Below are 104,953 nucleotides of genomic sequence, written 5' to 3' on the forward strand. Positions count from 1 at the left end.
ATTTAAGCATTTTATTATTTGACATACTAAATAATCACATTATTCCCTGAAATGGGAACTTGATTTAAAAAAAAAAAAAACACTATCATTTTATGTTAATGTATTTTTCCATGTTATTTGTTTAAAATACCTAAGAAATACAAATATTGAAAAAGAAAAAAAGTCAAATTTGAATACAGTCTTCCAGCTTTTTTTTTTTTTTTTTTTTTTTTTAATATATCAGAGGCCTTACACTTCCAAACCACACTCCAAAGGTTGCACAAAACAGGAATGAAAAATTAAAACATGGGTTGCTGTGTTCATTTTACAGATTGCCATGATTTACCAAGGAAATTCCATGTATTATCATAGTTGTGGTCCCCTGACAATGTTTGCTATGATAATCCATCCCTTATTTTTATTCTTTTCTTTATTTTATTAATTTTTTCCAAGCATTTGAGTTTAAGAAACCTACATCTCCCTCTGACATAATGCTAAATCTACTGTTAAAACCCTGAGCATCAAGTTTGATTTTAAATATTTTATTTATTATTCAGCTATCTTTGTAGAAGTTTTTTGCCAGTTTTTATCCATAGTATGATTTATGGTTTTCACCTTCTTTGAGCTGTCAGACTTAATTTTATTATTATTTTTCTTTTAGGCTAGGCTGGCAATTTGTAAATAAACACAGCAACCTCCCATTTTCATACATATTCTAATATAATAGATTTACAACATTTATTTACATCCATGCCTACAGTTACTCCCTTTAAATTCCTTTTGTAATTCATTTTACTTTTCTTAGCTTACATTTTAAATATTTTGAGGTTTTTTTTTTTTTAATTTATTTATTGAATCAGTATAAAAATGTAATGGTGAATTTTTAATGTTAATATTTGCCATTTGCAATTTTTCTAAGATATAATCTTCCCACATACCAATAATAAATAAAACTAATACAGAAAAAATGATATATAAAGAAAATAACCTCCAAATTATGAAGTATAACTTAAAAATATTACAGTTCAGTTTCATGTCTGGAATGAGGCATGTCTACAAATTCTGGAGGAACTATTTCTTCTTTGCTCTTCTTACGGTAAAATCCAAGATCCAACACTAACTGGTTACACTGTTCCTGATTCTTCTCACTAAGACTTATACGCTATGATAAGATCAGGTACATGTTTTAGTTTATTCATTTATATATTTTTTAAAAAATTATAAAAATTCTGGTAAGCAGCAATACAAATGTGTAGAAGTGACAAAATACAGTGATATCAATTTAATATACAATTATCTTGCAAATCAAAAGGATCTTTAAGTTGAGCAATTTTTCCATATATCTAATGGGAAGATATGTGACAAACAAATTTTCAGCATACATCCTCCAATAAAAGATACATTGCTACAGTATCAATGGATGGCCAATCTTATTAAAATTTAATTTAATAATATTTAAAAAATATTAATATAAAATAACATCTGTATGGATTTTCCTGCATTTTTGTTGAGATTAAAAGCTTTTAAAGAAACCAAAAAAAATCAAACCTTTGATACTAAAAATACAACTATAAAGATATGAATTAAAACACATATGCCACAAGGAACATATTTTATCAGAGGGACCACTTTGTTGTTGTTGTTTGGTTTTTAGGAGCATTAGCAACTAAGGTCATATTGCTCCAGGGATATGCGGTGTTCATTCCCTAACCTTTCTGCATCCTCCGTATTTGGTGGTCACAGGCTTGAACTCCAGTCTAATCAAGAAGCATGTGCTGCTGCTCCTGCCCACCTGGTTCTGGAGGCACCAGGACCACTTTGAAACTCCTCAGTTACACTTTGCTGTTTTATAATTTATCATTTTTCTTGATGATATCAATATACACTGAAACATTATGACCAGCGAGTCGTTATGCAAATTGAAGCAACTGCAGGTGAACTACAGCGCGTGCGCGGGTCGGGACACGGTATAAAAAAACACCCGATACTGAGCTCCGCTAATCAGCGTTACTCTTGTTCTTCAGATGGAAAAGGCAGAGGACTTAAGCGAGTTTGCCAAAGGCCAAATGACTGGGTCAGAGTATATCTGAAACGACACGGCTGGTGGGATGCTCACAGTCAGCTATGGTTAGTACCTACTAAAAGTGGTCTGAGGAGGGGAAAACCCACAAACCATCAGCAAGGTGTTGGACGAACACAGCTCATCAATGCTCAAGGTGAGTGAAGGCTCTCCCGGATGGTACGTGGCGACTGTGGTGCAACTCACCAGTAATTGGAATGGTAGTGATGGGAGCAATGTGTCACAACACACAGTACATCAAATCCTGCTGAAAATGGGGCTGCGTAGTCACAGGCCACTCTGAGTGCCCATGTTAATCACAGTTCACTGGCAACAGTGCTTACAATGGGCATGCGAGCATCGAAACTGGACCTTGAGTGATTGGAAGAAGGTTGTCTGGTCTGATGAATCACGTTTCCTGTTGCACCATGTGGATGGCTGGGTATGTGTGTCGTTTACCTGGGGAAGTGATGGTGCCTGGATGCACCGTGGGACAAAAACAAGCCAGTGGTGGCAATGTCATGCTTTGGGTGATGTCCTGCTGGGATACCCTGGGTCATCAATGTGCCGGGCACTTTGATGTCTATCATCTACCTAAACATCATTGCTGACCAGGTACATCCTTTCACGGCAACAGTCTTCCCCTCTGGCAGTGCAGTCTTTCAGCAGGATAATGCACCATGCCACACCACCTAGATTGTTTAAGACTGGTTCGCGGAACATGAGAAAGACTTCCAGGTATTGCCCTGGCCTCCAAATTCTCAAGCATCTGTGGTTTGTGTTGGAACAGCAACTCTGATCTGTGGCATCTCAACCATGGACCTTAGCAGAGTTAAAGGATCTGCTGGTTACATGTTAATACCAGATACCACAATTACATATTTAGAAATTTTGTGGTATCCATGCCTCGTCAAGTACGAGTTGTGTTGGCTGCATGTGGAGGACCAACATCATATTAGGTAGGTGGTTATAATGTTTTGGCTCATCGGTGTACAATAAAGCACCTGCTATACAAACAACTTTGCCAAAATAATTAAATAAAAAATGTATAATTTTTTTGGAATATTGTCCTCTTAAAAAAAAAAAAAAAATTTTTTTTGCTTTTTATTAAAGAAATTGGTCTTGCACTCCAGAAAGAAAAGTGAAAAGCTTTAACAAGTAGGATATTTGAATGGCTTAAGTGTTTCAAAGATAGATGACACAATGCATTTATTGAGATTAAAGACCTTGCACATCAACAAATGGCAAACTTCTCCTGCATCAGAAGTGTCATTTGGATAAAATTTTAAAATAAGAACTGAAGAAAGCCTTTTAAGTTTAAATGTAACGTGGTAGTTGCCAAGCTATTATATCTGATTTTTTTAATGTTAAAAAAAAAAAAAAAAGATTATGCAACTTTTGTGTTCAAGTTTTTAATAGTAAATCAAATGGACAAAAGAGATGAACTTTCAAAAAGAACTGTCTGAAATTTGTGACTGTGACAACAAATAAAAAAAAAAAAAAGTGTAAATAAGCAAAGGTCATTATTTTGAAAAATGTGATGTGTAATTATCTATAAATATTATGTTTAAATAAAAATTGAGTACTGGAAACTTTTAATCCTACCTACCTACGACAAACATCCGCTGGATCATGGAAAAAGTCCATGAATTTCTGAAAGGTGTATACATGTGCTTCATTGACTATACCAAAGCATTTGATTGTGTTGAACACAAAAAATTGTGGAATTCTTTGGTAGAATTGGGGGTACCAGCACACTTGATTGAGCTAATAAGATCATTGTAAACCAACCAAGAAGCAACTGTCAGAACAACATTTATCGTAATTTAGAGATACAGAAATGGTGTGCAACAGGGCTGTATCTTAGCCCCATTTATATTTAATTTGTATACTGAATCAGTTATGAGAAAATTGTACCTGAATGATCAGAAATTAGAATGAAAATTGGCAGCAGAAACATCAATAATTTAAGATATGCAGATGATACAACTCTGCTAGCAGAAAATGAGGAAGATCTAACACAACTGATTTTAATGGTTAAAGATGAGAGTAAAAAAGCGGGACTGCAGCTAACATCAAGAGAATAAAAATTATAACAAGAGCCAGGACTGGAGAAGTTAAAATTAACAATGAAGATGTCGAATCCATTAAGGAATTCACCTTTCTTGGATCTAAGATTGATTGAGGTGGAGAATCTGGCCCTGAAATTAGAAGAATTTCACTTGGATGCAGCAGAGAAAAGATCTGGAAAGACAAAGACAGCCAGATCAGAATGGTTAATGCTATAGTGTTTCCCTATAACAACTTACAGGTGTGAAAGCTGGACAAAAAAAAAAAAAAAAAAAAAAAAAAAGTTTGAGTTCTGGTGCTGGAGAAGCTGCTTCGCATATCATGGACAGCGAAAGTTATGAACAAAGAGGGTTTTGGATCGCATCAGCCCAGAAACATCATTGGAAGGCAAGATCATCAAGCTAATATTGACCTATTCCAGTCACGTAATGTGATCCAAATTCATTGAAAAATCAATAATGCTAGTGAAGGTCAGTGGAACAAGGAGAAGAGGTCGGTAAAAAACACACTGACTCGACACCAAGAGCGACACTGGCATGTGCATGAAGGACTTGAAAGAAGCTGTTGAAGACCAGACAGCATGGAGGCAGCTCACCCAAAAAGTCTGTGAAAGTTGGCTGCAACCGAGCAGATGAAAACAACACCTACCTTGAGTATTTAAAAGAAGGGACATTGTGCAATTCTAGAAAAAAGTGGATTTTTGGTCTAAATTCATGCCATTTTATTTAACTAATGTCTCAAATTAAACACTTTTACATCACACATGAAGATTTGTACTAAATGCAAGTGATACCCAAGGTGCTAACTGCAATCCATGACAAAAAATTAAAATAAAATTAGAGAAGACTATGAAATAATTACAAAATGAAAACCAAGTACCTGTACTCACCAGGGAAGCAACAAAACATAATCCTGCTTCCCTGGATGAGCACAGGTGCAAAGATAATGCAATTGCAGCTTAAAATAATGCTAAGGAAATTCCCCTGCTATCCAAATGCCTTTTGAGCATTACAGGGTGGGGTATTTGAAGTATTACCTATATGTAATATGCAAAGAATCCAATAAACTGATATTTATAATAATGATAAGGAAAAAAAAAAGTCAAAGCTATTATGAAGTGCAACAGAAAGGTATCTAAAAAGTTAAAAATCAGTTCATATGGTATGATGTACTTCAGATGATGCTGCTAAATAAAGTCATTAAGCATCATCTATTAATATGATTTGTACTTAATTAGATTGGCTGCATCACTTGTATGGACCACTCATATTCAATTTGTACTTAAAAGTGGGTACAAGGATTATAGTACATTATTTCCTTTTGATTTAAAACTTTATTGTATTTTTCTACTTTATCTTTTGAATTGGACATGAAACTTTTCCACATACTTCTGCAAAAGGTCTGATACAATGCATTCACTATCATAAGGTCAATAAAACTATTTTCATTCCAGAGCAATATTGATGGGAATCTGTTTTGATATTTATTTATTATTTATTTTTTTAAATTTTGTTCCATGCCACTGGAGCATTTGTCTTGCTCATTGTAGAGGTAAATTGGATCTGCAAGTTCTCTAAACTTGCAGATTGGGTAAAAACATTCTTTTGTATTGAATAAGATTGATTGTAGTGCAGAAAGTCACAGAAGGAAAAATAAATGTTATTAAAATGGTACGGAAAATTATCTGCAAGAAAAATAAAATTAGAATTCTCCTCCATGAGGTGCCACATAGAAAACAAGCATTTTGCAAAACTATACTACAGATGTTTTGAGCTCCAGAATACTTTTAAATCAAGAGTGTTTTAATATGCTTTGCAGGTAAGAAAAAACATGAACATAAGAAATCCACAAGGAATAATTGCAACACAAATATTGCATATTAATACCTAAAACACAAACACACAACAAGCTTTTGGGTCAAGAGCTACAACTATTAATCAACAAGTTCACATAGTTCTTAAAAATTTAATTGATACGCATCACTCGTAAAATTCTTAGCTCTAATGTGAGACACTGAACATGCTATCCATTAAGATGTTACTAAACCAGAAGGAATCAATATATTTGTGGATCTTAAAGAGGATTCAATTTATGTGCAACTTGGATCAAATTAAAGAGTTATACAAAACCTTATTTTCAGCTATATTGAAACTCCAAGACAGTAGCTGCCTACTAATTGAATGCTGATTTAGTTCTGAATATTGAATTTTTAGTCAAGTGAACATTATCCTTTGCTTTGGAATAGGTAAATCATAATTAAAATAAATCACTTTCATTAATGCATAATTCTTGTCTTCATTAAAATTAATTATTCAGTTAATGGTATGAAAAGACCAAAAAAAAAAAAGTCAGATTAGGGCCACACAAAAATTAATTCATCTGCCCTTGTATATTATGTCCACAACTTGCATGTGTTCTCTGTTTGAGTTGCCTGTTTTGTTGGATGAAAAACCAGACTTTCCAGCAGTAAAAACCCTCCTATTCATGGCTAAGACTAACTAACCCAGCCATGAAGGGGGGAAAGCTCATAAAAGTTCTTTGTGTCATTTGATCAGATTTTAACTCTGGCCTTTTCTGCTGCTCTGTTTAAGATAAGCTAAGTACAGCTCTGAAGAAGCTTAATTTTTTCAGTTAATGACAGGAATTTAATCCAGACTAGCAGCAGGCAGTGATATTGCATACCAGCTAAGCTGCCATGGAGTACAAAATAATCATACAATTATATTTTAATTGTAAGGTAGTCAAGGCAAAAGAATTTCTGCCTTGACAAATATAACCTTAATTCTTAATTCTGTAGTGCAGTTATGCTGTATTAGTATGTGGCAATAATAGCATTCCCTTCAACAAAAGTCTTGAAGACAACGTTTTGTCTGTGAAATTAATAAATTGTGAGGTTCTAAGTAGGGTTGAGGGGCTACATGATTGTTAACAATACCTATGCATATACAGTGAGGAATGAATAATTCAGAAAACAAATCACCCAAGCTTACTTTAAACTTTTTAGAGCACCTTCCTTCATTTAAATTTATTTTTTGCAGAATTTATAAAAATTACTCGCTGAAACAAATATATTAAAAACAATAAAAATTATATCAAAATATAAACATTTTATAGAGAGGAACTGAACCCAAACCTCTGGGTCTGATTCCATCTGACTGGAGAAATTTAGGCCTATTCAGGGCTGCAGTTTAATATATAAATAAAAATTAAATGTATTTAATATATATTAAAAAGTTTACTGTGAAAGTCTTGCAAATCATATTTTGATATCATATACTTGGATTTCAGAAAAGCTTTTGATACTGTTGCACATGAAAGACTGCTGTACAAATTGGAGAGGTATGGCATTAAGGGTAAGTTGCTACAATGGATAAAGGGATGGTTAAGTGGGAGACGACAGAGTGGTAATCAATGGACACTGCTCTTCATGGACAAATGTTATTAGTGGAGTTTCCCAGGGTTCGGTGTTGGGCCCATTGTTGTTTTGTGTATTTATCAATGATACTGATGAAGGCATATCGGGTTTAATGTCCAAGTTTGCAGAGTTGTTAACAACAGTAAAGACAGTATGCTACTCCAACTGGATCTAGATAAGTTGGAAAAATGGGCTGAGAAGTGGCAACTGAAATTTAACATTGACAAATACAAAGTACTGTATATGGGTAGCAATAACCGAAGAGAAACGTACCAACTCTGTGGTACTACACTCAGGGAAGTGGAAAGTGAAAGATCTGGGGGTGATTGTGCAGTCAAATATGAAGTTTGCTGAGCAGTGCAGACAGGCTGACGGGGCAGGTCATGGAGTCTTGTCAATGATATATAGGAATTTTGCTAGCAGGGACAGGCGATTATCCTGTTATACAAGGCAATGGTCAGGCCACACCAAGAGTACTGTGTACAGGTCTGGAGGCCTCATTTTAGGAAGGATGTAGAGTTGTTAGAACGAGAACAAAGAAGGGCAATGAGATTGGTGAGGGGAACAAAGGGGTGCTCTTACCAAGAAAGGCTTAAGTTCTGCAAATTGCAGCACTTGGAGAGTAGGCACCTGCAAGGTGATCTGATTGCGGTGTATAAGGCCTTGAATGGGTTTAGCAAGCTGAATGCTGATGGGATTCTTCCTCTTGCTCAGACTAAGAACCTGAGGGGGCACAGTTTCAAATTGAGGAAAGATAGTTGTACAATAGATGGGTGGAAATTTGTCTTTAGCCAGTGAGTAGTTGATTGGTGGAACAGGCTTCCATCTTTTGTTGTGGAAGCTAATATAGCCTAAATAAATTTAAGGCTGAGCTGGACAGGCATTTGGAATGAATGGAGGGGTTTTTTTGGCTGATGCTGCATAAGCTTGTGTTGTATGCCTCTACTAATGCTAAATCTATTTTTATTACTTATTATTTTTATCTATCTACCTTACCTTTATTTCTTGTCCTTGCTTGTTTAGCAAGACCAGATCTGGAGGAGCTCCCGGAACCTGTTTAAATTCTAGATTATGACTAAATTAATTATTAAGGTAAATTTCAATAAACAAAGCACATAATCCAAAGGAGCACTTCTCAGACTGTGCCCAATGGTTCTGTGAAAAAAAAAAAAAAAAAAAAGTTAGTATGGTGATTTAATGGTGCACAGGCTGCCACTTCTAATGTGTGTTGTTGTTGTGACCAACAAACAACAGATGATCAGCAAGCAATATAGAAATTTAACGCCTAATATTCTGCGATGGTCATCCTTCCAAGTAGTGAATGGACCTAATGGTTTAATAGTGTTTGCAACAAAAACCAGTGTAATCAGCCAAATATAATTGAAAATTCAATGGATAGTATTTATGCATGGCAACTTTATTTCTCTAGATTTCTGTTCATATTTATGATAATTGAAGGAGAACAATGGGCAAAAGTAGGTTGAATTACAACAAGTAGTGAAAAGAATCTTTTTAACATGTTTGCTCATTTCAATAAAACTGGAAATAGTTTAGCAAAGTTGGTCGCTGACTTTAATAAATAGATTACTATATTACCTAAAATTTTGCATTAAATATTTATGAGAATAAGGATGGTTCAATTAGTCAATCTAGTATTAAAACATTCAAAATATAATAATCAAAAACAGACAAACAACTTGCTTCCCTCATTGCAAGTCTTCTGTGGAAGTATACTGTGGTTTCTCTTTTCATTGGAAGAGCAATTGCATAGCTGTTCTCAGTGCTGCTCTAAATAAAATTTTATTATCTGCTTCAATTCCAAACCAAGTCTATAAGAGACTAAATCAACTAATTTAAGGAATGCACACATTCTGTATTTAATTTCTGTCTTGGGACACTTGTTGCCCCAATGATAGAGGTCAACGTTTGGCTACAAGGGATTAGGTTTATGCTCCTATTAGAGAAGACACCATTATCTACAAAATGACCTAAATTGCTAACATTTTATACAGAATAGCATCACCAAAAAGACCAGTCAATTATTTGTGTAGAACTGAGGACAGTACAGAGGAAACTGTTTCAAGACAGTTGGTCCCTCATTCTATTTCATGCATTAATACTGCTTTCTTATCACCAAATAAGAGAAGACAGAATACAAAGCCTCTCTGATAAAGCTAAAACAATTCTGTGAAATTTTAATTAAGTAATTAACTATGATCGTAGAAACTTCCTTAACAAGATTTCGTTCAGATATTTGTTCTTCCCTTATTAAGTGTAAATAAAGTGTAGTAAATATTTCAGCTGAAAGTTGCTGCATATCACACCCCAACTGAGTAATGTAAAAGATAGTGTATACACCACTATTTTTATAGTAAGTGCGACTTCTATTAAATTCAAAATAATTTAATTTCAATATATTGTTAATAGACATTATCAATAACTCAATTTTCTAATGGGCAATCAATATCAAATTGAAAATTCTGAAGTCAGAAAATAAACCAAAATAGGAAATGATGCATGCAGTTAAACAATATTTAATCTAAAAATTGTTTGTTTATTTTACCTCAATTATTCTCCTAACAGGAAATAGAGTTTCCTGTTAGGAGAATAATTGAGGTAAAATAAATATCCAGATTTTCATATACACTGCTATCAAATGAGTCACTATTTCCCCATACACATATTGAGAAAGAACTACCCAGGAGCTTTTCATCAAGCTATATTCAATCTTGAAAATTTAGGCTTGAGTATTTGATATAGTGTTTATATTTAATCAATTAAATGATTAAATATAAACAAATTAAGTTATATTCTTTATAAATATAATTATAGAATAAATTTATTCAGCTAACCTATTTTTGACCTACTTTATGTATCTATATTATACTTCACAGCCATAAATCAAATTTATTACAGCAGAGTTATTGCACATCAATGAAAAAAAAAAGTGTGGGGAAGCAAAATTAATATGAAAAATGTTGAGTTTATGTAATTCATTAATCCTGATAAATGAAATATTATTATAGTTTACAAATTGAATATTAAATAGGTTCTATAATTAAAATGACATTTCAACTACAATAATTTAATACAGCTGGATATGGTTTTGGAATAAGGCACATGACCAGTGATATGCATGATGCAAAATCAATATAACATCACAAAAATAACTATGAGGTGTGACAATAAAGTTTCTGGAATGGTACGGTTATGGTCAAGTTTGATGAGTTAGAAAATAAATTGAAGTAGTATGTTGTAGCTCAAGCTTCCTCCAAGAGATGGAGATACAGCGATTGTCCAGTAGGCCAACAGGTTTCAAATGAAAACCAGTTTCATTAATAGCATTAACAATGAATATTAAATTTTGCTTTAAACTGGAAAAATTAGCAACAGAAAACTATAAAATGTTAAAAACTGCTTATGGTAATGAAACATTAAGTCATATCAGTGTGTCTGAATATAAGTAACACCATGATGGATGTAAGGATGTTTGCAATGACCCGAGAAGTGGGTGTCTATCAACCTCTTGAAATGAGAACCCGAGTTGCAAAAGCTCAAGAAAATGTGTCAAGAGATCACCGTTTGACCCTCAGAATCATGACTGACAAGTTGGATAAGAATAAGAAGATGATTTGTCAAATTCTGCATGAAGATTTAGGGAAAAGGGAAGATCTGCACAGAATTTGTTCTGCACAGCCTCATGGATGAGTAGTAGCAATGAAGAGTGTCATCATGCAAAGACTTCATCCACACTTGTCAAGACAATCCTAATTGCCTCAACTATTGTCACTGGAGATGGGTGTTACAGTACTACTCATAGAAGTATCAGAGCATGCAGTGAACTTCAAGATCATCATCAAGGCCTAAAAAAGGTTTTGTTTATTAAAGTCCAGGATCAAGACAATGCTGATCATTGTTTTTTGACAAACAGGGTGTGATTCACAAGGAATTTGTACCTAAAGGAAGGAGAGTCAACACTGCATTCTATGCACATGTGATTCAAAGTCTATTGAAACGCATTTTCCGGGTCAGGCCACAATTTTGAGAGAAAGGCAGCTGGTTCTTGTTGCATGGCAATGTTCCCACCCATTCCACACATTTCTTATGAAACATACCATTTAAGATAAACTATCCACCCTACTCTCCCAATAGATCTCCACTTTCAAAGGTGAAAACTATCATCAAATGAAAGATTTCAGGATGTTGAGGATATAAAGAAAAACATAACCAAACTGAACATCATTTCTTTTGACTCCTTCATTGACTCTTTTCAGAAACTTTTAGAACAGTGGAATAGATACACTCAATCAAGTTGTTGCTACATTGAATAAAAACTAAACAATTTTTGATCTCCTTCCCTTTGTGATCTCTTTTTTTATTGCACTAATGTCTCAGAAGGTTATTGCTACACTTTGTATACCAAGTTGCCTTGGCCACCACTAACAATATTTTTAGTACTCACAGCACTGGCTTTCATCAATCGCTTAATTTTATTTTTGTGCACCCCTCTTGCATCTCAAATAGTGTGGATACATCTTGCCATTGGGTTGCTAAGGGCTTCACATTGCCTACCTGCTCACCGATAAGATGCCAGAGTTGAAACTTGAGTATGGGCAGTGGCAAACACTAAATAAAACAGCAATACATTTCTCCATTGCATTTTATTTAGAGAAGTGATTAATGGCAACTTGTGGTGAGAGTACCTCCACAATGAAATCAGTGTACTAAGTAGCAAACTTAGTTTGCTGAATACTATTTAAGTAAACCAGCTTTGGTCATCACTTACAATAAATGTTTTTTAGTACTGTTATTTGCCAATCAACTGAAATTAGACTCACTGCAGTACATTTTACACTATACACCGATGAGCCAAAACATTATGACCAGCGAGTCAATATGCAAATCGAAGCAAATGCAGGGGAATTACAGCATGTGCGTGGGTCAGGACACGGTATAAAAAACACCCGATACTGAGCTCTGTTAAAACAGCGTTATTCTTGTTCTTCAGATGGGAAAGGCAGCAGAAGGACAAACTGTAATGGCCAGATTACTAGGTCAGGGTATATCCAAAATGGCATGGCTGGTGGGATGCTCACAGTCAGCCGTGGTTAGTACCAACTGAAAGTGATCTGAGGAGGGGGGAACCCACGAACTGCCAGCAAGATGTTGGACGACCACGGATCGTCGATGCTCAAGGTGAGTGAAGGTTCTCCCAGATGGTATGTGGAGACTGTGGCACAACTCACCTGTAATGGGAATGCTAGCAACGGCAGTAATATGTCACAACACACAGCACATTGAACCCTTCAGAAAATGGGGCTGCGTAGCTGCAGGCCGCTCCAAGTGCCCATGCTAACCATGGTTCACCGGCGACAGCACCTACAATGGGCATTTGAGCATCGAAACTGAACCTAGAGTGATTGGAAGAAGGTCGTCTGGTCTGATGAATCACGTTTCCTGTTGCATCACATGGATGGCCAGGGAAGTTTGTTTTGTTATTAGGAGCATTAGCAACTAAGGCCATATTGCTCTGGGATATGCGGTGGTCATTCGCTGACCTTTCCGCATCCTCCGTATTTGGTGGTGACGGGCTCGAACCCCGGTCTAATCAAGAAGTGTGTGCTACGGACTGCTGCTCCTTCCCACCTGGCAAGGGAAGTGATGGCACCTGGATGTACAGTGGGATGAAAACAAGTCGGTGGTGGTGACGGTGTCATGCTTTGGGCAATGTTCTGCTGGGATACCCCGGGTCCAGTCATCCATGTGCCGGGCACTCTGATGTCTACCACCTACCTAAACATCATTGCTCACCAGGTACACCCTTTCATGGCAATGGTCTTCCCCTCTGGCAGTGCAGTCTTTCAGCAGGATAATGCATCATGCCATGCCACTCTGATTGTTTGAGACTAGTTCACGGAACATGAGGAAAACTTCCAGGTATTTCCCTGGCCTCCAAATTCCCCAGACATCAATCCCATCGAGCATCTGTGGTTTGTGTTGGAACAGCAACTCTGATCTGTGGCGTCTCAACCATGGACCTTACAGGAATTAAGGGATTTGCCAGTGCTAAATACCACAAGACACATTTAGAAATCTTGTAGCATCCATGCATCGTTGGGTACGAGCTATTTTTGCTGCACGTGGAAGCTCAACATCATATTAGGTAGGTGGTCAATGTTTTGACTCATCAGTGTATGGGATAATGCTGATAAAATATTTATGTTTATTTTTTCCATACATGGTTTTGATTATTTAAATAAATAAGTTCTGTAAGATAATGGCTGAAGATGTGCTTCACTGTATTTATTTAAATTAAAGTTGTTAAAAAATAATTAGTTAAAGTATGAGGTATGATACATAACGTTCCCTTTGCCTTTATTTAATAAAATAAAGGCAAAATAGAGGTAGCTAAATACACAGCCGAACTATAAAAAAGTTAACCTAAACACAAAATCTAGTTTCCACTGCACTTATGAATATTAAATTAAATTAAAATTAAATATTATGTTAAAATATCAAATGCAAATGGAAAATATTACTGTTATAACTAGGCTGAAAAGAAAGCTTTAATCAGGGAAAAAAAAAAAAAGTTTTCCAATGTAACACTAGAATCCATGAAAAAGATACTATAAGGGAACATCATCAAAAATGAATTTCTTCACTTCTGGAAGTCTGTTCAATCGTCATCCACCACAGCTCTATAATCAAAAATAAATTAAGATTAGTATACTACATGAAGTAAAAAAACAACAACCATGTTTCAAATTAATTCAGCTAATAGTGCCTACTGCATTTTAAAAGTGTGTGTTTTTTTTTTTTTTTTGCAGTTATATTCAGTCTGTATAAACATTTTTAAACTTATTTCAAAATTTTACTTTTTTAATACAGTATTCTGGATAAAACAAAATAATACATTTGTGACTAGTCACTTAGCAGTCTAAAGGCAAGTGCAAGAATGTATTGCAGCTGGCCCTGCACTCACGATGAAAAGTGTACATAGCCCAAGTTTATTGTTATTATTCACTATTATTATATTTTAAATAAAACAAACTGTTAGAATACTGAATTTCTGGTTGTGCACAATTAATTTACACTTTCCTCAAACTTTAGAGCTGGTCTGAGTATGGTTGAGAGAGAGAGAGAGAAAAAAAAAATAAGAACATTCTGAAATGGAAAAATTGCATGTTGAATTACAGCAGCAATTTCCAAACTGGGAGGCACAAAAATTTAACAGAAATGTAATTTTCATAACATAACATATATAAATAAAAAAATATACATAAAAATAAACTTTCATAACATAACATTAAATTTTATAACCTATTTTTTAAAGCATTTACCGCCACCTATCTCACTCTAACTTCAGATAAACATGAAATAAACATTTATTTGGAAAAAAAAAAAAATTATATTTTGCTGAAATGGATTGATGAATTATGATTGATATGATGTAATGTAATGTAATATATATAATTTAGTGCATACTATGTATGACATAATACATCTATAATCTGTAAGTACACATCTATAATTGAACAATAATAGATGTTTTACGTCAAGGGAGGCACCAGGAAAATTTTACAGGTCAAAGGAGGCATGGGCTCAGAAAGTCTGAGAACCGCTGAATTACAGTACAACTAAACTTGACTCAGAACAACTGATTCGCAAACTTTCAGATGAAAGCAAAAGGTTTCTTCTAATATATATAGTTGGGGGAGAGGAGTAACTTGCACATTTGGTGGGATTGAACTAAAACAAGCATAGGAAGAAAAAAGATTTGGGAGTTACATTATGGTCAGATATGAAGTCCTCTGAGCAGTGTAGACAGGTGGCAAGGGGGGACCATGGTGTCCTATTGATGATTTATCACACATTTTCTTGTGTAGAGATAAGGAGGTCATAATACTCTGTATAAGACAACGCTTGGAATCTTATGTTTAGGTATGGGGAACACACCTAAAAAAATAAACTTCTTGAAATGGTCAAAGGTGAGCAACATGCTTGATTAAAGTGGCAAAAGGATGTGTATATGAGGAAAGACAATGTGCAGGCTGCAGAACTTGGAAACTTGACACCTTAGTAGAGATTTGAGGTGTATAAGGATTCGTTTTCCACTCTGAGAAGTGGAAAATGAACAAGGGTGAAATTTTCAGTTATAAATGATTCCGGAACTAGGGCCAATAAATTCAAATTAAAGGGGTGAGGAAGATTTAGATGATTGCGGGAAGTTCTTAGGTTCTCTTTTAGCCAGTAAGCTATTAATTATTGGAATAAGCTGCCTCCACAGTGGCTGAGGCTGAGTTTGGGGAAATTCAAAGCTCAGCTGGATAAGTACATGAGGGAGTCAAATAGGTAGTTTATTTATTTTTTGGGCCAATGCAGCAAAAGTGCAGGGCTTCCCTACAACATATGGCTAATAAAATACTTCATTTATTCAAATTATAATGTATTTAACTGAAATTTATCAAAAAATATACAACTGGATAAACCCTTTTTGCATATTCTGAGACTAATAAATCTGAAAGTTGTTCTTCAAGCTACTTAACTTACAGAGTTTGTCATCTACAGCAAGAAACAAACCTTCTTTGGGATCACCTTCTGAACCCCAGGGGCTTACATCTGGTAAGTATGGACTTGGTACATTCAGGACCCTGAGCTGCATATCATCATTCTTCTCTTTCTTGGTGATTCCCTTCTACTTTTGACACTCACTCACTCACTCACTCACTCTCTCTCTCTCTCTCTCTCTCTCTCTCTCTCTCTCTCTCTCTCTCTCTCTCTCTCTCTCTCTCTCTCTCTCTCTCCACCTTGCAGCTAATAATAATATAATAAATCATGTTACACCACAGCCATATATGGTGGAGGTTTTTTTTTTTTTTGTTGTTGTTTTTTTTGTGGGAGGTGAGTGCAGCATTTATAGGGATTGCAAGTACATTAGAACAATCAGCAATATGAAATATTCCCAAATGCTAATGTACCTCAATTATTAGAATTGACATTTTTGCTGATGCTCATTTATTCTTAGATCTTTATTTTAGCGAAATTCTGAGTTACTTTTATTTACTATCATGCTCCTTTGTTTGTTACTTAGTCAACCGAACCACAAAAATATATGTGGCCTTTGATTCATAATGATGATAGTTTGTGATTTTATGAACAGTCATTGATTTTAAGAAAACGGTGGCCACAGAAACTACAATAATAGTACTTTTTAATATTACAGTAATAGTATATCAGTTAATGATGAGGAAAAAAAGGTTTCTGATATGCTGAATGGCGAAACGCACGTGTTCACATCCGGTCTTATTTCGTAAACAGATGCATATTATCATTATGACACGTAAGAGGAATGGAATAATGACACGTTTCAGCAACGTCAGCAAATAAGATAAAATAAAACTATAGTAATTAATTCTAGGCAGCATTTTGAAAGTAAAAAAAAAAAAAGAACGCCGCAAAGAAACGATATAAAGTTATATTCACGTAAACTTATTAAAAATAAATGTATGGTACATTAATAAATACTATCAGAAAATATAATGAGCATATTGTAAGTGTTCATAAGTTATCTTCCATGGAGGGAAAAAAAAACAGGAAGAAAACTTCGCACCACTCTTGTTTTATTGTTCAATGTTATGAAAATTACGTGCCACCGACATCACCCTAGTAATGCATTAAGACGCAAAACACTTTGATATAATGTTCACCTATGAAACGCATCCAAAATAAACGGGCCTCCCTAACCTAAAATATTTGAAAATAAGAATACCTCAACTCTTCCTTGGGCTATTCTTTTATCCTTTACATCTTCTTCCCCATACAAAGAGACGACTGAAAGGAGGAAAATAAGCGACCACATCGCTTATCCCTTAAGAAAGTGCGCTCTTAAAAGAAAAGTATAGTAAAACCTATTTTTTAAGCCAATTTTGTACTGTTCAGCAATAAGATTGCTAAAACATATGCTTCTCACACTATTATCCTATAGCAACGTAAGCATACGGTAGTGCTTATATCTGCACAATATAAATCTCAACCTTGGACCAATAACTAAAACATTACTACCGTACTCGTTTACCGTTATATAGCTAAATAACAGCTGGCTGCATGTGGCTCCATCTACAGGAACAACTTAAAAAGATCGAAAATTGACCGATTATGAGGAAGTTAACATATTTAGCTCAGCTGAAATCGTTCATAGGGACACGATGTTGTTAGATTTCTGGAGCATAAGCAACTTAGACCACATTTTACCATAAATAATGTTAGTAAATTGTGTGTGTGGGTCTTTGGTCGATTTGCTGTTTTCTGGAAGAAAAGAATATACCTTCGCCTGAGACTGAAAAATACCCCATAAAAACTCCTCTCGTGGAAAATACCTGAGCTCGAATCATTGACATGACTAGAACTAAAGCATTTTCCACCCGAGGGGAGGACGGTGATTATACAATATGTGCTGCCCACGAGGGCATAGGAACACGACTAATATAGTGATTACGACTGTTCTTTCATACAGTGTTGAAAAAGCCTAGGTTTGAGTCCCTGTGAACAAGGAGGGATTTTTTACGGAATAGTATACCAGTTTCTGGCGAAGTTGAGTGTTTTTCAATCCTGCAAGGAAATTTGGAGTTTTTATGCGGCAAAATCGATCACAAAATAAATTATATGTACAGACATAATATACCCATCCTCAAGACCACAGACAAATTTTATGGATCATATATACACGGGCGGTTTCATTCACAGGTTTGGAGTTTGCCAGTCGAGAGAGAGGTACCATAATTTTTAAAAGGAGAGGGCTAAACCTGTCTTTCGTGGAATAATTAGGCTTTAATCATCATGTACAATAAAAAATACACATTATTTTGATCACAAGGGAAGCTATAACTACTTTAGCGCCTACCTAGGACCGTTACCTGTTTCCACACCAAAAACAATAAGGGTAACTGCTGATGAAACAGTCGCACATGAACTGTGCTTCAACTTGATGGACGGACAGTTTTATTTCAAAAGCCAAGTAGTTTATACGGCAACGTAGTGCAAACATGCAATTTTGTTACTTTGAAGAACGATTAAATTTAAAAATATCTAAAGAATTTGTAACGCCATTTATTGAACAGTACAGGGTCTTCATGTCCGTGGAAGTAGATATTTAGGGAAGAAGGATACACAAACTAAAGACGCGGGCAGAAGCGAAAGTGATTCTTGAAGAGCTTCTATTGGATCATGCATCAGCTGGAAAGTTCTAATGGGTAGCACAGTTGGCAGAATGGCCGTCCTCCCCACACCAGATGCAGAGCCGACCCCAAAATTTGCGGGACCCTCTTCAAGAATTACTTGTAGGGCCCTGGGCAAAACTTATACGGGGCGTTTTTATAATAATGATTTTTTTATTTTTTAAAATTTTGCAGTAACTAAGAAATAATTAAATTTAAGAATAATTAATTTGATTGGTAAACTATTAAGGTGAAAATAAAATATTTTCATATATAAATTATGAAGTTTGTCTTTCCGTTATTATAAAGGTATTTATATAATGTAAATTAATTGCATAAATTTTTTTTGTCTGTATAAATATTAATTTCTTAAAAATTATGTGTTACTACATAGCATAAGAACAGTCGATTGTGGTAAGGAATAGTCGATTGTGGTAGGGTAAGGTAAGGAATAAAAAAAGTGTTTAAAATGTTACACATTTTAGTATTTATAATTTCACCTTAGTAAATGATACCAATACCATACAATAATAATGATTTGTTATTCTTTATAACGATTTTAGTATTTTACAAAACACAGGGACGCTGCGACCCTATGTGCTACCAGTAAGCAAAACAAAATTTCCCCCCAAAATATTTGGATTAAAAAATAAAATAAGATGTAAATAATTATTATTAATTTATTGAAGAATAAAAGAATTATTATTATTATTAGCTATATGGTGCAAGGAAGTCTGAGGCTTATGCTGCAACAGCCAAAAAAAAAAAAAATCCTAGCCCCGAGAGAGAGAGAAGTAGAAGGGAATCACCAAGAAAGAAAAGAATGATGATATCCAGCTCAGGACTCTGGGTGTGCCAAGTCCAAACTGACCAGATGAGGGCCCCCGGGGTTAATTTACAACATATCTCATATATAATATAATAAAACAACAAACAAAAATAACAGCTGGCATTCTAAAATTGGGAAATAAACTTTAAATTCAAAATTACAGTAAAAGCATGCACTTTTTTCCCCACAGGAAAAAGAAATTAAAACGGAAAAAAATTTCCCATTTTAATTTCTTCATCATATTTTAACCATACAGATTAGGAGGCAAGCTTCATAATATTTATAAGCAATGTTAAAAATAAGTATTGCATTGTTATATTTTTCATTATAAAAATTAGAAAAATTGAAATAAAATATAAAAACCTTGAGAAAAAATTAAAATATATTTTGTAACTGAGAAATATAAATTTATTTCAAATGAATTATTTGCTTTCCGTGTTGAAGACTGGTAAACGTTAACCAATCCGATAACTAGCGCGACTTCTGGGTATGTGGGATAGGCGATTGGATAAGTTTTACCAATACCGGAAAGTTGCAGGATGGTAATCCTTTTGGCTCTTAATTCATGCTTAGCAGCAGCAGGACTAATTGCCTGAAGGGCAGAGGTGCGAACAGTGCGTTTCCAGTTAAGTCTCTCGTAATCCGTCATTATATTAAAGTTTTTTTTTTGTTCTACAAAAATTATTTTAAATGTTCGATATGAAACGAAACATACACATTGAGAATGAAGTATACGCTGAGAGTAATATTCAAGTCGAATCACGCAAGTGCTCTTGGAGTGACGATAATGTAGTAGTAGTAGTAGAGGCATGTGATGCAAGAAAGCCAAAAAAAAAAAAAAAAAATCACACCATTCCCTCCAAATGCCTGTCCAGTACCTCCTTAAATTTATTCAACCTATCAACTTCCACAACGACAGATGGAAGTTTGTTCCAGCAATTAACATTATACACATTATTTTGATCACAAGGGAAGCTATAACTAAAGACAAATTTCCGCACATGTATTCTACACTGTCTTTTCTTAATTTGAATTTATGCCCCCTTAGGTTCGTAATCTGAACAAGTGGAAGGATCCCATCGGAATTCAGCGTGCTCAACCCATTCAAGGCCTTATACACCTCAATCAGATCACCGCCTAGTTTCCAGCCACTGCACTTCATTCCCCTCACCAATCTTGTTGCCCTTCTCTGTACACTCTCAAGCAAATCTACATCCTTCCTAAAATGAGGCCTCCAGACCTGTACGCAGTACTCAAGGCGTGGCCTGACCATTGCCTTCTACAGAGGGACAATCACCTCCTTTTCCCTGCTAGCAAAATTCCTATATATCATTGACAAAACCGCATGACCAGCCCTGGCAACCTGTCTGCATTGCTCAGAAAACTTCACATCTGACTGCACAATTACTCCCAGGTCTTTTTCATTTTCTACCACCTTAAGTGTAATATCACACAGTTGGTACGTTTCTCTGGAGTTACTTGTACCCATATGCAGTACTTTGCATTTGTCAAGGTTAAACTTCAGTTGCCACTTCTTAGCCCATCTCGCCCAAGTTATCTAGATCCTGTTGCAGTAGCACACTGTCATTAACAAACCTGTCAACCTTTGTATCATCTGCAAACTTCGACACTAAGCCTGATATACCTTCATCAATATCATTCATAAATATACAAAACAATAGAGGACCCAACACCGAACCCTGTGGGACTCCACTAATAACATTAGTCCACGAAGAGCAGCACCCATTAATTACCACCCTCTGTCTTCTCCCACTCAACCATCCTTTTATCCATTATAGCAACTTACCCATTGGAGCAGAATGGTATTAAACCATTCTGCTCCAATTTGTACAATAGTCTTCCATGCGCAACAGTGTCAAAAGCTTACCTGAAATCCAAATATATGATATCAAAATTATTTTTTGCATCCAGTTCCTTTGTAACCACATCACAATATCTTATAAAATTTATCAGAGAAGACTTTCCTTTAACAAACCCATGCTGTGTCTGAATTATTGCTGCAGTCTTGTCTAGATGATCCTGCAATGCATCTTTAACCAATGACTCCATTATTTTACCCGAAACAGAAGTTAAACTAACTGGTCTGTAATTATTCGTGTCACATTTCGATCACCCTTTATGAATTGGAGATACATTTGCACATCTCCAGTCAGTGGGGACCCTGATTCGAAGGATGCTCTCATAATTATATCTAAGAGTTTGCTTAGTTGCTTTGCCGCCTCCTTTAATATAACTGGATAGATCCCATCCACCCCAGATGCCTTTCTTATGTTTAACTTCAACAATTTCTCCTCCACTTTTCTCTCAGTTATTACAAAATCATTAAGCACCCTGCTAATGTGGGTAACTAGACATTTAGACGGCGGTAGATTCCTTGATAAAAATGCGGAAAAGACGGAGATGATATTATTATTTAGATCTTTTGCGCGGGGCTCTGTTCGACAGAACCGGTTGAACATGCTTGTGGCCTGGGATAACCGGATGGAAAAGACCTTGAGTTGGAAAACCGTTAATGACGTGGCAAGTTGTTATGGTCTCTTTCCACAACGTGGCCGAGTTAATCTGACTCATGCGAGGTTAGCATAATTTTTTCCCTCGGAAATTAGGATTTTTCGCCCAGCAAACAGAAAATCGACCATAGGGCACACGCAGTTTACAGACAATATACATAGAGCAATATGGCCTTACTCGTTAATGCTCTTAAAACCCACCTATAACTACAACAGCCCGAAAAACAATTTATTGGGAATTTTATGGCTTGCAGGTCACGAGCTTGTTCAGCACGGGGCGGAGGGAAAATATGGCCTCCTTAACCATGAATATAAATGTTCTTACGTCTATTCAAAAACCTGGTCGTCATGCCCCCACCCTCGTTACGATGATACCTGGATGCAATAGTGCTGTGGGTCGTGATGGAACAAATAAATACATGGGTTGTGTTAGGGTTAATAAAAAAGTGATCGAAGGGTGACACGAGTAAGTACAGACCAGTTAGTTTTAATTCTGTTCCCGGTAAAATAATGGAGTCACTTGTTAAAGATGCAGGATCATCTAGACAAGACTGCAGCAATAATTCAGACACAGCATGGGTTTGTTAAGGGAAAGTCTTGTCTGACAAATTTGATAGGATATTATGATGTGGTTACAAAGGAACTGGATTCAAAAAATAATTTTGATATCATATATTTGGATTTCAGGAAAGCTTTTTACACTGTTGCACATGGAAGACTATTGTATAAATTGGAGAAGAATGGTTTAATACCATTCAGCTCCAATGGGTAAGTTGCTATAATGGATAAAAGGATGGTTGAGTGGGAGAAGACAGAGGGTGGTAATTAATGGGTGCTGCTCTTCGTGGACTAATGTTATTAGTGGAGTCCTACAGGGTTCGGTGTTGGGTCCTCTATTGGTTTATATATATATCAATGATACTGATGAAGGTATATCAGGCATAGTGTCGAAGTTTGCAAATGATACAACGGTTGGCAGGGTTGTTAATGACAGTAATCGCAGTGTACTACTGCAACAGGATCTAGATAATTTGGGCAGATGGGCTAAGAAGTGGCAACTGAAGTTTAACCTTGACAAATGCAAAGTACTGCATATGGGTAGAAGTAACCCCAGAGAAACGTACCAACTGTGTGCTACTACACTTAAGGTGGTAGAAAATGAAAAGACCTGGGAGTAATTAGTGCAGTCAGATATGAAGTTTTCTGAGCAATGCAGACAGGCTGCCAGGGCAGGTCATGGGGTTTTGTCAATGATATATAGGAATTTTGCTAGCAGGAAAAAGGAGGTGATTGTCCCTCTGTATAAGGCAAAGATCAGGCTAACCCTTGAGTACTGCGTACAGGTCTGCAGGCCTCATTTTAGGAAGGATGTAGATTTGCTTGAGCATGTACAGAGAAGGGCAACAAGATTGGTGAGGGGAATGAAGGGAACCTCTTACCAAGAGAGGATCCCATTAGAGGCTTAAGTTCTGCAAATTGCAGTGGCTGGAGGCTAGGCACCTGTGCGGTGATCTGATTGAGGTGTATAAGGCCTTGAATGGGTTGAGCACGCTGAATTCTAATGGGATCCTTCCACTTGTTCAGATTTCGAATCTAAGGGGACATAAATTCAAATTAAGAAAGGACAGATGTAGAATAGATGTGCGGAAATTTGCCTTTAGCCAGTGGGTTGTTAATTGCTGGAACAAACTTCCATCTGTCGTTGTGGAAGTTGATAGGTTGAATAAATTTAAGGAGGTACTCTACAGTCATTGGGAGGGAATTGTGTGATTTTTTTTTTTTTTTTTTGGCTGATGCTGCATAAGCTCATACACTTGCTTTCTTGCATCATATGCCACTACTACACTATTACTACTATACTTGCATGTAATGCTAGGAGCATAGTAAATAAATATTTACTATGCTCCTTTACTGTGCTCTTTATTTCGATACAAAATGTCACTTTCGTAGAATGATCTAGAAGATTCCACTGTTGTAGCCTCGAGGCCAAAAGCTCTGCCTTATTCTTTGGCAGTTCGAGGTCCCTGATGAGGTCATTAAGCTCACTTTGTGATCTTACGTGGTTCAATAGGATAAAGGTTTGGACAAAATGGTGGATTCCTTGATGTAGATGGCTGCTGTACTTCTTCGTGTATATCAAGTTCATGTTCATCAGCGTGTATAGAAAAACGTTCAGGTGGTTCATGAATACATAGTACTTGAAATATACCATCTGCAATTTGTCCCGTGAGGCATGAGTCAAATTGCAGATGGTATATTTGGATACATCACTGTCCACTTTTTCTTCATTGTCATCCCTTTTCTGATAGGTGGCACCATACAGAAGTAACAGTCTGTGATGTGATTTGTTGGCTCCCTCCATATCATGGGCACTGCAAAAGGCATAAAACGTCCCTTTCGATTCACCAACGCATTGAGTTTTGATGAATAGGTAGTGCAGCATATGTGTGGAGCCCGTTTCTTGTCCTGGTCACCTACTTTACACCCAAAGTACAAGAAGTAGGCCTTTTTTATGGCTCTAATTAAGGGAGGCTTTGTTGAAGCTAACGTGATTTCTCCACATAAGCAAGAGAAAGCAAGAGGTGGTTGATTGCTGGAACAAAGTTCCATCTGTCGTTATAGAAGTCGATAGCTTAAATAGATTCAAGGCAGAACTTGACAAACATTTGGAGCGAGAGGATGGATGAAATAAGGGTTTTTTTTTTTTTTTTTTTTTTTTTGGTTTTTTTTCGGCTGATGCTATATAAGCTTGCTTTCTTGCATCATGTGCCTTTGCTAATGCTAATGCTAATGCTAATATGATGAATTTGAAGTGCAGGTTCTAACAACTGTGCTACTCACGAAGACTTTGGGAATGATGCAGGCTGAGCGGCTAGAACATTTATTTGATCACAAGGTGGAGGCTGTACTACGGGGGTGAAAGATTGATGCTCGCCATCGAAGACCAGGTTATCAGTACCAGGAATTACACGAAATACATTGCCGAAGATGCTGGTGTAGCAGGTGACACATGTCGACGATACTGCCTGGCTCCAGAAACAACCCAACACATCTCCATGGGATGCAGGGTTATCACGAAGATGGAATTCACTCATAGACACGACCACGTCGCTAGGATAATACATCAGAAGCTGATGTATTAACCAAACTGATGTATTAGACTACCCAAATATTGAAATTGATATGCCGTGCGTGTGTCTTATGTCTGTTAATTGCGTATGTTCTATGGTCGATTGATCTGTTTTGCTTGACGAAAAACCACAGTTTCTGCTGGAAAACCATGCTATCTGCGCCTGAGACCGACTAACTCAGCCACAGTGTGAAAAAAGCCCATTGAAGTAACTCGTGTCATCGACGGGATTCGAACCTGGGCTTTTTCCGCCCGGTGTTGGGAGGACGGTGACGATACCACGGTGCTATCAGCACAGACTGAGGCGCAAAAGTATCAGTTAATCAAAGAAAGTGTATTATATTGCAAGTAGGAACCTAAGGCAGTACTAGAGTCCTCGTACCAGTACTGTCCCCCTACTAGTACTAAGGCAGTACTAGAGCTCCCCTACTTACAAACTATACTCGGGCTGCGCCATAATAACAGACAAGACGATCTTGCACAACAGACTAGGCATAATCCTCTCGCAAGAAAGAAAACCCGTGCCCAACACCAGCATTCTCCTGAAAACGAACGATGAAAAGATCAGGAAGTACACAGACCGAAGACCAGTCAAAGGAATGTGGCTTTTGGAACAGTAATGATTATCCAAATCACCGTTTCGACCACTAGCGTGGTACTAAAGAGCTCTCATAAGAGCCTAGCGATAATAAGCTTCGCAGAGAACACTTAGATGGAATTTCAGAAAGCCGCGGTTCTGAATACTTGTACGATAGTCAGAGAGTTCTTCGCCCAGTAATAATAGTAACCAGACATAACAACTACATAATGCTCCTAGTAGCAGTACCCGTCATTGGATAGGAAAACCAATCAAGTGAAAGAAGTGGAACACAATAATAATAATTAATTTTAATTGTTAAACATTAAATTATGTATTAAATATTAATAATTATTAAATATTAAGTACTACTAAGTATTAAATATCAATATTATTATGTATTAAAAATCAATACTATTATGTATTAAATATCAATATTATTGAATATTAAATAGTATTAATTATTAACTATTATTATTTATTAAATATTATTAATGATTAAATATTACTTATTATTAAATAATAATAATATTTAAAAATTTATACTTGAAGTAATTTCCATTTGTTTCTACTTCAGTAGCGACACCTAGTGTGCGTATGTTTGTATAGGCTTATTGGCAGATGTCAAGAAACGAGGGTGAAAGTGCGGTCCTTTTGTGAAAATTATACCTTGTTCCCTGTAATTTTAGAAATTGCACAAATTATAACTGTTCTTTACAAGTGATAGATTTTGTGTTTTTTATCAAATTCAAGAATGGCTCTTTGCTGTGCACGTAAGTTTCATGTTATATGTTATTTAATATATGTGATTTGATCTTAGAAATGTTATGTGATCTTTGAAATGTTATATGTGATTTGATCATAGCCTGTACGTAGTAAAAATAATACGTATTTTTACGTATTATGTTTACGTAGTATTTTTCTTAAAAGATATAATTTTATTTGGTTTATTTGCCTTTATATTCGTGTTTGGGTGCCTTTGTGCTTCTATTATTTAATACAGTACAGCATAGAGCAGGAATACTTGGTTACTCATAAAAAAATTCACGTGTTGCCTGTACCGATATATTATTTCGATTAGAACCCAACGGGATTCGTAATATAAAAGGTATGAGATTAGTTATTGGAGCATACAATAATAGCGGGACTTTATTGCTTGTCACTCGTGTTTAAATGTTTTTTTGATAGCGTTATAACCAAATTAGATTTCTTTTGTATGGGATGCCGTGACATAAGTGGTTGGTTTCCATATGTAGTCTGCATGAGCAGATCACAGTTGATATATAAATTTTGTCTGACGTGGAACCTTCAACATTACTTCCATAATTGGTTCAGATGTGGACGTTAAGAGAAGAAAAAAAAAAAGATGATGTTTATACAAAATGAGTTTATGAATAATAGAGTGGCCAAAAGATCAAAAAATAATTGCCCTAAAACTGGCTTATACAGAAAAAATCCTCCTCCAAGTGGATAAAAAGAAATTGGATCTTCAAACTTAGTAAAGAAAGATCACTTTCAAGATTATATTTTGATTTTTAGCATTGTGTTTGTACTTTGTCATATTTTGATTATATATTTTTTATTTTTATTAATTTTAATTCTGATAATAATGAGTTTACACACTGATATGATGGTAGATATAAATTCAAAATTTTAAAGTTCATTTATTTTACAGTGTATAATTACAGTCATCAAGAGGAATATTGATTTAAAGATCACAAATACACCATTCTTCTCTTAAAGTAACAGTTTGTTCAGTTTTTGACTATGGCTTAATTGTCTGGAACCCATATAGGAAGGTGCACTTCACCTTTTTATATGGATTTTCTTCCACAAGTGTATTGGAACTATCCTGCAAAATGCATATTTTCATGGCCTTCCAAGGAGAATAATGTGCTACTCTACTTTGCACACAATGCACTCCATCTGTGACATCAACAAATTCTGTAATAAATAGACCTTTCTCAGTTTTTTTTTTTTTTTTTTATGTAAACCCCAAACATGAGAGGTATTAGAACCTATAGTACTTAGTACCGTGCTTGGGTTGCCAACAGATTTTGCATACATTTTGTGTTGCTCTTTAGACATTATCTAAGAACATCAATAAAATTAAATTGTCATGAGTCTTGCAAGTGAATCTAACTGATTTTGATCTTCATCTAGGACTTGTTTTTTTTTTTTTTTTTATTGTGGTAAGAATGTTCAGTCATTTTATCTAACTTATTGTCATTTTCCTTGTTGACTATCATTGTTGTTCATGCACTGTTAATGGGTACAGTGTTTTATGCATTTCATTGCAATAAAATTTGGGAATCTTTGAGTAGGATCAAACTATCCCTATATTCACTTTGTGTGTCCCAGTACTAAGGAGATTGAAAGCAAACTGTAATTGTTTTAGCAAGGCAGACATAATATTAAATATTACTGAGCCTGACAAGATTGTTTGGGGCTAGTCAGGCCGAAGGCTGCCACTTGACCATTGGGCTAAGCAATCAATATTTTATACATACTGGCATTTATTATTAAAAGTATTTATGTGAACCAAATATATCTTTACTTTTCATTTTATTGATAAGTTCTCAGTGTGAGAGGGGTACGTCCTGGCTAAAAATGAAATTTATCAGAGAGGATTCTGGCTTTACAATGCAGGAATTTGACTAGCTTAATATTATGATAGGTCCTGTATTCTCTTCTTCTGAGATATACAAACTTAAATGCATATATGGACATTAAAAACTGATTAAAATGAACATCAGTATGTTAATGTAGAAGTATTTTAAAATGCAAATGGGAAGGACTATGGTTAAATAACTACCATGTCAACATGATTTGCTAGTCAAAAATCCATTGGCATACTGCAGCTGTTCTGGCTACTTGCAAGCAGTCTGGATAGCAGTTCTTTTATTAAACTCTCTTATTGGATCACTAAAAACTACTATTAGGTTTATATATGTATTATAGTCTGAAATTAATTTGTTACAGGAAGAGATATGGGTAGTCATTTTCACTCTGAATCCTAAATAGTATAGCATGGGTTTGTTAAGGGAAAGTCCTGTCTGACAAATTTGATAGGATATTATGACATGGTTACAAAGGAACTGGATGCAAAAAATAATTTTGATATCATATATTTGGATTTCAGGAAAGCTTTTGACACTGTTGCGCATGGAAGACTATTGTACAAATTGGAGCAGAATGGTATTAAGGGTAAGTTGCTACAATGGATAAAAGGATGGTTAAGTGGGAGAAGACAGAGGGTGGTAATTAATGGGTGCTGCTCTTCGTGGACTAATGTTATTAGTGGAGTCCCACAGGGTTCGGTGTTGGGTCCTCTATTGTTTTGTATATATATATATCAATGATATTGATGAAGGTAATATCAGGCTTAGTGTCGAAGTTTGCAGATGATACAAAGGTTGGCAGGGTTGCTAATGACAGTAATGGCAGTGTGCTACTGCAACAGGATCTAGATAATTTGGGCAGATGGGCTAAGAAGTGGCAACTGAAATTTAACCTTGACAAATGCAAAGTACTGCATATGGGTAGAAGTAACCCCAGAGAAACGTACCAACTGTGTGGTACTACACTTAAGGTGGTAGAAAATGAAAAAGACCTGGGAGTAATTGTGCAGTCAGATATGAAGTTTTCTGAGCAATGCAGACAGGTTGCCAGGGCAGGTCATGGGGTTTTGTCAATGATATATAGGAATTTTGCTAGCAGGGAGAAGGTGGTGATTGTCCCTCTGTGTAAGACAATGGTCAGGACACGCCTTGAGTACTGCGTACAGGTCTGAAGGCCTCATTTTAGGAAGGATGTTGATTTACTTGAACGTGTACAGAGAAGGGCAACAAGATTGGTGAGGGGAATGATGGGATCCTCTTACCAAGAGAGGCTTAAGTTCTGCAAATTGCAGTGTCTGGAGACTAGGCACCTGCACGGTGATGTGATTGAGGTGTATAAGGCCTTGAATGGGTTGAGCACGCTGAATTCTGATGGGATCCTTCCACTTGTTCAGATTACGAACCTAAGGGGGCATAAATTCAAATTAAGAAAGGACAGATGTAGAATAGATGTGCGGAAATTTACCTTTAGCCAGCGGGTGGTTAATTGCTGGAACAAACTTCCATCTGTCGTTGTGGAAGTTGATAGGTTGAATAAATTTAAGGAGGAACTTTACAGGCATTTGGAGGGAATGGTGTGATTTTTTTTTTTTTTTTTTTTTTTGGCTGATGCTGCATAAGCTCATACACTTGCTTTCTTGCATCACATGCTAGTACTACTCCATTTTGATATTTTAAATTTATTACCTTTTTATGATATGAATACATATGTCAATTAAAAATTATATTAATCATTATATTTTTTATATTATAGTTAGTAATGAAACTCCTGAACAGCCAGTTGTATCTCCTGTCTCAGGGAGTATATTTGAAAAGCGTCTCATTTCTAAATATATTCAGGAAAATGGAACAGATCCAATTAGTGGAAAGGAGCTTACAGAAGAAATGCTTATTGAAGTAAAGAGTGAGTATCAGTTTTTTTTTCTTTTGAAGAATAGTAGTAATTTTCTGGAAAATGATATACAATCAGTACACAAACAATTCATTTATTTTTGCAAATAATCATTTCTATTAAGGAGAATTGCTTTCTGGTCCAGCTTTAATGATATACAAGTTAGTTATCCTGATATACAGGATAGCCCATTTTAATGATATACAAGTATTTACTTTTATTATTATTAAAAAGTAAATACCTATATTATAGTAGTTTATTCTAAGATGTGTAGATCTAAATTATTAAAGCATTGCATGGAAAATGGATACTAACTTAAGAATTAAGGCAATCGAAACTGCTTTTTTTACATATAAATTTTTAGTGCATTAATGTTCAAGAATTATAGTACTAATTCTCATTATCAGTGGTTAGAGTTAATTTCATCTGATTTAAAGGTCCTTGTAAGCTACTATATGACAAAAAAAAAAAAATTCTCAGTTGCTTATACTTTTTTCCTAGTCAATAAAATGGTAACCCTCAAATTTGCCTTCTTATTATTATAATTATAATAATAATGAGAAGGCAAATTTGAGGGTTACCATTGACTTGGCCATCCATAATTCAAAACTTTTTGAGTCATGTGGAATAACAGTAATTAAAATACCCATGTTTTCCTTGCGTGTTATTGGTAAATTCATATTAATCAAACAGCTCATTCTCTCATACTAGATGGCCCATTATTAATTAAAAGCTTTTAAATTCCTTTACATGAGTAGTATTAGTAAGGCCAAATTATGCAAGGAAGTGAAATTTTTTTTCAGCAGCCAAAAATAAATAAATAAAATGAAAACAAAATTTTAGTGCTTTACCCATTCTCACAAGGTACTCATCCAGTTTTGCAAACTTAGACTCACTGCTTCCACCACATTGGGAGGGAATTTATTCTAGTGTTTGACAATCTGCTGTCTGTAGGTGAACTTCGTGAGATCCAATCTTCTGTTATTACCAAGATTTTATATTTGTGTCCTCTAGTTCATATCTCACCTATGAGAGAGAACAAACCTTCCTCACTAATTTTACCCAACTTCAGTTCTTTATACATCTCCCTTTAGATGTCTAGTTGTCAAATTTGCAGTCCGCACCTTCTAAGCCATTCTTCATATGCACATTACCTTGCACTCATTATCAGTGTGGTCACCCTTCTTTGAACCATCTCCAGAAGTTTTGTGTCTTTTTTTAGGTGTGCCTTCAGACTGGAATGCAATATTTCAAAATGCAGTCTAACCATTGCCTTATAAAAAAGACAGCAAGACAGAATACCATGTGCCTTCTTGGCTGACCTCCTCTCCCCCAAATCAGACATATCAGTTAAATTCATGCTGTTATACTAGTTAGTCTGCTGTTAATTAAAAGCTTTTGAATTTCTTTATATGATTAACTTTTATCTGTAAGCTAAATTAATTATAAATAAATTATTACTAGCATATCAAAAAAAGCACAAGAGATGTTAAATTACTTACTTTCTGAGTTATGAACCCCCCCACTTTATAATCATTGTACATGCAAACAAAACTCTGTAAGATAAATAAATATTTTTCTTTTTCCTGATCAAATATGGCTAGATAAAGTTTGCTGTATTGATGTTTAAAAAAACAGCCAGTTGAGATGCTTTACATTAATCCTGTCCTTCCGATGCTTTACATTAATCCTGTCCTTCCGATGCTTTACATTAATCCTATACATCCTCTAAGTTATGCAGGACTGAAAAATCCTTTTGAATTTCCCAGTGCTAATTATCAGTGAGTCACTAATTTTTTCCACAACTAGCAACAAATAATCCTATGACCTCTAACACTTCCCCATGCCATTAATTAATTACAGAACACAACGTACATGCCTTACTTCTGAAACAGCTGTTGTATTATATTATATGTTACTGTATTAACCTCAAAGTTTCCACGTGGTAAGAAATTTTTATTCCTGTGTAGTGAAAGTTTCCGTGTGGTAAGAATTTTTATTACTGTGTAGTAAAATTTTCATCTTGCATATCGACTTTCAAGGAGAATAAAAAAGCCACTGTAAAATGCTGGCTGGCCTCCTCAGATATCAGTTTTTTTGGATTTTCTGGATTATCAGATTTTTATTGTATCAGCGACTCTTATAAATAAAATTGTAAGCTGTAGTCCAAAACTAGTTGCAACAATGCTCTCACATGTTTACCGAATAACAGATTTGCCTATTTTTTTGTGTGTTATTGAAAACAGTAATTATTTAGGATGACTCATGGATAAACTTGTGATTGTTTGGTTTCAGCTGCATCAGCGACTTAGGCCATTTTGTATAGTCATATATTATTTCTATGCAAATCTGCATTTGTGGCTGAAAAATCCAGAATAACTCAAGGGAAAAAACCCTACTCCACCCAAAATTTAATAACTACACCTAAATTGAATTCTGTCAATAACTTCAGAAATTCCTCCAGTCATTGACAGGATTTGAATCCGGACTTCTCCAAACAAGTGACAAAACCACTATACTGTCACAGGGGACTTGTGGATAAATATAGCCATTCCTAATGGTCATAAATCCATTCTTTTTTTCACTGTCGTGAGAGGGACAAAAGTGTCCTAGACAGTCACAGCACAAAAACCACAATGCAGTGTGGCATGATTTTTTCGCACCGTTTCAATACCTCCTTTGAAATAGTTCCCCACTTCTTTACTGAAATATATCAGTAAAGAAGCAGGATACCTTTTTTCATTTTGAAGAAAGTGAAAGTTCCCTTATGTCAGTAAACTGCTCTGTGCTTTGCATTAGCAAAGATAGGGCCAATAGAATAGTATCTGATTATAGGAAAACTTTATTTTTATATGAAATCTTATTTAGTTAGTCTCATTTTTCTGTTATCTTTCCTGAATATGAAAGAATAGGTCATGCCTCTAGGAAAAAATATATATTGTATTTTCTGGACCATAAGATGCACTTTTTTTCCCCCTGAAAAATGTTTCCTAAAATTCCCCTCTGTCTTATGATCTGAAGGGATATTAGGTGCTTGCAGTGATGTTTTTATCTCTGGCTGAGGCTAGAGAAAGTATAGTTAGTATGTCCAGGTGGCTTTCTGGAAACATTAGCTGTTAGTGTTTCTCAAGTCTAGATAACACACAACAGAGGCAACAAAAAGGATGGTTGTGAAGTTAAATGTGTAGTTAGCTGCAAGTCTGGAGGCCTTAGCCAACTGTAGCATTTGGATATCTCAATTAACATATCCTTAATAGCATTCATCAATAAAATTAAAACTGTGAGAAGTGGGCTAAATGATGGAAGCACCAAATCATGATTTCACAACAGCAAGATGAATGAAGTAACTAACAATTTCATAGGTGTGTGTGTGCGAATGGGTGAAAAAACTTGTGGGAGTTAGTGAAAAACACAAGAGTTGTCAAGTCTTTTAAGAAATGTGAATCAGTAATACCTTTGATGGCACTGGAGATGAATCACTCTTTAAAGGAAGTGGAAGTTCAGATCATATCATAAGTTGATAGTAGCATTGGCAAATTTCTGGCATCCTGTATTGAATTAAAGCTTCATTCTACACTGACATTTTGCTCAGTAATTATTTTTTAAGATATGATGAATAAAATGATTTTTTCCAAAATATGCCTTCTAAAATGTGTTTAGAACTTTTGGTCCAGTGCATTCTATCGTCCAGGAAATAGTATATTTAAGGGCTTAGACAACTATTGTTTTTTAAATGTAAACTAATCTATTTATTCAATAATATTTCTCTTGAATATGATCAACTCCTCACCTGACATCTTTATATGCTGGCTTGATAGCAGAAAATAAAAAATATTTGATTGTAACTTGACTTTAGCTTTAAATTCTATTCTGTTTTGAAATAATAAAATATAGATCTCTTATCTAACTTCATTAAAACTTTATGCTTGCAAAGAAAAACATATAATCGGTCTTTATAGCATAAAAAATACACCTTGTATGGTTTTGGAGCAAATATTGATTTGCTTTTTTGCAGTGTAAAGTATAGATTTGGGATGTTTAAAGATTTTTATTTGGATTATCAAGAAAATCTTCAGGTAAAGGAACCACTAGGTGGCAGTATTGTATAATGTATTTTATACAGGATTTATTTCAAGATGTAACTAATTTTAAGGGAAGGAATTTTGCTTTTGCTTAGGTGATTACAATAGTTTTAGACAACTATAAATTTGGTCAGTGGCACCAACTGATGTTGCTCTCTGTAGGTGTTAAATTGGAAGTGTTCAGAGAAGAAATTGTAAAAGCTACTAAGAGATAGTGTTCAAGACCTAAATGGATGTCAAATGAGCTAAGAGTAGTGGTAGAGAATCAAAGTGCATGGTATAAATATAAGCTATCAGGGTACACAGAAGTCTACAGTTTAAGTACAAAGCATTTCACAATCAAGTTACAAGGGGGGGATTGGCATTCTAAGTCTTGCTAAGAACATGAAGAAAAGTAGCAAAAAATTCTTGCGTATGTTAACACTAGAAAGAAAGCAATGAACTACATTGGTCCACAGGGTATGAATTTAGGATCCTGTTCAGGTTTCTCATAGACAATAAATATTTTGCATCTGCAATCACATGTGAAGATGTTTTTAGGGATGGGGATAACAGAAGTATATATAATTCTAACTGAAAGCTAAATGATTTTATGATTAAGCTTAAATGAAAGTGGAAGAGAAATTGTTGAAGCTAAAAGTAAATAAAATACCTGGGGATGTTGGAATATATCCAGTTATGAAGGGCATTTAAAAAGTTCTTAGCCCGAGTGTGAATTGTTTATTTGAGGAGTCTTGTGACATGTTACTTTTCAACATAGTCCTCTTTGGAGTCAACACACTTTTGCTATTGATGCTGCAATGCATTGATTTCAGCTGCGAAGAAAGTTTTCTCTTGAGCCTCCAGGAATGCATCCACTGCAGCAGTGATATTACTCTTGGAGGGAAAATGGATGCCAGCCAGGTATTTTTTCAAATTAGGAAATAGGCAAAAGTCCAATAGTGCTAGATCTGGTGAATATTGGGAATGGTCCAAGATTTCAAAGCCTCACTCATGCAATGCAGCCATAGCAGTGATAGACTCATGAGTAGGCTTGTTGTCCTGGTAGAACAAAAATGCTTTGCTGAGTTTCCCTGGCATTTGTTTGTCTTTGATGTTTTCAAAGACTTGTTGAGTTACTATTTGCAAATGCCTCACATGTTCTGTGTGATATGCTCCTATGACTGTCTTGGCCCCTCTGAAGGTAATCCACTAGCAACTCTCCATCAGCACCTCAAAAAACCAATGCCATTATCTTTCCAGAAGAAGGAATAGCCATGTTTCCACTGTTTGGACTACACCTTTATCTCTGGCTGAAAGTGATGGACTCATATCTCATCCATGGTCACAAACCTTGTGAGGAAATTTACTGGATCTATTGAAAATGATGCACATGTTCACCTGACTTGCCAACTCTTGTGCATTTTTGATTTGCTGTCAATAATTTTGGGACCCCATCATGCTGATACCTTTTTCATGGCAATAACTTATTATTTTAAGAACATAAGAATTTATTATGTTAGCATGTAGCACACGTGTTCAGATGTGATATCTAAGATTCTGGCAATGTACCAAGGTGTTACTCATCACCAGAACATGCACACTCTCAACAACTTCTGGAGTGATGGATGTTGCAAGTTTTCCACAGCATGAGTCATCTTCCAGGCTCTCCCTCCCTCATTTAAATTCTGCTGCCCATTTCTTAACTATGGAATAGGAAGGGACATCTTTCCCCAATGTTGTAATCATATCCTCATGAATTGCCTTTGGAATTATTCACTTTTTTCCTAAATATTGGATGACTGCATGGTAACTGATTTTGTACATCTTTCCTTATTCACACAACTTTGTTGACTTCAGGACCTGTAATTAAAAAAAGGCATTATTGAAACTCTATGAAACTTGTTGAGTTACTATTTGGAATGTTATACATTAAGTACAAAAATTTTTAATACTGTATCACTACCCTTTTGTACTCTGGCCACAAACTTTTCAAACCTCTCTTGTATATTAAAAGAAGCAGAAAAAGAGGTAAGCAAACCCTTAACCATAATTATTATAGAATTCTTGGATTCAGGGAGGTCCCTATGTATTGGAGATGTGCCAATGTCTCTCCTTTTCATAAAATGGGATCAAAGGGTGACGTGATTAATTACAGACCTGTAAGCTTTTCTGTTCCAGGAAAATAATGGAATCAGTGATTAAAGAAACAATCCAGGATATTCTTGATGGGTGTGCAGTTATATGCAATCATAGCATGGATTTGTTAAGGGAAAATCTTCACTGACCAGTTCTGATCAGATCTCTGAGTAGATAGCTACTATAAGATAGTCATAAAAGAAGTGGATGCAAAAGTAATTTTTACATCATATACTTAGATTTCAGTAAAGCGTTTGATACTGTTCCACATGAATGACTACTGTACAAATTGGAATGGTGTGGCATTGGGGGAGAGTTACTGCTCTCGTGTCAGTAAATGCAGCGTGCTGAATTTTCCTAGCAGTTATCACAGAATAACATAAGAAATAAAAATTAATTTTTTTTTTTTTTTTTTTTTAAAAAATATTTTGGCTGGTGTTGCATAATCTTGTCTCTACCGAATAAAATTGCTTTTTCTATTTTTTTTTTTTTTTTGACTGGTGCATAAAGAATGTATAGATATCAGTAAATGATATCTATACATTCTTAATGTATGCATCATTTTAAAGTTAACTAAATTTATATTCTTTAGCACTGCTTTTAATTTTATAATGTTATTACATGCCTTTATATTAATTCTTCTAGCTCCACCAATTGTGAAACCACGACCGGCATCAGCTACAAGCATTCCAGCTATTTTAAAAGCACTTCAAGATGAGTGGGTAAGCTACTCAGTAAAATCTGTAAGATTAACACTAGTAATTTTTTTTTCTGTTATAAAATTTTTCCAGATCATAAAGGTTGCAATTTATTGTGGTGTTAAAATTCACTTTTTTTAAATTGTCATAATTGAATATATGAGGATAAGTAAAATGAAAGGGAAATTTCTGTTGCATGAAGATAAATTATATGCCACTATAGGTGGTTATAAACTTACTTAATAACTTAAAAAAAAATCATAGTTCTGGTTTTATTAATCTTTATATCTATGTGTGTGTGTGTATATATATACACACGCACATACAATTTTTTCTTGTGTGAGTCATACATATATTTTCAGGGCTGTTTCAAGTACATTTCAAATAATGTGTCCATTATATACACTAATTGTCTTAATCTTCTGCTACCATCTCTCATCTGTTTCCAAATTTATAATAAATGGCAATATGAAAATAGCTGCTACAGTTTTTTGGAATTTAGATCTAAAAATTGATAAAATTGAATAAGATGAACTATTTTATGATATTTTTATGAATTTTTCTAAGATTTAAAAAAAAATTCCAATTTGACTTTTGAGCAGCCAATTCAGAATAGGAAAATTAATATTTAAAAGCACTTATATGCAAAATTTTCATTTATGAAAATTTCATGAAGAAACTCCCTCCACATGGTCAGCCTCTAGTGGAAAACACACTACTGAGAGTCCACATTCAGACAACTCATTCCTGATTGGGTTAAATGTAGGAATTTGAAATGTATGTGAAATAAGAGTACTTGTAGATCTTCAGTTAAGTACTGTGTACAGGTGTGGAGGCCTCATTTTAGGGAGGATGTAGAGTTGCTATGACGAGTACAGAGAAGGGCAACAAGATTAGTGAGGGGAACAAAGGGGTTCTCTTACCAGGAGAGGCTTAAATTCCGTAAGTTGCAGCAACTGAAGACATGCAAGGCATATCTTCAGTTGCATGCAAGATGATCTGATTGAGGTGTACAAGGCCTTGAATGGTTTGAGCAGCCTCAATGCTGATGGGATACTTCCACTTGCTGAGATTAAGAACCTGAGGGGCATAGATTCAAATTGAGGAAAGACAGTTGTAGAATAGATGTATGGAAGTTTGCCATTAGCCAACGGATAGTTTATTGCTGGAACAAACTTCCATCTGTTGCTGTGGAAATTGATAGCTTAAACAAAATTAAGGCTGAACTAGATAAACACTCGGAGTGACCAGATGGGTGAAATGGGGAGATTTTTTTATTTTATTTTATTTTTGGCTGATGCTGTATAAACTTGCTTTCTTGCATCATATGCCTCAACTAATGCTAATGCTAATATTGTTGGCCATAGTTTGAATACATGATCTAAGAAATAGCACATCAGTAAACTGTGAAGCCTAGGTAATATGCCATTAATATGCTGAGCCTATGGGAATTTAAAAGGACACAATAACATGTGCTGTTTATATTGATGGCCATGAAACTGTACTGACCATGTTAAAACACTTCCTTATCCCACAACTCAACACTAATGTGGATGCTGACATACTACTCCAGCAAAATGTACACCTCTTCCTTGAACGGTCATTGTTCAGGAATGTCAAATGTCAGGAACATTGTTCAGTCATTGTTCATATTCTTCCTGAATATTCTGGCAAACAGATTGGTTGTATTGCTCAATTCTATGACCATGAAGGTAATGTGACTTAACCACCTTGAAATTCTTGTTATGGTATGGGGGCTTATTGAAGTTTACATGCCTCCTATACCAAACACATTAAAGAGCTGAAGATTCAGTTAAGTGAGTCACACATTAAGTAAATAGTAGTAGTGGCATGTGATGCAAGAAAGCAAGTGTATGAGCTTATGCAGCATCAGCCAAAAAAAAAAAAAAAAAAAATCACACCATTCCCTCCAAATGCCTGTCCAGTTCCTCCTTAAATTTATTCAACCTATCAACTTCCACAACGACAGATGCAAGTTTGTTCCAGCAATTAACCACCCCCTTGGCTAAAGGCAAATTTCCGCACATATATTCTACATCTGTCCTTTCTTAATTTGAATTTGTGCCCCCTTAGGTTCGTAATCTGAACAAGTGGAAGGATCCCATCAGAATTCAGCGTGCTCAACCCATTCAAGGCCTTATACACCTCAATCAGATCACCGCACAGGTGCCTAGTCTCCAGCCAATTTGTAGAACTTAAGCCTCTATCGGTAAGTGGATCCCTTCATTCCCCTCACCAATCTTGTTGCCTTTCTCTGTACACGCTCAAGTAAATCTACATCCTTCCTAAAATGAGGCCTCCAGACCTGTATGCAGTACTCAAGGCGTGGCCTGACCATTGCCTTATACAGAGGGACAATCACCTCCTTTTCCCTGCTAGCAAAATTCCTATATATCATTGACAAAACCCCATGACCTGCCCTGGCCACCTGACTGCATTGTTCAGAAAACTTCATATCTGACTGCACAATTACTCCCAGGTCTTTTTCATTTTCTACCACCTTAAGTGTAGTACCACACAGTTGGTACGTTTCTCTGGGGTTACTTCTACCCATATGCAGTACTTTGCATTTATCAAGGTTAAACTTCAGTTGCCACTTCTTAGCCCATCTGCCCAAATTATCTAGATCCTGTTGCAGTAGCACACTGCCATTACTGTCATTAACAACCCTGCCAACCTTTGTATCATCTGCAAACTTCAACATTAAGCCTGATATACCTTCATCAATATCATTGATAAATATACAAAACAACAGTGGACCCAACACCGAACCCTGTGGGACTACACTAATAACATTAGTCCAAGAAGAGCAGCACCCATTGATTACCACCCTCTGTCTTCTCGCACTTAACCATCCTTTTATCCATTGTAGCAACTTACCCTTAATATCATTCTGCTCCAATTTGTACAATAGTCTTCCATGCGCAACAGTGCCAAAAGCTTTCCTGAAATCCAAATATATGATATCAGAATTATTTTTTGCATCCAGTTCCTTTGTAACTACATCATAATATCCTATCAAATTTGTCAGACAAGACTTTCCCTTAACAAACCCATGCTGTGTCTGAATTATTGCTGCAGTCTTATCTAGATGATCCTGCAATTCATATTTAACCAGTGACTCCATTATTTTACCCAGAACAGAAGTTAAACTAACTGGTCTGTAATTACTCATGTCACCCTTCGATCCCTCTTTGTGAATTGGGAATACATTTGCACATCTCCAGTCCGTGGGAACCTCCCCTGAGTCCAAGGATGCTCTCATAATTATGGTTAAGGGTTTGCTTAGTTGCTTTGCCACCTCCTTTAATATAACTGGATAGATCCCATCCACTCAGGTGCTTTTGTTATGTTTAATTTCAACAATTTCTCCTCCACTTTGCTCTCAGTTATTACAAAATCATTAAGTATCCTGCTACAATTTGATAACCTTCTGCCATTTTCAACCTTTAATAATTCCTCATGTGTGAATGTAGATGCAAAATACTCATTCAGTTTGTTTGCTATCTGAGCAGGATCATCAACAGTCGAACCATCAATGTCAAGTGGACCAATCAGATTCATCCCCTTCCATTTAGAGTTTATATAAGTAAAGAAATCCTTGCTATTTTTCTTAGCATCTTTTGCCAAGGATTTCTCGTAATCTGCCTTCACCTGCCTTAACCTCCTTTGTGACCTGATTACAGACTAGCTTATATCTGCCATAGGCTTCTGAGTCGCTTGATAATTTATATGCATCCCATGCATTTTTCTTCTCTGTTACGAGTCTCATTAGTTCATTAGATAACCATTTAGGCCTAACCTTGAACAATATTTCTTAATAGGTATGAAACTTTTAGTAGCATTCACGATTAATTCCTTGAATGCTTCCCACCTAGAATTTACTGTTGGTAACATCGCCAGTTGATCCCACTGTACAGAATTTAAAATCTTTCTGAGACCACTGTACTCACCTTTACGGAAGCAAAAACCCTTTCCTTTACCCCTGATGGTAATTAAATCTTTAAGTAAATCCCACATCAGTACACTGTGATCACTGCCACCTAGTGGTTCCTTTATCTGCAAATTCTTAATACGCGAATGATCACTGCTGATAACCAGATCAAGAGTATTACCCTCTCTGGTTGCCTCTCGAACGTGCTGCTGCAGAAAACAATAAATCCACAAAAGTCTGACTAGTGTGTGAGTGACCAAACCACAAGTTCCAGTCAATATCTGGGAAGTTAAAATCCCATATTATAAGACATTCTGATTTACTAGCCCACTATTTCTCTGTACAATGGTTCATTGTACTCATTCGAGTCATTAGGCCTATAATACACTCCTATTCTTATTTTTGCTTTCGCAGTGCTTATGTCACACCAAACTGACTCAATAGTGCACTGTTCATCTATATCAACTGGGTGCACTTCTTTTCATTTTATGTTTTTCTTAATTAACAGCATAACACCTCCTCCCTTCCTATCCTGTCTATCCTTTCTGTACACATTGTACTCCCCAAATTCCAGTTCTGCATTCCTTATATCTGTGTCACACCACATCTCTGCCATCCCAACAATATCTGGAACTATAGATTCACAGTTTAAGTCAGCACCAGGGCTGACTTACACTGTGTGAATCTATAGTTATTAGCATGTGCTACAATGAATTTGATATATACAGGTGATACAGCTGCATTTCTAGAAGGTTAAACAGTAAAAGCTCCTTTTTCCTTCATTAACAATCAGAATTAAATGTAAATTTAATAAATATTTTCTTATTAAGTTTAAATGCCACAGTTTGATTCAAGTTGTTTTCTATAGTTACTTCATATGCAGTTTGTTTGCCCCAAAATATTTTGGCTTGAAAATATATCCAAGAAAAATAAAAGTTATTTTGATTATCTTGTATTTAACAAACAGTGAGGAAATAAATGTTTCTTTATACATTGGCAGAGAAAAGGTTTGTGCTTGATTTGCAAATAAACAACTGTGTTAAAAATAGTATATCTTGAAGAGATCCAATGCATCTTCATTAGCTGTTATAGAGCAAAATGGTATGGTAATATTAAATCAATGCTTTTCTTATTCAGTCTATAGCATCTTCCAAAATTCACGATGCAGCTCTTTGATCTAAAATATTGAGTGCTACTGGCTTAGATAATGAGGGCCACTATTTGTTATCCTTTTGCTCAGTTATTCATCCGATATACTGAGCAAAGGAATAGCAAGTGTATTATATGAAAATTTAAATAAAAACGTTAGAATGAATACAGAAGCATATTCATTTCCTTTGTACTGGACTTAATCTATTTGTGGGTGTTTTTTTTGTGAAAATTTGTTAAATGGCGTAAATTTTTAAATTACCTCTGGACAGGGAAATAATATGGTTGATAACTGCCTAATGAACTTATTATATTGTAGATTTAATTTTAGATTAAATTATAATATCCTCATTTAAATATTTCTTACCCACACTTTGAACTTTTAAAATCATATAAATAATTTGGCAAAAGTTTATGATGGTTATGTGACCTTTACACCTCTACAGTTCATTTAAAAGAGAGCTCCAGATTTATTTTATATACAGATGAATAAGATATTGTCCTTGGTCGAGTAACACAATTAAAATTATATAATATATATTATATTATCTATATTACACCACCGTGGTTTACATTGTTTGTAAACTAATAGCTGTTTTTTACGCCAATTTCAGAAATGTTATTCGTTTTTTTCTGTCACATACCATTTTTTTTTACAAATCACTTAAGTTGATGTCATGAATTTATTATTGAATGTACAGTGACTTCTTACTTTACACTTGTTTAAATTATGCAAATTTAAAATAACATGTCAATCATATTTACTGGAAAGTGCTCTCGCCAGTGCGATAGCCCATACATTTTCTCATTTTGTTTTGTCTATTGGAAGTGCATAATTTTTTTTATTTTGTGCTTATTTTTACTTATTTTGTTTTTATCATTACCCTTATGGCTAGTAAGCATCTTCGTAGTTCTAGCGGAAGTGATGGTAAGCACTCGAGGAAATCAATTTCGCTTGAAATTAAACTGGATATGCTTAAGTGCTACGAACAAGGTGAGAGCCTGGCACACGTTAAACATGATCTAAGTCTGAGTGAGAGTACATTATGTACTATTTGAGATAGTGCTGATAAAATTAAAGAAAGTGTTAAGAGTGGTGTGTCCTTAACTGCACAAAAGTCGTCATATACTCGGTCAAGTTTGATGGAATGCACAGAAAAATGCTTGCTACATGAACGAGTGACCAAAATAAAAAACATATTAACATTAGCCTAGCGCAAGTGCAAGAGAAAGCTTGTAGCTTTTATGATGATTTAAAATAATGTGAGGATGGGGAAGTTAAGCCTTTTTCAGCAAGTTCAGGATGGTTTGCAAATTTTCATCACTGGTATGGTTTTCATAATGTGAAAATGTGTGGAGAAGCTGCATCAGTCGATAAAAATGCTATGGATGCATTCCCTTTGAAACTGACGGCGATTATAGAGGGGAGTACATACACAAACAGATATTCAACCTTGATGAAACATGTTTATAGTGGAATAAAATGCCTGATTGTATTTCCATTATATTATATTTCCACCTTATCAGGAATGGAAATATCCATCTTATATTTCCAACACAAGTGTTTGAACAATCCAAACTTATTTTTTTATATTTGAGGAAGTTATGTAATCCTCAAGCAAATACAAGATATTACAGAATTTGTAAAAAAAATGTATATTGTGCTTATTTTGGAGTGAAACTCAGTGACCAAGATAAACAATAGGTTCCCCATAAAGTTTGCCGAACCCGTGTTGGAGCATTGAGATTGTGGAAAAATGGTAAAAAGAAGACTATGCCATTTACAATTCTCATGATTTGACAGGAGCTTACAAACCACTGTGATGACTGTTACTTTTGCTTAGTTAATATAGAAGGGTACAATTCAAAGAGTAAGAAGGGCATTGCATATCCTAATATTCCCTCTGCCATTAGATCAGGCCCACATGGAGATAACCTGCCAATTTCATGTCCTCCACTTATATTGGAGAATGTAACAGCAGAGAGTGCTAAAAGTAATCTGAAGATGAAACTGAAGTCTGCATTCCTGGAGACATTGAGTCTAGCCCTCAACTGTTTTCATAATGTGAACTCAATGATCTGGTAAGAGATGTAAATTTACCAAAGGAGTCTGCAGAACTCCTTGGTTCTAGATTTAGACTAAAGTCAAAAAATATTCTAGCACATAGGACATTTTTCTCATGGTACAGAGAATGGGAAATAGTCCCCTACTTTTCTGAGGATGATTCTATGGTTTTTTTTTTTTTTTTTTTTTCAGTAATATAAATGATTAACGAACTATTCAGGAATTAGTTAAAATTCTACATGGTGGAGACTTTTATTGGCTCATCAAAGAGGAGTCTCAACGGTGTGTTGCAATGGAAATAAATATGGGTCAATTCTAGTAGTTCACTCTGTGTATTTGAAAGAAATATATGAGAACTTGAAGCTGTTGATAAATATTAAGTATGAAAAACATGGTTCTTTGGTTTGTGCTGACTTTAAAGTGATAGGCATGTTACTTGGACAGCAATCTGTCTACAAAAAAATGCCTTACTTTTTGTGTTTGGGACAGTTGGGCAAGGAGTAAGCACTGGGATGTTAAAACAAAGTATTTTTGTTGGACCTCTAGTTCACAAACTGATGATGGACCGAGATTTTGTTGGAACTGAATAAAAGAGAAAAACAGATATGGATTAGCTTTAGGTCTGTTGTTGAGAATTTCTTAGGGAACAACAAGGATCCAGACTACAAGAATATAGTTGAAAATATGTTGGCAAACTTCAAGAAGCTTGGCTGCAACATGAGTGTCAAGGTACATTTTTTACACTCCTATATCAACTACTTCCCATAAAATCTAGGAAGTGTTAGTGAACAGTAGAGTGAGAGGTTTCATCAGGATATTAAAGACATGAAGATGAGGCATCAGGGGGAGGTGGAATGTCAACACGATGGCTGACTATTGCTGGATGCTGAAGAGGGACTGTCAAATAGAAGAATCTGCAAGAAAACTTTTAAACACACTGCTCTTTTTAATAGTATTTTCGACATGTATTTAAATATAAAAGTAGCATTTTATTATTATTTCAGTGCACAAATTCTGCCAAAATAAATAAAAATTTGTGAAAAATCTAATTTTCTTTCATGATTTTTGAAGAAACCTGATGTGATAGTAACAAAAGGAAGTCATTTTGATATCAGCATTAGAAAATGATTCAGAAACATCGTTTTCTGAGAAAACATTAGTGAATTTTTTTCAAAATGCAGAATAATGTTATCTATTCATATAATATAATCTATATCTATATTTCACGATGAAAGATTTATGGGCAGCAACCCATCTATTAAAACCATTAATAAACATTCTGTAGTGTATGTATTGATAGCTGTTCTTGTGCTTTTCTAACTCCTTGGGTGACTCTTTGGAAACTTTTGAGTGCGATTTTTTTATAGGTAATGCAAGCAACTATTTAGCAGTTTTTTGTTAAAACTTTAAAAATATGTAGTATCCCTGGTTGATGTTCAGCTTTGGGTACAGTATAGTGTAAATGTGGTAGTTGCCATGTAATATGTTGTTTGTTTGATTTATTGGTGCAAGGGCTACTAAGGCCATAATGCACCTATTACAATATTATTTCGTACAGGCTTGATAAACAGGTGGATTTAGATTAGACGGTATTTGTTTATTGTTCTCAGGAAGGTAAAGAGATCATTTATATCTGGTCCATCTCCGAGAATTTTCTGTAAAGTAAGTTGATTAGAGGAATGTAGATGTGAAGAGAAAGCTATTTGTCGTTCTCTCAAGTATAATTGGCAATCAAGGATAAGATGTTTTACTGTGAGTTGAGTTTGGTAGTTGCTGAATAGTGGAGGATCGTACCATGTGAGTAGGTAACTGTGAGTTAGGTTGGTATGCCCAATTCGCAATCTAGAAAGTACAACTTCTTCATTCCTAATTCCCTCGTGTAATATGTATATAATAGTGTTTTCCACACATAGTACTTTCTGTATGCTAAGCCCAACTTTTTGTTTCCTTTTTCAGGATGCTGTTATGCTGCATAGTTTTACACTTCGACAACAGTTACAGACTGCTCGTCAAGGTAAGGTATTATTTTTATTATTATATTTGGCACACTATATATGGATTAAATAATGATTTTTATACATATTCATAGGAATGTGAATAAAAATTATGAAATGTTATAAATGAAAAAAAAAAAATAGTTTCTATAGGTTGAAATTGCTAGGTTCATGCACTTCGGTTTATAGACATTAGTAAGAAATAAACCCTGTGATGTTTCACGATTCAGTTTGATTTAATTTTATTTTATTCTAGAAGACAGTTTATATTGGTAGAATCTAGCCTTACATGTTCATTGCAAAATCTATGATGCTTGCTCCAATATAAAGTGCTGCATCACAGTATCATTTGTATTTTAAAACTAGTATGCAGATGAATTTTGTTACCAGGTGTTCCTCCACAAAAGTAGGTTGCACCTTTTCAATTAAATGCAAGTGAAATTTGCTTTAAAATATCTTAACTGATATAAACATGATACAATACTAGAACAACTGGCTCGCAAAAATTACCTGAAATCACCGTTGCTGGTCATTTTGACTGTTGTGCATAAAATAGATTTTAACGTTGTGTTTTCACATTTCATTATAAGCATTGACATAAAGTAACTGCTGACAGTACATAGTGTTGTGCTTAGAGTAATGCACATAAAAGTACTGTTTCAGATAGCAAAAATTTGAACACAAAACTTTTTTGTCTAGGAAATAAATTGAATATTAAAAATTAATTTGCACAATTTAAACAATTGACAGAATTTGTTTAAATTAACAAATGACAGAATTTTTTTAAATTAACAAACAGAATTTGTTTAAATTAACAAATGATGAGTTTTCCAACAGTTTCTGTACACTTTTTTCACACAGTGCACATTTCTGTAATTTTGTTTGCCTTTCATTGTCTAATTTGGCATTGATGCTTTTGAGAGGTTTGACATCGCTGCTATTCTTACTGATTTGAGCTGCTGCTTTCTCTGAATCTATATATTCTTTTCTGTATTCTTCAGCTAGATTCAATATAAAATCTCTTCTCTTCATAACTTTCCCTGTCACTTTATAAATAATACAAGCATTGATTACTACAAGATCTGATACAGTCAGTTCTACTATAACGGTCATTTGAGCAATGCGAATTTGCTCCAACACGACTGATATATTAGGAAACAATGAGAGTATAATATGATTTTTGTATTGGCTCATGTGCAATTTTTGTCTGTGAGTAACACCAGGTGAACACAAAACCTGGCACCAAACTGAATGTAGCGACCTGAGCAGCAATACATACAAGTTTACGAAGCTTAAAAAATGTCCAACGTGTGAGAGTTATAATTCCCATTTACTGTAGTTGTATTGGTCGTAGACACACTGTTGTCATTCTCTGTATTCACAAGATAACAGGTGATATTGTAGCCCGATTCATGTTTTCAGTTTTTCAATCTAATTATAAATGGGTAGTAAACTCAATCTTATTGCATTTGCAATAATACCGATAGCTGGAATTTTGTGGGTTTTTACGTTATTATGGTGAAATGTGTTTCCCCTTCCATGAAATCTTCAATCATATAAAAAGCATAAATACAATTTCAGAATCTTCTCTTCATTCCTATTTTTAATGCTTGAAATTGCTATTGAGTATCTCACTTGTGCAATTTGTGTGTGCTGTGTTTGTCTTTATTGATTGCTTATCTTTTTTGCTGTTTTAATTTTTACAATAAAAAAAAAAAAATGTTAGTGAAATATCAATTAGTATGTATATACAGTCTAATTTGGTTATAACGAGCATCAAGGGATTGACAAAATTTCCTTTTTTTTTTTTAATTCTCAATAACTTGATAAAAAGATAGATTCAAAAAACAAAAGAAATATTAGAGAGAAAAAAATAATATTGGTATATACCTACATATTATGTATTAATATGCTTGTATTCAGTTTTTAAATCGATCCAGCCAACTGTTGTTACATACAAAATCGTTGCATCGTTTTGCAGATGTTTTTGCTTGGGCCTTCAAGATAGGACCATCTATTGAAAATCCAGCACTTCTTTGTTAGTGAACTATTGAAGCACTGCTTCATCAGCATTTGTAACCTTGCACTTTCTAAATTTTTTTTTTTTTTTTTTTTTCCCTTTTCAGTTATATTCTTTTCCAGTGCCAATATGTAAACATGTTTATTTTTCCACAATGTCATTACTGTTGAAAAGGATAAAGAAACTTTTTACAGACTTCAACATTTTTGCATGGCATTCTAACTTACTAGAGGATAAAGAAACTTTTTACAGACTTCAACATTTTTTGCACGGCATTCTAACTTGTGAATAATTTCGGCTTTTTCGTGAATCGAGAGAATTTCTTTTGTTAGTAGATATGTTTCCGAAGAATGGGTCATTTCTAACTGATTTTATTTAAAATGACAGTAAAGTGATCTGCATACAAAGTTTTTAGATGTCCCGAAATGCATACAAAATTCTTAGAAGTCCCGAAATAAATTTCTGGTTCAGTAAATAGGATAATGTGACAAGTGGAATGGCAGTGCACTATTGTATAGTCCCTGAAAAGACAAGGACATAAACCGGCCGCTAATCCAATGCAGGTGGTCATAAAAGCTAATTTGCCCTTTTCATTTTTGTCTATTCCAAGAATTGGGTTTTTTCGACCACCCGAGCAATTAAAAATGCTTGCATAGTTACCAAAATTTGTACTGTATATCCGTATAGTATGCTCGTTATAGCAGTGAGTGATTGTATGGGAATACGCATAAATTAAAATCATTATGGCGTTTTGCTCATTACAGCCGTGATCTCGTTATTTCCGTGCTCGTCATAACCAGGTTCAACTGTATTACAGTGCTATATTTACTATAATATTTATTTATTAGAAATTTAAGATGTTTAAACCTGTGTTAGCAATTTTATTGGGCTTTTAACTTTTTTTAGTGTTTTGCTTACCACACTGAACATTTTTTTTTTTTTTTGAATACTCTACCCCTATCTCTATTTTTTTCCCTTAAGTTCTGTTGTTATTAATGTGCAAAATACCATAACGGAGATTTTTAGGAACACATGTACCGTGTTATAGGAACATTTTTAGGAACACGTACCATTTCTATCTCAATTCAGAAATGGTTCCATTGGCAATAGGGCCACATATTCAGAAAGTGGTTGACTAGTTGGGCACATATAGTCTTTCTCGACATAAGGAAAGCCATTCAGTAAATATTTTGAAGTTGTGTCATCTGCCAACCAAAACTTTATACCAAATTCGTTTGGTTTGTTTTTTGTCCATATACTGGGTGAATCAGCATCTAGCTAGCTTTAGTTGGAAATAAATTTGCACCATATTTCTGAAGCTAAAGCAAATTGTCATTTCCTAGACACTGCTTCCTTCCTTCCTTCCTTGAAGAACATGTGCCGAAACTTATGAACCACTTAATTTCACAAATGTTGTTATATGATATTGTATCATAAAAAATTTTAGGCCTCATACAGTTGACCACAAACTGTCCAGTTCTAAATTTCTAGGACCATATGCTAAAAGTACAGTGATAAAAGCATCAAGTTCTTGAATGGATGTAGATCAATTATTATCTTTCATTTGTTTTCCCACTTCGATTTCAGTGCAGTTTTTTATGTATTTTATCATTGACGTATCTACAAATAAATGAAATGCACTTACCATAGAACCCATACACACACATTTCGTCTTGCATAAGGAGTTGGCCCAGGGTTATCATGAATTATGTTCTTTTGTAATGCATGTCCAGCTGAAGGACCACCAGATTTTGTAACTTCTCATATGTGCCCAGATTTTGAAATGTGGTTGCTGCCCACTGATAGACACATATAGTTTTTACGATTATGATTCTGTGTATTATTATCTACAGTGTCATTTGATGTACAAGAATCAGAAGTGTTATTTTCACTTGACTACTAAATTCCTCTATCCTCTTTCATTAGGAATCCATTTGTTTCTTTCTTTTTCTGTAAATTCATCTTCATTCTCCTCTCCAGACTCATTTTCAGATAGCTCTTCTAATTCCTTTAGACATTTTTGTATCTGCTCATGGGTAAAACCACAAGATTGCTACATTTTAGTAGCGCAATTGAACTAAAAGTTGTTGAAATACCTTTCCATGTATAAAGTTGCACAGAGTAAGATGACAAGATGCAGCAATATATAGTAGTGAATCCTATACATGCTCAGATCTGAATTGGCATGGACAGATGTGCATACATATACAACTGGGCATGTACTTGCACAAACTGTAGGGTGATTCAAATCACAAATGTTTGCCACAAGGTAAGTTTGGGTTTTAGGTATAGAGCTAAAATTTAAAAGAAAAATGTGTGCAAAATTATTTGCAATTGAGCATGCTGTAAGTTAATGGAAAGTTGGGAAATTCCAATATAATGTAAATATAAAGTTTCTGTCTATGTAAATTATATATGTATTTGAATCATAATAACCTAATGCAAATAGTAATGTGAATTTCTGAAAAATTATATTAGTAAATTAATAAGAGGAGTTTACCTCAATATAGTACGTAGAAGACTTCTGTATGACACCCTCCAGAAATTAAAAAGGGAAAAAACGATAAAATCGACAACTTACCGGTACATTAAAGTAAAATATAAATAAATAATTAAATAATCAATTTAACACAATTTAAAACAATTAAAATTCAAATTAACGCAATTAAAAGAATCTAACGAAAATATTCAAAACGATTTTCCTTCCTTCCATTAGGGCAAGAAGCAAGTTTTCTACTCTTAGCCTGTTCAAAATCTAGTTTGGACTGATTAATAACTTCTTTACAATTGTTGCGAGCTTTGGTGTAGGCAGAAAATGAAACTGAAGAATTGGAAACAAGCCAATTAAGATATGCAAAATCCTTCTCTTGAACAGCCTTAGCACATTTATTGGAAAGCCAAGGTTTAGATAAAGGACAAGATTTTAAAGTGGAGAATGGAATAGAGGATTCCATTCCTACAAGAATAATTTCACTGACACGATCTGAGCAAACGTTGACATTAGAAGTTTTGAAACAGTAATCCAACCAAGGAAAAGAAATCTCGCAGGTCATCCCATTTTGCATTCTTGTAATGCCAAACAATACGAGGTTGGGAATAAGCCATGAGATAAAGGCTCCATTGGAGAAGAGACAATCACCAAGTTGTGATCTGAGGTGCCTAAAGGATCACTCACTTCGACCATGTACTTAGAAGGGTTGTTTAAGAGAAAAAGATCAAGCGTGTTGGCTGTATGATTAGGATTGTCCAGTATTCTTGTAGGTAAATGAACAATCTGTGCTAGGTCATTAGTAATTGCAAAAGCCTCAGCATCTCGGCCAGCTGGAGTTGTGAACATTAAAATCACCAAGGAAAATTACCTCACTCTTAGGAAAGTTGGACTGGAGAAAGTCAAGTTGCAAAGAGAGGAAGTCAAAGAGCCCCAAGTGATTAGTGGAGTTGGGAGAATGGTAGAGACAACAGATGAATTTGACACAATGAGGTAGAGAGATTTTAAGCCAGAAGAAATTGCAAATTACCAAGTCTCTGACAGGGAATATCGGAACAGACATATGCACAAGTAGCACCTTTGAGGCGAAAGGAATCATACAGTGAATAATTTCGGAAACTGAGATGAGCAGTAGTTGAATCAGCCGATAACTGAGATTCTGTCAGAAAAAGCACATGGGGTTGGTATTTGTAGTTGTGAGTGTAAATTTGACAATTCATGGTGTATGTAATACTGAGAAAAAGTGGGGGGGGATGCTGTATGAAGTAATGAAATTTTTGGATATGGCGTACACAAGGTAAGAATATACCTAGATCCTTGATATAACGTGGCCTCGACAATGCCCCTCGCATGCACACTACTCTGACTCCCTCCATTTACTGTCTGGCAGAGTAGAGGTAGCAAGATTATACACTAGCTGATCCGGAAGCCTCCTAAAGAGTTACCAATAGGTTCGGTCTGGTGTACTAACTAGTGGCCGACCTGCGAACACCGTTTTAGAGCTGTACTCTCGAAATGTAAGAAAGATTGGATGTTGCCATGATGTTCATCATAACCTCAAAAGTCATACTGCACGATGGAAGAGATGGGGAAGGGTTGATCGGAAGTTAGCTCTGGAGACTAAACATGGGTTCCAACACTTCAAGCCTCCAATAAGCAAAGTGGTGGTATTGCACCGGTTGATGAGAGTCATCTAATTGGTAAGCTAATAAAAGTGTAAATTTGTGCTTCATATCTTCATTTATATAGTCTTTGGATAATATTCATCCGATTTTCCCTTATTAGAACTGCCATTTAATACAATCAAAATTTAATTTGCAAACATGATCACAGTAACTGGTGCTTACTGTGATTGTTTTATGGTCCCAGCATAAAAAAAAACATACATGCTGGCTCGTTGAGATTATCGACTTTTCAAATTATTGACGTTCAGATTTTCGATGATCTACTGTATTTATTTTTTACTTTGGTTATGAATCAGTGATATATAATGCAGCACATTAAGTGTATAGGTTGGAAACCTTGCTCACTTAATGTACTGTGCTTGGTTTTTTGGTACCTTTCAATCTTTTGTTGCATGGTATTAAAAAGAATGAAAGATTTTATTAAATGAAATAAAAATCTTGAGTATTATAAACATGATAAATGTAGTATTATCATAATAATATTGTGGCAATCAGTGAAATTTATTGATGCAGTGTTGAAAACATATTTTGCACTCAAAAAGGTAGCAAGGAAAGCAGACCAACAGTGTTCAGTTTAGAAAAAAAAAAGAAGCTGAGTAGAGCACATGATAAATGGTGTGACGCAAGGGGCACACAGTTCTGGCATAAATACTATTACAAGTTTTTTTATATAAATAACAACTGTAAACAAAATAGAAAACTATGCACACAATGCACAATTTATTTATTGAAATATTACTGAAAAAAAAAATTAAGCAATGTTATTCGAAAATAATGCCTCCTAAACTTGACAGAGTTCTTTTAGTTTCTCTGGCTATCATTTATCACAATATGCACAGAAGGCCATTCCAAAGATGTGATTAAATCTGAAACATGGCTTGAAAGCCATTCCCTGCATATGAGGAGTTTAATTCCACTGAAAGGTCCATTGGCCTTCATGAAACATGGTTTAGCTAAGACTTTTACATCTCTAAAATTTCTGTTTCTACAGAATTTTAACCCCTTGTTCAGAGAAGCTGGTCCTGATACTTTCATAGCTCACACGTCACTAGACCATCCGTTAATGAATGTATGATGATTACCTCTCTTCCAGCAGTCTATTTGTAGTTATGAGTGTAAACTATTATTTTGATGACCAAACTTTTTTCTGTTGTTAATGTTTAAAGATTATATATAAAGTCTTTAAACGTTCTGTAATTATTCTGTGTCTGCTCTTTGCAAACCACTGGTTTCAGTTTTGATTGTGACATCTTTGTTATAGTCATTGTTGGGTTAGGATTGCATGATTTGCCACTGAGAAACTTGGGTTTTTCATCCAGCAAAACAGGCAAATTGATCACAGAATATACATAATTTATAGAAACTGTACACTGAGGTCTTATAGTCTTATTTACTTTGGCAAAAAAAAAAAAAAAAGAAAGTATATTTCCACTTTGCTGTCTGTGATCATTTGCTTTCAGAGACAATTTCAATGATGAATTTGGCAGTTCAGTTTGTTTTTAATGCTTGTGCCATTCTGAATCTGAATGTGTATTGCAACCAGATGTAGAGTGGTGAGCTTGTATCCAAGTGCCTCTTTATCTTTTAATAGCATTGTAGACAAATTGTTTCCTAATTCTTAATCACTGGAGCAATTTGAAAAAAAATGTTAGTTGGGTTTGCCATGCTTTCTGCACTATTATAACAACTGCTGTTTTCTTTGTCATCCCATTCCATGTTAATCGTCACAAAAGGGGCAGTATAATTGTGTCTAGTTATTTTGGTATGTCACTTTTAAAATACACTCAATACTTCAATTAGATGTAATTTTGGTCAAATATTTCTCATGCTTTGTACCAATATTTTGGCAATATTGTATATATAATTAATTTTAATTGTGTTAAATGGGACTTGGTATGTTTGAAAATATAAATAATTCTTCCTACTTTCTTTACAGAACTTTCTCATGCATTATATCAGCATGATGCAGCATGTCGTGTTATTGGTCGTCTAACTAAGGAAGTAACAGCAGCTAGAGAAGGTAAGGATTAATGTTTTAACTACACTTTAAAGTACAGCATGGGACCCCATATTTGGAATCCCAAAATATGGAAGGACCTAAAAATCTAGGTTTGACAAAATCTGTTGTTTTTTTTTTTTTTTTTTTTTTTAATCAAATTATATGATACTGCTTTAGCATTACTCTCAATGTTGTAGCCTGACGGTAATTTTTTCATGAAATTTTAATGGCTGCTATGCTGATTCGATAAATGATATTTCGTTTTATTTACTGGAGTAACTATGCTCAATAAACATGTAACTTACTGAAGGCGCCTCTGTAGCCAGGCGGGAAGGAGCAGCAGTGTGTAGGTAGCACACGCTTCTTGATTAGACTGGGGTTCGAGCCCGTCACCACCAAATACAGAGGATGCGGAAAGGTCAGGGAATGACCACCGCATATCCCGGAGCAATATGGCCTTAGTTGCTAATGCTCCTAAAAACCAAATAACAAACAACTTACTGAATTTTATCTGTCATCCTGTTCATTCTCCCACCCCATCTACAGCCTTTCCTTGGTCTGCCACCCAGAATGTCATAATCCAGTGTACTGCTGGATAATAATGATGGTTTCTTCTGTTATAAATGGTTAATTTTCCACAAGTGTTTCATTGCAAATTTTTTCAAATCCACTGCACTTGTCAGTAATGGCAAAATGATGTGTTCAATTTTTACTGTTGTCATGAAAGGAAGTGTTCAACTTCTGTTCCTCTTGCAGCATATTTTGGCTGTTTAAAAAATTTCCAAACCAGTATGTGATTTTAATTAATTTTAAAATGACCAAGGATAGGAAAGTTGCCTCTTGTCCAAATAGTAGTTGAACCTTTTGCCAAAGCTGTTGACCACAAGTTTTTTGTCCATCCATATTTTCACCATCTGTTATATCTTAATGGTTATGTTGTATCTTAATTTAGATTAAGATGACTTATTATTGTTAGCCATATGGTGCAAGGAAGCTGTAGGCATTCGTAATAGCACTAGACAAAAAAAAAATAAATAATAAATTACAGTAAACTACCTATATGACTACCTCTTCACATAGGTATCTATCCAAGCTGAATTCCCCAAGTTGTTAGCCTCAGACACCCATGCAGTAATTCAGTAATTAACAACTTGATAGCTAAAAGAAAACGTTCCCACAATTTAATCTTAACCTCTCTCCTCCCCCCAATTGAATTCATGGCACCTAGTTCTGGAATCATAACTAATGACTTATAAATTATTTATTAATTTATAAATCATTTATAAAATTTCACCCTTATTTATTTTACTTTCATCTCTCAGAGCCTTATACAGCTCAGTCAAGACTCCTCTAAGATGTATAGTTTCCAACCTCTGTAGCCCACATAATCAGTCTTTCCTCATGTCAATGTCCTTTTGCCAATTTCACCAGGTGCATTGTTTGTCTTTTGATCCATTCAAAAAGCTCAATGTCTTTTTTAGGTATGGTCTCCATACTTGAACACATATTCCAAGTGTGGTCTTACAATTGACTTATATAATGGTATTATGACCATATTTATCTCTACAAGCAAATTTTCAATAAATCATTGATAGGACACCATGAGCTTTGCATGCTGCCCGTCTACACAGCTTGGAGAACTTGATCATATTATAACTCCCAAAGCCCTTTCTTCCTCCACTGTAGGCACCTTCGTAGCCAGGTGGGAAGGAGCAGCAGTGCGTAATAATATGCATCTCAGCACTGTTTGCAGTCTAGTGTTTGTTTATCCAGTAAGTACTTCTGAGTCCCATATCATTGTTTATCTAATAATGCGTTATTTTGCTATGTAAATAATGCAATATATAGAAAAAAGTACCTATAACTGTAGGGATTATTTTTTTAACAGACCATGCAACTTGTTGATGCAATTAATTTTTCTTGAAGAAAATTTATAATGGAAAGTGAAATTTTTTAAATATGCTTTTTTTCATATTCATTTATAGCTTTGGCCACATTGAAGCCTCAAGCTGGTATTGTTGCTGCTCCTCCTGGTGTCCAACAACCAGTAAGTATTTTATGTTCATGTATGGATGCAATATTAATAATGGTTTGAATTATTTTGTTCCTTTTCAACTAAGATTATCATATTAAGAACTTTTTTTTTACCGTGTAAGGAAATTTTTGCTAACTGCAACAGGTTATACTTGCAAGGCGTTAGTGCCACCTGCAACCGAGCAATTATTAAGTAACTTAATTGTACAAAACTACAAAATGAAAAAAATCAAATTAACAAGCAGGGCCAATACCTACTCAGGGAAGCATACATCACAAAGTCCTGCAATGATAAGGCAGCTAATGCAGAGGAACAATATCCATGCATCAACTGAAGAGCGAATACTGACACTCACTATGAGAGGAAAAAAGTTTGGGAACCACAATGACTTGACCACAGAGGCATCTGCTACTGTGAAATTCCTAATATTCACATTTCTGTTGTGCCTACTTGTTACCAGCAAACTGACCATGGATGCCCCTATGCAAATGATGAAAGCAGATTAAACTGAATTTCCATATGTGGTAAAAAAAGTGTTTTATCTGATAGACCATTAGTTGACACATTTATCATTTTTTGCTTTGATTCTTCATTTCATTGATGTCTGTCACAGCAAGAAAAAGTTACTGAAGCTGCTGTACATATTTTTGGACTTTAGCTAAAAATATGAAATCATTTATATTGTGAAAGAATGTATGGTTCAAGATGTCTTATCAGTGTTTGAAAGTGACATTGTTAATAGCATGCATAGAATCCAGCTATCAGCCACAAGCAACATGAGAAATTCAGAAATACTAACAAAAGAAAATTTTAAACAAATACGTCATGTTCAAATTTCTGGATATTATTCTTTGGCTCTGGATGAATCATGTGATATTAGCAATACTGCTCAAGTACTTATATATGATTTTTTGATGAAAAAAGTGAGCAATATTATGAACTCTTAACTGTGCTATCCCTTGAGGACAGAATTCATGGAGAAGACTTGTACAACTCACTTACTGAATTTATGAATACCTTTGATCTTGATATATCCAAGTTAATATCAATATGCACAGACTGCTCCTTCAATAATAGCTTCAAAAAAGGATAAGTTCAATGCCTGAAGCAAGCAAACATAAATTTGCTAAGTTATCCTTGCATAACTTAGCAACATAATACACCAAACTGTTTTACGTTGCAAACTTTATTAAAAATTTTGAAGACGTAATGCAAAAAGTTATAAAGATGATTAATTTTATTCAGTTTACATCTTTACCTTCATCATTATCAGTTCAAATTGATTTTTCAGGAAGTTGAAGCCAATTACAATGATATACTTCTCCACAATAATGTATGCTGGCTTAGCAAAGTGATGTTTTATGAAGGTTGTGTTCAATTCAGAAAGAATTAAAATCGTTTCTTGCTATTTTCACAATTTCAGCAGTAAAAAATCATCTAATATTTCTTTAAGAAGATGCAAATTTATTCGCTATGTCCTTCTTAACCGACACATTTACACATTTGAGCAATCTAAAAAATAAATTACAGTGACAGGACAAGGTTATTTCTAAATTGCTGTGAGTTGTACAATCATTTTGTAAGAAACTCAACATATTTTCCTCTGATTTAAATGTGATGCTGCACTTTCTCTGCATGAAAAAAGTATTGGCGGCAGAATGTAATAAACATATTTTCCTCTGATTTAAATGATGTGATGCTGCACTTTCTCTGCATGAAAAAAGTATTGACGGAAGAACTTAATATACAATTAAATAAAAACTAATACAATAATTTTCTAGAAAAACTAAAACATGAATTTTAAACAAATAGAAAAATTAACACAACTCATATTTTCACTTGAACCAAATGGGGAATGGAGTAATGAGGCAGCAAAATGGTTTAAAAGTAATAAAGTTGCACCGGAATTAGAAATGACATGATTTTCATTAAAAAAAAGATTTTGCTTTGAAAGAAAAAAAAAATGAATTGAGTGATTTGCAACAGTTCTGGAGAAAATATGTGCAATGTGAAAAATATCCTGAAAGGAAACTGTGTACTCAATGATTTGATCAATGTGCTATGTAATACTAAGGTAACTACATTACCATAGCGAATAATATCACTTTTATACATAGTGAAATATTTTAAACAGGTAGTAAATGATAGCTTGTTGCAACAGTAATGATATTTGAGAAGCAATATAAGATTTATTAATTCACTGGGTATTCATTTTGGAACATTACCTTGCTTCCAATTCATGTTTGCAATGCCAAGAAATATTCAGCAATGCACATCCAAATTGGCTTGTACAGAGTAAAACAACAATACATCCATAAGAAAACTACTTTAAGGGAGACATCCCAGATTTGGAAAATCTCTACCAGAACTTCAGTAATGTGGGTTGTGTATGGAAGTGAAAGTTGAACCATGAGGAAAGCTGAAGATGCATCCATATTGAGCTAAGGTTGTGCCTAAGCTAAAACAGCCAGTCAGCTATGGTAGCACAGTGTAACTGGGTTTGTGTTCATTCATGTTCTGGTTAACCTGTTTTTCTCAGATGAAGTCTGGTTTCATTTGGATGGTTACATCAACAGCTAGCATAATTGAATATGGTGCACAGAAAATTCTCATCGATAGGATTATAGGGCTGATTTTCTTTAATGAGATAGTAACCTTTGTGGTAGTACTGGAACTTTATTTGGCGGTCCATCTCTATGCTTGAAAAGGATAAAAATACCATTAGTTCAAGCAGGAATGAGTGCACACAACTTTCACATTAGTGAATCCACTGATGTGCAACTGAATATACGGAGGGACTCTTTGATGACTGCTTTATTTTTAATAGTTGCCAGAACCAGAACTCTTGTCTGTAGATGTTTATCTGGTGGGTGCACTCAAGAATAAGGTATATGCAAACATGCCACGTATTCTTTATAATGTGAAGTAGAATATTGAGAACTGCATTCGCGACATTGATGAACATATTCTTTGTTGAGTTGCAGCTAGCACTAAAAAGAATAAATATATGTGCAAGCTCTAAGTTTAAGTATTTACAGCATTTTCTGTAAAAGGTTTGAATTCTACATTCATTTTTAATAAAATTTTGTTGTATGCAGTGCATTTCTTTAGATTGCTGTTCAAGGAGCTGAGGTGACTTTGAGAAATGTTTTTTGGTTTCATGTTTCTTGCAAACTGAGCCACATTTTAATTGAACAATGCCGTACTTTACTCGTATAATAAAGGCATGTTATACCTTTGATCCAGCAGAGGAAAATAAATGTTATTATGACTGTTTGCACATCTTAATTCCTTAAACTTTTTCAGTCAAAAGTCAGTACTTGAGAAATGTTTTAATTCTTGGTATATTTAAGTTTTATTTTGTTTTGTATTATTGTGCTTAGTATAATATTAATTTGATTTTTATTTCTAAATTTTAGCAATATGCAAATGAGGCAGGAGGATTAGCTGAGCAACCAATGGAAGAAGCTGGTATGACACCAGAAGTTATTCAGAAGGTAAGGTTATCATTGTATTATTCTGTTACAAAGAATAAAAATTACTGTGTAGTTATTCTGTTACAAAGAATAAAAATTACTTTGTAGTTATTCTGTTACAAAGAAAAAAATACAATAGGATGATAAGTTATGATTTGTTATATGTGGTGAATATTTCATCTCGGAAACTATAATGCCTTTCGTAAGCTGAGACAAGCTGTAACATTAAGTACTTTTCAAGGGAACATTGTAAGGTTTGGGATTATAATGATGAAATCAATTCTCATTACTATTTAGTTGGAGATAGTTGCATCAGTGAGTGATAAAAGAAAGCAGGGTGATAATGTTAATTCACCCCACTATATTAAAGTAAATTGTTTATGACTAGAAATTTTTTGCTTTTACTCTGGGAGAGGCACATAGGGTTAGAAGAGTTTACAAGATGGAAAAAATACACAACCATCACCATATTTAGCAGTCATTTGGGCTAGAGCGGCCTCTGTAGACCAGTGGTCAGGAGCGGGAGTGCAGTAGCACACGCTCTTTGAGTAGACCGCGGTTCAAGCCCCTGACTGCTGAATACGGTCGATCTTCCAACCCGCACTGGACCAGCGTAGCAGATTATGGTCCATTTCCCTCAGCATGAATTGTTGAGGAGGCTTCCATCCTGCAGTGGGTTGATAATGGCTGAACCTTTTTTTTTTTTTTTTCTTTTTTTTGGGCTAGAGCCACAGTCAACTCAAATGTGTGTATTACATTGCACTGAAGAAGCACATTTGAGATCTGGAAATTTGCTTCCAGAGTCAACAATGTGGGGTTGCAGGTAAAACTACGAAAGAAGTTGTTTGATCTTCATGTTTGACTTCTTGGCTATATCAGCCCATGTATTTCTCAAGTCAGCCCTGTATACAAAAGAATATGCTTTGGTTGTTTGGGAATTCAAGGAAAATTCAGATCATCAAAATTTCAGCATACGTTCTATTGATTCCTGGGCAGTTCTTATTCCACAGTCTCAAGTCTTCCCTCATTCATCTCATAAAAACCACACTACATGGAGGAATGCCGCCCCTCTGTGTTAACAGGCAATACTAGGTGATAAATAACTCTCATCAACTGGTGCAATACCACCTCTTTGCTTATTATATCGCTTCCATCACAGTATGATTGATGTCTTTTGAGGTTATGATGATCACCATGGCAAGATCCAAACTTCCTTAAATTTCGACGGTACAGCTCTAAAACGGTGTTTGCAGGCTGGCCGCTAGTTAGTCCACCGGATTAACTAGTAGCCGACCCACTAATCCACTTGGAACTCTTTGACTTCCACTCTCTGCAACTTGACTTTCTCCAGTCCAACTTTCCTAACAGTGAGGTAATTTTCCTTAGCGATTTTAATGTTCATAACTCCAGTTTATTTCCATTTTCTAGTCACACAGACCCAGCTGGTCAAGATGCTGAGGCTTTTGCAATTACTAATGCCGTTGCACAGACTGTTTATTTACGTACCAGAATACAACCCTTCTGAGTACGTGGTCGAAGTGGTCCTTTAGGCACCTCAGATCACAACTTGGTGATTGTCTCTTCTCCAATGGAGCCTTTATCTCATGGCAATTCCCAACCTTGTGTTGTTTGGCATTACAAGAATGCAAAGTGGGATAACCTGCGAGATTTCCTTTCCTTGGTTGGATTACTGTTTCAAAACTTCTGATGTCAACATTTGCTCAGATCGTGTCAGTGAAATTATTCTTGTAGGAATGGTATCCTCTATTCCACGCTCCACTTTAAAATCTCATCCTTTATCTAAACCTTGGTTTTCCAATAAATGTGCTAAGGCTGTTCAAGAGAAGAATGTTGCATATCTTAATTGGCTTGCTTCCAATTCTTCAGTTTCAGTTTCTGCTTACACCCAAGCTTGCAACAATTGTAAATAAGTTATTAATCAGTCCAAACTAGATTTTGAACAGGCTAAGAGTAGAAAACTTGCTTCTTGCCTTAATGGTAGCCGAGCATTCTGGTCTCTTGCCAAAGCTATTGGCCGCAACTTTTGTCCATCTCTTCGCCCACCTCTGTCCAAACCAGATGGTTCTGTTGTCACTTCGGCTAAGGATAAAGCTGACCTGCTAGCATCCCATTTTTCTTCCAACTCACATATTAATGATAGTGGTTTTTTTGTTATTTAGGAGCATTAGCAACTAAGGCTGTATTGCTCTGGGGATATGTGGTGGTCATTCCCTGACCTTCCTGCATCCTCCGTATTTGGTGGTCATGGGCTCGAACCCCGGTTTAATCAAGAAGCGTGTGCTACGCACTGCTGCTCCTGCCCACCTGGCTACGGACACTGCAATGATAATGGTAAAACACCTCCCACCATGCCTAGCTTGCTCCATTCAATGCCTCTTGTGGTCTTCCATCAAAAGGATGTTTCAAGGATTTTAACAGACCTTGATGCTAAGAAAGCTCCAGGTCCTACTGGTATTTCTCCACTTGTTCTCAAAACCTGTGCTTCTGAACCTTACTCCTGTTCTTTGCTGCCTTTTTTCACTTTCTTATTCCAAAGGTGTTTTTCCTTATGCTTAGAAATTTGCTCATATCCAGCCAGTTCCTAAAAAGGGTGACAAATCCCTCCCATCCAATTATCATCTCATTGCAGTTACTTCTGCTCTAACTAAAGTAATAGAGAAATCAATTAACTGCCAACTCTTAAGCTACCTAGAAACCCTCCGTCTGATCAACGATCGCCAATGTGGATTCCGTCAGTGTCAATCCATCAGTGATATTCTGGCTTATGTTAACATTTATGGACAAATTCAATGGAAACGTTCGGTGAAGCACAAGCAGTTTCTCTTGACATCTCAACGGCTTTCGATCGTGTTTGGCATAAAGGTCTTGTAAACAGGCTTCCATCTTATTGTTTTTCAACTGTTTTTTGTAATTGGTTATCCAGTTTTCTCTCTGATCGCTCACTGAGTGTGATGGTAGATCAAACTCAGTGAGCTTCTAACTCTCCACTTCTCTAACTCTATGTCTTCTAACTTCTCCACTAATGCTGGTGTCCCCCAAGGTTTAGTTCTTTCCCCCACTCTATTCCTCTTGTATATTAATGACCTTCTTCCATTGACCGGAAATCCTATCCATAATTTTTCAGATGATAGCACATTGCATTCCACTTTGCAGTTTGAGAAACCCTGCCCTGCTCAATCAGCTTCAACTTCTCGAATATCCGCTACCAATTCCTTAAATACTGATCTCCAGGTAATTCTCCAGTGGAGCAAAGACAGCTTAGTTTATTTCAATCCTTCTAAACCTGAGTCTTGTCTTATATCTCGCAAAAAGGATTCTTCTGCTCCTATGCTTATCTTTGGTGACACTCCAATTTCTAGGAAAGATGATATATCTCTTTTGGGGATTACCCTGACTTCTAAGCTCTCTTGGCACAAGCACATTACAAATGTAGCTTCTTCTGCATCTAAAAAACTTGGTTTTCTCTTTCGCTCTTGGCGTTACTTTTCTAAACAGCCGTTCACTCTGTGCAAATCGCAAATCCACCCTACCATGGAATATTGTTCCCACATCTGGGGAGGTGCCCCAAAATCCTCTGTCAGGCTTCTAGATTCCATTCAGAAAAGGGCAGTTAGGTTAATTAATGACTCATCTCTAACAGAATCTCTCTACTCACTGTCATATAGACGTACTGTTTCTGCTGCATGCCTTTTCTACAGATACTTCCATGGGCACTGTTCTTCTGAATTGGTTTCTATAATTCCCGCTCTCTCTCTTTCAAAACAGTCCGAACAAGCCGCCACCAGCCAATATCCATTTATTGTCGAACTTCAAACTCACAGAACCAACTTTTCATCTTTCTGATTTATTCATTCAACTGCCGTTTTCTGAAACAACCTTCCTTCATATGTATTTCAAGTCTAATGTCAGCAAAAATCTCCTTTCGTCTTCTCAACCTCCAGCCCATGCATGGTACTAAGTACTATAGGTTTTAATACCTCTCGTGTTTGATGTTTTCATTAAAAAAAAAAAAAAGCATTACTTCATCTGTTAGCATTGATTTTTTTTTTTTTTGGCACTTCTGTAGATAACAATTTTGATAAATCTCTTTATTTCCTGCTGAGATCTTAGTCCCATAGGTTAAAATATTTAAAAACTAACATTGTTTTTTTTTTGCATAATTTCTCTTTTGCTTCAATGGAATTTGTTTAACTAGCTTCTACAGTTTTTGCTTTATTTATTTTTATTTTATTTTCATGTTTAATCTTCATATTCATTAATGATGTATACAGAAATGGTTATTTAGTCTACACTTTAAATTTTTCTTTGTCTCTAAAAACTTTCAATACTTTTGAAAGCTGATTTTCATGACAGTACCATATCAGCATACAGTAATCATCTAGTTTTTACACTTCACATGTTAAACTTTGCCTTTTCTACAGATACTTCTCGGTGTTTGTATTTGTTTGTTAAATACTATATTTTCTTGTATACCCCACATACTCTTATTTTTTCTAAAAAAGAAAGTACCCAAAAATTTGGGTGCATGGCTTATTTACAATTTAATATGAAGCTTGATTTCTCCTAAGATCAGATGAGCAAATAAAAACCAGCTATTAACTGACTGCAACATTTTAAACTTTTTTCTGGTTGTAGCCTAAAAGTATTTCCAATATTTATAAACACATGAGTTGGAATGTGTTGCATAAAGGGTTAATTTTTTCTTTCAGAAATTAACATGTTTCGTTCCTAGCAACACTCATGATTCATTCAAATATCAGGATCATTTGATTTTTATCAGAAATGAAATAACACTTGTATTGTTTACTGCTTATTATTAGATATGAAGGGTGAATGAGGAAAAATGAATGGGTAATGAGGTGCATTCAATTCTAACCATCTCTTTTCCACAACAAAAATTCAAGTCCACATTTATCTAACTCAAGATTATTTTAAACTTTTGTTTCCTTTATTAATGAATATAATTTTTAAGATATTAGCATTAGCATTAGTAGAGGCATATGGTGCAAGAAAGCAAGCTTATGCAGCATCAGCCAAAAAAAAAAAAAAAAAAAAAAACTTCCACTTCACCCCTCTGTTCACTCGAAATACCTGTCCAGCTGAGCCTTAAATTTATTTAGGCTATCAACTTCCACAACAAGGGATGGAAGTCTGTTCCACCAACCAACTACCCGCTGACATCTGTCTTTCCTCAATTTGAATTTATGCCCTCCCAGGTGATTATTCTGAGCAAGAGGAAGAATCCCATCAGCATTGAGCATGCTCAAACCATTCAAGGTTTTATACACCTCTATCAGATCACCTCGCTGGTGCCTAGTCTCCAGACACTGTAATTTGCAAAACTTAAGCCTTTCTTTGTAAGAGCAACCCTTTGTTCCATTCACTAATCTTGTTGCCCTTCTCTGTACTCGTTCCAGCAGCTCTACATCCTTTTTGAAATGAGGCCTCCAGACCTGTATACAGTACTCAAGGTGTGACCTGACCTTTGCCTTATACAAGGGAATAATCACCTCCTTATCCCTGCTAGAAAAATTCCTGTATATCATTGACAAGACACCATGAGCTACTCTTGCAGCCCACCTGCACTGCTCAGAGAACTTCATATCTGCCTGCGCAATTACCCCCAGGTCCTTTTCATTCTTTACCACTGTCAGTGTAGTACCACAGAGTTGATACGTTGCTCTGGGGTTACTGTTTCCCATACGTAGTACTTTACATTTGTTAATGTTAAACTTCATTTGGCACCTCTCAGCCCATCTGCTCAACCTTTCCAGATCCTGTTGCAGCAGCATAGAGTCAGTATTGTCCTTAACAACCCTGCCAACCTTTGCATCATCTGCAAACTTGGACATTAAGCTTGATATACCATCATCAATATTATTTATAAATACAGAAAACAATAATGGACCCAACACTGAACCCTGAGGGACTCCACTAATAACATTAGTCCACGATGAGCAGTGTCCATTGATTACCACTCTCTGTCTTCTCTCCCTCAACCACCCCTTTATCCATATGCATATGTTCTGCTAAACATGAGTGCTAAAGGTATAGATTATGATCTTTCACAGTTAGTAAATAGCTGAAAATAATTCAAGAGGCAACAAAAATCAGAAATTATGTTGCTGATAGAAAATAATTTCAGATAATAATGTTTTTTCTTTTTCATGTCTTAAAAAATGGGATGTATGACTTATTCAAGGGAATAGTATACAGTAGAACGTCAGTTATCTGGAATAATTCGAAAGGCTGATCTTTCTTTTTTCTTATTTACAGTAGTACAGTAAGCGCTGGTTATAGTGATCACATTTGCAAATTGAATTTTGATTCTCATAAGCCAAAGAACGAGTTTACTACCTGTTTATAACAGATTGTGCAAACAAAAAGCCCAATAAACCGAAAACTGCAAATTGTTTTTATTGTTTTATGGTTATGACCTTCAGAAATGTGCTTTAGAAAAATATCACAGAGACTACTGGGTGAATTTCCATGAGTGAATGGTTTTTCCAAAAACCATGAGTGAATTTCAGATTAGTTTAGCTCCAGATTTGGTAAGAATAATATCAGTCCGAAACTGCGATTTATTATTTTTCTCATTTTTTTTTTTTTTTTTTTTTTTTTTATGATGAAATGTGAACTAAAAGAAAATGCGTTGTTTTAACGTTGCAGCAAAAAATGGAAATTATTAACAGAATTTAAAAAAAAAAGGCGAAAATTTAGGAAATCTCTCCTAAGAGTTTAATGTGGGGACTTCAACAATTTACAACATCAAGAAAACTTCTAATGCTATAACAGAATTTGTGTCGATTATGGATAGTGAAGGAGGATCTAGCAGGAAAAAAGGCGCCTCCTTAGCCAGGTGGGAAGGAGCAGCAGCAGTGCGTAGCACAAGCTTCTTGATTAGACCGGGGTTCGAGCCCGTCACCACCAAATACGGAGGATGTGGAAAGGTCAAGGGAATAACCCGCATATTCCCAGAGCAATATGGCCTTAGTTGTTAATGCTCCTAAAAACCAAAACAACAACAGCAGGAAAAAGACTCACGTTGAAACCTGAAAATGCCATTTTGGAGAGTGCACTTTATTTGTGGTTTCTTCAGAAGTGAAGTTTGGGTGAACCAGCGTTTGGCACAGTGTTGTGTGAAAAAGAATTGGATTTTAATTGAAAATTAAGAGGTACTGAAGATTTTAAGGCAAGCACAGGTTGGCTGAAAAACTTTAAACTGAGACATGGTATACATGAATTAGGTATTCAAGGAGAGAGACGAATTTGCAGCGGTGTCCTTTAAAAGTAAGTTTGCTTCGTTTATAGCAAATTACGAGAAAGAAAACTTTTATAATGTTGATGAGATGGGCTTATTATGGAAAGCATTACCGAGAAAAACCCTCACCACTAAAAGAGAAATGCCTGCACCAGGTTTTAAGATGAGCAAAGAGCGAGTTACAATTACTATGTGTGCAAATGCTACCGGGACTCAGATTGTCCATGCTTGTTATCAGTAAGTCGAAAAAACCGAGAGCATTTAAAAATCTTTCTAATTTTCCTGTTTTGTATAAAAATCATGAAAATGCCTGGATGGATGTTTTCCGAGATTGGTTTGTAATTTTTTTAAATTTAATTAATCTTAATTATTTAATTTAACCGTAAGGTAAAATTAAATTTATTTAATCTTTCCTTACATTTGATTATCCGGGAGAGGTCTGACATCAGTTATTCCAGATAACTGATGCTCTACTGTATTTGAGAAAATATGATAGTTCATGAATATGTTAAAAAGAACTGATATGTGCAGCCCTATCTTACCAAGTTGAACCTTAAACCATTTTCTAATGCATCCTTCAATCTTTACTTGCAGATTTGGCAGTTTTATTCTGACTTTTTATTCCCCTTAATAAATTACCCTTGTTGCCACATAAAATTTGAAGGTCAGATTTCTACATACTTTTACAATATGCTTTTTGAAATCAAAAATCCAGTTACAGGCTTTTCAATCCCTGTTTGGCCTAAAACTTGGCTGTAATAAAAAAATTTCTGTTTATTCTCTGGAAGGACAAGGCCAGAATAGTTCACAAATTCATCATTGACTGTATACATATTGAATTATTAATGGCAGCTGGGTTTTCAACACAACAGTAATTTTTTGTGGCACTATATGGACTCAAACTTTTAACCTCCTTTCTTGTAGCTCTGCATGCTAACCCGTGGACTACAGCCATCCCACTGAGTAATCTTATTCTCCTTTTTGCTTTTTATTGATAAAAGTACCTCATTATAATTTGTGAACATACTGATTTTTAATTGATTGTTTAATAGTTTGTGATTTAATAGTTTTGGAATACCAGACTACTTTTTTTAATATGTTAAATTTATTAAAATTTGACTTTTGGTCTGATTTATTAAAATTTTACAAATAGTTAATTAAAATGTTTTTAAAAATTTTATTTAGCTACAAGACAAAGCCACTTTGCTAACAACAGAGAGGAAGAAGAGAGGAAAAACAGTGCCAGAAGACCTTGCTAAACCAGAAGATTTACGTGGTTATCATACTCTTGCATCCCATCCAGTAAGAAAAATTAACTTGTGTTTTTTTTTTTTTTTTTTCCTATATGAGAATAGAATTCAGTATAGAAAACATTACAGTATTTGTAGAAATGTTTTTGTTAGTTCACATGCAATAATGGTATGATTGGTGATCCTATTCTGAGAATGTGAACTTACATAGATATAAGTCCTTCCTTATCTTAAGATATCCACAAATTTGATGATACTGGCAATAATTGTCAACATTTCAATAATTTTCCTGATTTTCAGTCCACATGATATGCTAATTGACCAGTTAACACACACACATGCATGCACACACTCTTTTACTGACATAATAGACTGTTTTAGGTGATGGTTGATCATTCAGTTTGTCTCCAAAGTGCATACCACACTTGTTTGATGGGATTCAAGTCAGACTACCTCTTGGGTCTGGCGCACTATGGCCATATTTGCCGATGCGCCTAATAAATCTCTAAACCAACAACAACAACTCTTGGGTCACTGAATTTAGGAAATAACCTCATTCTTAAGAAAATTCTTCTCTAGCTGCCTTCTTTTGGATAAAGTATTATCATCTATTAATAAAAACTGGGAGTGTACTGCATCCCTAAAAAGTCCCCAAGTACTGCAAGTGTATGAGCATAAGCTCATACACTTGCTTTCTTTCATCACATGCCACTACTACTACTACTTATTTTCGGCAGATACCACCACCCACACAGTGCTTTAGTTCTTTATTTATATAATGTTATGTTATTGAAGCTCTTGTATAGTAAATTATTAAGCATCATGGCTACAATGGCCATGTATGCCTAAATATCTGTTTCATTATAAGTTGACACCAAAGAAAAGCCTATCTTAACCACTTTACACCTCTTTTATGTAATACTCCGACATGCAAAGAAATAGTTTAATGGTATTAATAGCACCTAAGATTTTATAATTTGGATCTATACATTTTGTGAAAGATTTGTACAGTAAACATTCCACTCTTTTCCTGTTAATTTCCATCCTTATGTAAAATTGAAACCTTTCTTTTGATTTGGGGTGAAATGCAATACCATGTTCAAAACCACATGCAATTTTTTAGTTTTATTTTTCTCAATTTAGTACTGATTAAAAATTACAAGTGATAAATTAATATTTATTTTTTATATTGGGGGTAGGGGGAAGCAGACTGTAAGCTACACAGCTACAGATGGAACAGGGTGTATTAATACATTATGCCATTTGCTGTACTAGGAAATCCTGCATTTTTCTCAGTAGTGTCAACTTAGATTGAAACAAGTAACATGAAAGGGCTACATACTGTGGTCATATGCAAACTGTGTAAACACAAGATTTTTAGGTTATCTACTTTTATATACACACTGTACATATCCTAACTTTTATCAGGCATTTCAAGTACTACAAGTTCCTGCAAAGAATGTCTGCTTTTCTGATGTATTTCACTTAGAGCCTGTGTGGTTTTTTATATTAGTTATAGCAACATTCTAAATGCTTTTTAAAATTTAAAAGTGTAAACAATAAATTTAGAATTCCAAATTTTGTAAAATGGAAATCTAGAATAAATGATTACATTTTAGTATTAGCAATGGCCACATTGTGCAGGGAAGCCTATGGCTTATGCTGCACCAGCTAAAATAGAAAATAGTAATAAGAAGAAAATTAAAAAAAAATAATAATAAAAGAAAAGGAAATAGACAGCCTATGCTTTTACCTTCTCCTGTAGGTAAGTATTCGGCTGACCTTTAAATTTCCCCAAATAGCCTCTACCACCCATGTAGGTAACTTATTCCAGTAATTTATAACTCACTGGCTAAAATAAAACTTCCTGGTTATAAATGATTCTCAAGCACTCACTTGCTTGAGAATCATTTATAACCATGAAAATTTCGTCATCATTCATTTTACTTGTGCCTCTCAGAGCCTTAAATACTTCAATCAAGTCTCCTCTAAGGTGCTTAGTTTCCAAGCTCTACAACCTACATATTCGAAGTATTTCCTAATATGGACCCCCTTTTGCCAATCTCATCAGGCAAGTTACCAGTATTTGCACCCTTTCAAGAAGCTCAATGACTTTCTTTAGGTGTGGTCTCCATACTTGAACATAGTATTCCAAGTGTGCTCTCCTTATATAATGGGATTATGATGTCCTTATCTCTACCAGAAAATGTTCGATAAATCATCAATAGGACACCTTCCTTGCAACCTGTCTACAATGCTTGGAGAACTTCATGTCTGACCTGGACATGAAATTTAGACATCATGCCCTCTGTCCCTTCATCAATGTAATTTATGATAATCAAAAACAAGAGTGGTCCTAATACTTCTTACATCAACCTAATCTGAGGAATAACCATTTATCACAACCCTCTGCCATCCTGCTATCCAACTAAAGATTTTCCCTGTGATTCCAACCTGTTCAAGCTTATAAAGTAACCACTCATGTGGGACTTGAGTCAAATGCTTTGCTGAAATCCAAATAAACGATATTGAAATTATTCCTTAAATCCAGCCCATGAGTGACCCTGTCAAAATAGCTAACCTGATTTTTTAACCCTGGTTTTCCCTTTACAAAACCATGCTGTGTATCCTTCAGAATTCTATTTCTATCCAAATGATCCTGAATTCCACACCTGATCATTGCCTCCATGATTTTCCCTACTGACCGGTCGGTTATTTCCCACTTCTCTCTTAGAACCACCCTTATGTATTGGAGATACATTGGCACTTTTCCAATCCAACAGTATCACTCCTCAGTCCAGTGATGCTTTCATAATTAGCTTCAGTGGTTCAGTGCACTCACTTACTGCCTCCCTTAAGATTATAGGGTGTATGCCATCAACCCCAGGAGCCTTACTGGCCTGGAGACTCAAAAGTTTTTTCATTAAATAATCATGCAAACTTTCAATATCATTAATTACATATTTTTTAACTTCACTCCCATAATTTTTCTTTTAACATAAATGGTTTTTCTTCAGTGAATATACAGGATTTACTCTATATGGAATGTTTCATAACATTTGGGATGTACATTTGGTATCAGAAATATAACGAAAAAAGTTTAAATAAATGTTTCCAATTCTGAACATATATAGAGATATCACTATTTGAATTTTAAAAAATGGCTATAGAATTATCACTGTTAAAAAAAATAACAGGCAAATAAGTAAACATGTATCTAGTATGAATAAACCTTTCACCAGATATGAGTCGCTATTCATATTTATTATTAATTTATTTTTTTTATCATCAAACTCCATAGCCATTTTTTAAAATTCAAATAGTCATTGCTCTGTACCATTTAGAATTAGATACATATTTACATGAAATATTCAGGATCTGAATCAATCCTAAAAGTAGAGGCCACATGTTATGAAACACCCTTTATACTGCAAAATTCACAAACATTTTGGAAAGCACACCTCAGAAATCAGATAAATAAGATAATGAAATTCTGCTTGTAATGAATTGTAGGTACAAATTTTTCTTTTTAGGTACTGAGAATATTTGATAATTTAATTTTTAACTTTATATAAGATCATTTGACAAATTAATCATTTTGCAGGTCAGCAAGCATCCTGGTGATGGATTCAATGAAAAAAAAAAATAAAATAATAATATATATATATATATATATATATATGAATAAATAAATACATTTAAATATAAAGTACAGGGTTGTTAAAGTATCCCTATGTAGAGGTCTCTGGAGCGAGTTCTAATCCTCGTACTGAAGAGAAATTTGGACAACAGGTATAATAAAGAATGTGCTCGCCATTTATTGGGAAAATAGTTACTGTCTGGCTTGCAACTATCTTAGTTACAATTATGCAAATAATGTAAGTTATGTGCATAATTGTAAGTTATTGTCACAGCTCCACTAATCAGCTGTACTGTATAAAAGCAAAGCAGTCTCTTCAAAATCATGCAGTAGATGTTTGCCTACACAACAGAAGCAATGCCAACAGCGTTGCAGGAAAAGGCGCTATTAGTGAAGCTGTACTATCAGAACAGCAACAATGCGGCTATCAGAGAATTCCGGGGTCACAAGCGCATAAGGCATGGACCTATGACTGTTTGTGCTGTCCACAAAATGATTGCAAAATTTGAAGCGACAGGACATCTTGGTGTTCAACCAGGTAGAGGTTGAAAACGAGTGGATTCCTCTCGTGTTGAAGATGTGGCTATGGCTGTCGTGGATTTATCAAGTCAATCTCCATGTGGTAGCACAAGCATGCCAGCTGTTTCTTGTGAAGTGGAAATGCCGTATTCCACTGTAAGGATAGTAATACGTCAGGTGTTGCAGTACTATCCTTACATGGTGATGCAGATATTCGTTTCACATAAGCACTTCAGTTTCTGGCTCAAATGATATTGGATATCACTTGGCCATGGAACATCGTTTGGAGTGATGAAGCCCACTTCAAATGTACAAGTGAATACGCACAACTGTCACATTTGGGCAACAGAAAGCCCTCGAGTTATGTGAGAGGTCCCGTCCTGTTGCATTCTCCAAAAGTGACAGTGTGGTGTGGATTTACGGCATTCATGATTGGGCCATATTTTTTTGAACAGATAACACCAACTGGACCCCGCACCTGTTCCATCACTGGACAGCAATATTCTGAAATATTGGCAAATTTTGCAATACCAGAGCTTCAACAACTTGGGTGCCTTCAGGATACCATATTCATGCAAGATGGTATGCCACCCCCACATCCACCGTTGTGTCCAAAGATTGCTAAGGCAACACTTTACAGATGAATGGGTCATCAGCCGTTGTTTCCAGACATCTTGGCCACCCTGATCACCGGACCTCACCCCATGCGACTTCTGGTTGTGGGGTTTTTTGAAGAACCAGGTGTATCAGGAAGAATGTCAAACTCTGGCAGATCTGAAGGACAGTATTAGATGTCATGTGTTGGCTATTCCAGTTGACATGTTATGTTCTGCTGTAGAAAATGCTGTTCTTCGAATGGAAACTGTTGTTGACCAAAACGGAGGACACACTGAACAGTTGTAGTGCTGTTCAATTGATTTGCATTGCCACAGCGCCATATAGTGACAAATTTTTTAACTAATTTTTTTTCCCAATAAATGCCGAGCTCATTCTTTATTGTTCCTGTTGTCCAAATTTATCTTCAGTATGAGCCTTAGAACTCGCTCCAGAGCCCTCTACATAGGGATACTTTAATTTTAACAACCCTGTACAGCAGTGTGAATTTTAATAATCCTCCACTGTATCCACAGTGGTATTCACTTTTTTCTTATTTTTAATTAGAAACTGTAGCCGTAAAAAAAGCATATCACTTTAAATTATTTTTTATCCCAAAAAATTAAACCATTTTTTGTCATGCCTGATAAGGAATTAAACATCACTTTACTTCAACAAAAAATTGAACAATTTCTTTAGGTCTCCCCCCCACAGATTTGAGAATTCAACAAACCCAAACAATGGTTTATGTAATGTGTATGCCAAAGGAATTTTATTTTGCTGTTTATGAGTGTATGTGACCTATGCTTTTATTAACTAGTTTGCTTTCTTATAGGGTCTGCATAGTGCTAGCATTCCTGGTATCCTGTCAATGGATGTATGTCCAAGTGACACCAGCAAAATTCTTACTGGTGGTAATGATAAGAATGCTGCGATATTCAACAAAGATACAGAACAGGTTATTACTATTCTGAAGGGACATACGAAGAAAGTTACATCTGTAATATATCATCCTGAAGAGGTTAGTTTGTAATATATTTCATTAATGGTCATTTTAAATGTTGTATTGGTTAAATTTTTTTAAATCACTGATATTGCGAAAGTGCAATTTTATTATTAACTTAATAAGAAAAAAAAAAACACTGTGTCTTCTAGACACATGAAAAAATTGAGAACCTATAGTACTTAATACCAGCATAGGTTGAGGTTGAGAAGATGAAAGAAGATACTTGTTGACATTAGACTTGAATTTCTGTAGATTGTGATTTTCAGGAAATACATATGAAAAGAGGTTGCCCAGAAAACAGAAGTTGATGGAATTAAACTAAATTAAAAAAACTTGGTTCTATGAGTTTGAAGTTGGACATTAAAAGGATGCTGACTAGCTGTAGCACGTGTTCACAGTGGTTTGGAAGAGAGAGTGGGAATTATAGAAAACAAATTCAGAAGAACAGTGCCCAGGGAAGTATCTATAGAAAAGACATGTGACAGAAACAGAATTACTGATAGTGGAGTGACTTTGTTAGTGACGGGCTATTAATTAACCTAACTGTCCTCTTTTGAATGGAGTCTAGAAGCCTGAGAGAGGTTTTGGAGGCACCGTCCTAGATGTGGGAACAATATTCCATGGTAGGGCAGATTTGAGATTTGTAGAGTGAGCAGCTATTTTGAAATAAAGTAACATCAAGAACAAAAGTGAATATCCAGTTTTTTAGATGCAAAGGAAACAATATTTGTATTGTTCCTTGAGGTTGTTGCAGACATTCTCTCAGATATGCCTGACAAGCTGTGCTTACTACCTGGAAGTCTAAAACACTGATGGAACTGATATTTGGTGACACTCAAGTCAAGTGGACCCAATTTCGGCAAAGTCCAGATGGTCTGTGACAGCCAAATCCTCTGCTTGCACCTTCATGATGGTGGAACAGTTAGTAATCCTGGGTATAACCCCCATGCGCAAGCACACTGTGGGTGACCACCCAGGTGTGAACCAACATAAGCAGGGGTCGAGGTGTGGCACCCAAACCACATGAAAGAATGCCACCCCTCTGTGTTACCAGGCAATACTAGGTGGTAGATGACTCTCATCAACCGGTGCAATACCACCACTTTGCTTATTGGAGGCTTGAAGTGGTGGAACCCATGTTTAGTCTCCAGAGCTAAGTTCCGGTCAACCTTTTCCCATCTCTTCCATCATGCAGTATGACTGGTGTCTTTTGAGGTTATGGCGAACACCAATACATGGTCTCAGTTCTAATCTCAACGATGTCCATTTCCTCTCAAACTCCATGTACTTTTTCTGACAGAATCTCAGTTATCGGGTGATTCAACTACTGCCTATCTCAGTTCTACCTTCTCTGTCTACCTCATTCTGTCAAATTCATCTGTTGTCTCTACTGTTCCACCAATCCACTTGGAACTCTTTGACTTCCTCTCTCTCTGCAACTTGACTTTTTCCAGTCCAACTTTCCTAACAGTGAGGTAATTTTCCTTGGTGATTTTAATGTTTACAACTCCAGCTGAATTCCGTTTTGTAGTCACACACCTAGCTGGTAGAGATGCTGATACTTTTGCAATTAATAATGACCTCGCACAGATTGTTCATTTACCTAGCGGAATACTGGACAATCCTAACCATACAGCCAACACGCTTGATCTTTTTCTCAAAAACAACCCTTCTAAGTACTTGGTTGAAGTGAGTGGTCCTTTAGGCACCTCAGATCACAACTTGTTGATTGTCTCTTCTCCGTGGAACCTTTATCTTGTGGCTATTCCCAACCTCGTGTTGTTTGGCATTACAAGAATGCAAAATGGGATGACCTATGAGATTTCTTTTCCTTGGTCGGATTACTGTTTCAAAACTTCTGATGTCAACGTTTGCTCAGATCGTGTCAGTGAAATTATTCTTATAGGAATGGAATCCTTTATTCCACACTTCACTTTTAAATCTCATCCTTTATCTAAACCTTGGTTTTCCAATAAATGTGCTAAGGCTGTTCAAGAGAAGAATGTTGCATATTGCAATTGGTTTGTTTCAAATTCTTCAGTTTCATTTTCTGCCTACACCAAAGCTCACAACAATTGTAAAGCAGTTATTAATCAGTCCAAACTAAATTTTGAACAGGCTAAGAGTTGAAAACTTGCATCTTGCCCTAATGGTAGCCGAGCATTCTGGTCTCTTGCCAAAGCTATTGGCCACAACTTTTGCCCATCTCAGCTCCCACCTCTGCCAACACAAGCTGGTTCTATTGTCACTTCAGCTAAGGATAAAGCTGACCTGCTAGCATCCCATTTTTCTTCCAACTCATGTATTAATGATCTTGATAAAACACCTCCGACCATTCTCAACATGCTCCATTCAATGCCTCAGAATGTCAGAAGCATTTTGATGAATCTTGATGCTAAGAAAGCTCCAGGTCCTGATGGTATTTCTCCACTTGTTCTCAAAACCTGTGCTCCTGAGCTTACTCCTGTTCTTTGCTGCCTTTTTCCACTTTCTTATTCCAAAGGTGTTTTTCCTTCTGCTTGGAAATTTGCTTATATCCAGCCAGGTCCTAAAAAGGGTGGCAAATCCCTCCCATCCAATTATCGTCCCATTGCAATTACTTCTACTCTTTCTAAAGTAGTGGAGAAATCAATTAACCACCAACTCTTAAACTACCTAGAAACCCTCCGTCTGATTAATCATCGCCAGTATGGATTCTGTCAGTGTTGATCCACTGGTGATATTCCGGCTTATGTTACCCGGTTATGGACAAATTCAATGGTAAAGTTTGGTGAAACACAAGCAGTTGCTCTTGACATCTCAAAGGCTTTCGATCGTGTTTGGCATAAAGGTCTTCTACACAAGTTTCCATCTTATGGTTTTGCGAACTGTTTTTTGTAATTCGTTATTCAGTTTTCTCTTCGACGCTCACTTGAGTGTGATGGTAGATGGCTCTGTCTTCTAATTTCTTTGTTGCTAATGCTGGTATCCCCAAAGGTTCAGTTCTTTCCCTCACTCTTTTCCTCTTGTATATTAATGACCATCTTCGATTGACCAAAAATCCTATCCTTAGTTCTGCTGATGGTACCATGTTGCATTCCAGTTTGAGAAACCTTGCCCTGCTCAATTAGCTTCAACTTCTGGAATATCCGCTACCAATTCCTTAAATGCTGATTTCCATATAATTCTCCAGTGGGGCAAAGACAACATAGTTGATTTCAATCCTTCTAAAGGTCAGTCCTATCTTATATCTTGCAAAAAGGATTCATGTGCTCCTATGCTTATCATTGGTGACACTCCGATTTCTAGGCAAGATGATGTAACTCTTTTTGGGGATTACTCTGACTTCTAATCTCTCTTGGCACAAGCACATTACAAATATTTCTTCTTCTGCATCTAAAAAACTTTGTTTTCACTTTCGTTCTCAGCGTTACTTTTCTTCCAAATAGCTGTTCACTCTATACAAATCGCAAATCCTCCCCTATCATGGAATATTGTTCCCACATCTGGGGGTTGTGCCCCAAAACCTCTCTCAGACTTCTAGATTCCATTCAGAAGAGGGCAGTTAGGTTAATTAATGACTCATCTCTAACAGAATCTCTCCATTCTGTGTTTCATATAGAACTGTCTGCTGCATGCCTTTTCTACAGATACTTCCATGGGCATTGTTCTTATGAATTGGTTTCTATAATTCCTGCTCTCTCTTTCAAAACAATCTGAACACGTGCTGCCACCAGCCAGCCAACATTCATTTACTGTCCAACTTCAAACTCACAGAACCACCTTTTCATCTTCCTTGTTTATTCATTCAACTGCCGTTTATTGGAACAACATTCCTTTATATGCATTTCTTCAAAATTACAGTCTACAGAAGTTGAAGTCTAATGTCAACAAATATCTTCTTTCATCTTCTCAACCTCCAACCCATGCATGGTACTGAGTACTATAGGTTCTAATACCTCTGGTGTTTGGGGTTTTCATAAAAAAAAAAAAAAAAAATGTTAAGAGAAATTAGAAGTCACGTTATCCCTAATAGAGATATGTGATCTTGTCTGGAAAGCTGAGTGTTATCAATGATAAGCATAGGAGCAGATGGCCTTTTTGCAAGATATAAGACAGGACTGAGTTTTAGAAGTATTGAAATCAACTAAGTTATCTTTGCCCTACTGGAGAATTACCTGGAGATCAGCATTTGAGGATTGGTTGTGGATATTCAAGAAGATGAATCTTTTTGTGCAGGGCAAGGTTTCTCAAACTAGAAGGTGAATTGCAATGTGCTATCATCACAAAGCTACAGATAGGATTTCCAATCAGTGGAAATCATTAATAAGAAAGTCATTAATATACAAGAGGAAAAGAGAAGAGTGGGAGAAAGTATTTAATCTTGGGGAACACCAGCATAGTTGGAAATGAAGACAGAGAGCTGTCTACCATTACCAGCAATGAGTGATCAGAGAGAAAACTGGATATCAGTTGGTAAACCCCAAGAGAGAAGCTTATTTAGAAGACTTTTAAGCCAAACACAATCAAACGCCTTTGAGATGTTAAGAGCAACTGCTTGAGTTTTGGCAAACTTTAGCATTGAATTTATCCATAGATGGGTAATGTAAGACCAGTGGATTTAAGCTGATGGAATCCATACTGGCAATCATTGTGAGATGTTAGGTTTCTAGATAGTTTACTAGTTGGCAGTTAATAGTTTTCTCCATTAATTCAGAAAAAAAATAAATATGGTAAATAAATGCAATGGGATGATAATTGGATGGCAGGGATTTGTCACCCTTTTTGGGAACTGGCTAGATATGAGAATTTCCAAGCAGAAGGGGAAAATTTGTGGAATAAGAAAATGTAAAAAGACAGAAATACCATTAGGATCTGGTGCTTTCTTGGCATCAAGACTGTTGAAAATTCTTTTGACATCCTTTTGATGGAAGACCACAGGAAGCATTGAATGGATTATTACTGGGAATGGTAGGAGGTAGTTTACCAAGTTCATCAATACATAAGTTGGAAGAAAAGTAGGATGCTAGCAGATCAGCTTTATCTTTAGCTGAGGTGGCAATGGAACTGACCAGTTTTGATATAGATGGGCAAAAGTTGCAGCCAATATCTTTTACAAGAGACCAGAATGCTTGACTACCATTTGGACAAGAAGCAAGTTTGCTACTTGCCTGTTCAAAATCTAGTGTGGACTGATTTACAATACAGGCAGTTCCTGGGTGTATGAGGTTTTTTTTTTTTTCAAGTATCAACAAAATCGAAAAAATGAACATTAATTTCAAAAAATCAATGTTAAACATTCATAAATATCACATTTCAAACCACACTCATAGCTATACAATACAGTATACCCCACTTTATGGTATTAATCCGTTCCAGAGACACCATCACATCAGGCGCCTCTGTGGGCAGGAGCAGCAGTGCGTAGCACACGCTACTTGATTAAAACGGGGTTCGAGCCCATGCCCACCAAATACAGAGGATGCAGAAAGGTCAGGGAATGACCACCGCATATCCCCGGAGCAATATGGCCTTAGTTGCTAATGCTCCTAAAAACCAAATAACAAACAAACCATTATATCATGAAAATATTGTAATGTGAACCCAATAACACATTGTTTTTTGGTAATTCATTCCACGACCTCGGAAGTTGAAATTTTTGCTATATAACTCTCTAAAAGGTCGTTTTTATAGTGTAAATTGTATTAGTTACCAATTCAAATCATTAAAAAGCACTACACTTTCATCATTATCATATGTTCTGTTATAAGAACCAGTTTGAATGGCTTTGTGATATTTTTCTAAAGCACATTTCTGGCGGTCACGACCATAAAACAATTTGTAATTTCTGGTTTATTGGGCTTTTCTGTTAGTGCAATCAATTATAAATGGGTTGTAAACTCTATGTTATTGCATTTGCGAAAATACCAATAGCCGGGATTGTTTGGTTTTTTATGTTATTATGGTGAAATGTGTTTCCCCTTTACTGAAATCTTCAATCGTATAAAAAACAAATAAATTTTCAGAATCTTCTCTTTATTCCTTTTTTTTTTTAAAGCTTCATAAACTTGTTACTCTGCGCAAGTCGTGTTAGTTGCAATTTGTGTGTTCCGTTAAAAAAATGCTTATGCATACTATTGAAATTTATAAAGAAAAGAGGTTATCTTGGAAACAAATGCCTCTTGAAGCATTTCTAAAGAACACAACTGCTTGTGCAACAAACTGAGAGTGCCGAGCCAATAATGAGTGATCAACGAGTGTGCATTTAGTCGATGATGATGAAAAATAAACATTCTTTAACATTTGTAAGTCATAAATAGTTTCTTTATTATTATAATTTGCTTGATTTTACAGGCTACGTTTTCATTTCTTTGGATAAATCAATCATTGTTTAAACATAAACTAATTAGCTAACTAATTTCATTGTTGAGAACGTAACCCCTATTTTTAACTTTTATGTCTATGGAAAAAATATTCCCACTTTATAAGTTTTTCGCTTTACGAGCACACACTAGGAATGAATTAACTCGTAAAGTTAGGAACTACCTGTAGTTGCAGGTTTTGGTTTAACTGCTTTACAATAGTTGCAACTTTTGGTTTAGGCAAAAAATAAAGCTGGAGATTTGAATGCAAGCCAGTTGTGATATGTAACATTCTTATCTTGAACAGCCTTAGCACATTTATTGGAAAACCAAGGTTTAGATAAAGGATGAGATTTTAAGGTAGAGTGTGGAATAAAGGATTTCATCCCTTCAAGAATAATTTCACTCTTGCAATTTGAGCAATGTTGACATCAGAAGATCTGGAACAGTAATCTGACCACGAAAAAGAAGAAAAGAAATCTCGCAGGTCATCTCATTTTGCATTCTTGTAATGCCAAACAACACAGTGTTGGGAATAGCCATGAGATAAAGGCTCCATTGGAGAAGAGACAATCACCAAGTTGTGATCTGAGGCACCTAAAGGACCACTCACTTCGACTGTATACTTAGAAGGGTTGTTTGTGAGAAAAAGATCAAGTGTATTGACCATGTGGTTAGGGTTGTCTGGTAGGTAAATGAACAATCTGTGAGGTGACTAGTAATTACAAAAGCCTCATCATATTATCGACCAGCTGCATCCGTGTGACCAGAAAACGAAAGTCAGCTCGCATTGTGAACATTAAAATCTCAAAGGAAAATTACCTTATTGATAGGAAAGTTGGACTGGAGAAAGTCAAGTTTCAAAATGAGGAAATCAGAGTTCCAAGTGATTAGTGGAGTTGGGAGAGAGATAGAGAGAACAGATGAATTTGACAGAAGGTGGTAGAGATTTTAAGATTTTATTGTTTATGATAACAAAAGTAATCAAAGGTCATTTCATTTTGAAATGAAACGAGTCCAGGTTTAACATTGCATTTCATTTTATTTAAGATGATTATTACATTTTTTATATATGGTCCTTTTTTTAAAAATGAATTAAATAAGAATTTAAAAGGAAAAGAAAATAAAGATGATTTATTTCTTTTTATAGGAAACAGTAATTACAGCCTCTCCAGATGCTCATATCCGTATCTGGCACGTGCCAACATCACAGACTATTCAAGCTATTAGAGCCCATGAAGGTCCAGTCACTGGACTCAGTCTTCACGCCACTGGTGATTATCTGCTTAGTACCTCTACTGACGAACAGTGGGCATTTTCAGACTTGCGAACTGGACGAGTACTGACCAAAGTTGGAGATACAGCCACTCCACATAGTAAGTCTTTGTTAATTATTAATGTGCTTTTCTCATGCTTTATAATATTATTTTTGAATAGCTAACCATAAAAATACAGCTGCTTATATATAGTTATTATAACAGCAATTTTCATATTGGTCATATAATTTAAGTACAGCCACTCCCTGGCTTACATAACACTCGACTTTACATAAGATTTTTTACCGGCTGGTGCAAACTTAAAAAAATCATGGAAATGTATTTTGCCTCACGTAGGAATAAATGGAGGTATCATGAAAATATCGTAATGTGAACCTAATAACACGCTGTGGTTTTTTTTTTTTTTTTTTGGTAATTTGTTCCAAGACCACGAAAGTTGAAATTTCGCTATATAACTAAGCTATTTATCTCTCTAAAACGTCATTTTTATAATGGAAATTGCACTACAGTTTCATCATTATCATACATTCAGTTATAAGAATCAATTTTAAACATTTTTGTGATATTTTTCTAAAACACATTTCTGGAGGTCACTACCATAAAACAATTTGTACTTTCCTGTTTATTGAGCTTTTCTGTTAGTGCAATCTATTTTAAGTGGGTAGTAAACTCGATCTTATTGCATTTGTGATAATACCAATAGCTGGAATTCTTTGGGTTTTTACATTACGGTATTATGGTGAAATGAATTCCTCTTCACTGAAATCTTCAATCATATAAAAAACATAAATAAATTTTCAGAATCTTCTCTTCGTTCTTATGTACTTATTACGATGGTGAAGAGAAAGGGACCAACGGAAAGTGCAAGTGCTGGCAGTGCCAGGAAACAAAACAAAATGATTTAGAAATGAAGATAATTAATTAAGAAGTATGAAGCATGACAAAGTTTGTCATCTATTGCACGGAATTAGGCCTCGCTGCTTCAACAGTGAATACTATTTTAAGGGACAGTGCATGTATAAAAGAACCAATGCATTTAAGATCAACAGTGATCACAAAACAGTGTTCAGGTGCTATATCGAAGATGGAAAAGCCATTAATAATATGGATGGAAAATCAGATTCAGAAACAAGTGCCCGTGAGTCTAATGGCCATTCAAGCAAAAGAAAGAAGTATTTATGAAGATATAAAGATAATTACGGCAAACCCCAAGCCAAGTTTGTGGCAAGCAACGGGTGGTTTAATAGGTTCAAGCATCGTGCTGGTTTCGAAAACATTAAAGTATGCGGTGAAGTTGCCAGTGCTGATTTTGCAGCTGCAGAAAAATTTTGTAATGTTTTGGAAAAAAACCCTTCTAAATCTCTACATCCTTAAACTTCTGCAGCGGCATGCTTATCAGCTGGAGAGTTAATTCTGGCAATGATGCTCAAAAGGTAAAACTTGCTGACGTTATGCTTGTCTCTTTCTGTAATTTTATAATTTTGAAATTTTTGTACACTTTTGTAATTTTTTCTGTGCATGAGATAAAAAAATTTAATAAATAATTCTATTTACATGTTCGTCAAACATTTCTTTTTTGCTTCAATCAAATTTGCGAGTACTGCATAAGCATTTGGGGAAATTCCGACTTACATTCCGAGTTCTGCAGAACACAACCCTTACGTAAGTCGAGGAGTGGCTGTATTGGTTTTAATGTTTCTCCAAAGAAATAATTGATTACCTTTAATTGATATTTTATTAAGATAGCACTTAAATTGTGGTATTTTTGCAGAAAGATTTCTGCAACAATACTGTAATCAGATTGAATCTGTTTGTAACTAAAAAAAATTTAGTACTAATATTGCATCAGTTATGCTTTATTTATTTATTGATTTTATTTATGTGTACTTATTTGTGTTTATTTGTTTGTTTTAGCATTGACTACAGCACAGTTTCACCCTGATGGTCTGATATTTGGTACTGGTACTTCAGATTCTCTTATCAAAATCTGGGATTTAAAGGAGAGAGCGAATGTGGCAAACTTTCCAGGTCACTCCGGTCCGATTTCTGCAATTGCATTTTCTGAGAATGGTTACTACCTTGCTACTTCTGCTGATGACTCAGTAGTGAAACTGTGGGATTTAAGGAAACTTAAAAACTTTAAAACAATAACATTAGATGAAGGATATGAGGTAAGAAAGTTTTTTTGTATATGCTAGTGAAAGAGAATGAACTAGAAAGAATTACTTTGTGTTATGTAAAAATTGTTTTATAGTTTCTGTATGATAAATGGTTAGGTAGCAATTAAATTTTATATTTTGAATATTTCAAGAGCAGTTTGCAGCTGCACATAAGCTTTTGCAGTTAGACATAAGCATTGGTTTGTGCTAATACTGCCACAATAAAACTTACCTGTTTGTGGGGAAGTTTTTATGCAAAAATAAATTTGTCAGGAATATTTTTACTAGTCACGTAAAAGTTGTTTTACTTCCCAAAGTTATAAAAAGATGATTATGTTCTTCATACAAAAATAGTTCTTTATGAAAATGATAATGTAAATCATTACACTAAAAAAAAAGTGAGAAATATATCAGTGGCAGTACATGTTAATTCAATATTGAATTATTTGAAACATGATGTATTTTAAAGTCAATACTATCTATGACTTGACAACATTGTAGGGTTTTATATGCATTTTAGTATGATATATTCGAAATACATTTAGAGTGAAATTTAAAATCCGAATTGGTCCTACAGGTACCACAGCTTGTGAATAGCATATTTAATTCAAAAAGATTGCCACAACTAACAATAGGCAAATCATTGTAATGAAACTGAATGGAGCTATAACAAAATTTACCAGTGTAATGCATCTAGTACTGTTATACAGTATATGGAACCTTTAAATTTTACATTTCTGTTTCACCCCCAATGAACTGCCTGTGGAATCATGAGGAGTCATGAACTGTAACTTAAATTACAGATGCATATTTTGTGTCTACAGTGCTGGGGGGGAACACTGATAGCTAATGATACAAAATGCATGATTTCCCATTAAGTGCTGTACATACTTGAAAGTACCACATGTATATGCTCAATTTGAGAAAGACAATGACTGTTCTTCAAGGAAAAAATACTTTTGCATTTGGTATATTGAAAAAAAAAAAAAAAAAAAAAATTCACAGGGAAGTACAGCAATACCCCACATAACACTGATAATTGGTACTGAAACTGCTCTGTGTTATGTGAAACCATACTGATTGAGGTATAATTATAATTGGTTTTAATTGAATGTGTACCAGAGAAACGGTATAAACAAATTATAATAAATCTATAAACAATTTGCACTTGATAGCCAAATTAAAAGGATTTGAAATAAAAAAAATATTGCAAAAATTTTTTTTAATGAAGTAACATCATGAGAGATGAGAAAAAAGCTTTATTGTTTATTTAGGTATTTCAATGGCGAAGTCGTCTCTTCTTTTTCTCTGCATACACGTCTTTCTAGTATCAGATCCCATCTTGTAAAATTTGCCATATCTTGATGCTACGTTCAACTTTCGGATCTCCATTCATAATTGCCTCACAGGCCATGTCAACCCCTTGAAAAACTTTATCCAATTCTTTTGATGCCACTTCAGAATTGTTTTCCTCTTCTTCTTATGCAGTTTGCTTATCAATTTCAATGAGAGTTGCATCATCTAAGTCATTTGCATGTGAATCAGTTCAGTCATGTACATTGCCAGTGTCCATCCAAAGTTTTGAATCCCAAGTCTTTTCTGATCTTCAATGTTTTTGGCAATTGTCTGAACTTGCCATTCAAAACCAGTGAAATCATTTGCCAACTGGGGCAAAACATGCTGCCGAACAGAACATATGTTGTTGGCAGTGATTTCTAGCCAAGATGCAGATATATTTTGATCGCATTCCTGATGTTATAATTTTTCAAAAATTTTTGTAAAGATGATGATCCCACTCCTGTTGAAGCTTCAGTCACTTGGGAAAAAATTTGCTGCAGATAATACAGCTTGATCCATGGGTTGTAAGAGAAATGTTGTGTTAGGTGGAAGAAAGCATATTTTTATAATTTCAGGTGGATTGCCTGGTGTATTTTTTAAAAGCAACAAAATTTTCAACTCCATTCCTTCATCTTTGCAATAATGTTCAACCATCGGACAGAAATAATTTGTGAACCATTCTGTAATTCTCTTGTAATCCATGCTTTCTTATTGGATCGCCAAATTACGAGTAATCTGTTTTTTTATGCAACCCTTTAGAGCTCTTGGGGGTTTCTGCTCTGACCATGAATAGAGGCTTCAATTTAAAATCCCCAGATGAGTTTCCACCCAACAAAAGTGTTAAACAATCTTTTGATGCTTTATATCCAGGTTGGGCCTTTTCATTTTCAGCCAAAAAAAGTTCATGAGGGCATTTTTTTTCAGAGCATATTCATAATAACTGCACAATCATTATTAAAAATATAAATAGTGTTATGTTATATTGAAATAATGATGTAAATAAATAAAATGATACAATTCCACCAGATAAAACTAATAAAAAGGTAACTGTCTGTACAATAAAATATGAAATTTTAAACTGCAAAGAATTATTTACAATAAAACAATGTAGATAAAACACAGTATGATAAAAGCGCTAAAACAATGTAGCTTTCAGAGACATCCTCCTCCTTTTTCAACAGTTCAGTTTTGACATTGAAAATTTGTTCATCCTCATAGCCACCTTCTTAAATTATCTTTCAATTCACTGGGAAATCTTTCAGCAGCATCTTTGTTTGCACATTCACCTGAGATACGAACATTGTGAAGCCCAACATGGTTTTTAAATCGGGAAAAACCAACCACAACTGGCTGTAAATACTTTAGTCTCCTCCTCTTCTTTTTCCTTCAGCATGTTATAAAGGCTCATGGCTTTTGCTTGAATGATGTTTTGATTCAAAGGAATTCTCTTTTGATTACGATCTTCTATCCATATTAATAAAAGATGTTCCATGTTAATCAGTAGTGAACTTCTTTGCTTAGTTGTCACTTTCGTCATGTAAGATGCTGTAGAAATTCCCTGCTCTTTATACCGATCCTTCTTTCAAATAATCATTTGCACTGATTCTTCATTCATTCCATTTTCCCGTGAGATTTTAGCATACAATGCACCAACTTTATGGCACTTGATAATATCAAGTTTTTTTTTCTAATGCAAGCCATTTACATTTAATAGCGCCACTGCTTTCATTACTTTTCCTTTTTTTGACGCATCGTTTCGTCAGGATGGAACACTGGACTGCCTGCGGAGAGCTATTGGCACATGTGCATGTGAGACAATAGAGTTGGCACCACAGCATATATGCATGCATACCTAGGCTATGACAATTTAGCATATATGTAGAGTATGTGTCTAGGTTATTATTGTAAATTTGACTTAAACTTAGTCATAAAGTTAATTGCTTCCTCTGAAAACTAATAAATTTATTATAAGTTAAGATACAAAAATATAAACAAACAGGAGCTTTTGGACTGATGGAACATTATAGTCATAAAGCAATAAACTTTACGACTATTATGGAACCCGATACCAAAGGCCTTTTCACAGACTTAAACTTAATTGAAAACCATGTTATAGTGAAACCCATGCAGTTTGAAGCCATGCTAAGGTTTCAAATTCATATACATGTATTGCTGTATATGAAATATTTTTCAGTTTTCTGCATGTAATAACAGTTTGCAGAGGTTAATTTTTGTTGCCATAACAGTCATGCAGCTTGATATATATGAGCTGTACATTAAAACAAGCAAAGTATAAAGTTATAGAATTCTTATAGTACCGTGATAATAGACTAAATATAAAAATAGCGAAATGCTTAAAGTGCAGTACTCACCTTGAATTATAATCTGCGATAGTTTTATGAAAAGACTGGTGGCTAAATATAAGGTGGAATGGTTAAGTTAATGCATTAAGGTGGGATGAGATTTAATTTAAAGGAATTTTAAAATAAGCACAAGGAAGCAGAAGTGCACTACTCTGTCCCTGGTTGTCATAAAGTAGAAAATAGTTAATCTGGAACATAAAAGAATTGATAATGCCAATAGTTGTGACAACAGACCTTCGTTGAGTTATAACGTCTTCAGTTGGCGGTGTTAAGTGAGAAGTAACGCGTGTTGTGTTTTAAGGAATTTTCTATCCTCGCTGTTTACCAAACTAAGTACAAAGATTTTCAGAAAAATACACATACAGGCAAATACCTACATTTTGCTTCGCACCACCCCCTCTGCACAAAAAAAAGCGGTTTTATACAACCAAATACATAATGCCCTCAAATATAGCACCTCACAAAATAACCAATGAACTTCAGTACCTCACAGAAAAATTTACAGCTAGGAACTACCCAACCAAACTCATTCAATGCACTATTTCCACCGCCAAAAGTAAAATTAACAATCCACCAAAACCCACCACCAACGCAAATATACGCATCATCCTCCCATACCATAATGAACTTGCCAGACAATTCCGCCATGTGTTTACAGGTACTGATATCTCCCTTATTTTTTCAGCTTATAATAAACTCGGGTCCTTATTCAACACTTACAAAAACACACACAAATACCCAACCAACGATTTGAACAATATAATTTACTTGATTAAATGTCAACCAAATTGCGATGCCTGTTATATTGGTAGTACTACTACCAAGTTTGGTTCTACCAAAACCTCCAACATTCGCGCATACTACCACTATAATAGTCTTAGATCGGGACAAGCTAGTACAGAACTCACAATTCATGCTCAAACCCACAATCACCCTCCTTTAATTGACTCCGCTATCACCATTATAAGACTTAAACCAGCCACAAAATTCTTCAATATGAAGCCCTCATTATCGAATGGTTTTGACACAATACTAATCTCAACATCCTTAACGCAAAACTTCCCTTTCACCTTTCCTCGGCTTGGAATCTCTCACATCTGAGATTCCCACGTGTTCTAAAGAGCATAACGAGAGTATAGAAAATCCCTTAAAATACAACACGCGTTACTTCTCACTTAACACCGCCAACTGAAGACTTTATAACTTAACGAAAGTCTGTTGTCACGACTATTGGCATTATCAATTCTTTTATGTTCCAGATTAACTATTTTATACTTTATGACAACCAGGGACGGAGTAGTGCACTTCTGCTTCTTTGCGCTTATTTTAAAATTCCGTTAAATTAAATCTCATCCGACCTTAATGCATTAACTTAACCATTCCACCTTATATTTAGCCATCAGTCTTTTCATAAAACTATTGCAGATTATATTCAAGGTGAGTACGCACTTTAAGCATTTCGCTATTTTTATATTTAAACAAGCATTATGTTTATTGTGTATATACTTTCTAAAGAGAGAGCATCCATGTTTTTTTAAAAAAAGGATGGCATTTCTCTCTTCTACCACTGCCACTCATTTATTAAAATTTGTAAAAACACTAATTACTCTTGCTAATTACAGCTAGCGCCTGTGTAAACTGATGACCAGTTTTACATTACTTTAGAGGAACTGAGAGAGGGAAGGGAGAGAGAGAGAGAATGCCCTGTGTGTAACTACACCTGAAAGAATGTGAATGATATGAACTTCAGAAAAACTGGATGGCTATCATTACAAGTCTAATGCTTCTAGTTTCATTTATCTGCAATTCCAAGTTTCACGCATTCACATTCATATCATTTCAGATTGGCTTGCTACATGATATATGTAAAAATACATGAGCTATATATGTAGTGTTGACTGTCTCTAAGAAAATGTCATTTGGACTCTTTATGCATAGTCTCATGATAATTTATATTTTTTAATGGCATTGATGATGACAGGTTTAATGTCAAACTTTGTTGATAATTTATGGCAAAATTTTATGTTATACTAAATGTTTTTTTAATTATTTATTTTTTCAGCTGATGTTAAGGACCAAGCTTTAGAAAATTGAACTTCACTATCAAATCTGAAAAATTGACAAATGGAATGTGAAACAGACAATACAGGTATCTGTATCTTCTACACCACAAGCTAACAGATGATATAGCAGATACACAACGGTGAGAGTTGAAAGAAATCAGAACTGAAGAAATGATTGAGAGTCCCATGCTAACGTTATCATGGAGCTTTTGCTAGTACCTAGCAAAAATCCCACAATAGTATTACATATTGTCAGGAGACTGGTGGCCTGTCAGTTTAAACTGCTGTATCACTTGCACTTTGTAAGGATATAAACTAAGATTCTTCCTAACAGTTGCATGCAGTTTCCCGCAATGCCTAATTCTTGGAACTAATGCTTACCAAATGTTTTGGACATAATAAGACTACTATCTTCGCTCTTTCAGTCATTCCTTCAGTTCTGTTCTTACTGATTCTTTCACCCGAATATGTTTGCATCTGCTTCACTGCTTGTCCCACAAGAATTTAAGTGGAATTTACTGAATTTCTTGTGGACATTCCACTAAACTTTTCCAGAAACTTTCAGCAATTGTTATAGAGCAGTTATTGGTGAAATAAGCTCTGTAATAGCAGCTTTGTGTTCTCCCATGTCATTTGCCAATTTTTAAGTTTGATTGGAGGAGTTCTGTTTTCTAAAGCTTACTCCCCTTAACAACACCTAAAAAATAAAGAAGTGTTAATTTTTAAAATAAACACATCTATGAATTATCTGTAATGATTAAAAATTTAATAATAAAACATTGGGTAGTCATTACTGGATGATTAGAATTGGAGATTGAAAGGACTTGAGACTGTCTAAAGGTCACAGAGCTATTCAAATGGGCATTGATATCATAAGTTTATTTTGCATTAACTGTGGCTTTGCATTTCAGTCCAAATTAGTATTATGTTAAATTAGATTTCTTTACTGCTTAATTAGATGTAAGTATTACAAACACTATTGTAACTTAACTTGATATCTCTCTGTTTGTATAATCTGAATTATTAACCACAGTTATAAGGAGATATGGTTGCTATGGTTCACCCTATGAAGTGAGGTTAAAAAGCAGCATGTTGATACCAGTTAATTAATTTAATTTTGAATAAACATTTGTGATGATATTGTGGTTATTGATCAGGTAATTTGGTAGTAAGTTCAAGTTACTTGTTTATTATTTTGAGTTAATTACAGTATTATATAGAAATCAGAACTGAAGAAATGGTTGAACAGAATTTTCATATTTATGGGGTGAACACAGTGAATATATTCTTGTATTCAATGAACAGAGCCTTTCTTTTCCTTATTCTTTATTAGTTTGCTGCAAATGTCTTTTAGGCATTTGTAGCCAGTGTTTTTTTAAGGCTACTTCATGTTTTCTATTATGCTTTGTCTAAATTTTAATGAATAATTTTAAAATACAAAGGGATTTGGAGCAAACGTGTTTATCAAATTATTCTTCACAAAATAGGTTTCAGACTAGTAAGGTAGCCTGAAGTTATTATTACAGACTTGCCTAATATATTAGCAAGACTGTAAAAATGTTATACAAAGGGTACTAGGAAAGTTTTGCAATATGACGCAACAATGAATCACAGGAAGCTGCTTGTTGCTGCATGTTGAGACATGTTCATACGTGCATAGTAGCCGCCGCGCCAAGTCGATGGGCTCAGTTATTCATTAGTAGTGAGAGTGTAAAGTGCTTGCGATGGCATCGTGGTCACGAAATGAGATAAGGACAGTTTTGTGGTATAATTTCGTGCGTGGTTTAACCATAGACCAGTGCTTAGAAGAAATGACTCTTGCACTAGATGATGATTGTCCACATCATACAACGATATTCAGGTGGTATAGAGAATTCCAAAGGGGAAATTTCACTCTGGACGATTCTGAGAGGCCGGGAAGGCCACGAACGTCAGTTACGGAGGAAAACGTTACTGCTGTGAGGAAAACGCTTGACGAAAACAGGCGAGTGACCTACCAACAGATAGAGGATACTTTGGGCCTAAATGCACCAGCAATTCGTTCGATTCTGCAAGATCATTTGCACGCAAAGAAACTTTGTTCTCTCTGGGTGCCGCATCAACTGACTGAAGAGCAGATGACACGACGTGTGACTTGGTGCCGGGTGATGTTAAAAAAGTTTGATAAGGGACAATCTCGGTATGTGAACAACATCATGACAGGTGACAAGACTTGGCTGTACTATTACGATCTGCCGACCAAGGCTCAAAACAAAGTTTGGGTCTTTGATGATGACGACACACCCGTAATTGTCAGAAAATCCCGATCTGTAAAGAAGAAAATGATAGCTGTATTTTTCAAATCGAGTGGAATTGTGGAACGTGTCGTTTTGGACACGCAGAAGACAGTCACAGCTAAGTGGTATACTGAACAATGCCTGCCTAAAGTTATTGGATCTATGAAGAACCTGCGGCCAAAGTCAAGAATGGACACCTGGTACCTCCATCACGATAATGCTCCAGCTGACCGCGCCAAAGCCTGCACCAAATATTTGACCACGACAGGACTGAAACTTCTCGAGCACCCTCCCTACAGTTCAGACCGTGCTCCCTGCGACTTTGCACTGTTCCCGCATGTGAAAATGAAGCTAAAAGGGAGGCGGTTTTCCAGTGATGAGGACCTTCTACGGGCTTGGGACAACAAGTGTGCTTTACTCCCTAGTGAAACTTGGCAGAACTGGTTTAAAGATTGGTTTCGGAGGATGGAGAGGTGTATTGAATGTAGAGGAAATTACTTTGAAAAAATTAAATAAACAAAGCTGTATTGCAAAACTTTCCTAGTACCCTTTGTACAGTTACCAGTGGTCATATTAAATTAACTAATAAGTGAATAACTGAAAGAAATATATATATATAAAATTCTCATCCATATTTATTAACTCTTGTTTGTATAATTTTACAATTCTTGGTTTGTTTATAGGTAAAAGATTTGTGTTTTGATCAGAGTGGAACGTACCTTGCAGTAGCAGGAACAGATGTAAGGTAAGAACTTATACTAAAATTCCTTTTTCTTTCCTTCAAATTATTTGGTGTTCATTTGCTTTAATAAGAATCAGATGCATATCACTATGTAGCAGATTTTCAGAAAGGTTATTTCTCTGCATTTCTTGGTGCTCCTTTATGAATCTGGGTATGGTTATTCTGAATATAATCTTAGTTTTTGCATAGCATTAATGGTATACCAGAAATGAAATGAAAGAAAAGTCAATATGCATTATTACTAAATCACATTTATTAAATGTTAACTTGTGTACAGAATACATTATTAATATTTTCACAAATAAATAGCAAGCTAAAAAATCACAAATTAAAAAGCAGTAACCCTCCTAAAATTATTCAAAAAAAAATTTGTTAGTGCACATTTGAACTTTTTTTTTTTTTTTTTTTTTGCGGTCAGTATGATTATCCTGAATCAAGAATCAAACGTAGTCCTCTGCCTTAGCTTTGTACCACCTTTCCTGGTACTTTTCCATTCATTGTGTGTTCTGGTGGAATCTCTCCATACTCTTCAATAACATTACCCATATTTGGTGTGAAAAAAATCCATGTGTGAGTGCAAGTAATGGAGCTTTATAGACGTTCTGCATCCTATTTTTCTGTAATTTTCAATCAGCTTGTTAACTATTTCTTTGTAATTTTCATTCTTAATGTTATCAAAGAAAGCCATTCAGTAGAAGGCAAAACAGCCAAGAAGCATTTTTACTAAGCATCAGTCTTTTCATTTTTTCCACCATTTCTTGTGAAGTTAGCTAGCTTCTGCGTAACTTGTAGACCAATTGTGTGCCACCTTTCACTTTTGCATCAGATAATTTTGGAAGCAGATTTTATACACCTGAAAGCATAAGCTTGAGGAATTAATGCTTTAACAAATTGTCTGACCAGTCTCAACAGGAGCTGGAGTGGTGGAAGTTTTTTCTTGGAACCAAGGGATTGTTTACTACATTGTGTGTACCAGGCTGCAACTCAATTCTGGTTGACCTTCTCCTGCAATGCTGATCTACTGCCCCGATGTCTCAGAGCTAGAGAAGGCAAAAGTTACTTACCCAGAAGTAACCCCAGCATCTGGAAGTCTCTACAGACATTCCATTTACATTGGTCATACCCAATCTTCTGTAACATGTGCTACACATTTCCATAATGTGTTTTAATATGAACTGAGTGTGCATCAGGAACTGATGCACACTCAGTGGCCCATGTTGGAGGCACTGATGCATACTCAGCAGCCCATGTTGGAGGCAGAACAGGCATGAGGGATGTTAATACAGTTGGAGAAGGGCAGAGACCCAATTTGCGGCAGATCTACATCTTTCCTAAAGTGAGGCCTCCTGTTAATGTACCATATAATGAGAGCATTTTATAACAAACTGGCTTCTTGTGAAATTGGAGTCAAACTAGGTGAGTAGAAAGCCAAACTCCATAAACTAAACTGTAAAGGTAGACTGATTGAAATGCCTCTGAAAAATTTATGTCTTGAAGTGTTACATCCAGAGTCTGTGGGTGTCCTATAGGATGGCCAGGCATATAGCGTTGGACTCCTCTTTAACAAATACAGAGATACATGGATATGGATTGAAAAATGTGATATTAACACTTAATTTCCTCTTTGTAATTTTATCATAACTCATAGGAATATATTTTTTGCTGTTTGTTCGTAAGATTTCATTTTCTTTCATCATTTCATTTCATCCTTTGTACCAGAAAATGAAATCAAGAGATTTCATTTTCTTTCATCCTTTCATGAAACCCCCAAACATGAAAGGTATTAGAACCTATAGTGCTTACTGCTGTGTATAAGTTTTAGGTTAATAAGACAGAAGATTATTTTTGATATTAGACATGAATTTCTGAAGACTAATTTTCAGGAAGTATGTTAGCATTAGTAATGGCAAATGATACTAGAAAGCAAACTCACAGCATCAGCTCAAAACACACAACACTTTCCATTTCACCTATTCATTCCCTTTAATAGTTTGTCTAGTTCTTCCTTGAATTTATTTAAGCTGTCAACTTCTGCAAAAACACATGGAAGTTTGTTCCAGCAGTCAACATCCCTCTGGCTAAAAGCAAACTTTCCCTCATCTATTCTGCAACTGTCCTTATTCAATTTGAATTTATGTATGTAGTCTAACCAAAGGAAGAATCCCATTAGCATTGACCTTGCTCAATCCATTCAAAGCCTTAAACACTTCTGTCAGATCACCTTGCAGATGCCTAGTCTCCAGATGCTGTAATTTGCAGAAGAAGCCTTTCTTGGTAAGAGGACCTTCTTCCCCTCGCCAATCTCATTGCCCTTCTCTGTAGCCCTGCATCCTTCTTAAAACGAGGCCTCCAGACTTGTGTGCAATATTCCAGATGTGGCCTGACCATTGCCTTATACACTGGGATAATCGGCTCCTTATCCCTACTAGCAAAATTCCTGTATTCCATGTTCATTGCACATGGTTATAAAAGTTAATCAACACATATTGAAGAGTGTTGTTTATAAATTTTAAATTTAAATACAATTCAGAATTCTTATTTTAAATTCATACGCATTTAAAATTTTAATTTATGTGAAGTTTGTTCTTCATGTCACGTACCAAGCTTTCAAAATTGGGGATATACTGTGATAAGGCCAACCATAAAGAATCATCTGTATGCAAGTTCATAACAGTAGAGCGATTCTTCATCTTTGTTTGTTTCAAATACGAAAGGGTTGATTTACATAGATATGTGGAACCAAAACAGGAATTTAAAAGTTCACTGCATTTTTTTTTTTTTTTTTTTTACATTTGAGTACTTTTCTCGGCAAACATATTTCCATCCTGCAGGAGCTCTCTTACCTTTCAAAGAAGCTTTACAAAGTTGCTGCATCACTATACTAAAAGCAGAAAAATTAATTATTTGAACTATCAATGCAATTGCTAATTTGAAAAATTCTGAAGGAAATTATAAAATTGATAGCATGTTGTGAATTTGAAGGCATCAAAATCGAAAGTAAGAACACATTTAAAAATTACGTTGTGACTGCAAGTTATTAAACTGCAGTTTGTTTTATCCTTAAAGGATTGGTTATTAATACAGCACTGTAATTTTTTAAATTAAATTTAAAAAAATAATGATATCATTGATGATGAGGAATTGAATGAAATTTTAAATCGTGCTGGTTTTTTAGAGATTGGTGATTTAATGCAGGCAGTTTTTTTTTTTTTTTTTTTTTTGCCCTTGCATGCCATTATATTTAGTAACATTTTCTTCACAGTGGAGGCCTTGATGATGCAGTTTTAAAATCTGTCAACATTTCTTTGGAAAGTTTATTTAATATCTTAGTTGCCCTCCCCTGACATCACTACTGTCACCAATTCTTTGAATACTGTCCACACTGTCAGAATCACTCAGATATTCAGCTAATGTGACCATGTAAACAAAGATAGGAGAAATTTACGGAAAGGCGTGGATCACTCACTTCTGCAAAAAACAGATGACTGCTTGCCAGAGTAAAGGGGCTATTCATGACAGCGATACGCCTTAATCTTCTGACTGGCTTTGAAGAGTGTATTGATTAGTGTGACTTCTCGGAATGTGGGATAAGTGGCTGCATAGGTTTTACAGGCACCACTAACATTGCAGAATGGTAATCCCTTTAACCTTAATTTGCACTTTCCAATTGCCTAAAGTCCAGAGGTGGGAAACAATGTGTACAAAGTTGTCTTTCAATCTGTTCTTTATATGGAAATTTTCTTCGTTCTATGGAATAAAGACAATTTTCTATAAAGAAGTTCATTAAACAGAGGTCTGGCTGTAATTAAATCAAAAATGAAGCAATTTTTAAATACATAACTGGTCGGGTGCACCCTTAAAATGCTGTGCTTGCCCCACCATGGTTCTGACTCTGGACACCCAATAATTGAGGATTGAATTCAGGATTTAATTTGTAAAATAAATGTTCGTTTCAACAATGGGCTTGCAAATTTTCAAAAAAAATAACAATGAGCTCTCGCAAGCTCACCATAACAGTTGGTCATTGAGAAGCGAGTTCCTTTCCTTCTGTACATTAAAACCAATAACTTATCCTCTCCTCTTTATTTTGTAACTGATGGAAAGAAACAAAAATAAATTCTTAGAAACAAAACATTGTTTTGATTTGTTTATAAGCTACTATTGCATCACTGTATATTTTACTAAAATTAAAATTTAATTTTCTATTTTTGCAGGGTATATTTGTGTAAACAGTGGGACAACTTGAAGGTGTTCGCTGATCATACAGCTTTAGCCACAGGAGTACGTTTTGGTCAACACGCTCACTTTATTTCATCAGTCAGTATGGATCGTACTTTAAAAATATATGGTGTATAAGTTTATTGTTACACATGTAGTTTTTAGGCATTTGTATATCATGTTGAAATATTTCCCTGTAAAATTATTTTGTACAACTTACAATTTTATTTTGTACTGTGAAATATTGCATAATTCCTTTAATGTGTCATCATCAGTCATCAGTTGTATTGTTTCACATTTTGTTTTACCTGAGATCAGAGCCAGTCCTTAGTGGGAGTAAAGTGAGTGTATTGCATTTGGGTAAAAAACTGAAAAGGAACCCAAATACCAACAGAGGGAATCCCCCTTTTGCTCGAAGCAAGGAGAACATGTCCCCTTGCTGTCCTCTCTCATCAATGCTTGCACTTAGACCCTGCCACCAAGCTCTAGGACTGGTCCCCTGAGATATGTTGTATGTACATATATAGATTGTTGTTGTTGTTTTATTTTTTTTCCCATTCATATGTCCTCAATTTTTATGGATGATCCTGGATATCATCTCCCATGCACTTTATTTGTGATTGTTGTATATCATATTAAATCAATTTTGGGATAAATAAACGAATACAATCATGTACATATGAGCAGCCTTGTTTAACTTCTTAAAATTGAAATTCCTTAAATTCTCTTACTCTTTAATTAAGTTTTCTTTTTAGAGGGGGTGAATTACATTGTTATTCCTTGAACATTTAAATATAACATCTGGTAATTTTTACATCTCTCAATCGGCAGTGGTGGTAGGGCATCTGTCAGGTGACCCCCTTGTTATTACTATTTAAAGGTTTGAGGTTACTTGTCTTTCCTCTCCGCCCAGTTTACTAAACATTTGTCTTATCCTAGTTGGTTTTGAAACATTATTATTTTCACCTAGTAAAGATGATAACACAAGCACTGATATTGTTTCAAAGTGGCTGCTATTCTGTGGGAAGCAATGTATGCAACTGCAAATTTTGCTCACTGTGAAGGGCAGCAAATTTGAAATAAACCTGAAAATCAGAAGTAATTAACAGTACCAAATATGTTTTTAATTAATAATACAGGCATACCCCGGTTAATGCTCTGAATAAGTTCTTAGAAAATGGAGTGCTAAACGAAACAGTGCCATATGGGGTCATTCTAACACAAATAAACGGAGATGCATCCTTATAACATTTTTTTTCTACCTGAGAAATGTAATGTACAGTAATTTATGGGAGTGATAAAAATATAGACTAATACTGTAATGTACCTGGTTGAATAATGTACAGTGTATATCATAAATAAATCATTCGAAGAATTAATTTTCCTTGAAGCAGGAGGCAAGAGTAGACTGTCTTCTCTTAAGTTTCCTTTCACAAAGTAGTTCTCAACAGCAGGAAATGATATCAAGAACACCTCTTTGCCTTGCTTCTACTGCTTGCTTCACTTTCAGTCCGGGTCATTCTTGGTAAACTGGTCCATGATTTGGGAGATCGTGGCAATATTACTACTGAGGAATTCTGTAGTGAGGTTTCTCACTGATTATTCCTCCTCTGCATCAGGTTCATTGGGGATCTTTAGTTTCACTTTGTATGCACTGCTTTGCCAATTCATGAAGTTCATCATTAGTGAGATTTACCACGAGGCGAGTAATTCCTCAACATTGTTCACATCAACATCCTTCTTTCCACTTTGCTAGTAGTTCAACAATGGGTGCCTCTGTAGCTAGGTTGGCAGGAGCAGCAGTGCGTAGCACACGCTTCTTGATTAGACCAGGGTTCGAGCCCGTGACCACCAAGTACGGAGGATGCAGAAAGGTCAGGAAATGACCACCGCATATCCCCTGAGCAATATGGCCTTAGTTGCTAATGCTCCTAAAAACAAATAACAACAACAATGTTGTTGTTTGGTTTTTAGGTTCAACAATGTTTTTGATGACTGGTTGCTCATCACATCCTATAAAGTTGTTGCACACTTCTGGCCATTGTTTCTTACACACTCAGTTTATGCAGTTTTGGGTCACTTCATGCCAGGCTGTGGTGATATAGCATTCATGGCATATGTTTTCCAAAACTGCTTGATAGTGTGTTTATCTTCACCATCTGTTTCCTCCACGAGCTGTCTGAATGTGTGCCAAAGTTGGTAGGCCTTAAAATTCAATATGACTCCTTGATCCATTGTTTGGAGAAGTGGCGAAGTGTTGTGTGCAGTGTAAACCACTTTTACAGGAATGTAGGTCTAAAGGGTGTCTGGGTGGCCTGGGGCATTATGAAGCACCAACAGTGCCTTGCTTCAAGGTTTGTGCTCTTCACAATAGCACTTTACCATAGGACAAAAATATGAAACAAACCACTGATGGAAAATATCAATTGTTACCCAGGCCTTCTTGTTTGATTTCTAAATCACTGGCAGATGTGATTTTGAAAATACTTTCATAGCTTGTGTTTTCGAATGATATGCAAGCATTAGCTTTAACTTAAAGTCACCTGAAGCATTTCCCCCTAGTAAAAGAGTTAATCTGTCTTTTCCAACCTTGAATCCAGAAGCGCATTTCTCTTCTTGGGAGATGAAAGTACGAGATGGTATTCTTTTCCAAAAAAGGCCTGTTTCATCGATATTGAAGACAATTTTGGGAGGAGTGGTTGTCACTCTCAATAATGACTTTCACAGTCTTGGGAAATTCCTGGGCTGCTTTTATGTCCACACTAGCAGCTTCACCAGAAATACGTATGCTGTGGAGGTTAGTGAGCCATTTGAATCTATCAGACTAACTTATACCATCTCTGACATTTCTTCACTTCCTGAAGGTGTCTGAAAATGGTCTTTGCCTTTTTCATTATTATCAGTTGACTTACAGGCATGTTCCATTGTGTTTGGTCCTGTACCCAGATACTAAGCCGTCTTTTTATTTCTTCAAGCAAATGACTCCTTGAACGAGTCATCTTCATTGCAGACAACTTTGATATCATCGTTTCTGAAGCTTTTTATCTTTGCATTTTTTGATAATAGTTGTTCTAATTGTGGACATAACCAAGTTCAACGAAGCATCCCCATCCACCTTACGTTCACCAGCTTCCAATCGCCTCAACACTTGCAGTTTTACATTCAAGGAAATGCTTTTCCTTGGCATTTTAGATGCACTGTCAGCACTTGAAGTTGTAGGCCGTTTTCCAGACATGATGGGTAATAATAAAAAAATAAATAATTTGCACGTAAATAAGAATGTGTTCACATGTGATCATGTCAGAACATGAGGTAAGAGCGTACTGAGGAGAGAATTGATTGGCTGTGAGAGTGTATTACATGTGTGATGTGTTCTGTTTGGCTATGTGAATGGATTTGATAGTTTCAGCCTTAACTCACTGCCACATTGCAGCTAAGGGCAACTGGTTGGATGCACTTGAACAATGGGAAATTTTAAAATCAGAAATTGACCAAAATGTTAATATTGTTAACTATTTGTATGTATATAATTAACTTTTTTTATGAATAAAGAAACTTAACTAATGAATAGACATATATGTACCATCCTTGTCATTACATTACATAGGGTATGGATTTTTGTCATTTCTTTTAATTTCTAATAAAAATTGAATTTCCCGAGTTGCAAGAGCACTATAATGAAACAGTGTTAAAAGGGGTAGCACTAACTGTGGTATGCCTGTATTTATGTACATAAGCAAAAATATATGCATATGCACATATTTGAAATTTTGTGTACTTAACAGTTTTGAAATTGGAAAATGATAGAGTAAGAGACCAAAGCTTCTGTTTTATGTCAAACCTTTTTTTTTTTTTTTGTAATTTTCAGTCAAATTAATATTTTTTTTGAAAATAAAAGGTTTACATATGCAGTGCATTTTAATTTTAAAAGCCGTGTACAATAAATATTGAAATCCAAAGGATGAAATATTGATATTGTTCAAGCAGAAAATGTTTTCCAAAAATTATAAAGAAAAAAAGGGCACCTGTCAGGTTCCCCACCACTGGCTTTACTATAAAGGTGGTACTACCATAATAGTTAACTTCTGCAAGTTAACAATTTTATGAATGAATTTCTGAACCACATTTGTGTGACCTGGAGTGAGTATTTTCAAGGAATTTTGGAAGTTTGTAAAAATTGAAGACCTCTGGTACATAAATGCTTTTAAACATTTTTTTTTTTTTTTCTATTCTAATTTTATAGCTGAACACTAGAGTGGGATTATTGTCAAAAATAAGATCAAAATTTCTTTAAAAATGTGAAAAAAAATAAAAATTCATTTTTTCCCCTTTGCCATAATATTTTGTACATTTATCTGTATTATTTGATTGTTTCAACTTCTGGATCTGACTCTCAGAGAATTTCTTCAGCTTGTGTGAGTAATGCTGTTCTAAATCTTGTTCAAAGGGTACACCCACCTATGCCAATTTTTGAAACTTATAAATATAAAAAAACAGGCATGATTCCTGTAAACACAGTAGGTGAAAGCACATTCAAGCTTAGAGAATCTACATTTACAGGTGTAATTTGCCAATACTGTATTGAATTGAAAGAACATTCAAAACGTGTGTGTGTGTGTATATATATAATGGCCTCAGGAGTGGGAGTGAATAGTATATGCTCTTTAAGTAGAATGGGGTTCAAGTCCTTGACTGCTAAATATGGTCAATGTGCCAACCCATACTGGACCAGCATGGCAGATTATGGTCCATTCTCTCAACATTACTTGCTGAGGTCGTCTCCATCCTGCCGTGGATTGACAGTGAGTGCAGATTTATTTATTTTATACATGCACACACACACACATGTAGACCTTACATGAAAAACTCAAAAAAATTATGTGAAGATACAAGATGCCAGGGAAGTCCGACCTAATAAGGATAAGCCAAATGCATTGGTTCATTTCCAATTATCGAAGTTAAGCAACCCCAGGACTTACAGCCATTAAGGGCTTCTGCAACACTATTCAATTTATGTAATACAATTGAACATTTTCAATAAAGAAAATAAGCATTACATTCTTAAGGTTAAGAAAGCACATTTCTGTATGAGTTGACAAGTGTCAATTGTCAGCAAACTTAGTTTACTATGTAGCACATAGTAAACTAAGTTTGCTGGAAAATGCGTCGGTCTCATTGCAAAACAAGTTACCACGAGTTGCCTTAGTCATACATTTGCACTTGATATAAGAAACAATACTTTGTAAAGAGAAACGTATTTCAAATGTGTTCCATTATTAAAAAAGTTCACTTGCAATTCATTTAGTAATCAGATTACATGCCATTAAGTGTAAATCCCATGAATTGTTATAGGGACGGTTCTGCGAATGTTTTTTGAGGTATAAATCATGAACTAAGTATGCATTTTGAATTTTTAGTAGTTTAGTGTAGCTTTCTCAAATTAATTGAATTTAAACAGAAATCATACCTCAGACTAGAGCAGCAAAGCAAGAGGCTGAAAGTAGTGAGAGTGCTGTGTCTCGGGAGAGAGTTGAAGAGAGAAGCCCTCATACGAATCGCAGCTTTATGAATTGTACTGCTTTTGCAATGTTTACAGATAATGTGCAACAGGGCATGAAACAGCCAATGGGAGGGTACCTTTGTGTGCGTTTGGTAAGAAAGGAAATTAGGTGGGAACTCAGCATTCCGATAGGTGTTTATGAGAGTATGAAGAAGAGGGTTGGATGCCCTCAAAGAAACTAAACAAGGGATCATCAAGCCCTCTACTGCTTAACTGAATGCCAGAGCTTACACTTGTGCATCAGCAATTCCAAAGGCAGAATATACTGGTTCCACAGGATGTAGTTATTGTTGGTGGCAGTTGTCAGGAAAATGGTAAATATTATGCAAAAAGGATAGGTGGAATAGAACTATGGCAATGGTGCGCAAACTTATTTTGCTCACGACTCCCTTTATTAAATAAAAAATTGACGCAACCCCTCAATGTAAAACCCAAAGTAGGATGACCAGATTTTTAGCGAGGAAAAATAGCATTTTATAAATTATACAGTAGAAAATTTTATTCGACTACTGAGAAAGGAATAAAAAAATTGCTTCCATTTTAATTTACACATCAAAATAATTGTTTAATATTTTAATTGAACATGGTAAAAATAACAAATCAAATTCTTATTCTTCAATTAAGATTACAAAATAATAATAAAAAATGAACGATTATAAAACAAAACAGTTAATGAGAAGGATGAGCTTGGATTACTGATAATATTTGATCCATATTTGAAATTGCTAATCTCATGTCATCTTCTGGAATGCTGTTCTGTTTTTATAGCTGTTAATTTTGAGAAGCAAACCACAAATACGTAGACCCAAAAGGTAGCAATGTTTGTATCACCAATTTAGATAATTCTGGATACTCATCTCGAAGAGAAAGCCAACATTTTTCACGAGTTGTAGTCTTGAAACGAGCACGTAATGCTTCGTCAATGGGATCTTCCCTTTGTGTTGAATGGTAATTTCAGGACATGAAGAAATTTCAAAAGCAAAGGGATCACCAATCCAATACTACTTTTTTTTTTTTCTGTAGATACATTAAATCGTTTAGAAAAATTCTTAATTAGCATTGTTAGATAGGTGTCAATGATATCCTTAAATTGTAAAATGTTAGTATTATTAACAAAATCAAAAAAAGGGAACATTTCATTATTATTACGCTCAATGAATGTTTACCAAAGATTAAGCTTCTTTTTAAAGGCTATTTTATCACCGAGTGTTAATATATTTGTTCCACGTCCTTGAACACAAATTTAAATCATTACGTTTTTCAAATATATCAATAGGGTAACTAAGTTTTCGAAGACATTTTTGATTTCTAAACAATTGAGCAAGATTCTGATTGTCATCCAATTAAAAACAAAACTTCATGTTTGGGGTCAAAAAGATGTTGCAACACTTTACCACTGGACAACGCTTGGTTACTCAATTCTTCATAGTGAAATATTTATTTATTTTTCTTAAAAACAATGATAACATGAAACAAACAATATAAAAGGTAGAAAAGTAGCAGAAGAATGAAAAGCACAGCCAAGTCGACTAGAAAGCACCAAATTACGAAGAATAAAATGTGTTCAACAGACTTGCTATAAAATATTTACTGCCACCGCATATTCACACCTCTAGCCTTTAGGCAATTTGAGAATTTGTGCTGTAGGAAATGCGAATTAAGAGCTTAAGGGATTACCATTCAGCAAGTGTACCGAGAAGTTGCACTAGTCAGCTTTCTGTGTGTACATAGCGAGAGAGCAAATTAAGGCATATTCACGATGGGGACAATAATATCACCCTCACAAAATAAAGTGGCAGTAGGGTTCATTCATATCTCAGACTTCAAGTAGTAAGGTCTCTACAGTATTGCAAAAAAGCAATTTTAACAACGGGTTTTTTAGCTTTTACACTGGTGATCAAAGAAAGTGCATCACCCCTCAAAAATTTAATTGTCCGAATAACTTAAGCATATTGCAATATTTCTTACAGATTGCATCAGATAAGATTGACACACTTAGGTGATGACGTAATATTGCATCAGCTGTTACTTTCAGCTATATAAGCACGCTCTGCAAGAGTTGCAGTCATTCCTTGCTTGTGTCAGGACAGCAAGTTACGTGCAGTTGACGCCACGAAGAAAAAGTTATTGTTGCTTTATGTGATAAAGGATGTTCTTTCCATCTTATTGCTTATAGTGTCTTTTAATCGGTCGACAGTGAGTAGATTTCTTTCCAAACTAAGAATATTGGTTCTGCTGATAGGAAA

General features: G+C 35.2%; 2 protein-coding genes across 3 annotated transcripts; one reads left to right on the plus strand and one right to left on the minus strand.

Annotated features, from left to right (window-relative positions):
- Positions 1 to 869: 869 nt before the first annotated feature.
- On the minus strand, positions 870 to 25,191 carry LOC150086254 (selenoprotein M-like). Its single transcript, XM_090374839.1, has 4 exons — positions 24,944 to 25,191; positions 14,151 to 14,195; positions 8,520 to 8,598; positions 870 to 1,141 (listed from the first exon to the last, which is right to left on the minus strand). Exons 1-4 carry the CDS (start codon positions 25,189 to 25,191, stop codon positions 998 to 1,000), a joined length of 516 nt encoding a protein of 171 aa, XP_090230965.1. The 3' UTR covers positions 870 to 997.
- A 1,234-nt stretch (positions 25,192 to 26,425) lies between these two features.
- Prp19 (pre-mRNA processing factor 19) lies at positions 26,426 to 97,823 on the plus strand. 2 transcript variants are annotated; one of them, XM_090373786.1, is made up of 13 exons: positions 26,426 to 26,576; positions 30,178 to 30,327; positions 37,161 to 37,237; positions 46,339 to 46,396; positions 54,506 to 54,589; positions 56,554 to 56,619; positions 60,051 to 60,100; positions 68,547 to 68,663; positions 74,200 to 74,385; positions 81,862 to 82,087; positions 83,903 to 84,159; positions 92,871 to 92,932; positions 97,144 to 97,823. In XM_090373786.1, the coding sequence occupies exons 1-13, from the start codon at positions 26,558 to 26,560 to the stop codon at positions 97,283 to 97,285; spliced, it is 1,494 nt and encodes a 497-aa protein (XP_090229912.1). In that variant the 5' UTR covers positions 26,426 to 26,557; the 3' UTR covers positions 97,286 to 97,823. The 2 variants fall into 2 exon arrangements, with proteins under 2 accessions (XP_090229912.1, XP_090229911.1); XM_090373785.1 differs by having other exon boundaries at positions 56,554 to 56,615; positions 60,023 to 60,100.
- Positions 97,824 to 104,953: the final 7,130 nt, after the last annotated feature.

Source organism: Mastigoproctus giganteus, chromosome 5 (genome assembly GCF_048544385.1).
Source record: "Mastigoproctus giganteus isolate SK-2022 chromosome 5, ASM4854438v1, whole genome shotgun sequence".
NCBI lineage: Eukaryota > Metazoa > Arthropoda > Arachnida > Uropygi > Thelyphonidae > Mastigoproctus > Mastigoproctus giganteus.

Coding starts and splice junctions, on each gene's coding strand:
- LOC150086254 (XM_090374839.1), bottom strand. CDS start 25,191: ATGAGTGAATTCCATCTTCGTGATAACCCTGCATCCCATGGAGATGTG. Junction 14,196..24,943: donor CAGCCTGCATCATTCCCAAA/GTCTTCGTGAGT, acceptor ACGATTGAACAG/ACTTCCAGAAGTGAAGAAAT. Junction 1,142..8,519: donor AGCAAGGACAAGAAATAAAG/GTAAGGTAGATA, acceptor ATCTTATCATAG/CGTATAAGTCTTAGTGAGAA.
- Prp19 (XM_090373785.1), top strand. Junction 37,238..46,338: donor AAGCACTTCAAGATGAGTGG/GTAAGCTACTCA, acceptor TTCCTTTTTCAG/GATGCTGTTATGCTGCATAG. Junction 74,386..81,861: donor TAATATATCATCCTGAAGAG/GTTAGTTTGTAA, acceptor TTCTTTTTATAG/GAAACAGTAATTACAGCCTC.